General features: G+C 39.5%; 1 protein-coding gene across 2 annotated transcripts; it reads left to right on the top strand.

Moving 5' to 3' along the window:
* Positions 1–34,247: 34,247 nt before the first annotated feature.
* ARMC3 (armadillo repeat containing 3) lies at positions 34,248–128,078 on the top strand. 2 transcript variants are annotated; one of them, XM_081229197.1, is made up of 18 exons: positions 34,248–34,302; positions 43,010–43,127; positions 50,016–50,141; positions 61,526–61,594; positions 61,840–62,015; positions 64,397–64,591; positions 66,791–66,974; positions 73,106–73,258; positions 73,360–73,465; positions 98,125–98,374; positions 102,752–102,888; positions 103,714–103,882; positions 105,493–105,590; positions 106,289–106,390; positions 106,805–106,900; positions 121,019–121,219; positions 123,046–123,208; positions 127,186–128,078. In XM_081229197.1, exons 1-18 carry the CDS (start codon positions 34,255–34,257, stop codon positions 127,393–127,395), a joined length of 2,601 nt encoding a protein of 866 aa, XP_081085323.1. In that variant the 5' UTR covers positions 34,248–34,254; the 3' UTR covers positions 127,396–128,078. The 2 variants fall into 2 exon arrangements, with proteins under 2 accessions (XP_081085323.1, XP_081085322.1); XM_081229196.1 differs by having other exon boundaries at positions 106,793–106,900.
* The last annotated feature ends 16,101 nt before the right edge of the window (positions 128,079–144,179 follow it).

The following is a 144,179-nucleotide window of genomic DNA, read 5'->3' as shown; positions in this document are numbered from 1 at the left end:
TACTATAATAATCAAAAGAGCATATATTTTGATAATGTGATGATTACATGGCCCACAAAATATCTTAACTCTTCAGGAGAGGCTTGTCTCTGAGCATTTTAAAAATTCATACAGTAGAAAGTCAGATCATCTAGCTTCTCAGCTGCAAACCACTTAACAAATCCAGAGTGAATTTAAAAAATGCCAACCCTGCTATCTGAAGAGCCTGCTATTGTGCCAGATTCCGCTGATGGAAGAATGTTTTCACAGCTTGAATATCAATCCTGAAAAAATATCCAAGAGAAAGCAGAAATAGTAGACAAAGGAGAAGACTATAAACCCAAGAAAGGATTATTATTTCCCTTAGCTATAAGTGGTCTGGACTAATGATTCCCTGAATACTGACTTTGCACATTTGTCCATTTTAGACATGTTACTTTTACTATTTCTAACATTAAAACATTTCACACTATTCACTGTTAATAATTCACAATTTAGTTGAGTGTTAATTTTTTTCAAATGCTAAGTATAATGTGTATATATTTAACCAAGTTTACAAATCAAAGTAAATAATTATTCTTTTTTCCCTAGAACATAAAATATTCTGTGATATTTCAGTGGGAATTGGAAAAACTAAATGTGAGTGGGTGAAGGCAGGATCTACAATAACTGACCTCATACCCAGCCCAGCAGGAGAGTTAAGAGATTCTATAGCCACGTTGTCCAAGAGAATATAGTGAGAGCCACATAGGTAACGTCTAACTTCCTAGTAGCCATATAACAAGGCAAAAAGAGGTTAGTTTTAGTAATATATTCTATTTAGCCTAATATATGTAACATATAATCAATATAAAATTATTAATAATATATTTTGCTTTTCTCATACTATGTCTTTGAAATCCAGTGTGTATTATACTTAACAGCACACCTCAACTTGGACCAGCCACATTTTAAGTGCTCCAGAGCCACATGGGGCTGGTGGATACCATATTAGACAACCCAGCTCTAGGTAGGTTTGCCAAGGATTGATATCATTTGCTTCTCAGACTTTGGGAAGACAAATTAGATTGATGAATTTTTTAAATGTAAACTTCTTATTGAAGTAATAAAAAGTACAGAAAAATGCACAAATCCTAAATGCATTTGGATGAGTTTTCATGAAGAACATAGCTGTTTAACTATAATCCAGATCATGAGATGAACATTACGAGAACCACAGAAGGTCCCTCAAAATCCCTTTAGATTTTTAAAAGTTAATTAATTAATTAACTAATTAAATTTTTGGCTGTGTTGGGTCCTTGTTGCTGCCCGCGGGCTTTGTCTGGTTGCGGCGAGCGGAGGCTACTCTTCGTTGCGGGGCACGGGCTTCTCATTGCGGTGGCTTCTCTTGTTGTGGAGCATGGGCTCTAGGCTTGCGGGCTTCAGTAGTTGCAGCACGCAGGCTCAGTAGTTGTGGCACACGGGCTTAGTTGCTCTGAGGCATGTGGGATCTTCCCGGACCAGGGCTTGAACCCGTGTCCCCTGAATTGGCAGGCGGATTCTTAACCACTGCACCACCAGGGAAGTCCAGATTTTCTTTTAATATCCCAAATATGAAGACATTGCTTTCCTCGCCCTCCCTTCCTCAAGTGGATCTACTTATACAACCAGGAAGAGGATATTGCTGATGCACTGAAAGCCAATCCTTGGGTGCTCAGGGCCATGAGTTAGTGGCCATGAATCTGGATTATGGGCCCTCACAAATGTGAAGAAATCCTCATGGGATCATGCCAGGAGAGCAGGCTTGGGAAAGCAGGACATCCCTGACTACATAAAAAAAATTGGCTTTATCGGTATTTGTCTAGGCTCTCATTTAGTTTCAAATATAAGGTGATTTAGACTCAAATAGTTTTTGTTTTTTGTTTTTTTTTTTTGCGGTACGTGGGCCTCTCACTGTTGTGGCCTCTCCCGCTGCAGAGCACAGGCTCCGGACACGCAGGCTCAGCGGCCATGGCTCACGGGCCCAGCCACTCCGCGGCATGCGGGACCTTCCCGGGCCGGGGCACGAACCCGTGTCCCCTGCATCAGCAGGCAGACTCTCAACCACTGCGCCACCAGGGAAGCCCTCAAATAGCTTTTTAATCTGCTTTCTTGCTTCACATCGTCATTACATATGAGAGCAGGGTAATGATGAAAAAATTATTCTCAGTTATACCAACTTGCACAGAATTTTGTGACGACCATAAATGTTTTTGATCAGAGGCAAAATTCTCTCTTCGCATAAGAAGAGCTGGGTATACAACATATGCTCTGGAAATACTTGGTGTAACTAGGAGCATGAGAGGCCAGAGCAAGCATCCAAGCATTTTATGTATTCTTCTGAAAAAAGTTTTTTTGGAAGGCTATGTCTGAGATTTATAGATGTAAAATCTTTCTAGAGCCAGGTTGGGGGCTGGGGCACAAAGGGTCAGAGTGAGGATAAGTATGAATGCAGGGAAGCAAACGTAGCCAAGCTAGAGATTAAATCACACATCTCTGCCCTCTCCTTTAGGACCCTCTGCCTGGGACAGGAGAGCTGCACGCCTTAAAGGCCCTTCCCAAGCAGAGAGCAATCTCATCAACAGCACAGATCAAAATGGCTCTCCTAGGAAATAGAACACCTTGCTCCCACTGTGAGCATGATGTCTCTCTCTTCCTTTCTGGCACATCCTTCCCAGTAGGGTGACTTTCTTTGGGGGAAAAAAGTGTCTAGGCTATTTTCAAGCACCTGACAAATGAAGATCATAATGAGAGCCGGTCGACCACAGAGCTATTTAAGCGGTTAAAGATAGAAAATGGTATTGGCGAAAACCCAGTCTTTCCATAGCTTAGTGACTATTTTGTCATAACCTATTCTGGAGAGAGTGAAATCATTTTATAATATTGGTGTCGAGGAAAGGAGGCTGAAGATTCCATGTTATATAATTTGTTCTATCTCATAGAATATGACTTAACCCTTTATGTATCTGGACATGATGGAAATCCATATCATTATCAGGTCTTGGGGCTTGGCCAGGAAATGGGCTGGCAACACTAGATCTGCCAAGGAATGAAACATGTCTAATTTCCCACAAGACTTTTGGAAAGGTTGTTGTTTGATTGAGTACCTCCGAGAAACTTTTTGCCCAGATGAATAAGGGCATTAGAACATCCAAGAATAAAATAAGTTAGTATAATCTTAATAATTACATGCAAAATAGATCTCATTCCCAGAAAAGAAAACCACAAGACAAAATAACGGGAGTTCTAAATTTACTTTTTAAAAATATTTTCAGCTTTGTTGAGGTTTAACTGACATATAAAATTTTAAGATATTTAAAGTGTCCATCGGGGAGATTTGAAAGATGTCTACATTGTGAAAGGATCCCCTCCACCAGTTAATTAACACATCTCTCACCTCACCAAAACAGTCAGTGATAGCTACATAGTTATTGCTTGTATTTAGCAAAAAGAGTGGAGATCTAGCTCTGTGAAGGCAGTTTTTAAAGCAGCAAGAGTCTGATCGCCAGATAACCCCGGACAATGCCTAAAACCCACCCATTTCCATTACAACGCAGCTTGAGGAGGAAGGAGAAAAAGAAGAGAAAGACGGCAACCACGTGTAAGAGAAACCATGAAGTTTTAGTTTCTCTGGCTCTTCCACCTACCTCCTGTCCCAACCTACATTTTACTCCCTGATAAAGCTCTAAATGGTTCATCTGAGCAGAGTACACAGCTAAAGCTGTACTAGAACTTTTCTTTGTGCACATTCTTCCCTAGATAAGCTTATCATTCTCCTGAATTTGCATACCTTCTATATATTCATACCAACAACTCCTAGATCTATCAATATATATCCATGGCACAAACCTTTCCTCTGAGCTTCAGGCACATAAATAGAGCTTCATAGTAGACACCTCCAAATACATGGTTTATAGGTACGGCAAATTCAGCAAGTCCAGTTGAGCCTGGGATGTTTCCCTGACAAACCTGTTCTCTTGCAGTGTTCTCTGACTCAGTGAATGGCACTTAGTTGCCCAAGGCTGACACCTGGGAGTCATCCATGACACGTCCCAGGTCAGTCCTCCAACTTCCAGTCAGTCAATCACCAAATCCTTTTCATTCTAGCTCCTTCAAATCTTTTTTTTTTTTTAATTTAATTTATTTTTAGCTGCGTTGTGTCTTCGTTGCTGCACACGGGCTTTCTCCAGCTGCCACGAGCGGGTGCTACTCTTCGTTGTGTTGCATGGGCTCCTCATTATGGTGGCTTCTCTTGTTGCAGGCTCTAGGCACCCGGGCTTCAGTAGTTGTAGCACGTGGGCTCAGTAGCTGTGGCTCTCGGGCTCTAGAGCGCAGGCTCAGTAGTTGTAGTGCACGGGCTTAGTTGCTCTGTGGCATGTGGGATCTTTCCGGACCAGGGCTCGAACCCATGTCCCCTGCATTGGCAGGGGAATTCTTAACCACTGCACCACCAGGGAAGCCCTAGCTCCTTCAAATCTTAAGTCCATCCACTTCAGCTCAAGGTGAAGGGCACTGTCCTCCAGACTGCCAACTCTGCCCAAGACTTCTGACACCAACCGGAAGTTTGGGGGCTCCCAGAGCTACCCTCACTTCAGACTAGCTGCCTACAAATACAGGGGTCCCCACACAGACACTCTCAGGCTTGATAATTTGGTAGAATGACTCACAGAACTCAGGAAAGTACTATATGTACAATTATGATTTTATTACAGCAAAGAGTAAAAATCAGAACTAGCCAAAGGAAGAGATGCATGGGTCAGAATTTGGGACTGAGAGGGCTCCAAACTCAAGCTTCCATGTCCACATGTTGGTGTCCAGAGATTTTACAGAGGCATTAAGTAGGCATGTTGACTGAGTCATGGCCTACTCTGTTAAACTCAATCTCCAGCCCTCTCTCCTTCTTGGAGGTCAGACTGGCATCACATGGCTCAAAGTCCCAACCCTCTAATCACATGATTGATCTCTCTGGTGTGGCCAGTCCTCACTTTAAGACTTTTGGTGTAGGAAGAACCCGCCAATGAGTCATCTCTTAGCATAACCTATCAGAATGTCCACCATGAGTCATTTACCAGCATAAACTGTTAGGTGTGCTTTGAGGGGTCACCATGAATAACAACACATTCCTATCACTTGGGACATTCCAAGGGTATAAAGTTAACCCCCAGGAGCAGGGACAAGGCCAGCCCTCTCTCTGAGTAAAGTTAATTCATCACTGTCCGCATCTTAGAAGTGGCAGGTTGGTGCTCAGGACAGACGGGCTGCATTCTTTTCTTAACTGTATATAAGAGACCAAAGGCCAAGAATAAGCAAACTGGGGCTTAGGGAGATTGTAGTCTACAAATGCCATCAGCACACTTTATTTTGTCTTCAGCTGCTAAAAATTCATGGTATAGACATGGAAGAATTAATATTACCAGATATACCCCCAAACAATGACCGCTATACTAAGGTTTAGTTAAACCAAAGGTTACAATAATCTTGGCTTACCTCTTTCTGGTTATTTATAGTTTACAAAGTGCTTTATATACCTGATCCTTGGATTGTTAGTCATACTGTAAAAAGAATATAAAAATTAATTCAAAAATTGAGTGACAGGACTTCCCTGGTGGCACAGTGGTTAAGAATCTGCCTGCCAATGCAGGGGACACGGGTTCGAGCCCTGGTCCGGAAAGATTCCGCATGCCACGGAGCAACTAAGACCATGCACCACAACTACTGAGCCTGTGCTGTAGAGCCCACGAGCCACAACTACTGAGCCCACGTGCCACAACTACTGAAGCCCGGGTGCCTAGAGTCCGTGCTCTGCAACAAGAGAAGCCACTGCAATGAGAAGCCCACGCACTGCAACGAAGAGTAGCCCCAGTTCACCATAGCTCGAGAAAGCCCATGCACAGCAACGAAGACCCAACACAGCCAAAACTAACTAACTAACTAACTAAATAAATAAATAAAAATTTTAAAAAACTGAGTGACAATTAGCAGAGCAAAAAGATTATTCAACTTAATTCATTTAAGAATTAAGCTGTGCTAGAATTCATTTTTCTAACTCATTTTTCTAACAGTTGATATGCTAATTTAGATTCCTCTAGGAAGTCTGTTATGTGGCAATCCTTTGTTAATATAGTTCAAGATATTTTGTTAATTTGAAAGTTCAGAATTTCATATGCGATAGTTTTTTGAGTTTTTTTCCCTCTAAAACCAAACTTGTGTTAGTGTGACATGAAAAAATTAAGATAAAGTAGATGATTAGGGGCTTTCCTGGTGGCACAGTAGTGGTTAAGAATCCACCTGCCAAGGCAGGGGACACAGGTTCGATCCCTGGTCCGGGAAGATCCCACATACCGCAGAGCAACTAAGCCCCTGCGCCACAACTACTTAGCCTGCGTGCCACAACTACTGGAGTCCTCGCGCCTAGAGCACACGAGAGAAAGCCCACGCACAGCAATGAGGACCCAACGCAGCCAAAAATAAATAAATAAATAAATTTATTAAAAAAGAAGTAGGTGATGAAATTTTTTTGGAAGGAAGATGTTTGTCATTTAAGCAGAATATTTTCCCCCTTTCCCCTAAATAGGGTGAAATTCATGTCTCTTTTTGAGAATATGTGAAAGTTCTTTACTTCTGATATAATATCAACCTACCTACCAGTAATTTTCAGATGCAGAAAGTTATGCCCTCACCCTTTTCTTTCAAATTTTCTATATTTAAACTTTTCACAAATTCATACTGACCAAACTAAGGAGGCTTAGCTATAATGATGATATTTTTCTAAATCTTCTGAAAAGTGGTTCCAGACACTTCATTTAGAAAAAAACAACTAACTAAAGGATCTGGTCATGATAACAGACTGAGCTCACACCAAAGCCTTATTCTATGCCTCCCAAACCCTAGAAATAAGATAAAATAAATATAATAAATTAGCAAATCTATAACTATTCTAGAAGATAAGAATAGCAGTTGAAGACCAAAAACTATAACGTTCTTCTAAAGTATGGAAAGCAGATAGGTCCAAAATTTTAAAACCACAGCTGGAAATTCAAGAAGAACTACTATAAAAGACCATTTATGAATCGATAGATGTATTCCAGTGTACCCCTTAGGGAAGGAGAGAAACAGGACCAGTAGTGGAGATATCTACATCCCTATGTACAAAGAGATTTGTTACAGGGTTACCACTTGTTCAATTGTGGGAGCTAGTTAAGTGGTCTCTATGAAGCTATTGTCTCTGCATTTGATGCTGGAGCTTGAAGTCCACAGGGCAGGCAGTCACGTGGAAAGATTGTGAGCAGAATGGAACCCACAAACGCAAACTGGAACTCCATAAGGACAGACTGAAACCTGTGCTCATTCTTGCTACTCCTGACATTGGTGTCATTGGTGCCATTGTGTCATAGAGCTAAACATGCAAACCTGACTCAGGGGTCAGAGAAGTGGAAGGGTGATCCAGAGGAAGGGAGAACAATTGCAGGCCTAGCTGCAATTGCTTTGTGCCTGTAAGATATATCAGCAGATTGGTAACAACATGTGAGCATCCTAACCAGAAACATACAAGAAAGGGAATTCTAGGAAATGTAGTCCAGCCTACTAGCCAAGGTTAGCACATGACAAAGCTGGAATGCAAGAAAAAAAAAAAGAAAAGAAATCAGTGAAACAACTTATTAAAGCTAAATGTGCTAGAGACAGACAAATACCATATGATTTCACTTATATGTGGAATCTAAAGACCAAAACAAATGAACAAACATAAAACAGAAACAGAGTTATAGATACAGAGAACAAACAGGTGGTTGCCAGAGAGGAGTCGGCGGGGGGGTGGTGGTGGCAGAATGAGAGAAATAGGTGAGGGAGATTCAGAGATACAAACTTCCAGTTATTGGTATGAAATGTACAGTGTGGGCAATATGGTCAATAATTATGTAATACTTTTGTACAGTGAGGGGTGGTAACTAGACTTATTGTGGTGATCATTTTAAAACATATAGAAATATCCAATCACTGTGTTGTGTGACAGGAACTAACACAGTGTTGTAGGTCAATTACACCTCAAAAACAAACACATAAAGAAGGTCATAGAAAAATAGATCAGATTTGTGGTTACCAGAGGCCAAGAGTGGGGGGGAGAGGAAATTGTATGAAGGTGGTCAAAATGTACAAACTTCCAGTTAAAAGATAAATAAGTACTAGGGTTGTAATGTACAACATGATAAATATAATTAACACTGTTGTATGCTATATATAAAAATTGTTAAGAGAGTAAGTCCTGGGCTTCCCTAGTGGCGCAGTGGTTGAGAGTCGGCCTGCCGATGCAGGGGACGCGGATTTGTGCCCCTGTCCGGGATGATCCCACATGCCGCGGAGCGGCTGGGCCCGTGAGCCATGGCCGCTGAGCCTGTGCGTCCGGAGGCTTTGCTCGGCAATGGGAGACGCCACAACAATGAGAGGCCCGCATACCGCAAAAAAAAAAAAAAAAAAAAGAGAGTAAGTCCTATGAATTCTCATCACAAGGAAAATAATTTTTTTCTATTTCTTTAATTTTGTATCTAAATGAGATAAATGCTAAACTTATTATGCTAAACCAAATGCTAAAGTTATTATGGTAATCATTTCGTGATATATGTAAGTCAAATCATTATACCGCACACCTTAAACTTATATAGTGATGTATGTCCATTATATCTCAATAAAACTGGAAGAGAAAACAAACAAACAAAAACTAAAATTCAACACTATTTTAGTTTCCTAAAATGTATTAGGAAAAATTGGGTACTGAAGGGAGATACAGAAAAAAAAATACTAGGAAAAAAAAAGGAGAAAAATACACTTAAATGTGTTGATTTTTTTTTAAATGTAAAGCAAAATCAATAAAAATTACAAATAATATTTTATTTTATTTTATTTTTTTATTTTTTTGCGGTACGCGGGCCTCTCACTGTTGTGGCCTCTCCCGTTGCGGAGCACAGGTTCTGGACGCGCAGGCTCAGTGGCCATGGCTCACGGGCCCAGCCGCTCAGTGGCACGTGGGATCTTCCCAGACCGGGGCACGAACCCGTGTCCCCTGCATCGGCAGGCGGACTCTCAACCACTGCACCACCAGGGAAGCCCGCAAATAATATTTCAGAAGAACTCAATATATGAAACAGTAGGAGTGAAGCAGGAAGGAGTAGAGGGAAAGGAAAACACAAAATGTTTCTGAGATTCTGCTGATTAAGCAAAAGATAGAGCTATTGGCTAATTCTAACAACAATAAAAAAGTGACTTTAAGAATGCATTTTAAAATTATGGAAGCAAAGACAAAAAGGTGAAATAAAGACTTTCTCAGACAATCAAAAGCTTAGGAAATTTTTTTGCTTATAGAAACACACTTTAAGAAATGCTAAAAACTGTTTTACTGATGGAAAGTGATACTAGATGGAAACTTAAATCTATGCAACTGAATAAAGAGTGCTGGAAAAGGTAAATAAGTGGGTAAATATAAAATACTTATTTCTCATTTTAAATATCATAAAAAGACAATTGACTGCTTAAGGCAAAATTAATAATACTTTATGGGTTTATAACATATATAGAAGTAAAATGCATGATAATAGCACAAAGTAAGGGAGATGGGGAATTAGTGTATACTGTTGTAAGGTTATTATATTGTGCAGTGATACAATATTATTTGATGGTAGAATGTGATAAGTAAAGATGAATATTGCAAACTCTACAACAACCCCTGGTACCGTCAAAAAACAAACAAATAACAAGCAATTCAAAGAGATATAGCTCTAATGAAAAGCCAGTAGAGAAGATACAGTGGAATACTAAAAAAAAGTCAAAAGAATTAAGAAAAAAAGGGGGGGAAGAAAAGAATATATGGGACAAATAAACAGCAAAGAGCAAGATGGCAGACTTAAATCCAACTATATCAGAAAGTAAATTTAATGTAAGTGGCCTAAATACTCAAATTAAAAGACAAAGCCTTAGTGAAATAAGTCAAACAGAGAAAGGCAAATACTATATGAGATCACTTATATATAGAATCTGAAAAATAATACAAATGAATATATATACAAAACAGAAACAGATTCACAGACATGAAAAACAAACTTGTGGTTACCAAAGGGGAGAGGGAAGGGGGAGGGACAAATTAAGAGCATGGGATTAACAGGTACAAACTACTATACATAAAATAAACAACGAGGATTTACTGTATAGCACAGGGAATTATACCCATTATCTGTAATAACCTATAATGGAATATAACCTGCAAAAATACCAAGTCACTATGCTGTACACCTGAAACTAATACAATATTGTAAATCAACTATACTTCAATTAAAAAAAAAAAAGAAAAAGCCTGCCAGACAGGATAAAATGGCAAAAGCCAACTACATGCATGTTAAAAGAGATGCATATTAAGGCCGCAGCAGTGAGAGGCCTGCGTACAGTAAAAAAAAAAAAAAAAAGAGAGAGATGCATATTAAATAGAAAGACACTGAAATGTTGAATGTTAATGGACAGAAAAAGATAAATATAAACCATAACAAAAGAAAATTGACATGGCTACATTAATACTGTCTTCTGGCTTGCATAATTTCAGACAAAAAGTCTTTCTCTTTTTTATATTTGTTCCTCTGTATATAATGTGCCTTTTTTTTTCCTGTCTGCTTTTAGAATTTGCTCTTAATCATAGGCAATTTAATTATGCTAAGTCTTGAGGCATTTTTCTTTGTTTTTATCTTGATTAGGATGTTAAGATTCTTAGATCTGTGGATTTATACTTGACCTCAAATTCACAAAAACGGTTTGCCATTTTTCTGCTTTCCCCGTTCTTCTAGGACTCCAATTACACATATGTAAACGTGTCTCATAGATAATAAAGGATCTTTACTTATTTTTCCAGCTACTTTTCTCTTCATGTTTCATATTAGAGTTTCTATTTGCTATGCCTTCTTCAAGTTCACTGATCTTTTCTTTGGCAGAATCCAATCAGCTGTTAAGTCCACCTGGTAAATTTTTATTTCAGATTTTGTATTTTTCAGCACTAGAAGTTACATTTATATAGTTTCATTTCTCTCATTATGTTTATGTATTCCTTTCATTCCTTGGCATATTTTTTTTTTTTTTTTTTTTTTTTTTTTTTTGCGGTAGGCGGGCCTCTCACTGTTGTGGCCTCTCCCCTTGCAGAGCACAGGCTCCGGATGCGCAGGCTCAGCAGCCATGGCTCACGGGCCTAGCCGCTCTGCGGCATGTGGGATCTTCCCAGACCGGGGCACGAACCCGTGTCCCCTGCATCGGCAGGCGGACTCTCAACCACTGCGCCACCAGGGAAGCCCCTTGGCATATTTTTAATAGCAATTTTATAGTCCATTTCTACTGACATTATCATCATCATTCTGGTTCTGTTGTTATTGACTGATTTTTTCCTGCTGAATATGTCGCATATTCTGCCTTTTTGCACAGCTGGTAATTTTTTTATTGGATGCTGGATGTTGCGAATATTATGTTGTTGAGTGTCTGAATTTTTTAAAAAATTTTCTTTAAAGAGTGTTGAATTTTGCTATGGCTGGTTGGCAAATTATTTGTAGATCAGTTTGATCCTTTTGATGTTTATTTATAAGCTTTGTTAGGGTCGGCAGACAGTGGCCTTTACTCTAGGCTATTTTAGCACTATTACTAAGTTGCAACCTTTCTATGGTCTCTGCTGAATACTCCACCTTTTCAATATGGTTTCTCCATTGTAACTAATTAGAAAATAAAACATCTCTCAGCCCAATGTGAGCTCTGGGAACTTTCCAGTTTACAGCTCATTTGCAAAGCCTTATGGAGTTCTGCACTATACATGTGCAGCTTAGTATTCAGCCGAAACCTCAACAGACCCTTATGCAGACTTGTACATTTTTGGAGCTCTAACTCTGCACAGTTCCTTCTTCCCCAATATTTTGCCTTGTACATTCCATTCACCTTGGCATTCCCGAACTCCAATCCCTGTCTCTTTAGCTCAGTGAGACCACTGTCATCTGCCTGCTGCCCCCTTACTGTACCACAATATGGAAAGTACCTCTGGGCAGAAACCAATGGTGATCAGCAGTTTCACTTTGTTTCATTTTTTCAAGTGTTACAGTCCTGACTGGTTTCCAATTTCTAAACACTGTTGTTTCAGATATTTTGTCCAATTTTCTAGTTGTTTATGGCTAGTTCAGTACCAGGTATTCTGTCATGGCTGAAAGAAGAAAACCTCTACACTTTCTCTTGTTTGTATCATTGAACCAATGAATCACATGAAAAATTACCTACCTCTGTACTTTTTAGATACAGGAGCCAATAAATTTCCTTTTTATTTTAAGACAGTATGAGTTGGATTTTTCTGTTGCCTACAACCAAAATTTGTATCCTAAGTGATACCCTATATAAAGACTTGGATTCATAGCTAAAAAGTGAAATATTTATTTAATATTTTATTATTTCTCCTACATTTTTTTCCCGGATTGATCTTTAGCAATGCAAGCATTGTTCTAATTCAGTTCAGTTGCCTTCTGTCAACTACAAATTGGCACTTGACATCGGCATTTGCCATCTACCTCTACAAGGATTAAACCATGTCCTGCTGCAGCTGCTGACTTTCAACACCCACTGAAAGGAGTTCTGTGTGGAGAGCAGAGATGAGGCACTCTGTGCTCTGGGAAAAATGAGCAGAACAGGTCTTCAGATAGTTAGATAGTTTCAGGAGCCGATTTTATGAGCCCAATTCTTGTATCTCCTCATACCTAGAAAAGCACTAAAATCCTTCATGGTGACGTCTGCACCTCATGACTAACAGTAACCTTCACAAGACTAGCAGAAACCTGCAAAAAATATGTGCTTGATTGCATGTACTCTCCCTTCACCAAATTCACATATATACTGACCTTGCCCCCTACCTCTATGGAGCAGTTTCTCAGAGCTAACTGAAATGCTGTCTCCCGGTCTATAGTCCCCATCTTGCCCCAGATAAAACTTAACTCACAACTCTCATGTTGTGCTTTTTTTTTTTAAGTCCACACTTCTACACACATTTACTGAAATGTGTCTACATACACTGACCTAAATATAATTTGATGATATGCTAGATACCAAGAGTGTAAAGATAAAGTTACTGCTCTCAAGAAGCTGACAGTCTACTAAGGGGAGTTTACATATAAGCAAATAAGGACAATACAGTTTATTGTGGATTGAATTGTATCCCCTAAAATATGTAGAAGTCCTAACCTCTGATATCTGTGAATGTGAATTTAAGAATTTGGATAAAGGGTCTTTGCAGAGGTAATCAAATTAAGATGAGGTCATACTGAATTAGAGTAAGCCCTAATCCAAAGACTGCTTGTCCTTATAAAAAGGAGGACATTTGGACACAGACACAGAGAGGAAAGCACCATGTGAAGACAGAAATGCAGAGACACAAGGGAAGAAGGCCACATGAAGACAGAGGCGGAGACTGGAGTGATTCATCTACAAGCCAAGGAATGCTAAGGATTGCCAGCAACCACCAGAAGCTAGGAAGAGACAAAGAAAGGACCGTCCTACAGAGCATTCAGGAAGAGCACGTCCCTGCCTACATCTTGATTTTGGACTTCTAGCTTCCAGAACCGTGAAAGAATAAATTTGTCTTGTTTTAAGCCACCCGGTTTGTGGTACTTTGTTATGGAAGCTCAAGGAGACTAATACAGTTTTATACACACAATGGTGGAAGCACATGGCAAAAATGTAGCACAGAGGAAGGAATAAAGCTTCTCCAGGACTCATAAGTGCTATGATGCATCTACTAGGTAGTGAGTAGAAGGACCAATTACTAGGCACCAATCCAAGTACTTTGCATCAGTCAGGAGAAGCCAGAGGGAAGGGGAGGCAGAAAAATATTTCAAGAAATAACGGCCAAAATTTTTCCAAAATTGAGGAAAACCTTAAACCCACATATTCAAGATCATCAAATCTCAGGGGCTGAAAGCAAAAAGACTTCTCATGCACACAAAACTCACTGTGTTTCTGGGAGACCGTGCCAGGTACCTGTCATAAAGGTGATGGCTCTGCAGGATCTGCCTCAGCTTTCCAGCCAACATCCCACCATCCTCAGGATGGCCCCTAGTTGGTGACAAGCACGGCAATATAGCAAGGGCCTAGTCATTCCCGCACATGCAGAACTCCTCGGAAGGGCAACCTTTGCTCCCGAGTTCTGTCTTTCGGTGGCAGAGACTCTGTCCCGTCTGCCCTGTGGTCTGACAGCTCCCCCGCCCCATCCCGCTCCCTCCCCCTTTCCTTTGTAACTTCTACTTCACAATAAAACATTTACACTTCTGACTTCATGACCACGACCGCTTCCTGGAGAATCCAACCCGTGATCCTCCTCTTAACCCTCCACCCCACTTGATGGCATCAAGGGAGGAATATGGAAATCAAAGTAAGACAAATCGAGAAATCTGGTTTGACTCACAAAGGGATACTTCCTGCTAAACTGAGAGCACGTTTTAATGAAAACAGACCCAGGTAGAAGGAAAAAAAATTTTAGCACAGTAAGAGGTATTACTGTGTAAGATACATGGCCTCAGTCATAGGAGGAATAGGCTGCCTGTGGTCTCAGAAGAATACTAATTCCTGATAGAGTCAGCAGAAGCCAGCTGCAATCTCACTGGGAAGAGAGGCCAAACTGTTTCTCCCAGCATCCAGGAGCCAGAGCCCCTTTTCCATTCTTTCAGAGCCAGGCCACAGCTGGGCAGAGGAAAACCCATCCACACCCAAGCAAGGCCTAGGTTGGCGGATTTCTGTAAGCCCCCCAAAAGCGGCTGGAGATGACACTCCTTATCTAGCAGGATTACCAGCCTTCCCCCCAAACAGGTGATGTAAAGGGATCGTAGGCAGTAAAATCCTGCCCAGCAGTGTAGTGCTACTGTGCCGCTCAAGGATGCTTACAGGAACATTCAGTGATGACATTTTTATTTTAAATTTTTACACAGGCTGCTTTTACCTCCATCCCACTTTAGTGTGGTTTAATCTGGGAAGTGAGGCATGGCAATGTTAGGAAGGGGCGGTTTCTGTTCCTGATCACCTGGTAGGTCAGTGGCTGAGACAACCTTGGTTTCTCTTAATGATCCCTCCCGCCTGAGGGTCGCAAGGGACACCCCCGTGGAATGAGAAAGTATTCCCATCATACTGGTGATATGACGATCGGTCTGGGTGTAGAATTTCCTGGGTGCAAACAGATCTATTTTAATTCTATGAACCTCCGTAGTTGTCTTTTTTTATAAAGTGGTTTCCCAAAATGTACAGGATAAAACTCAAAATGCTTTGCATAAACCGCTTGGGCATAAGGTCCCTTCCTATATCCCAGCATCATCTCCTGCCCCTTCTCATGGGTTGTCAGCTCACGTCATGATAACTTTCTTGCAGTCGGCAAAAGATATTTTGTTCGTATTATTTCCTCTCTCTGAAATGATATCCACCCCATTGTCTATCTGGCTAAAATGTAACCAATTCTAGAAACTCAGCTCCTTGGAGCCTGCCTGCACCTTCTTCCTTCTCTCCTGGACCTGGCGGTGTCCTGTCCTATTGCTTTTCTCTGATCCTTTTTATATCTACTCACTGAGACTGAGAACTATGAGTTATTGATGGAGTTTATAGAAAAGACTAAGATTTTGTGGCCACTCATCAACTCTTCTTGTAAATACGGTACACCTACGTCTAAACCTGTTCATATCATTCAGATGAATTGAAGTAGGAAACATCTGTGAAACAACAATAGTTTTAAAATATAATAACTTACTAAAATAAATCACTAGTATAGATATCCCGATTGCTGTATTCTTTAGTACATATTCCTGAAAAAGAGGGCCTTATAGTTAGTTCATGAAATATATGATGGGCCAAAATCTCAACAGAGGAGTGAGGTAGAAATTTAAGTAATCAAGTAGTTTTTAAATAGATTCTTCTTAGCAATCTCAAAATTTTGCTTCTGAAACTATTAGTCTAATTAAGAACTAACATTCTAGGGAATTCCCTGGCAGTCCAGTGGTTAGGACTTGGCACTTTCACTGCCATGGCCCGGGTTCAATCCCTGGTCGGGGAACTAAGATCCCACAAGCCTCAAGGTGTGGCCAAAAAACAAACAAACAAAAGAACAAAAAAACCCTAACGTTCTAGTTCTAGTTCCACAGATGGAGTATGGGTGAAACACCAATAAGTTTCCCATCTCCTGAGACACAGCAGGGAAAAACAAGAATGGTCTTTGATAATGTAGGGTGTTCATTCAGCATTAGAGTTTCTTACCATTTCTGATGGTAAGAGGGTAAGTGTCCACTGTCACTTGAGAGGGGGGATAGATTTGTTTCTGAAATGCCTAAGTTTCTAAGCAGCTAGATTCTTCTCCACTGGTTAGAGCAGGAGAACACTGGCATTGGCAGTCTCAGCAGTAGTGGAATGGGCTGGCTGTGCATCCTGTCACCTCAGATTGTCCCTATAGGTAGGGACCATGAACTCTGGATACACCCATGGTTCTGTCAAGCCCAACAGGTCATCCTGGATGTGGGCTGCCCAGACACGTTACCTGTTATTCTTTTCTTTCTTTCTTCTTGCTTTAATTTTCCACTTAAAAATCATCATTAAATGGGTAATATAATCACGTTACACAAAAGGTATCAAATGTTATACCGTGAAGAATAAGTCTCCTTCCCACCCTTGTTTTCTAGCCAGCCAGTTCTCCCCCCAGATTTGAAAACTGTTATCCCCTGCTTGTGTGTCTTCTAGAGTTTTTTCTCCACAAATGATAGCATAATTTCACACTGGAATGCACCCTGCTTTTTTACTTAATATCTTTTTGAGATTATTTCAAATCAATACATATATTTCATTCTTTTTTTAACAACTGCATATTATTCCATCAGTAAATGAATTTCATTCCCTAGCAACTGCAAATGCTAGAATGAATATTCTCTCTTTCAGCTTTTATGAGGTATAATTGACAAATAAAATTGTAATATAACATTAAAAGTGTACAATGTGATGATTTAATATATGTATATATTACAAAAGGCTTCCCACTGAGTTAACTAACATATCCATCACTTCTCATATTTAACTTTTTTTTTCTTTTGGTGAGGATGCTCAAGTTCTACTCTCTTAGCAGATTTCAATTGTACAATACAGTGTTATCAACTATAGTTGCCATGTTATACATTAGATCCTCAGACTTATTCATCTTATAGCTGAAAGTCTGTACCTTTTTATCAACCTATCCCTATTTCCCCCACCTCCCAGCCCCTGGCAACCACTTTTCTACTGTCTCTGAGTTTGACTTTTTAAAAATTATTCCACATATAAGTGACCATACAGTGTTCGTCTTTCTCTGTGTAGCTTATTTCACTTAGCATAGTGCCCTCCAGATTCATTCATGATGTGGCAAATGGAAGGATTTCCCTTTTTTTTTGGGGGGGGGGCCATGCCACGGGGCTTGTGGGAATCTTAGTTCCCCGACTAGGGATTGAACCTGGGCCCCAGCAGTGAAAGTGCTGACTCCTAACCACTGGACCGCCAGGGAATTCCCTCCTTCTTTTTTTTAAGGTTGAATAATTTTCCATTGTATAGATACCATATCTTCTTTACCCATTTACCCATCGATGGATGCTTAGGTTGTTTCTATATATTGGCTATTGTGAATAATGCTGCAATGAACATGGGAGTGCAGATAGCTCTTTGAGATAATGATTTCATTTCCTTTGCATATATACCCAGGAGTGGTATTGCTAGATTATACGTTAGTTCTATTTTAAATTTCTTGAGGAACCTCCATACTGTTTTCCACAGTAGCTGTACCGGTTTACATTCCTATCAAGTGTCCAAAGGCTCCCATTTCTCCACATCCTCACCGGCATTTGTTAGCTCTTACTTTATTGATAATAGACATCCAAACAGGTGTGAGGTGATATCTCATTGTGGTTTAGATTTGCATTTCTCTGATTTTTAATGATTTTGAGCACCTTTTCATGTACGTACTAACCATTTGTATGTCTTCTTTGGAAAAATGTCTATTCGGGTATTTTGCTCATTTTTAAACTGAGGTTTCTTTTTGCTGTTGGGTTGTATGAACTCCTTAAATATTTTGAATATTAACCCCTTAATGGATATGTGGTTTAAAAATATTTTCTCCCATTCCATAGGTTGTCTTTTCATTTGTTGATGGTTTCCTTTGTTGTACAGAAGCTTTCTGGTTTGATATAGTCTCACTTGTTTATTTTTGCTTTCGTTGCCTTTGCTTTTGTTGTCAAATCCAAAGAATTATTGCCAAGACCAACGTCAAGTGGCTAATCACCTAGGTTTTCTTCTGGGAGTTTCAGGTCATACATTCAAGTCTTTAGTCCATTTTGACTCAATTTTTGTGTATGGTGCATGGTATATCCAGTTTTCCTAACACCATTTATTGAAGAGATTATTCTTTCCTCATTGTATATTTTGCCACCTTTGTCAAAATTAATTGACCATATATACATATGTTTATTTTTGGACTCTCCATTCTGTTTCATTGATCTATTTCTCTGTTTTTATGCCAATACCATACTGGTTTGATTACTCTAACTTTGTAATATAGCTTGAAGTCAGGAAATGTGATGCCTTTAGCTTTGTTTTTTTTTCTCAAGGTTGCTTTGGCTATTTGGGGCCTTTTGTGGTTCCATAAGAATTTTAGAATTAGTTTTTTCTATTTATGTAGAAAACACCATTGGAATTTTGATTGGGTTTGCACTGAATCTGTAGATTGCTTTCAGCAGTGTGGACACTTTAACAATACTAATTTTTCCAATTCGTGAAATGTCTTTCCATTTATTTGTGTCTTCTTCAATTTCTTTCATTTGTGGTTTATAGTTTTCAGTGTACACAGCTTTCACCTCCTTGGTTAAATTTATTCCTAAGTATTTACTTCTTTTTGATGCTATAGTAAATGGAATTTTTCTTAATTTCTCTTTCTAATTGTTTATTGTCAGTGTACAGAAACACAACTGATTTTTGTATATTGATTTTGTATCCTGCAACTTTACTGAATTTATTTGTTCTAACAGATTTTTTTTTTTTTTTTGCGGTACGCGGGCCTCTCACTGCTGTGACCTCTCCCGTTGCAGAGCACAGGCTCCGGACGCCCAGGCTCAGTGGCCATGGCTCATGGGCCCAGCCGCTCCGCGGCATGTGGGATCTTCCCTGACCGGGGCACGAACCCGTGTCCCCTACGTTGGCAGGCGAACTCTCAACCACTGTGCCACCAGGGAAGCCCTCTAACAGATTTTTAATGGAATCTTTAGAGTTTTCTACATATAATATCACATCATCTGCAAATAGAGACAGTTTTACTTTTTCCTTTCTGATTTGGATACCTTTTATTTCTTTTTCTTTTCTTTCTTTTTTTTAAAAATTCCTAATTGCTCTGTCTACTAATGTACAACAATGCTCTATAAAGTAGCTTTGGCCATCAAATAGTTTTCTCAATAGTCATAATACTAGCAAATCCACATTCATAATTAAATATATACCTAAATATTTGCATCAGTTACATACCTTCCCCAAACACTAGAAGCTTTACTTGAGTCATAGGGCAAGATTGTCATCTAGTGTTTTTAAGGCCGAAGAAATATATGGCAGCTGATTATTTTAGCAGATATGCATCATTTCCTTGACTTTGGCCCTTAATATGAGTTTTATCTTGATTGAAGCCAACTGGAGAACCATCTTAGAACTTTCAAATCATAAACTGCAGTACTCAGAACTAGTGGATAATAGAACTTCCCATCTGAGCTGCTACTGTCCACTCTGGTGAATCAACTGAAAATTTTTTTCTGTAGTTAGACAATAGAAATTGCAAATATTTCTAATCTCCAAAACTGTAATATTCTTTTAAAAAATTCTTTTGAATAAATATATAGCATACTAACTTTCTATTTGAATTAGTTTTCAGGTGCTGTAATTAGTATTGCCAAGCTTAGAATGATAGTTTTTGACTTGGATTATGTTCATTAAGATGCTCAAAAATGTGATGAACATAATCCAAAACTGCAAGGTTCGTGTGAAATATCATGTGTATGGTGAACATTAATAGGTTCAAAGAAAAAAGTCACTAGTGTTTAATTACTGTTAGAATTTAATGCTAAATAGTAAGACCAGTAGAGTAACATTGGTTTATGCTTACTTTCTCCAATAGTATCCTGTGACTGCAATGAAAACAAACTGCTTAGTAAGTGGAATATACATAGAACTACATTTTCTGCAGAGGTAGGAATGTGTTTATAAGAGATAGAGACTAAATTTGAAGTGAAGAACTCATCTTATTTTGAATAGAGGAAAACAAAATCTCTCTATTTTGGCATTTTCTTTTTGGACTTTATTTGAATATATTAAATCTAATTTAATATGAAAAATTAAATTAGATTAATGTGATAAAGTTTTTTGTATTTAAGAGTTTGTTTTGTTATTTAGTTTTTGTGTGAACTTGGTCTGTCCTCCATTAAATAAAGATTTCAGAATATTTTATCTCGCTTTAATTTTTTGATTCTTATAAAGGGGTCATATTTAAAATAAGCCCTACACCCTGAAATAACTGTTCAGAGAATTATTATTATTATTATTTTTTTTAACATCATTATTGGAATATAATTGCTTTACAATGCTGTGTTAGTTTCTGCTGTATCACAAAGTGAATCAGCTATATGAATACATATATCCCCATATCCTCTCCCTCTTGCATCTCCCTCCCACCCTCTCTATCCCACCCCTCTAGGTGGTCACAAAGCACCGAGCTGATCTCCCTATGCTACGCGGCTGCTTCCCACTAGCTATCTATTTTACATTTGGTAGTGTATATATGCCCATGCCAGTATCTCACTTCGTCCCAGCATACCCTTCCCCCTCCCCGTGTCCTCAAGTCCATTCTCTGTCTGCGTCTTTATTCCTGTCCTGCCCCTAGGTTCTCCAGAACCTCTTTTTTTTTTTAGATTCCATATATATGTGTTAGCATACAGTATTTGTTTTTCTCTTTCACTTACTTCACTCTGTATAACTGACTCTAGGTCCATCCACCTAAATACAAATAACTCAATTTCATTTCTTTTCATGGCTGAGTAATGTTCCATTGTATATATGTGCCACGTCTTCTTTAACCATTCATCTGTCGATGGACACTTAGGTTGTTTCCATGTTCCGGCTACTGTAAATACAGCTGCAATGAACACTGTAGTACATGACTCTTTTTTTTTGCGGTACACGGGCCTCCCACTGTTGTGGCCTCTCCCGTTGCAGAGCACATGCTCCGGACGCACAGGCTCGGCAGCCATGGCTCATGGACCCAGTCGTTCCGCGGCATGTGGGATCTTCCCGGACTGGGGCACGAACCTGTGTCCCCAGCATCAGCAGGCGGACTCTCAAGCACTGCACCACCAGGGAAGCCCCCCATGATTCTTTTTGAATTATGGTTTTCTCAGGGTATATGCCCTGTAGTGGGATTGCTGGGTCGTATGGTAGTTCTATTTTAGTTTTTTAAGGAACCTCCATACTGTTCTCCATAGTGGTGGTATCAATTTACATTCCCACCAACAGTGCAAGAGGGTTCCCTTTTCTCCACACCCTCTCCAGCATTTATCGTTTGTAGATTTTTTGCTCTATTTATTTTTTAAACTTGTTTTACTTGGCATTTCTTAAAATAAGTGATGGAAAATATAACAACTTTGAAATGAAAGTCTGATGATTCTGCCCAAAATTAATCACAAAACTCCAACAGTCTATGGAAATTAAACTTACTATATCTGAAATGATGCTGCTTTGGAACCAGAGACATTCAGGGTGGCCCACTCCTTCAAACAAGGAGGGCTTTCCAAATTCAGGCTAAAGAACCATCCTTGGGTCAAGGTTATAGTCACCAACTGTCATTGGAACAGCAAGAGCTCAGACCTCCTTTTCTAGCAGTAATCATGTATCAGTCATGATCCAGCTAAAATCTCTGGCCCAATTTGGTTAAGAAAGCCAAGGAGGGATCAGACCCAGCAGCCTGGCCTCAATAGTACCATGTGCTATTGTATTACCTTACATCTCACCATAACAGGCCAAGAAGAGAGCTCAGAGAACCCTCTCCTACTAATGCACTTGTTTTCTTGGGAAGTCCCCAAACCACATTATATTCAATATAGTTTATTCTGGTAAGTCTGATCTGGGTTGTATTTTAGATCAACCCACTTATTCTCAGTTCAAGGGATCCTTCCTTAAACAGACACAATTGTTCAACTTCTTTTTAAAAACAAGCTAAACGCCAGAAGCCAACTCAGGGAATGTCTTCATGTGCAAGGGTCACTCTCACAGCAGTTCCTACTGTGTATCCACCAGCATAGGTTACACATCCTGTGTAGAGGGCTGGTCAGTGGTGGGGAAGTCATTCTGGGGCATCCTTCACAAAATGAGATGTTATCTCAAATGGATAAGTTGTCTCAGACTTTCTGTAAGTGGGATGCATCCTATTTTTTCTCTTAAACCTCTAACCTGTTACAAACAGGAAGATTATCTCCATAGTGCAAATTATAGAAACTTGAGTTCAGAGTCCAAGAATGTAAAACCTAGACTAAGAACTAAATGACTACTACATATGGAACCAGTCCACTAAGTTAAGCTGATTTTAAAGGCCTGGAGTCAAGTACATGATGAGTAATGTTTACTTTGTAATTCTACCTTTCAGGCTTTTCAATGATCTTTTTTATGGTGTGGCTGCCTTTAGTGTGAGGGGATCTTATTTTTAGCAGTGGGAGCTTAGTCGTATTACCCTTTTGAATGGCCAGCAGGGCTCCCCACTGTTTCATGACCATTTGCAGAACAGTGTCAGTCTCTGGGGCCCTTCATTTTTTTCTCCCCTCCTACAACAAGACAAATGCACTGAAATTGCGCCAAGATTTCGCTTCAACCCTAGCATGAGATAAAGAGGATTTACAGGCAAAGAACTCCCTTGAACAGCAGCCAAAAAAGCAGATAACTTTTAAATAACACAATGTGGTGGAAGAAACTGCCTTGTGGCAGTCTACAGTGGAGGAAAATAGCCACTATTTACAGTACATGTTGGCAAACTATCTGTTTAAGCTCTAGAAACGGTGAAGGGTTACCATACTGTTTATGCGTTTCCTTACACCGCTAACACTGAATTGAATGTTACAAACAGAAGTCTTACATCTTTATTGTTTATCTTTAACCAAGTTCAATTGATTTACAACAATCAACCATCTGACTAAGTCAATTTGAATGGAAATGAATTCAAAGAATACATTAAAAGGAACATATTATGATAAATTACCTAATATTATACAGAGGTACCCCCTTCACTTTAAGCGAATTTAGATTTATAAAGTAGATAAATAATATAGAATTGCTTTCTTTTACTGAAGGGCTCTTTTCTTTTTTTACATAAAATGATTCATCCTCAGATTTCTCTAAATAGTGAACTCTCAATGTTCTTAAAGTATAATTAGATTGCAAAAATTCTTTTCAAAAACATATTTTCTGGAACATATCTCTTGAATCAAATAAAGTTTGTTATGCTAAGACTCTCAAGTCGTTAACATGGGAGGGTTGATGGTGTTGTGAGGTTTAATTAGTTTCCAAAACCACGGTATTTGTGGGTGCAGCATGACAGTGATAATACCTAAAGACACTGATTTTTGTTGTTTTTGTTTTTCTGTTTTGGCCATGCAGCTTAGTTCCCTAACCAGGGATCAAACCTACCCTGGAAGTGAAAGCCCAAGTCCTAATCCTCAGGCAGTATACATTATTATATTTCCTGTGATCTTTCCAATGTTGGATCATGTTCATTAACACACTCAAAATATTAGTTCATACATTTTTTTAATTAATTTTTTTTATTTTTGGCTGTGCTGGGTCTTCATTGTTGCACACGGGCTTTCTCTGGTTGCGGTGAGTGGGGGCTTCTCTTGTTGCAGAGCACAGGCTCTAAGTGCGCCAGCTTCAGTAGTTGTGGCACTCGGGCTCAGTAGTTGTGGCACTCAGGCTCAGTAGTTGTGGCTCGCGGGCTCTAGAGCGCAGCCTCAGTAGTTGTGGCACAAGGGCTTAGTTACTCCGTGGCACGTGGGATCTTCCCGGACCAGGGCTCGAACCTGTGTTCCTTGCATTGGCAGGCGGATTCTTAACCACTGTGCCCCCAAGGAAGTCCTAGTTCATACATCTTTTAAGCCAACAAACCAACCTTCCAATTTTCAAAGTAAGAATTATCTATACCCACACTTACAGCCAAAATTTCAATTCTTCTTTTAGATCAGAAACTCTTGAGAAAATTTTTCATTGGTCATCCTCTTTGGTATGAACTGGCAGAGTGTTTTTTTAATCTTAATTTTTGCATAAAGCTGTAAACACGTATGACTACAGTGGCTTGGATTCAACATTTTGAGACTATCATTTAATGTAGAATATGGATCCATGGAAAATCTTTACACCAACATTTCTCTGTAATTAAAACATTGAGTTCTTTCACTGATAGGATTTTGGGAAAAAACCATAGATGTAAACCCTTTAACCTACAATTAAACCATCAATACATTTAAGCAGTATTCCTAATACATCTTATTTGTTTCAAAATATTCATTAGCACTTTAAATATTTTACCTTAAGGTCTTTGTTTTGATGCCTCTTTGCAGAATAAATAACGTCTTTTTTGAAGCATTACTCTTCAGGTTATGTAACTAGATCTATTAACTCGTCACACTTCATAATGTCTGTGGATTCATCAATCATTTGATTTAATTATCTTCTAGATTAGTGTTATCTTTATGGCACCTCACATGCCATAAATGCATCTACTTATGGTGCTATTCAAAAATGACATCTTTTCCTTGCCTTTGCCTTGCTGGTCCCAAACACAGACAATTTTCACAGAGGCTGTTAAACTGAACGATTCTGCAATTGTGCGCGTGTGACTTGGCTTTAGCTATGAAACTGAGCTTAATTTCATAAAGGTATAACTATTTTCATAAAACAATTTCATTTTTTATTTTGAGCTTGCAGACGCTTTAAGAAGTTTAAATCTTTCTCTCTTCAAGGTCTAAGTTGTGTGGAATAGAGCTGGCCTGATTCATTAGGCACTATTGCTTCACTTGATAACTTTTCCATGACAGCAACAACCAAAAAACTGGCTGAGAAGGAAAAGAATTAATGAAGAAGGTAAATGCTAATTGGAGAAAATCCTCCTTATTCTGCATGCAAGTGACTTAAACTTCCTGATTCCTTGGCTTTCTTGTTTGGCCACTTCTGCAGTATTTTTCCCAAGCTTTATTGAGATATAATTGACATACGACATTGTATAAGTTTAAAGTGTACACTATGATGATTTGATACATGTAGGTATTATAAAATGATTACCACAATAAGGTTAGTTGATATATCCTTCACCTCATATAGTTAACATTTTGCTGTTGTTGTTATGATGAGACTATTAAAGCTCCATTCTTATAGCATCTTTCAAGTATACAATACAGTATTGTTAACTATAATCACCATGCTATACTTTACATCCCTGGAATTTATTCATCTTATAATTGAAAGCTTATACCTTTTGATCAACATCTTCCCATTTTCCCAGACCCCTCAGCCCCTGGCAACATCATTCTATTCTGTTTCTATGAGTTCGATGCTTTTTGGGTCCACATATAAAGTAAGATTATATTGTATTTGTCTTTCTCTGTCTGACATATTGCACTGAGCATAATGCCCTCAAAGTCCATCCATGTTGGCATAAATGGCAGGAGTCCCTCCTCTTTTATGGCTTAATAATCTTCCATTGTACATAGATACACATTTTCTTTATCCATTCAACTGTCAGTGGACACAAGTTGTTTTCACTTCATAGTTATTGTGAATTATGCTCTGCAGTATTGTTTTGAAAGTCATCTCTGAAATATCAGCCTAGAACCTGCTTCTCCAGCCTTTGCAACAATGCTATAAATCTCTAATTCCCTGCTAACTAGAATAGATTTTGTTGTCTGCAGTGGGACTTCAAATGACACAGTAATTGAAACGGGAAGTGATTATTGATCTTAGAAGTTCAAAGATGTAAATCTGGGACTGGCTATTTGACCTGATTGAATTTGAAAACTGAAGATTTGCTTACTTTGAGAGGATGGCTTATTGGGAGTCACTTGTGGTCTCCTAAAAAGAAGTACCTATTGAAGAATTCTGACAGAATAAGTGACTACTGCCATAGCACAGTGTGGTGGACAGAAGGGTTACAAGGGATGTGGGGAGGGTGAACTACTTCTTATTTAGTAGTTCTGAGACAGAAAATGACAGTTTTAAGATCCCAGTAGAAGCCATGGCTAGAGAACCAGAGAGCGCTGATGACTGCCCCACAATGATATCTTATCTGTTATAACCACAGTCTGGATCTGTAGATATCTGATTTATAATGTGTGCTGAATTCAGAGCTTCACCAGGCTTCTGAGAAGGCCTAGAAGGAATGACCAACCTAGTAGCAATGAGCAACGCGAGTGTTTAGATTATGGTCTCTAAATTTCATTTTCCACTGTAATGAACCAGATCCAAAAATATTTCCAAATTATATATATGATAAATGACCTGTATCCAGAATGTATAGCAAATTCTTGCAAGTAATAAGACAAACAGCCCAATTAAATGTAGGAAAAATATTTGAACAGATGCTTCACAAAAGAAGATGCAGAAATGGTTAACAGAGAATCAGCTCATCATGATTAGTCATGAAGGAAATGCAAATTAAAACCAGAAGGAGATAGCACTACATACCCAATAGGAAGACTAAAATTAAAAGGCCTGACAATATCAAGTGTTGTAGGGCATAAAAAGCAAATGGATGTCTGACTCATTGCTGATGGGAATGCAAATATAGTATAGTTCCTTTGGAAAACAGTTTGGCAAGTTCTCATAACATCAAACATACACATGGAATAAGATCCAGAAATTACACTCTTGGGTATTTTCCCAAGGAAGGAGAAACATATGTTCACACAAAAACCTGTGTATAACTGTTTAGAGCAGATTTATTTATAACAGTCCAAAACTGCAAAGAACCCAAATGTCCATCAACCAGCGAATGGATGTTGTACATCCATGGAGTGCAACACTACTCAGCAATAGAAAGAAAGAAACTATTGATACATGCAACACCACGGACAAATCTCAAAAGTATCTGCAAAGTTAAAGAAGTTAGACTGAAAAGGTAATGTATTGTGTGGTTCCATATATAAGATGTTCATAAAAATGCAAAATTAAAGGGAGAGAAAACCGATCAGTTGTTCCCACGGAAGTGGGATGGAGAGAAAGATTTGACTTCAAACGGGTATGAAGGAAATTGAGATGATGGAAATGTTCTATATCTTAATTGTGGTAGTGGTCACACAACTGTAAACATTTGCCAAAACTCATCCAACTGTATAAATAGGACCTCAAAAAAATAGACATGTGCAATAAAGATTAAGTCTGTGGGGAAAAACAGAATCAAAACAGCAATTTTAATTATTTCATGAAAACCCTTTACAAGTTGTTATAACATTGAATTTTCAGGATGGGCTGGTATGACGTGTTGGTTCAGAACATGACTGACGGTCAAGCAGACCTCAGCTCAACTCCTGGCTCTGCCATTTATTGATAGAGTGACCTATGTCAATTACTTCATTTGTACCTTACAGGGTTATGGTGGGGGTTTAATGCTGCATTTTAACCACTTCATAATTGTCTGGCTCATAATAAGTACTCAATAAATGAGTTATTTGAAGAATATTCAGAAACAGCCAAGGTGGGGAGACACACGCATTAACAAACGAATTACAATATCATGTGAAAATAGCAGAAGAGCAGGTGTAAGGTACAAAATGAGAAATGTTTATCATGTTTGGAGAATTAAGACTTTCTGGAGGAAATCATGACTAAAATAAATTTTGAAAGACAGATAGGTTTCAGGTTGATTAGGAGAGTTAAGGGCATAAAATGTCATGGTGTCCTTGAAGAATTATGAGCAGTTTGCTTTTTTTTTTTTTTTTTTGAGTGATTAGAGAAGCTATTGCAGTAGGGAGGAGTCAGCCAGAACAAGGTCTTGAATGCAAATTTAGGAATCTTATTGCATCTCATCATGTATGTGGTGGAGTGACTGGGGGACCAGCGAGGAGAGAGACAAATTACAAAGATTACCTGGGTCATCCTGGAGAAGATGGACTGAAGCCAGGAGAAAGTGAGAGGATGGGAGATGTGTCAGCAGGCTTGTTTGATGAAATCAAGCAAAGGATGGTGACACTCAGTACCCAGGCTATGGGAATGGAAAAGTGAGAATAAAGTCAAGAGACTTTTAAGGGAATCCAAATAACTGCATACGAGGGAGAGTAAGTCTAGAATGACTGTCAGACTTCATGCTTGGGTATCTAGGTGGGTGGTGGTACCCCTTGATAAATAGAAAAATGTTTATATTGGGAAAATAATGAGTTTAGGTGGTAAACACCTGTAGACATCCAGGTGGAGCTTTCCATAAAAAGAAGGATACATGATATAAAATATAGGTAACCAACAAGGACCTACTGTATAGCACAGGGAATTATACTCAATATTTTGTAATAACCTATAAGGGAAAAGAATCTGAAAAAGAATACATATATACATATATGTATGTGTATATATATATATATATATATATATATATATATATATATATATGGGAATCTCTTTGCTGTACACCTGGAACTAACACAACATTGTAAATCAACTAGACTTCAATTTAAAAAAAAAAAGAAGGCTATATGAGCCTATAACACAGTACTGGCGTCTGGTGGGGAGCTATATATATGGCATTTGAAGTTACAAAAATAAGTAAAATCACCCTGAAAAAGCTATAATATAACACGAGAACCAGGGACAGATCTTTGGGAAATATCAACATTTAAGGCTGTACAGAAAGGACCTTAAATAATGCTTATGAAACTAGGAGGATCAAGGAAACCCAGGAAGGTGTTTCAAGTATGAGGTATCATCAAGAGTGTTATTTGCAGCAGCGATGTCAAAAAAGATGAAGTCTAAGTAACAGACAATGGATTGGGGTAGTTTTAGTGGCAGGACCAAACCAGATCACTATGTTTGAGGAGTGAATGTAGGTTAAAATGTGGAAGTATCAAATGCAAGCTACTTTGGGGGAAATTCATGGTCAAGAAGAGAAAGAGAAAAACAGAATGATAGCTAGAAGGAGCTACAGGTTCAAAGGAGGCTTTTTGTTTTTTGGTTTTTGTATGAGGCAAATGAGAGACTTCACAGTATTCATATACTGAAGGGAAGAGAGAGAGAGGCTGAAAATAACAGGAGTGTCTTATTCAAGGTCCAATCAGGAGACGGAAATCACATGTTATTTGACCATACAAAATCTAATATAAAGAACTGTTAAATATGTATAAAGCTGTTTATCAGGTAATTGAAAAGGTAAGAAGGGGACATAAAGGGATAGGAAATAAGCAATTGTAAGAAGCATCTAACACTCTTAGGACTGGGAGGCCAACGGAGACAGGTAGCAGATGGAGTTCAAAAAGCCTGAGAGGAATTCAGGAGAGGGAGAGATTTTTTGCTAAGATCAATCAAAGAGTATTTTATGAAGATGGCATTGGAGCTGGGCTTCATTATGCAGAAATGAAAGAATATTCCAGGAGTTGTGCACGTTGCCCATGACCTGGCAAATGGTAGATGCTTAATAAATATTTGTTGAATAGATGAAATGATGAAGGAACAGAGTGGGCAAAAATCTAAAGGAGAAAAGCATGGAAAAGTTTGGGGGAACAGTAAGTTTGGCTAGGGCTTGTGTTTGGGACAGGGGCGGGCTGCACAGATAGAACGGGGCGGGGGCAGATGGCTTTGAAGAACAGGCTAACGAGCTTAGATTTTATTTTACGAAGCCGCTCAAGTCTGAGTAGGGGAGTGACATGACTAGAGCAATAATTTCCGGAAGGTTGATCTGTGGTACCAAGAAAGCACTGGAAAGAGAAACCGAAACCATCACTTAGAAGGCAAAAAATGATGACCTGGATTGTGGTGACAGTAAAGATTTAAGAGAGGGAATAGACAGGGGACAAAAAGTGGAGGGCGGATTGATTTAAGTGCTGATTGGAGTTGGGGGTGGAGGGGGAAGAAGGGAAACTGAAGTTCTAGGCTATTGGGAGAAATGGCAGAAACAGGAAACAGGTGTAAGAGGAGGAGGTTCTGAAGGGACGTGATACGTTCTGTGGGGACAGGGTGGACACCCTCGGGCATGGAAAGTTAGCAATGCAGGTCGGCAGCTCGGCGGAGTCCGGGCAGAAAGTGGAGATTTGGAAGTCACCTCACAGAGACTCCGGCCGAGGCCTGTCGCTGGGAGAACGCATCCGCACCTCAGAGTATGTGAATCTCTGGCCAGCTGCTGAGGCGGCCCTGCCCTGCCTTCCGATTTACACTTGTCTCTAGGGCTGGCCCTCAACAACTGGAAGGAGAGGATTCCCGGTGTTTATCCTGCCCCGAAGCCCGGGACTCAGGTACAGAGGGCGCACACGGTTCCTCGGGTACCTACCTCTACTCGCGAAAGGGAAAGGAGTGTCTCGGGAAGCCGAGCGCGCGCTTCCACTGCCGCGGCGCACGCGGGCGCGGATTGCGCAGGCGCGGCCCGCTGTCGCCTAGCAACCAGGCACAACAGTGGACTAGAGAGACGCGAGCTGGCTGCAGCCGTTGCAGTGGGCCAGGTCTGAGAAGCCGCTGCCCGGCGGGATCTCCCTGCAGGTAAAGGCGGGAGGGAGGCTGCACCGCTACCCCTGCGGTTTGAAGAGAGGCCCAGGGTAGAGGCCCCAGCAACCGTTGGGGAAGGAGACAGTGCCCCGCGTGTGGGGGGCATCTGGGGCAACTGAGGGAACACCTTGTAAGGACCTCTGGGTCCCTGCCTTACGCCCGCAGTGTTAGACTGTGGTCCCTATGGATTGTGGATTTCGTAAGCGTGCCGGCCGCCTCCTATTTAACAAAGAGGTGACAAAACTGAGGCCCAGAGTGAGGATCTGAGGGTCTAAGATTCCGTTACTTGACTCTGAGCAACTCAAAAAGTGGGTCCCCAATTGCTCTAGCCCTTCTCCTCAAAATAAATCTCGTTAGAAAATGTTTAAGATCGCATAGGCTGAAAGTTCACAAAGAAGATCAATAAATTCGTGAAAAATGTGACTCCTTTCCAATAACCAAGAAGATGCATATTCAAAGCAGATTTGTTTTCATGTCCAATGCCATGAAGTTCATACCTTTTCACCTAGTAGTTATTTTACTACTAGGAATTTCTCCTAAAGAAACAGTTGCAGATGTGGATGAAAATTTTATTGTCTAAGAATGTTCATTTGCAGCCTTGTCCATAATTCCAGAAAATTGGAAACAAATGCTCAACAACAGGGGACTGGCTAGATGGTGGATTTTAAAATATTATTTTAAATGACATGCTGATCCACTAATGATGATTGAAGCAATAAATGGAGAATGAGATTTCATGAACTTGTCCATTAGTTTAAGAATTTATTAAGAAAAAGGTCCCAGGAAGGGAAGTTGAGAATAGCAGATAGAAATCCAGGTAAGATGGTAAAATCACTATAGAAAATACACAAAAAATGAGCTATATCCAAATAGTGCTATCTCCCTGAACTTATTTATGAGTGATTTTTTTTTAAATTCCATATTCCCTTCCTTGCTTTCCAAATTCTCTGTAATGAAATGTTATACCTTTATAAGTGAACAGTAGACACAGAATTATACACTTAAAAATGGTTAAAATGGTAAATTTTATGTGATGTATATTTCAGCACAAAAAAAAATCAATGGGCAGGTGGTAAAATAGTCAAGGAAAACAGGTTTAGTTTGCTTCAAAAAGTCAAAGAGATTTTCTTAATTTGACGTCTCTGTAGCTTTAAAGGGAAATGAGTCTTTAAAGAATAAAATAAGGTAATTTAGTTGTATCACGTTGATTTTAAGTGAAATGTTTAACTTACAAATTAAAAAAAAACCTTAGGGTCACTCTGGGGTTCACTGCCCCTGGACTATGTCAGCTGTGTATTTTCTCCCCTATATCCAATATGGTAATAATAATAATAATAATAAAACAGGGGCTTCCCTGGTGGCGCAGTGGTTGAGAGTCCATCTGCCGATGCAGGGGACACGGGTTCGTGCCCCTGTCCGGGAGGATCCCACATGCTGCGGAGCAGCTAGGCCCATGAGCCATGGCCGCTGAGCCTGCGCGTCTGGAGCCTGTGCTCCGCAACGGGAGAGGCCACAACAGTGAAAGGCCCGTGTACCGCAAAAAAAAAAAAAAAAAAACCGAAATGCTTCCTACTTCACCATATTGCCGAGGATCAGTTCTCTGTAATCCTGTATGTTTAGGCTATTCCAGCCTCTGTATTTTTCAGTGTGCAATTACTCAAAACCACTATCCTGAAATGGGAAAAATAAGTTCCTGAGTGAAAATCAGATGACTTCAAGTAACTTTCTATGGGTGTAATTTACTTGTTTCTTGAATGTTATTCATAAGGAATTCTTTTGTAAAGCAAAGGCTGCTATATCTTGGAATTGGTTATAAAGAGCTGTGAAATCTCTTTTTCCTAGAGAAATCATAGGTCAGATTTTCATCTGTCCAGAATAGTCTGTGTGTCTGCCTGAAACATTATAGGCACAAAGTCTGGGATCTGTGTGCTTTTCAAATATCTGTGAAAGAAAGATATTTGGGATCTGAAAAAAAGCATTTGGTCTAAAATATGAAAATAAAATTCAAAAATTAATATTAAGTGTTTTATTAATATTAAAATTACATTTGAAAACAATTTTCTTATTTTGCAAGAATTTCCAGGTGTACAAACTGATGAGTCATTTCAAATGCAAAATTTCAAATCTTTTTTATGATGAAAATTATATTTAACAGGGGACGTGGGTGTATTTTAATGTTTTAACATATTAGGTATAGCATGAGGTAGTGAACAGCATAAGCTTGCCCAGGCCCTCAAGGATATTGAAATTTATGTGACTTCAAGTTAGGGACCTGGAATAGATGTCTTTCAGAAGTCACTATGAGTTTCTATGAACATGTGGCTTTTTAACTTATGTGATCAATTCTTGGAGTTGCTGTTGTCCCTTGGCAAGCCATCTAAACTAACCCTGACATTGTAGATTCTCTCCAAAGATTTCCTACTTCCCCAAATTTTCTTGAGACTATCGTAATTTCCTTGAGACTAGAATATACCATCTGAGATTGCCCTAATACCAAACATAACCCCACAAACTCTCATTGGAGAAAACATGAAAGATTTCTAGGATTTTTTTTTTTTTTTTTTTTTTTTTTTTTGCGGTACGCGGGCCTCTCACTGTTGTGGGCTCTCCCGTTGCAGAGCAGCGCAGGCTCAGCGGCCATGGCTCACAGGCCCAGCCGCTCCGTAGCATGTGGGATCTTCCCAGACCGGGGCACGAACCTGTGTCCCCTGCATCGGCAGGCAGACTCTCAACCACTGTGCCACCAGGGAAGCCCATCTAGGGTTATTTTAACAGTCACCAGCATCTTGGAAAGTTCTCTGTACCCAGGTGGAGTTAGTAACCCCAATTTCCCTAGAATACATCTTTTGAGATTCTCAATTACTTTTTTATTGAGCCATGGAATACATTAGAGAAAACATTTTTTTATCTGGGAAAATGACACAAATGTTCACTTGGTCTTGGTAGATCTTGGATATCATTCAGAAAATAATTACCCCCAGGAACAACAGAGTTAATGATTTTTATAAATGTCAAATGCCCAGTATGTACCAGACCCTGTTCTAGGTGCTTGGGATAGATCAGTGCAAGAAAGCAGACAAAAATCCCTCCCTTTGTGGCAGAACATTCCTGCAGATCTCAAAAGTAATTTAGATTTAGTCTCCCAAGCCCTACACAAGTGAGCTATAAGCATGGTAAACCATTACCTGTTATGTAAGTAAAATTTATGGCATTAATGTATTCTCCTTCTTTCCAAACTGGAAGCCAGGACAAATGCCCAACAATCTTATCAATAAGTTCCTTTAAAATTGTGAAGTTTGGGATGCAGGTAACATATTTGTATATGTGCAATAATTGCTACATGTATTGCCTAGTTTCTTTTTAGGTAAAATTTAGAGGACGAAGTACATCTCCTCCTAGGAATGCAGGTAACTGAGAGATTTGTACATATACAATGTACAAATGACATTTTAACCATTTGTGGCATCTTTTTCCAGAATGGATAAAAAGATAAAGAAGGAATCAGAGCCCCCTCCCAAGGATGTGGTAAGTTTCTGATTTGAATACTAGCAGCATGTTAACAACCAGTTTTAAAAATAAACTGTTGAAACAGTTTGGCATGTACCAGTATATACATCAGTGCATGGTGGCAGAAGTCCAAAGTCTGACTAATGATAAGATTAGTCAGAGAAATCTAACATTATGTAAACAAACATTTACAACATTGTCATTACTTGATTAGCACAATTAGAGAGTAATTATTAGCTTTTCCAGTATGTGGATGGCATGTTTATAAGCCTAGTTAATGAACAAATCGTTTTGGTTTGTTCTTTCAAATACTTTAAATTTACATTTGCCAGTCTCTCATTAATGTTAATTATCCAAATGAATTTTAAAAAATGACTGGAAGTTATGCTATAGCTATTAGGTATGTATGTGAGGTTGTCTTAAGATGACTATTTGGACATTAGAAGTCCTGTATTTTCCAATTCTATGGAGAGAAAAATCTGTGTTCATCACCTTTTTCTCTTTCCAGTGCTTGAATAATGCATTCCCCATAACACAAAACCTTGTCTCTCCCTTTTGAAAGCAAGGTTCAACAATGTCCAATAGGTTTGTCATTTGGGACAAGGTGATCTCAGAAGTTGTAAAATAATTTAAAGTGATCATGGTAAATAAGCATGGATCATACAAAAAATTATTTCCATAGCGGTCGTGATTATAGAAGTAACAAAAATGTTTTATAATAAAAACTTAGATAAATTATTCCATTTTGATAGAATGATGTCACTGAATATTTGATAGCATAGGAATATGATCACAATATTTGAATTAAAAAGCTATGATATAAAGAGGAAAGAAATTGAGTTATTTGTAGTGAGGTGGATGGACCTAGAGTCTGTCATACAGAGTGAGGTAAGTCAGAAAGAGAAAAACAATACTGTATGCTAACACAGATATATGGACTCTAAAAAAATAGCACTGATGAACCTGGTGGCAGGGCAGGAATAAAGACGCAGACGTAGAGAATGGACTTGAGGACACGGGGTGGGGGAAGGGGAAGCTGGGACGTAGTGAGAGGGTAGCACTGACATATACACACTACCAAATGTAATATAGATAACTAGTGGGAAGCTGCTGCATAGCACAGGGAGATCAGCTCAGTGCTTTGTGACCACCTAGAGGGGTGGGATAGGGAGGGTGGGAGGGAGACGCAAGACGGAGGGGGTATGGGGATATATGTATGCATACAGCTGATTCATTTTGTTATACAGCAGAAACTAACACACCACTGTAAAGCAATTATACTCCAATAAAGATGTAAAAAAAAGAAAAAGAACCCATCTGAAAAAAATGGAAACTCACCAATTTTTGGTTTCTGCTATGCTTACTGGGATACTGAGTTAATCAGTTTATAAGAAACTACTATTCTTGAACTGTAGTTGTTCTACAGAAAGTGGAGATACAGAACCTATTCTAATTACAAAAAAAAAAGCTATGATAAAAAATTAAAGCAGGGTTTTTTTGTCTCTAAAGTTTATGAACTTCTGATTAGGTTAAAAGTAGAAAACGTCCTCAATTTTCAATTTAAAAACTTATTTTGAAACAGACCTTTGGTGTGGTTGTCTTCAAATAAAATGTGAATGGGAAAAAGTTGTGTATAGTCAAAAGACTCGCAGGATTTTACTGTTTGAAAGAATCTGAGGTGAGTGCAGGAACCTTCCTGACAACACTGGAACATTGTGGTTACAAACGTGGCCTCTGTCCCGGCTCTGCCTCTCATAAACTGTTATTCTGGTGAAGTTGCCAAATTTGGCCAAGTTATTTCAGCTTTTTTTTTTAATCTCTTAAATGAGAATTGTCATGTCCAAGTCATTTTGGTTGTTCTATCGATTACAATGAGAGTATATGAAGTTCACAGTGCCTGGCACATAGAAAACACTCAGTAAATAAGATCTGTTGCCTTGCGAATTCTTTAGATTCTGCTACACACACACACACACACGCGCGCGCACACACACACACACACCCCTATATAACTTCTGTATGATCCTTCAATGCAGCTGGAAACAGAGGCTACAGAAGACCTGTCTGCCCAGGTCTAGGAAAGCTTTGCAGAGAAGGTCACTGTGGTCTCCTGATATAGTTCATCAGTCTGGCTGCTCTCCTTTGGACATACCCCTAAAATGTTCTAAATTCTCTTAATTTTTCACTGCACCTTATTTGCATTACCCTTCTTTTTGCTGCAAAATAGCATTATTGACATCCTATGACTACCAGAAAGTGGAGTCATGAACACAGTACTTGACGACAAACACTTTCTGATTAAAATCAGAATTAAGGAACTATTAAACAATAGATATATTTGTCTAATACACTCTCCATATTTTTATAATGTCTTGCTGGTGTTGTCCTCTGTACTCCAGTCCTTGAGGAGCACAATCAAGGACTGAGAAACAATTCCGATCCTCAAGTTAACAAAAATCTAGCTTTTGCTTCCTTGGGTCACAGCAGTCTTGAGGGCAGCCAAAGGCAGGTGTAACAGTGACCGTTGCTCTCCGACAATCCCGAGGATCCTTCCATCCTTCCCCTACTCTGATTTTATGTTCATAAAGCTGACAGAGTAGTATTAAAGTATCTAACTGCTGTTCTGTCTTATAAATTCTAATACTTCAAAACACTATAGCACAGTTTAAACTATCTGAACTTGGAATTTGTTCTGAGGTATACCTCTTCAAAGTCAGTGAAAGGTTTGTTGTACAAATTAGAAATAAAAACCAGATGTAAAAGAGGGATATATAAGTGCTTGAGAAAACAAACTTTTCTGTGTCAAGTCATGGCAATTTGCTTCTTATATATCTCCTAAAACATTGTTTCCAAAGATTTTTATTTTTATTAGTTTTTCATCTACTGGTTAAAATGGGTAACGGGGACAGAAAAAAAAGAGTGTTTGGTGATAAGGTTAGAACAAAATGCTTCCTTTGCTTGTGTTAGTATTCTCATTGTCAAAGCACATACCGATGTGTGCATTTATGGTTTATTGCTCTCCGTTTCTTCTCATAAAGGAGAACACTAGCTAAGAAGATGCCTAAATGGGGGGAAGATATGGCTTGAATAACCAACACAACTATATTATGCTTTCCCAAATCATTTCCAAGTCTGGCTGAAAGGTTGTTTGTGATGCTTTAACAAAAGGCAGACTTTTCCTGTGGACTGACTGCACGAAAGAATTACTAACAGAAACAGCGTTAGTAGGCAATGTTTGGTACAAGGCGTGATATTCGGTAACTGAGTATGGGCTCCAGGGTTATGCTGTCAGAGTCTGAATCCTCACCTCATCATCCACCATCTGTGATCTGGGGCAAATCTCCTAACCTCGGTATGCCCCAGTGAGGATGTAATCATGTCCCCCGCATACCCACTCACAGCAGTGGGGCAAGGTTAGAGAAGTAAAAGATGCTTAGAACAGTGCCAGGCATTAGATAAGAACTTAGTAAATGTAATTATTAATGATGTAGTTGAGGGTGCTGTCCATCATTGTACAAAACTGTTGAAGTTTGCGTGAACTGTCCAAGAACGCAGGGGTATCAGCTGTGAAAGCCCATCCGGTCACTGAAGTTCCCAGAGGCCTAGAGCACAGCCATCACGATTCACGGTCAGGTCTTCGAGTTTAAGAGCACGGCAATTTTATTCTCTTATGTTTCAGAGGCAGTTGAACTTTAGTGGGTAAATCCACAGTATTTAAACTCACAAGAGACTATGATTTGGCCTTGGAATCTTAGTGGTTAAGTATCAAGTCAACTGAACATTTATGTTAATGGGTCAACGCCTTCCTCTGAGGTGCATACAGGGAACCAGCATGGTGGGTGTTGAATCAGAGGAACAGGCAAGAGTGGAAACTGCTCCCTCACCTGGGCAACCAAACCCAGTTCCCTGAAGAGTGGGATGTCCCCAGGGTCTTGTTTTTCTGGACCCTTTTCATCAGCCTCAGAACTCAACCTTTAACTCTGTCATAGACTGCCAAAACTGCCATAGACTTTTTTCTAGGAATGAAGCCTCTTAGGGACTTTATTTTCCTATCTTTCTCCCTCATCACAGATGTATGTATAAATAACATACATATACAAAACTGTATGGGGCTTCCCTGGTGGCGCAGTGGTTGAGAGTCCGCCTGCCGATGCAGGGGATACGGGTTCGTGCCCCGGTCTGGGAAGATCCCACATGCCGCGGAGAGGCTGGGCCCGTGAGCCATGGCCGCTGGGCCTGTGCGTCCGCAATGGGGGAGGCCACAACAGTGAGAGGCCCGCGTACAGCAAAAAAAAAAAAAAAAAAAAAAAAAAAAACTGTATGAATAAATATCGGCTTGCTCACCTTGCTCTAAAGATTTGCTATTTTGATTCAGGTTGTAAAGCAAATGAAAGGCCATTTTAGCGGTTTTCATTTTAACCTTTACCCTTTTAAGTGATGTCTAGAGAGTCTGTACTAAAAGTCCATGCACGAGTGGTGCAGTCTACTTCCTTCTGTTTATCTGTCTCCCTTTTCCTGTGCAATTGGCTTCTCGTGATCGGAGACCACTGACTTGGTAAACACATTCCAACAGAAATCAAAAAAGCCTTTTATTTGCACTTACCGGCAGCATAAAAATCACTCAACTCTCATGATTCATCTCTTTTCACTGAGTTCAGCTTTATAATTGTATGTTCCCTTAGACTTGTGCTGTCTAATACAGTAGCCACTGGCCACGTGTGGTTATTTACATTTAAAATAACTAAAATTGTATTAATTAAAATCAACAATAAAAAATAAAATGAAAAATTCAGTTCCTCAGTCTCATCAGTTACACTTCAAGTGCTCAGGAGCCACATGGGGCTTGTGCCTGCCACATTGGACAATGCAGGATCAGAACATTTCATCGCTGCAGTTCTGTTGGGCAGCCTTATCCTAAATACTCTTTATTTCCTTAATAGAGGTAGAAAAGCATCTCTACAAGTCTATGGCTTCTCTAATTGACTGGGTTGAAAACTCAAAGCTTAGCCAAAACGCTTCCCCTTTCTTTCATTCTCTTTGTAAATAATTTTAGTTAATCATTTATTCAGTACAGAGCACGAAATTATAATTTCACAACCAGCTTGTTGGTGACTGACTATGAGTTCTTCATGGGAAAGCAGATGGAATCTGTAATTACAGCACAGGATTATATATTTAGTCATGTGGCATTCTGTTATAGCTATCATTTTATTCTTGGCGCCCTTTTTAATAAAAAATTACTATAATGCCGCAGGCTCTGTAGGAGAAACACACGTCATGCCAAGTTTCTCCACTGTCTGCCAAACACTGGTATTTCTCCTCCTTTGACAGCCCTTACAGTGGTAACTCTCACGGTCTCAAACTTCCTCTTAAGCTTCTTGTACCCCCATCACCTTTTTTCTTAAGGATGACCAGAAGATATGGCAAAATACTCAAGCGTTTTCTGAACCACTGAAGGAGCATTAAAAGATATTTAAATGTATTTCCACCTACCCTGCTCCTTTGAGAATTGTAGCCATTCTGTGGAGATCACGACAAATCTATGCTTCAACATAGTTTTTTCATTCACGTGCTAGTAAAATCAGCTTTAAAAATACTGAAATATCAGAAGTCTCTGAAGTGGAAGTTCTAAAATGGAAGGAAAGGTAACCAGCCAGGATGCTAGGGAAACTGACTTAAGTGGAAAAGGTGATCTAAGGGTTTGATTCTCAAGGGTTTGGTGGTGGGTTGGGGGCCTTACAAGGATAGGATGGTGACTGTGGACTCTCTCCCTGTAGAATGCACACCAAAAGTTCTGCACACAATTTCAGAGAGACAAGCTGTCCCTGGAGCCCACTGATGGCTCCGTGAACCTCAGATTTGGAATCTTCTTTCCTGGCATCAACAGACAGTACAACAGTTAAGGCACTTCAAGGCCACAAGTATAAAAAAAGAAGTTTCCAGAGGCACTTTAATATATTCCTTTATAGACATTTCTTGAGGATTTCCATATATTGGGTATTGTTCTAGGTAGTGGAGATAGAGAAATAACATAATCTTTTGTCTGAAGAAAGTCATTCATTTACTGGACAAATATTGAGTACATACCATATGCAAGTATTCCTTTACATCCTGGGCATACAGATCAGGCCTCAAGGCAACTTACATTCTAGTGGCAAAAACAGTCAATTAACAAATAATGTAATTCAGGTAATGATAAGATCAATGAAATTCTACCTGAGTTTTGTTGAAAAAATCTAGAATTTTAATTCCAAATCATTAACTTTTTTTCCTTATTATGTCGTCATTACTTCAGAAATCCATTCTTAAGAATTACACTGTGATTCAGACCATCATTATCATCCAGTTTAAATATCATTTTATCAGTTTATTGATCCACCACTACTGTGTTTAAATTTTGTCCTCCCCAATCTTGCCTTAAGTATTTGCCAAGTAATTTGTTTACGTGTACAGTTAGATATACCTGTTGAGTTTGTGAATGCCTGAACATGTCTTTTTCATGTATGAATGATAACTTAGCAAGGTATAAATTTCTAGAGTCACAATCCTTTCCTCTGAACTTTGTTGATTATCCTCAACAGAGGGCTGGTGAAGGGAAGGTCTAGGTCACTTGCTGAGGCCTCATCTTTCCTTATTTTTTGGTAATATTTCTGCTTCTTATTACATATCTTCTATTCAGTCAAACTCCTATTTTATCCACCATAAATGCAGCATTCATTCCCATTTTAAAACTTCCTGGTGTCATTTTCCCCATTTGAATATCTTTCCTCCTTATCTCAGCCTACCCCATTGTATCCATTCTTCAAATCACATCTAAAATTCTACCACCACCGCGGACCTTTCTCCATTTATCCCAGTTCAAATCAATTCCCCCTTCCGCATCACAACATTTATTGTCTCTGCCATATGTTTTTGCACTTCATAGTATCCTAGAATTTTACATCTAGAAGAGATCTGGAGATATAATTCAACTCCCTAATTTTTCAGATTAAAAAAGATGTGGTTAGTGAGCTAGTGATGACTCCAAGTGCTCTGGCATTCTGGGGCTACCCTTTAATGCCTATCTAAGATGTTTCTCAAGCCTCAATCACCGGGTACTTTTAAAAGTTCTTCCTTAAAATTTCTCTGTATTTCCAGGCCCTTATGCTCTCCTGGTCAGCGTTGCAGACAGCATCCTAGCCATTGCTCTAGGCTCTTCTAGAGGCCATTTTTTCTCACTGGTTCATATCACTGGAACCCGTAAGTGACACAAGCCTGGTGCATATGGCAGACTTTTACTGAAGATTTGTCTCCCAAAGAGTCTAAGAGGCTTGAGGCTTTGATAACTCTTTCAGCTTCTAGTACAGCTAGATATGCACAAACAACAGCTTCAATTTGGATGTTAGGTAATGCTGTCCTAAAATCCAACAGCCATTTTCCCTCCAAGAGGTATTTTTATCCCAGCCACGTCCTTTCGGGTCATTGCTTTCTGACATCTTCTCTTTCACTCTTTTAACCTCACACAGTTATATCTCCTTATTCAGAATAATCTATCTCTCCATCCTCTACCCAAAACTGAACATCAGTTTTTGCTATATCTCAAAACACATTAAGATGTCCATTTAGAAAGGGCCAACACAAAGAACCAGGTAAAGCTTTGAAATTCAATTTTCTTTCCTTTAACATAAGCAGAACCTCCTCCTCCATGGTCTCTGGAAATGGAAGAAAAATAGTGTAATAATTTGTTTTCTCCTTGACCAAACAAAACCCATGGGGGTCATGCATTTGTTATTGTTCATTTCAGCTCCACATGAATTCTAAAGATCTCACAGCAAGATACAGGACTTCTTAGAGTCCTATACTTTTTCTTTATACTATATTACCTTTTCCCCTGTTCCAGATTTTATCCAGTTTTACATTTTGTGATATGCTGTTATCTTTTGCTTTTTAGTTGTTTCACATATGTAATTCCTGCTTTTCAAGAGAGGGTGTAGTGGTTAGAAAGCAAGTACTGATCACTGGGACTGTCAGGGCATCTAATACATACAGGTTCTCAAGGATTCTTGTGTATTGGCTAAGAATTATACTCATATATGTTATTTAACGAGCATCTATTATGTGCCGGACAATGTGCTAAGTGCTTTACATACATGATCTCTAATCCACTCCTTAATCCTTTGCAATAGGTATTATTATACCCATTATTCAGAGAAGGAAACTGAAATTCTAACAGCTTAAGTAACTAGTTTGGTTCCCCATGGCTAAAATGAGAGACTACACCTGCCGGATTCCAAAATACTTTGCTCTTCCCTCCATACTCCAGGAATTCCAAAGCCGCCAATGTTGACAACTGTGATGTTTTTTTTGTTTTGTTTTGTTTTGTTTTGTTTTGTTTTGTTACGTGGGCCTCTCACTGTTGTGGCCTCTCCCCTTGCGGAGCACAGGCTCCGGACGCACAGGCTCAGCGGCCATGGCTCACGGGCCTAGCCGCTCCGCGGCATGTGGGATCTTCCCGGACAGGGGCACGAACCCGTGTCCCCTGCATCGGCAGGCGGACTCTCAACCACTGCGCCACCAGGGAAGCCCTGTGATGGTTTTTAAATAAAAATTTTACAGTGCACTTTGTGGGCAGTGACCACATCCTTTTTGTAAGATTATGTTCTCTTTAAGTTTCAAGACACCACTCATGTTTTATGTGCTTTTAAAGCTTGTATGTGGCTCTGATATTTTTCTCTTTGAATTTCAGTTTGATCCATTAACAATTGAAAGCAAAAAAGCAGCAACCGTGGTGTTAATGCTTAATTCTCCAGAAGAAGAAATTTTGGCTAAAGCATGTGAAGCCATTTATAGATTTGCTTTAAAAGGTTTGGATTTTTTTCAGTTTATCTTTCTATTTCATTAGTTTCTTAAAAATATTTGCTACATAATGGGCACTTTTCTCCCCAGTCTTTAACTTACTTCCTGTCTGATGAATTCTTTCAGACAATCAGAATATCATTTAATGCATCACCTGAAAGTAATATATCTCCCTATGTGCCTAACCCAGTCTTAAGGAGCAATTTAGTCAATGGGTAGAAGAGCCATTTTGAAGGCTTTATTGCAGTTTAAAAAATTGTAAATGTCACAGGAGCTGAAAGAGCTCCTAAGGATCAAAGCTGGAATAATTTGAGCAACAAAATAAACAAAGTATTAGATTTATAGCTCTATAATTTATACTAAAGAAGAAAATAAATATCCATAAGTCTATACAGACAAATAAATGATTGAATAAGTAAATAAATGGGAGAGAAAAGACAAATCTCCAATGCAGAAGTATCCCAATTTATGCAGGTACCCTGTCCTTGAGGAGGTGGGATGCAACTTCTATTCTTTAGGGGCTGTGCATAGTGACATCTTTCCAAAGAGTGCAAGATGGACACAGGGGGAAAAGAGTAAGTTTGCAGCAGAGAAACCTGACAAACACTACCTCTGCCAGGTGATCAAAATCAACATCAACAGAGATAAGTCATTTGAAAATAAATGCCCTTGACATGACATAATGAAAATGGCACTTCTATGTTATTTTCCCCCAAACCTACAGCCCCAGTCTAAATATGATTTTTTTTAAAAATAAAACAAATTCCAATTCAGGGACATCCTCCAATTACCTAACCAGTACTCTCAAGACTGTCATAGCTATCAAAAACAAGGAAAGTCTGAGAAACTCTCACAGCCAACAGGAGCTAAGGACACACAATGACTAAATGTCCTGGGGGATCCTGGATAGGATGCTGGAACAGAAAAAGAAAAACTAACAGTAAGGAAATCTGAATAAACTGTGGAATTTCATTAGTAATAACATATCATTATTGGTTCATTAATTGCATCAAATGTCCCTACTAATGTAAAATGTAAAATAACAGGGGAAACTGGGTGTGGGACACATGGGAAGTATCTGTATTATCTTTGAAATTTTTCTGTAAAACTAAAACTGTTGTAAAATATAAAGTTTACTAAAATGTTGTAAATGTTACAAATTAGATTCTGTTGAAAGACTTGTTCATAGAGGATTTACAAACATAAGAGACAGTCACATTTTAGTTCATTCCAAGTGGTGATAAAATCAGACTTTTATTATACTGTGTAACATTGAAATTGGAAATATTTGAAGAGTTTAGTGTAGCTTGGTTTTTTGTTTTTTGTTTTTTGTTTTGCGGTACGTGGGCCTCTCACTGTTGTGGCCTCTCCCGTTGTGGAGCACAGGCTCCGGACGCGCAGGCTCAGCGGTCATGGCTCACGGGCCCAGCCACTCCACAGCATGTGGGATCTTCCCAGACCGGGGCACAAACCCGCGTCCCCTGCATCAGCAGGCGGACTCTCAACCACTGTGCCACCAGGGAAGCCCTAGCTTGGTATTTTTAACAAAACCTTTTTAAACTAAAATGGGAGCAATTTGATTTTAAAGAAATGGTACATTAAAACATTGTTTGGGGGACTTATATGAGAGAACAACAAATCATTCAATTAGCAAATGGTAAAATACTCACCTGGCTAGTCATCACCATCACCTCATTCTAGTCATCATTGGGAATTCTGATAAAAACCAGAATGGTTCTGGAAGGTATGGTTCATGAGTAGATTGTGTAGAATACTGGGTCAATTTTCAGGGAGACATTGGATCATGCATCTATAGCACAGTGTCATCGCATGTCATCTCTTTTTATATTGTAGTCATCTCTTTTTATATTGTAAGTCTGATGTTCAGTACTAGCAGTATTTTCTGAAATATTTTCTTAAGTTAAATGATGGGACTTTGCCTTCTTGCCAAGATGAAGTAAGGGGCCAGATTTACCCTCCTTACCAGAACAAGTAAGAAAACAGAAAAATATATAAAATAGGAGTTGGCAACACACTGAATATCAGGCCATGAAGGACAGCGACCATTCAGAAACAGGAAACAAAGGAAATTAGCCCTCCGATTGCCCCAGCCTATTGATTTCAGAGAGTTTCCAGGCCATAGCCCAGGAAGGGGTAACCTGTGCAGAGCCTGGTGGACCCTCTGAGTTGAGACGATAGACCTGAAAATCCAGCAAGATGAAGGCAACAAATTTTCAGGACAGAGTAACAGACAGGAAAGAGTTGCACAGAGAGAGAACTCAGGAGGTCTGTAAAGGGTCCCACTCAAGTGTTCAGCTTGATCCACATGTATATGTGTGGGGACTACTTGAAGTCAGACAAAGCCCCCAACAGGATTAGAGGTAACAGTGCCTAGTGCTCACACAGGGTCAGAAGTAGTGCCTGTTCACAACAGCCAGACTGCAAAACCTCAAGATTCATGGAGAATTGTGCAAGTACACAGAAGGGTCTTGCCTCAATAGTTAGAAATAATTAGGCCTAGATTGAGCCCTGTTCTAGTACTATCAAATAAATATTTTAAAAGCAAACCTGAAAGGATCAAACTTTCTCCAGATAACTGTGTCCCAGAACAAATTTCAAGGTAACAACAATATCCATTGCCCAACTAGGTAAAATTCACTTTGTCTGGCACCCAGTAAAAAATTACCACGTGTGACAAAAAGCAGGAAAATACAATGCATAATGATATAATTCAATTTTTAAATCAAAACTGACCCAATGTATGTGTAACTTGAGTCTCTGAATAAAGGAGTGAGGAACAGAATAAGTATTTGAAAAAATAATGGTTAAAATTTCCCCCAATTTGATGAAAACTCTAAGCCCCCAGATCCAAGAAGCTTAACGAAACTGAAGCACAATGAATATGAAGAAAACTACACCAAGGCACATTATAATCAAATTTCTTGAAAAGACTGATAAAGAGGAAATCTTAAAAGCATCCAGAGGGAAAAATGTTACATTCAGGGGGACAAAAATAAGGATGACAACAGATTTATTATCACAAATGATGCAAGCAAGAAGTCAGTGGAGCACTATCTTTAAACTGAATCACTTTTCTGTGCACCTGAAACTAACACAACATTGTAAATCAACTATATTACAGTAAAAGTTAAAAAAAAAAAAAAAAGTACCGGAAAAAAACCCAAAACTTTCAACCTGGATTTCTACACCCTTCAAAAATATCTTTCGAAAACATAAGTGAAATAAAGTCTTTTTCAAACATTCAAAAACTGAAATAGTTCATTGCAAGCAGACCCACACTACTAATTATATTAAGTAGGTCCTTCAGGCAGAAAGAAAATGGCACCAGATGGAAATATGGATCTACACAAAAGAATAAATATAGAACACTAGAAATGGTAACATATAAGGGTTTTTTTGCTTATTATTTAAATCACTTAAAAAGCAAATTGGTTATTTTAAACAAAACTAATAATCATATATTGTGCAGTCTGAAACATGTAAAAGTAAGATATATGACAACAGAACCAAGGTAGAAAGGTGAAAAATGGAAGTATACTATTGTAAGTGTACTATATGTGAAGTAGTATACTACCACTTGAAAGAAGACTGTGCTAGGACATACACTACAGACCCTAATGCAACCACAAAAATAACAAAGCAATGATATCAAAAAAGCCAACAAAGGAACAAAATGGAATCATAAAAAATTCAATTCATACAAAGAGGGCAGAAATGAAGAAAAAAACAATGAAACACATAAGAAATAAGTAACAAGATGGTATATTTAAACCTAACCACATCAATAATCAAATTAAATGTAAATGGTCTGGATTCATCAATTTACAGGGAGAGAGTGTTTTATTAGAAAAAAAGCAAGACCAAACTGCATGATGCCTTCAAGAAATGCACTTAGAATACAATGACACAAATAACTTGAAAGTAAAAGGATGAAAAACGATATCCTATGCTAGCACTAATCAAAAGAAAGCTGAAGTAGCTATATTAATATCACAAAAATAGACCAAAAAAAGAGTGGTACCAGAGGAAAACATGGCCATTTTATAATAATAATAATAATAAAGGGGTCAATTAATCAAGATGCTATGAAAAATCCTAAACAATTAATGTACTTAATATCAGACTTTCAGATTACATGAAGCTAGAAATGCAAGGAGAAATAGACATCTACAATTATAGATGAGGATTTTGATACTCTTCTCTCAATAAATGAAAGAACCAGTAGACAGTAAATCTGTAAGGATATAGAAGATTTGAACAGCAATATAAATTAATTTAACCTGATTTATATTTATAGAACACTCCAAGAACAGCAGAGTATACATTCTTTTCAAGTGCATACAGGACATTTATCAAAATGGATTATATTCTGGGCCATAAAACAAGCCTAATAAATTTAAAAGAATTCCAGTCATACAAAATATATGCTATTCCACATTGGAATTAAATTAAAAATCAATAACACAAAGAACTCTGGACAATCACTAAATAGTCGGAAAGCAAATAACACACTTCTAAATAACCTGTGAGTAGGGGCTTCCATGGTGGCGCAGTGGTTGAGAATCCGCCTGCCAATGCAGGGGACACAGGTTCGATCCCTGGTCCGGGAAGACTGTGGAGCAACTAAGCCTGTGTGCCACAACTACTGAGCCTGTGCTCTAGAGCCCATGAGCCACAACTACTGAGCCCACATGCTGCAACTACTGAAGCCTGCACGCCTAGAGCCCGTGCTCTACAACAAGAGAAGCCACCGCAATGAGAAGCCCGTGCACTGCAATGAAGAGTAAACCCCGCTCACCACAACTAGAGAAAGCCCGCATGCAGCAACGAAGGCAAGACACAGCCAAAAATAAATAAATAAATAAAGTTTTAAAAATAATAATTAATAAATAACCTGAGTGAAAGTAGAGATCAAAAGGAAAATCCGAATTAAAAATGAAAACACAACATACAAAAATTTGTAGGATGCTACTAAAAGAGTATTTAGAGAGAAATTTATTGCACCAAGTGCCTGTTAGAAAACAAGAACGTCTCTCAAATCAATGACCTGAGCTTCCACTTTAAGAAAATAGAAAAATAAGAGCTAATTAAACCCGGGCATTAGTAATAAGGACATAATATATACCTGAGCAAAAATCAATGAAACAGAAAACAGAAAAACAGTGGACAAAAGCAGTGAAATGAAAATGTCTAGCCAGATTGATAAATAAAAAGAGAGAAGACAAATTATTGATATGAGGAATGAGAGCATCACTATAGCTCCTATAGATATTAAAAGGATAATCTAAATGTTATGAACAATTTAATGCCAATAAATTCTACAACTTAGATGAATTGGGCAAATTCATTTTAAGACACAAACTCTCAAAGCTCATTAAAGAAAAATAGATAGTCTGAATAACCCCTTATCTATTACAGAAATGGAAATTTGTAATTTAAAAATCTCACAAAGAAAACTTTAGGTCCAGATGTTTTCACTGCTGAACTCTGCCACACACTTATGGAAGAAATAACACCAATTATACACAAACTCTTTTAGAAAATTGAAAAAGATGGAATATTTCTCTATTGATTCTATGAAGCCACCATTTATTTAAGTATCCTAAAATTTATCCTTTAAATTAAAATTTATTTGGGACTTCCCTGGCGGTCCAGTGGTTAAGACTCTGTTCTTCCAATGTAGGGGGCGAGGGTTCCATCCCTGATCAGGGAACTAAGATCCCACATGATGCGTGGCACAGCAAAAAAAAAAAAAAAAAAAAATTTATTTGACAAAATATTTTCATCTAAGAAATTCACTTTTAGAACCCCAATAAAATACAAACATTATGGAAGGTTTGAGAAGGATGTTTGTAATAGTCAATAATGCATATTTCAGCATATTCTTATCAAGTGACAGATTTAACCATTTAGATACAGGGCAGTTCCACAAGCTATAGGAAGGTACAGTCTGTGTTCAGAGAACTGAGTTATCAGAATGAACCTATAACTTCAAGTATAAAGTATTTTAATTTTATATGAAAACTGAGGCAAAAAAGTGTAAAAGACTTTATTTTACTCAATTAATATTGAAAATGAAATATGCATTTTCATAGCTGGTGAAACTGAAAAGCTGAAATTAATCAGGACCTAAATATTATTCCAGACTTTGCAGAATGATATCCCACTTATTGGGGTAGGGATAAACTGCTTTTACAGTTAGGCCAGATGCTGGCCTTCACTGACCTTCTGGTTCTGGGGCTTCTTGCCACAGCTAAGGAATCCCAGTAACCCCGGTGGCTCCACTTTGTGTGTGTGCCTCCATGCTGGCTGCAGGCAAACCCACTGGGTGAAAAATGAGCACCCTAAACTCCACCACACTTGAATTTGAAGTGGGGACTCTGTGTGTTAATTTTTATAATTAATTATGCAAGTAAGTATTATTGAGTGCCCATTACATGCCTGGCACTGTGTTAGGCATGAGGTTATAAGAGAATCGAACAGAAAGGGTATCTGTCTTCATGGAAAGTTAAGTAACGGGTGTAAGCGAACAATGCACGGAGATCGCTGAGTGGTATGAAGGAAATAAAGCAGGATAAAGAGAGATCAGAAAGACTGGGATGTAGTGATGACATTAGGTAGGGTGATCAGAAGAGATCCCTCAGGAGGTTCAGTGTGAGCTAAGAACCAAATGAGGAAGCCAGCTTTGTAAACATCCAGGGAAGGGAGAGTAGCAAGTCCAGGATACCTGAGCTCTAAGGTTTATTCTGAGAGAAATAGGTGTGGAAGCAGAGGAATGTGAAAGACAAATGGCAAATAAGAAATTGGAATGACACAAAGAAGAACTTTGATGAGATTGCTATCCATGTCTGATTTTATTTTACCTGTGATGTCAGGTGAAGAAAATAAAGCAACGCTCCTTGAACTTGGAGCTGTGGAACCGTTAACTAAGTTGCTCAACCACAAAGACAAAATTGTGAGAAGAAACGCTACTATGATATTTGGAATTCTGGCTTCTAATAGTAAGTATCCGCTTTTAAAACTAATCAAATAATCTCACATAATGCATTATACTTTTAAATTTAACCTTAAGGGACTCATTTTAATTTTATTTAAGCTGACTTTAATGTTAACAAGAAAGTTAAATAAGTGTAATGTGCAACAAATGTATGATTTCATATTTTAAGTGATATTTTTAAATATAAAAATATGTGCACAGGGCCTCCCTGGTGGCGCAGTGGTTGGGAGTCCGCCTGCCGATGCAGAGGATACGGGTTCGTGCCCTGGTCCGGGAGGATCCCATATGCTGCGGAGCGGCTGGGCCCGTGGGCCATGGCCGCTGGGCCTGCGCGTCCGGAGCCTGTGTTCCACGGCGGGAGAGGCCACGGCAGTGAGAGGCCCGCGTACCGCAAAAAAAATATATATATATATATGTGCACATATATCCATGGAAAAACTCTCAGAGTTGGTGATGTAGTATGTTCCAGTCTTACAAGTTAGGAGAACAATCATTGTCTCTTAAAATTAAAATAGTTTTTTTCTTGAGTTAGGATAATGTAATTAGAATGTCTGCCTGTGTAAGTTACACTTCATGTGTATTTTATTTTAACTGAAGCCCAGAGTAAAAAGTTTTGATACACTTATTTTTTGGAGCTGCAAGCTATATTTTGCCAAAACTAAATTTAGATATGTATTTACTCCTTAAGTCAGACCTATTACTTGCTGTAATATTGTCACATATTTAATATGGTGGAATAACAGGATTACTTAACATATGCTGTTGCTTCTATTAGAATATCAGTTTGACTAAAACCATGCAATACAGGCAGTCCCTGACTAGTGAACAGGACGTGTTTTCCGTTTGTAAGTCATTTTCATGTTATGGTGGTAGATTTTCGAGTTGGACAACAAAAGCCTTGTTATTTATAATAAAAAATGACTTTCTTGGTGGAGACTGAATTCTGTCATGAAACGCGGGCTCATAGGAATAAACATGTCTCTATCATGGCACGTGGCTAAAATCATCCTACCTTCTCCTTTTTACCATGGTCTCAGCAAGCACACAAGCACAGATTCCTCCTCCAGCTTCCTGCACTGTCCCAGCTCACACACCCTGGACCCTCTGTGATGCAGTGGGGGCCCTTCATTCCATGGTGTCCAGCAGGGACTGTGGCCTTGGTGTCTTCAGAGACAGTTATGAGTGGAGGAAAGGGGAAGGGAGGGGAAGGAGAGCCTTCTCTGGCATCTGTGCCATCACAGCCTCAGCTGTGGAGACCACGTGAACAGTACCTGCAGTGTCATGGGGTTGGCAGGGGCACTTTGCAGTTAGTGGATGGGTTTCTGGTGGGAACTCCAGGAGCTCCAGCGGTGGCTGTGCTGCAAGGCGGGGGCTCTGTATTTCCGGGAATGACAGCAGGATGAGGACAGTCAGCGGGCAGTGGATATTCCACCAATGTAGATTACAATAACACTAGTCAACACTTACAAAGTACTTACAATGTGCCAGGCACTGTCGTACATAGTATTTATATATTAAATCGCTTAATGAGGTGGGTGCTATTATTTCCTTTACATATGAGGTGACTGAGGCACAGAGAAGTTAAAATAAAGTAGTAATCATTCGTATTGTGGGGCCTTCATAAATCTGTCTCTGGGGTTGTCTGTAGACTAATTCTGCCATATTGAATGTGCCATATAGAATTATTTATAACCAAAACAGGGAAAATATTTAAATTTTTTCTGTTTTACTCTGCATGCATACCACAGGGTTTGAAAACCAAAGGTGCTTTGTAACACCCCATGTGCAACTCCTTATTTTATTTATTGTAATTTATTTATTTATTTATTTATTTATTTTTGGCTGTGTTGGGTCTTGGTTGCTGCACGCAGGCTCTCTCTAGTTGTGGCGAGCGGGGGCTACTCTTTGTTGTGGTGCGCGTGCTTCTCATTGCGGTGGCTTCTCTTGTTGCAGAGCACGGGCTCTAGGCGCGCGGGCTTCAGTAGTTGTGGCGTGTGGGCTCAGTAGTTGTGGCTTGCAGGCTCTAGAGTGCAGGCTCAGTAGTCGTGGCGCATGGACTTGGTTGCTCCGCGGCATGTGGGATCTTCCCAGACCAGGGCTCGAACCCGTGTCCCCAGCATGGGCAGGCAGATTCTTAACCACTTCACCACCAGCGAAGTCCAACTCCTTATTTTAAACATATGAAAGATCCCTTGAAGGATTGGGTTCCTTGCCCAAAGTCATGCAGGTGGCTAGTAGCAGAACTGAGATGAGAGCTAAATTACAACTTTACTCTCTGACTCATAGTTCAGTAGACCTTCTATTCACTAAATCTTTTACAATGCTTAATATTAGTGTCCATGCTAAGTCAGATTCTCCATCTAAGTGATTTAGAAAGGAGAGTTATAATTTCCTGTTTACATTTATCTTTTCAATTTAATATCTAGGTCTCTGTGATTTTTTTCCTTTTTATGTTATTAATTTCTGTTATTCATTTTATTTTGTAGTTTCATCTTCTAATATATACGAGTTTATCATTTGTGAAATCCTACAATTTGTTTGCAAATTTTTCTGAGTAGGTTTTTAAGTTGAATTTCATGAGTTTCTAAAGGAGTCTGTGGCCCCCAAATGTTAACAATACTGTTACATTTGGGTGCTAAATGAGATGGCTCCCTTAGACCTGTCAAACCACAATCTGTAAGCTGGCTGGCTGGGCTGTAACCAGCGCTAGAATCATTGCAGTCTGCAACTGCAAAGCTTAACCATGGAAAGAGCTTTGCTGTCTTCAAGGTCTCCACTGAGTGCCTGGGTCTCAAGTATACTGCATGAACTTATAAGGACCTTCTTTTGAATCTGTGAAGTGGGTGAAAAAAAATCAAACCATTATTGGGATTAACTTACCTGATTTTCTATTTGAACTATCTGATGACATGGATAAAACACATGGCATCCTCAACTGCTTGTGGAGCTCCTTTTTTGGTAAGAGAGCCAATACAATAGCTAGTGCTTCACTTTTCATACATGTCCAAGGAAACTTGGAATAAAAAATAAGCAACAAGTCATTTGACCTAAATGCAAAGTCATGTTTTCAGACTAATATGTAAATAAATGCACCTCTGAAGCTGCATGGTTAAATCATCATCTTTGGACAGTCTTAAAATAACTGATGCTTCTTCAGAAATTTGTATTTTCATATGGTTTTCCACCACTATGCTCATAGTGGATGAACCAACAGAAAGTTCCAACATTCCAGGTGCAAAAGGATTGCTATGAGAACCATCTTTTCCCTTTTGCAGTTGCAAATAAATTCTTTTTTTTTTTTTTTTTTTTGCTAGAGTGATTGAGCTATGTGCTTGTGCCATGCCTGGGTCATTCAAGATAGGAATTTAAATTACTTTGTTAAACCTTTTTATCAAACGGGAGCTGCTATCTTCTTTCACCTTCCAGTTTGTATTTAGTTCAATGAGGCCATACAACAGAGACTCATTTAATGAAGAGAGAGAGTTCAGCTAAAGAGAGAGTTCATTAGGATCCTCGTGAGGAGAAGTAGCCTTGGAAGCCCAGGCATTACATTACTTAAGGCAGCGGTCCCCAACCTTTTTGGCACCAGGGACCGGTTTCATGGAAGACAATTTTTCCACAGACCAGGTTGGGGGTGCTGGCGGGGAGGGCAGGGGATGGTTTCGGGATGATTCAAGCGCATTACATTTATTGTGCACTTTATTTCTGTTATTATTACACTGTAATATATAATGAAATAATTATACAGCTCACCATAATGCTGACAGGAGGCAGAGCTCAGGCGGTAACGTGAGTGATGGGGAGCGGCTCTAAATACAGAAGAAGCTTCGCTCACCCCCCACTCACCTCCTGTTGTGCAGCCCGGTTCCTAACAGGCCACAGATTGGTACTGTTCTGTGGCCCGGGAGTTGGAGACGCCTGACTTAAGGCAATCTGAAGAGCTTGCCATCTTAGGAAAAGGTTGACGTAAAAGAGTATACAAGATCAAGGGTAAATTAGGTGGTCAATATTATGCAACAAAAAAAATGTGAATAAGAATTAATCCAAGAGCATGGGATATCTTTCCATTTCTTTTTTTAAATTTATTTATTTTATTTAATTTATTTTTGGGGGTCATCGCTGCTGCACGCAGGCTTTCTCTCTAGTTGCGGCAAGCAGGGGCTACTCTTCGTTGCGCGCAGGCTTTTCTCGTTGCAGTGGCTTCTCTTGTTGTGGAGCATGGGCTCTAGGAGCATGGGCTTCAGTAGTGGTGGCATGCAGGCTCAATAGTTGTGGCACACGGGCTTAGTTGCTCCACGGCATGTGGGATCTTCCCGGAGCAGGGATAGAACCCGTGTCCCCTGCACTGGCAGGAGGATTCTTAACCACTGAGCCACCAGGGAAGTCTCTCCATTTCTTTGAATCATCTTCCGTTTCTTATATTAATGTTTTATACTTCTCAGCATATAAGTCTTTCACATCCTTGGTCAAGTTTATTCCTAAGTACTTTATTTTTTGGATGCGATTTTAAAATGGATTGTTTTTTTTTTACCTTCCCTTTCTGACATTTCATTGCTCATGTAAAGAAATGCAACCAATTTCTGTATGTTAATCTTGTATCCTGCTACCTTGCTGAGTTCACTTATCGCTAACTTCTAGTAGTTTTTTGTGTGGAGTCTTAGAGATTATCATACTAAGGGAAGTAATTCAGGAAGAGAAAGACAAATATCACATGACTCCACTTACATGCAGAATCTAAAATGTGACACAAATGAACTTATCTACGAAACAGAAACAGACTCCCAGACATAGAGAACAGTCTTGTGGTTGCCAAGCAGGTAGAGGTGGGAGAGGGATGGATTGAGAATTTGGGATTAGCAGATGCAGACTATTATGTAAAGAATGGCTAAACAACAAGGTCCTACTGTACAGCACAGGGAACTGTATTCAATATCTTGTAATAAACCATAATGGAAAAACATACGTATATATTTGTGTAACTGAATCACTTTGCTGTGCAACAGAAACTAACATAACATTGTAAGTCAACTATACTTCAATAAAATAATTTTTTTAAAAAAGGAATGCAGTTAAAACAGATGGCATGGGAACTACAATCCTGAAGCTGTGGAACAAAAACCACATTCACAGAAAGACAGACAAGATGAAAAGGCAGAGGGCTATGTACCAGATGAAGGAACAAGATAAAACCCCAGAAAAACAATTAAATGAAGTGGAGATAAGCAACCTTCCAGAAAAAGAATTCAGAATAATGATAGTGAAGATGATCCAGGACCTCGGAAAAAGAATGGAGGCAAAGATCGAGAAGATGCAAGAAATGTTTAACACAGACCTATAAGAATTAAAGAACAAACAAACAGAGATGAACAATACAATAACTGAAATGAAAACTACACTAGAAGGAATCAATAGCAGAATAACTGAGGCAGAAGAACGGATAAGTGACCTGGAAGACAGAATGGTGGAATTCACTACTGTGGAACAGAATAAAGAAAAAAGAATGAAAAGAAATGAAGACAGCCTAAGACACCTCCGGGACAACATTAAAGGAAACAACATTCACATTATAGGGGTCCCAGAAGGAGAAGAGAGAGAGAAAGGACCAGAGAAAATATTGGAAGAGATTATAGTCGAAAACTTCCCTAACATGGGAAAGGAAAGAGCCACCCAAGTCCAGGAAGCGCAGAGAGTCCCATACAGGATAAACCGAAGGAGAAACGTGCCGCGACATGAATCAAATTGGCAAAAATTAAAGACAAGGAAAAATTATTGAAAGTAGCAAGGGAAAAATGACCAATAACATACAAGGGAACTCCCATAAGGTTAACAGCTGATTTCTCAGCAGAAACTCTACAAGCCAGAAGGGAGTGGCATGATATACTTAAAGTGATGAAAGGGAAGAACCTACAACCAAGATTACTCTACCTGGCAAGGATCTCATTCAGATTCGATGGAGAAATCAAAAGCTTTACAGACAAGCAAAAGCTAAGAGAATTCAGCACCACCAAACCAGCTCTACAACAAATGCTAACGGAACTTCTCTAAGTGGGAAACACAAGAGAAGAAAAGGACCTACAAAAACAAACCCAAAACGATTAAGAAAATGGTCATAGGAACATACATATAGATAATTACCTTAAATGTGAATGGATTAAATGCTCCAACCAAAAGACACAGGCTTGTTGAAAGGATACAAAGACAAGTCCCATATATATGCTGTCTACAAGAGACCCACTTCAGACCTAGAGACACATACAGACTGAAAGTGAGGGGATGGAAAAAGATATTCCATGCAAATGGAAATCAAAAGAAAGCTGGAGTAGCAATACTCATATCAGATAAAATAGACTTTAAAATAAAGAATGTTACAAGAGACAAGGAAAGACACTACATAATGATTAAGGGATCAATCCATGAAGAAGATATAACAATTATAAATATATATGCACCCAACATAGGAGCACCTCAATACGTAAGGCAACTGCTAACAGCTATAAAAAAGGAAATCAACATAACACAATAACAGTGGGGGACTTTAACACCTCACTTACACCAATGGACAGGTCATCCAGACAGAAAATTAATAAGGAAACACAAGCTTTAAATGAAACAATAGACCAGATAGATTTAATTGGTATTTATAGGTCATTCCATCCAAAAACAGCAGATGACACTTTCTTCTCAAGTGCGCATGGAACATTCTCCAGGACAGATCACATCTCGGGTCACATATCAAGCCTCAGTAAATTTAAGAAAATTGAAATCATATCAAGCATCTTTTCTGACCACAACGCTATGAGATTAGAAATGAATTACAGGGAAAAAAACATTAAAAACACAAACACATGGAGGCTAAACAGTACATTACTAAATAACCAAGAGATCACTGAAGAAATCAAAGAGGAAATCAAAAAATACCTAGAGACAAATGACAATGGAAACACGACGATCCAAAACCTATGGGATGCAACAAAAGCAGTTCTAAGAGTGAAGTTTATAGGAATAAAAGCCAACCTCAAGAAACAAGAAAAATCTCAAATAAACAATCTAATCTTACACGTAAAGGAACTAGAGAAAGAAGAACAAAGTTAGCAGAAAGAAAGGAATCATAAAAATCAGAGCAGAAATAAATGAAATAGAAACAAAGAAAACAATAACAAAGATCAATAAAAGGAAAAGCTGGTTCTTTGAGAAGATAAATAAAATTGATAAACCATTAGCCAGACTCATCAAGAAAAAGAGGGAGAGGACTCAAGTCAATAAAATTAGAAATGAAAAAGGAGAAATTACAACAGACACTGCAGAAATACAAAGCATCCTAAGAGACTACTACAAGGAACTCTATGCCAATAAAATGGACAACCTGGAAGAAATGGACAAATTCTTAGAAAGGTATAACCTTCCAAGACTGAACCAGGAAGAAATAGAAAATATGAACAGACCAATCACAAGTAATGAAATTGAAACTGTGATCAAAAATATTCCAACAAACAAAAGTGCAGGACCAGCTGGCTTCACAGGTGAATTCTATCAAACATTTAGCAAAGAGCTAGCACCCATACTTCTCAAACTCTTCCAAAAAATTGCAGAGGAAGGAACACTCCCAAACTCATTCTATGAGGCCATCATCACCCTGATACCAAAACCAAAGATACTACAAAAAAAGAAAATTACAGACAAAAAATCTTAAAATTTGCATGGAGACACAAAAGATCCCAAATAGCCAAAGAAGTCTTGAGGGAAAAAAACAGAGCTGGAGGAATCAGACTCCCTAACTTCAGACTATACGACAAAGCTACAGTAATCAAGACAGTATGGTACTGGCACAAAAACAGAAACATAGATCAATGGAACAGGATAGAAAGCCCAGAGATAAACCCACACACCTACGGTCAACTAATCTATGACAAAGGAGGCAAGGATATACAATGGAGAAAAGACAGCCTCTTCCATAAGTGGTGCTGGCAAAACTGGACAGCTATGTGTAAAAGAATGAAATTAGAACATTCCCTAACACCATACACAAAAATAAACTCAAAATGGATTAGAGACCTAAAAGTAAGACTGGACACTATAAAACTCTTAGAGGAAAACATAGGAAGAACACTCTTTGACATAAATCACAGCAAGATCTTTGTTGATCCATCTCCTACAGTAATGGAAATAAAAACAAAAATAAACAAATGGGACCTAATGAAACTTCAAAGCTTTTGCACAGCAAAGGGAACCATAAACAAGACGAAAAGACAACTCTCAGAATGGGAGAAAATATTTGCAAACAAATCAACAGACAAAGGATTAATCTCCAAAATATATTAACAGCTCATGCAGCTCAATATTAAAAAAAACAAACAACCCAATCCAAAAATGGGCAGAAGACCTAAATAGACATTTCTCCAAAGAAGACATACAGATGGCCAAGAAGCACATGAAAAGCTGCTCAACAACACTAATTATTAGAGAAATGCAAATCAAAACTACAATGAGGTATCACCTCACACCAGTTAGAATGGGCATCATCAGAAAATCTACAAACAACAAATGCTGGAGAGGGTGTGGAGAAAAGGGAACCCTCTTGCACTGTTGGCAGGAATGTAAATTGATACAGCCACTATGGAGAACAGTACGGAGGTTCCTTAAAAAGCTAAAAACAGAATTACCATATGACCCAGCAATCCCACTACTGGGCATATACCCAGAGAAAACCATAATCCAAAAAGACACATGCACCCCTATGTTCATTGCAGCACTATTTACAATAGCCAGGTCATGGAAGCAACCTAAATGCCCATTGACAGACGAATGGATAAAGAAGTGGTACATATATACAATGGACTATTACTCAGCCATAAAAAGGAATGAAACTGGGTCATTTGTTGAGACGTGGATGGATCTAGACACTCATACAGACTGAAGTTAAGTCAGAAAGAGAAAAACAAATATCATATATTAATGCATATACGTGGAACCTAGGAAAATGGTACAGATGAACCAGTTTGCAGGGCAGAAGTTGAGACACAGATGTAGAGAACAAACGTATGGTCACCAAGCGGGGAAAGCGGCGGGTCAGTGGGGATGGTGGTGTGATGAATTGGGCGATTTGGATTGGATTGACATGTATACACTCATGTGTATAAAATTGATGACTAAAAAAAACCCCAAAAAACATCAGATGGCATGAAGATACTCCAGGAAGGAAGGTAATGGTAGTTCTGAAACAAGCTAAAATTGTAGGTGTCCCACTGCTTGCCTAGAACGTGTTCATGTGGCCCAACCACAAGTCCAAGTTGTCATATCTGAGAGTGTTCTCTGCTGAGAAAGAAGGGGACAGAGATCAATATTATATTTAAAGTGACAGAAGTAGCAGCTTATCCATTATTTCTGCTGATTTAACCTCAAGAACAGAAGGACTATTTGAACAATCTGGTGTCAGAAAGTTGAATAACAAGTTAATCAGCTATGCCAACAATTTACAAGAGCTGCCATTGAATCTGAATGATCCATTGAACCTTAAGAAAGTGGTGTAGTAGATAAACCTACTATATCTGTTGTTGAACAGACCTGGGCTAAATTCATATGTAGAAAGGAATTTCGTGGCCCAGAGAATCCTCTGATGAAAACTTTTAACTTGTTTAGGCACACCAAGGGGTGGTGGCACATACAGATGCAGCAAGGCGGCCTCTCCCTGTGGGAGCAGATGCTTCCTGCAGGGAAACACAAGGAGCAGAGAGTACACAGGGCCTGAATCTTCCTGACCTCATGGTCAGTGTTGTAGCAGAAACTTTGAAGTAGATGGAAGATTATTTTGTATACTAAGTGGAGAATGTACTTGGAGATCTAAAAGCCCAGAAATGCTTTTCTTCTAGCATGTAAAAATAGGGAACTTTGGGGCTTCCCTGGTGGCACAGTGGTTGAGAATCTGCCTGCCAATGCAGGGGACACGGGTTCGAGCCCTGGTCTGGGAAGATCCTACATGCCGCGGAGCAACTAGGCCCATGAGCCACAATTACTGAGCCTGCGTGTCTGGAGCCTGAGCTCCGCAACAAGAGAGGCCACGACAGTGAGAGGCCCGCGCACCACGATGAGAAGTGGCCCCCGCTCGCCACAACTAGAGAAAGCCCTCGCACAGAAATGAAGACCCAACACAGCCATAAATAAATAAATAAATAAATAAATTTAAATCATGTGGGCTTCTAAGAACTCTGCTTAAAAAAAAAAAAAAAGTAGGGAACTTTGGTACAACCTTCCAAAAAATCATTGCAAACAACACAGACTGGACTCATAAGAGTGAGAAGAGAATGACAGCATGCTTTTCCAGAGGGGGCACCTCTGCCTAGTTTACCAGGACACTTGGAAGGATCTGACTATTATGCCATGGCTATTATGTCTTGACCTGTGGAGGTAATGTGTTTTTCAGAGGAGCTTAGACTGTAAAATATGAAGTCCTACACTTCCCCAAAACTCAATTATTCTTTTGTGCTGAAAGCCTATCCATGTGCATATATAGCTAGCTGTAAGTCCGCTAGCCCTCTCTGAGCCATTCTGAACAGAACAGAGAGAAAGAAGTTTTGACAGGTTGAGGAATAGCCACATCCCTATATCCCACAGGAAAAGGTGTCCAAGAAAAGGCAAACGTATCCAGCAGTTAATTCCTGAGACCATCTGCTTCAGCTGCTGCAAAGTGAATTTTTCCAAACTTCTGGTAACACTTATTTTGGCTTACAGAAGAGATAATCGACCAAGAAGAAAAATTGCAAAACTAAAGTAGCAGCTATGCCTTATTTCTCAGAAAAAGGGGGTTAAGGATGGCAAGAAAGAAGTAGGGGCATAATTAATTGTCTAGCTTTAATTAGGCTCCTGTAAATAATACAAAAGTGAACTTTAAAAAATTAATATACTTATCTTTAAGCATTTTTGGCATTTCTGATAAGCAAATGGAACATATACAAGATATATTTATGGGAAAAGGCTGAGGATAATTCTTATTTGCATTTTATACTAGTTTTATTAAAATCTAAATTTAAAAATATCCTCCCAACAAAACAAAACAAAAAGAATTACTGTTATAAGCAAGTGTAGGGCACAGTAACTCAACTTTACTGATGGTGTTCTAGGCACTTTCATACATTTATGGTTATCTTTTCTAGTGTTTTGGAAGGTCGTACAGCTGAGCAATCAAGGAACATGGGCTAGAGTCTGTCTGGGGTCAGACAGACCTGGGTGTGAAACCCGTCCCCACCTCTTACTTGCTGTGTTGATTGTGAACCTCAATTTACTTATCTGTAAAATTAGGTAATAATAGAACCTATCTCATAAGGAACTATTCCTTAGACATTGCCATTATTATTACAATTAATAAACATTAATATTCTGTTTCTTCTTTTGTAGATGATGTCAAAAAATTGTTAAGGGAGTTAGATGTCGTGAATCCTGTGATTGCTCAGCTGGCCGCAGAAGGTAACTCTGCATCCTCCATCTATCAATATTTCAAAAATGGGGAATGGTTTATTTTTCGCATCTGATTAAAGTACCGATTGAAAATAGTTTATGAAACACCAATTCTGTGTTGTCATTAAACTCTCTCAAACTAAGATGGGCTCCAACCAAGTTAAGATCTGTGGAGCTTTGGTTTTCACAGCGTGCTTTAATGTAATGGTTGAATAAGCCTTTACATACTTGTGTTATTTGTTTTTGATACACAGAGGAAGTAGTTATCCACGAGTTTGCTAGTCTTTGCCTAGCAAACATGTCTGCAGAGTATACCAGCAAAGTGCAAATATTTGAACAAGGTGGATTAGAGCCTCTCATCAGACTGCTAAGCAGCCCAGACCCGGACGTGAAGAAGAATTCTATCGAGTGCATTTACAACCTGGTCCAGGTGAGATTAATTTCTAACAATGAGTTTTGACAAAAACTGGTTATAGAATTTATTTTCCCATTAAAAAAAGGACAAAGCTTTAAAAAAAAAGGTCCAGTTTTAATTAAAATCACTTCTTCTCAGTACTATTTAGTAGTTATCATTCAGAGGAAAAAAAATGGAAGTTTAGAGTCGATACCTTTCAGTTTTCACATTTTGTAAGTAATTGTCCCCCATAAAAGGGCATTTTAAAAGAATAGAATGGCTTGCAAATTAAGGCAGGATTATACTAGGTAAGTACTATTTCTTCCAAAACAGGAAATCTAATATTAGTGTTGAACTAATTTTGACCTAGGCAGTTACCTGTTGATCTAATCTTGGTGATCCAATTGGTTGTATCATCTGCCTTATGCAATGTACCAAGATTTTGGATTCGGCTTATTTGTTGGTGAAAAGTTGAGTTTTGCTGAACAGAACTCATCATTCACAGTTGCAAGATGCTACCTCACTGTGCTGCTTTCCTTCATAATGGAAGAAACACCCTACCCACCCTCCGCCCACAACCTGTCCTGTCCTCTGGCCCCTCCCCTCCAATCCCCAACCCAGCACACACACCCTCACACCCCCAGCAGGTCAGCTTGCTGCCACTTTGGACAGCCTTCTTTGTTTCTTTTCCTGCTCAGGTTCCTGAACAATTCCCACACACGTTTGATAAGCTTTAGAGCAACTGGAAGTACAAGACACCATTTTAAATGGCCGTCAAGAGAATGTGAAAGAAGAGATATGGGAGCAAAGGTGAAGGAGGGTTCACTGATAAGCAAAGTATCTAGACAAAATATATAGAAAAAGAGGACAAAGGCACTCGTGCCAAAAGGCACCCAAAGCATGCAACCCTGGCCCTGGCATGTCCTTGCCACGTAGCTGGGCACCCACTGGTACTACCTTTACTCTTTCTGAAGAGCAGGTGCAGCCATATCCCTTCTCTGGTGACTTGACTTCATCCTATAGGCCTAAATAATCCTGCAAACGTGTTTGTGTGTTTCATGCCAAGACTCCTCATTAAGTCTACTTCTCTATATTTTTTATCAAGTAGAAATGAAAAGACCTACCTCCACTATTCTTTATAACAGAAGGACTAGTTAATAAGAGTGTATTCATTTCCTAAGGCTGCTGTAAGAAAGTACCACAAACTGGCTAAAACAACAGGAACCTATTCACTCAATGTTCTGGAGGCTGGACTTCTGACACCAAGGTGTCATCAGGGCCATGCTCCGTCTGGGACTCTGGGTAGAATCCTCCCTTACCTCTTCCCAGCTTCTGGTGGTGGCTGTGAATCCTTGGCGGTCCTTGGTTTGCAGCCTCATCACTGCCATCTCTCCCTCTGTCGGCTCTCTCGCCTCCTGTTGTAAAGACACCAATCTTATGCAGACACCACTACCCACCCTACTCCCCCATGACCTTAGCTTAACTAATTACATCTGCAATGATCCCATTTCCAAATAAGGTCACATTTTGAGGTACTGAGGACTAGGACTTCAACATATATTTGCGGGGGGGGGGGTGTTACAATTCAACCCATAGCAAGCAGCAACCTACAGTTTTTATGTCTGAAGGAAGCTGACTATGAGAGGCCAGTTGAAGGATAGACAGAGGGAAGATAAGCTGGAAGTGGGGCTTTTTCTGTCTTTAATTCTATTTTAAGTTTACCCTGTTTTGATTTAAAATGTCATGATTTAGTAGTCAGAGTTTGGGGGCTTTTTATGACTTTTTTGCTTTGTTTTCTCTGTCGCTCACCCCAACAACCCTCCCTCCACCACTCACCCAGGATTACAGGCACACCATGCAGAGCGACTTGTCTGGACTCTAATGACCCCTTGATCTTGTAAATGTCTTAAATTAAGGTCATGTGTCAGAACTAAACCTAATGTAAATTTGCATGCACAGGTCCTGCCAACAGCACTGCATGCAGATTAGCATTTTATAAACCAGCCATTTGAATGACGATAATAAGGAATTGATACCATCATTTCATTTTATCGACTACTATTTGAAAGAGGGTATAGCGTGTGAAAAGAATTTCATTATGCATAGATTTTATTGTGATGCTGTTTGTAGTAAGAGGAATTTGCTGTATAATAAAAAGACAGTAGCTGCTGAGAAGTCACAGATCATGCCTATTTCCTATTATTGACAAGGTCTGTATAGTTAAAATGAATATTTTGGTGTTGTCAATCCAGGGTTTGCTTATATTTGTTTGTGAGTTATTTTGGAAGCAAATCCAGAATAAAAGATGGGAACATTATAACTTATAATGTTCTTTGTTAGAAAATATAATCTGTCCATTCTTGAGGCTGTATTTTGCTTTAAAAATCACTTCTTTGAACATTTATATTTCCTGGCAGGATTTTCAGTGCCGAGCAACACTTCAAGAACTAAATGCAATCCCTCCTATATTAGATCTCTTGAAGTCAGAATATCCAATTATTCAGCTGTTGGCTCTCAAAACCTTAGGTGTTATTACAAATGATAAGGAGTGCCGGGCAATGCTAAGAGACAGTCAAGGAGTGGACCACCTTATTAAGATCCTAGAAACTAAGGTATCTGTAACATTCATTCAACTCTCTATGAGAAGATGTATCTTTCCTAAGTGTTGTTATAAAATACAAATTATAGAATATTTTTTAAGTGACATTTTATTATATTTAAGCATGATGCTAAGTAGAATGGAGTAATTTGCTTATTGCTACATAGTTTACCAGCACAATTAAATCAGACTAATGGTAGAGGGCATTCTAAAATAATTTAATTTTTCTAAATCTTCTGATTTAGAAGATTTAAGATTTTTAAATTTTTGTTTGTGATCTTATGTTTTCTTGAAATACCTAGAATTAGTCTTTTAACCTTTGTCTGCCTCAGTTTTCTCTAGGGTAAAGCAAGAAGAGTCATTTACCACACATGATGGAGGGTAACCTGCTTTACTCAGTCTACTGATTTAAATATTAATTTCACCTAAAAAATGCCTTCACAGGAACATCTAGAATGATGTTTGACTAAATATCTGGATACTGTGGCCTAGCCAAGTTAAAACATAAATATTAGCCATCACAAGTCCATCGCTAGTCAATCTGGCATCCGTACACAGCTCCTAAATCATTAATCTCCAAATAAAGACAAAAACAAGATCATACTTCCACTTAACATGGTCCAGCAGTCCTGTGTACAACCAAAAACACACTGTCCCCTTCCCCATAGGAGGATGCAAAGTCCTTGGATGATGTTTATTCTTCTCCTTGACATCCCACAATAAGATGTAAAATTAACCATACTTAAATACCATATTGTAAACGGTACATCTCATGTTGCCTGAGGGGATAAGAGAGAGAAGAAAAGGATATTTCATACACACACACACATTCATAACAAAATAAGGGAGCAATACTCATGACAATTATAGTCCTCTTTTCTGTAACTGATCACATGGTTGTAGTTGGTATTTATAAGTACCTTCTTCCGATACCCATTCCATATTCCCCTTGCCCTCAGCAAGCACCTCAGCTCATCTTGATTCTTTACTTGATGTGGTGACCCAAACCTTCATTCCTGAAGAGCCTGGACCATTAGTAGTGGTACCCAGATTGGGTCATTATAGTTTTCCATCAACCTTAATCACAGGGTATGGTATTACTAAGAGATGCCATAAGGGACCCCCCTGTATTCCAGGCATAGTCTTCCTCACCTCTGTTGTGGAGTAGCAGTCCAATTTCCCTTGCATAGGTGGGCTCAATCACCCCAATCAGCACAGTTAACTCTCTTCTTTGCCTGTTGATTCAGAGCCATGGGGCTCCCAAAGAGGCCAGGTGGCAGTCTTAGCTTTTAGTTCTGTGGATTCATTGTTGTGTCTCCTGGTGGAAGTATCCCTCCCTTTGGATCTAAGATTTCTAGATCAGCAGAGCATAAGGTTACAGGTACAGGAAACAAAACTTTTGCTACTGAATTGCCATGGGTCATAGTGAGTGGTGCCACTCCCATATCCACTCCTTGGTTCCTGGGAGTAATAGCAATGTATATTGGATGCTGTTCCAGAGAATATATAGCCCTGCAAGTTATTGCCACTTAGCTAGCGCTGTCACTGTGTCTTGCATAGGCCATTCTATCAAGCCAGCTGCTTCAGGATGGTAGGGAACGTGGGAAGGCCAGTGATTTCTGTGACCATCTGCCCACTGCTGCATTTCTTTTGCTGTGAAGTGAGTTTCTTGATCAGAACCACTGCTGTGTAGACTACCATGGCAGTGGAGCATCCTTACTGTGATTTCTACCTTAAATTTCTAACTGTTCAGAAAAGGCTTCAGTTTTCCACTGCTATGGGGATTCTGGAGATTCCTCAGGCAAGAAAGCCACACACTCACAATACCTCCCTCTACCAACTGGAGATTTTAAGGAATATACTTTCCTTCAGCTTCTGTCTGCTTTTTCAAAAAATATTTTCTTTAGATTTTAAACTTGTTGTCGGTGGAAGGCTGTTTGAGCAACATCACTTGGATACCATTACTGGAAGTTTCCTGCAACTATTTTTTATCTGTAAAACATTTTGGAATAGGGGAAATGAGAAGAGATGGGACTAATGGTCAGGGAGAGAGATGTCACGTTAATAAACAGAACTGTTTCCTTGGGCCTCTGTCACACAAAATTAATTACATTATGTTCTGACTGATCTGAGTCCCTCTTGTAATAAAATTTGGAAAGTATGGATTGCTTTTATTACAATTTTCTAAAGTTGTGTTTGCTTTTATTATTAGGAATTGAGTGACCTTCATATAGAAGCGCTTTCCGTGTTGGCCAATTGCCTTGAAGATATGGATACCATGGTGATGATTCAGCAGACAGGGGGTCTTAAGAAGCTCCTATCATTTGCAGAAAACTCTACAATTCCTGATATTCAAAAGAATGCAGCAAGAGCAATTACTAAAGCCGCTTATGATCGTATGTCTCATTTTGTATAAACTAAGCATACCTATTTCCTCCTGTAGTCTTGATTTCAATTAGTACTAACAAACGCTACAGCATTTGTCTGCTTTTAGATGGTCATTTGAGGATAGTGCTATACTTACTATTTAAGATCAAAATTCATCTCAATGCTAATAAGTAAAAGTAGAGATTGCTTTGTCAAGGATTTAATAAGCTCAATATGATTTAATTATAACCTTATTTTTAAACAGTTCATTCCTAAATTAAGTTTTAAGCTTTTATTTCTCCTGATTTTGAAATTTTACAGAATGTATGCACTCTCCGTGATCCCAAAAACGTCATTTCAATAAATCCACATTTGGAATGATATCTATACAGTAATTTCGAGTTGCAGCTGGAGTCTAGCTGTTCCATGTTATATAGCTGTGAAAAATAATATGCTCATACTATACACAAAATACAATTTTCATTTCACTGGCAAGCTATGTTGACATAAATCTGTAAAATATGAGAGATTAATTACATCATGAGCACTGAAGATAAAATTATAGTTTCAATTTATGTGTATTTGGAGTATTTTATTTAATAAAAGATGTGATTTTATTTTCCCCCTTCCACATCACCCCTCTTATAAATGATGACAGCTTTGACTAGTTTAAGTGATTTATATTCTAAACATATATACTCACATCTGTATATATGTCTATGTGTATATTATGGGAAACATTTCCTTTTCAACCCATACTGGATTTCTTCAAAGTTTTAATGCAGTATGCCAAATTTCACCTCCCAGTACAAAGTCAATAGAGAGGGGCCTCGTGAGTTACATCATACAGGCCAAATCTAAAGACAGCCTGTAAAATTAATTTTGGCAAAACTGCTTAATTCAGAATTCTCCCAAAAGGAACTTAGGCCTTGTCATTACCTGGTCAGTTCTGTTCTCCATATATCCCAGGCCTTCTTAGTTATTTGAGACCAGATGAGAGGGCAATGGAAAGACATGAGCAATGTCTAACCTAAAATTTTTACATATCTCAACTTCTCTTTGGGTTTCGGCCCCTCTTGTGATACAAGTTTCGTGAGTTTATTACCCATCATGCGATACAGTAGTGAAAAGAGCACGGGGTGGAGAGCTCTTGCACTCTGATTCTACTACTAATTACGCTACTGGCACTGCAGTGACCTAGGGATGTGTCTGTGAGTGAGCTACAGCCTATCTGGATCTGTTTATGAATTCATTTATTAATGTTTATTAAGCCCCCAGTTTGTATCAACAAACCCAGGGCAGGCAAGTAAGCAGGCAGTTGCGATGCCGTGTTAAACGTGCCTGATGATGGGGGAACAGGATCCCCCAGGAGGGTCCACCTAACGCAGACTCAGGTCAGACAAGCCTTCCTGGAACAGGTGATTTACAGGCTCGGACCTAGAGGAGATGAGGGAAACTGGCTGGGCAAAGAAGGTCCTGGTGGGTCGGGGAGGCTCAGCAGTGCTCTGAGGAGAAGGGACAGTGTGTAGTGGCCAGAGAGGGACAGAGCGTGGTGAGTTCCAGAGCTGCAAGTTTTCAGAATGGCCAGTGAATAGGGTGCAGCAGAAAACTGAGAGTCCAGGCCGGAGAAGTAATGAGGCGCCACATGCTGACGGGCATCACACGCCAAGTTTAAGGGCTTCGGACTTTAGTTTCATGGCAACAAAGCACCCCTCAAGTGACTTAGAGACGGGAGGGAACCCTACAGATTTTCACTTTTTAGAGAAAGAGCATTCTTGCTGCAAAGTGGAGAAGAGATTAGACATGCGCAGGACCAGATGCAGGAAGACCGGGAAGGGGACTGCTGTGGTGATCGAGGTGACAGGTGACGGCTCTGTCCTGAAACCGAGCCGAGGTGGTCGCGATGGACTCGGAGGCGTCTGCAAGGAGACCCAGCAGCACAGTGCTTGAGGGTCCATATGGGTTTGTTGAATGACTCTGTGGGTTGGGGGAAGAAGAAGGTGATGCCAAGGACAAGGCCTTCTGGCTTGGACAGCTGGACGTAGAATGGTGCCACTCACAGAAATGGGGAACTCAAGAAGAAGAGCAGGTTTTGATTGAAGGAAAGGAGATGAGTTCTGTTCTTTTTTGAAAAATTGTAAAATACACATAGTAAAATTCACCAACTTCACCATTTCTAAGCGTACAGTTCAGTGGTATTAAATACATTCATCTTGTTGTGCTACCATCACCATCATCCAGCTGCAGGCCTCTTCGTCTCACAAGCCTAACCCTCTGTACCATGAATAAATAACTCCCCCCTTCTCCCTCCCTGCAGTCCTTGGAAACCACCATTCTTTCTGTCTCTGTGAGTTTGACTACAAGTACTTATGTAAGTGGAATCATACAATATTTGTCCTTTGTGATTGGCTTATTTCACTCAGCATAATGTCCTCAAGGTTCATTCATGTTGTAGCATGTGTCAGGATGTCCTTCCTTTTTAACTCTGAAAAATATGCCATTGTATGATTACATCGCATTTGTTGATCCTTTCATCCACTAATAGACACTTGGATTGCTTCCACCTTTTGGGTACAGTGAATAATGCTGCTATGAACACAGATGTACAAGTATGTCTTTGAGCCCCCGCTTCCAATTCTTTAGGGTATATACCCAGAACGGGAATTGCTGAGTCATACGGTAATTCTACGTTTACTATTTTGAGGAACTGCCATACTGTTTTCCATAGTAGCTACACCATTTTACATTCCCATCAACAGGGCACAAGGGTTCCGATTTCTCCACATTCTTGCCAACACTTGGTATATTCTTTTTTTCTTTTTTTTAATAGTAGCCATCCTAATGGGTGTGAAGTGGTATCTCTGTGTTTTGATTTGCATTTCCTTCATGGTTAGTGATGTTGAGCATCTTTTTCATGTGCTAAATGGCCATTTAAAAAATCTTCTTTGGAGAAATGCCTATTCAAATCCTTTGCCCATTTTTAAACTGGGTTTAAAATTTTTTTGTTATTGAATTGTAGGAGTTTTTATATTTTCTAGATATGAACTCCTTATCCGATATATGACTTGCAAATACTTTCTCCCATTCTGTGGGTTGCCTTTTAACTCTATTGATTGTGTCTTTTGATGCACAGACATTTTAAACTTTGATGTAGTCCAGTTTATATTTTCTTAACTCCATTCATAAGTAGGTTTTTACAAATGTCACTCCTTATACTGTTCCATATTCATTTATAACATTCTCTTTTTACTTTCCATCATCATAAAAAAGGTTTTTGTAGGCTAGGGTTAGGGTTAGCATTGTCACTGCATGTCAAAAACACAGTTGAAACAAAACCACATAATATACACTCTTTAAGTTTTGCTTGCTGAGTAAAGTTTTAACATGCACCCCTAAGTTAGTATGCCTTTGACCTGGCACCAGGAGGAGGAAGGTGTTAACTGCCATGTTCCCATGAGGTTTATGAACTGCATCAACATCTCAGCAGGAGCATAGGTGGCCCACTAGCAACTTCTGAGAATGGGTAAAGAAAAGCATCATTACATACAGATTTATTTTCAGATGCAAAACCTCCTGCTTTTAAATTTACTGAACAAATGTTATTTTTAAAGGACATTATTCTATTAGTAGCATAATTACCTTGCCATCTTTATTTTCTGTGTAATTAACACGTAAATACTTCTCAGTGTAGCAATTCAATGAAGGTACTTGGTTAATATGTTAATTTATCTTTTAAATCCATTATAGCCACACTGCAGTCAGCACTTTTGAGGTTTGGTGAACACAGCTGGATTTTGAGAACACTCCCAGCAGGGTTGAGAAACTAATTACCCACAGTATTTAAATTATTTTTTTAAAATTGTTCCAATAATTGTGTATACACTGTTTTTTTATTGTAACCATCACATACTCCAAAGTTATAGTCTTTTCAAATTAATTCTTTTGGTCGATTTTCTTGATAGAATCCACTCAGAGTGTTCTGTTTAGTAAAGTTGATTTAGCATCATCTCAGAAATCTTTTTTTTTTTTTTTTTTTTTTTTTTGCGGTACGCGGGCCTCTCACTGTTGTGGCCTCTCCCGTTGCGGAGCACAGGCTCCGGATGCGCAGGCTCAGCGGCCATGGTTCACGGGCCTAGCCACTCTGCGGCACGTGGGATCTTCCCGGACCGGGGCACGAACCCGTGTCCCCTGCACCGGCAGGCGGACTCTCAACCACTGTGCCACCAAGGAAGCCCATCTCGGAAGTCTTAATTATAAATCTGAGCATTTTAAGTCAGAGATTCTGGAAAAGTTTGAGATCTTGTTTATTCAGGGAAAACTAATAAGGACTACATATATTTTAAAACATTTTAGGGGCCATATACTTGAGATTTAAGTATTAATCACAGCTTTTTAATGAAACAGTTATGGCCTGACTGAATTCCAGTTTTAAATGAAAGGAGCAGGGATTAAAATGATAGGATTACAGGACATGGTTCATGATTGCTTTAAGACGAATGAACAGAAGTGTTAGTGACTTAGCTTGTGCCAGTGATGGCCAGATTGCTCAGGCATACATCTGTGTATCAGAGGAACAAAGGCCAAAACAGTATATGCAAAGGTGGTGACATCTGACCACGATACCGCTTCTGTGAAAAAGGTCATTTTTAAAAATCATTGTTGAAAGAAGACAAAAATCAATAAAAGTGGAAACCTAGTTGCTATAATTTCTGAAGATATCTCTGGGAAAAAAGTTAATTAAAATATGTACAAGTAGGGCTTCCCTGGTGGCGCAGTGGTTGAGAGTCCGCCTGCCGATGCAGGGGACATGGGTTCGTGCCCCGGTCCGGGAAGATCCCACATGCCGCGGAGCAGCTGGGCCCGTGAGCCATGGCCGCTGGGCCTGCGCGTCTGGAGCCTGTGCTCTGCAACGGGAGAGGCCACAACAGTGAGAAACCCACGTACCGCAAAAAAAAAAAAAAAAAAAAAAAGTACAAGTAGTGAATTATTTCCACATGTTGATGTAATCTAAGGTAGTATCAGCATTTTTTGCAGAGATCTTTATTCTAACAAAATATTCTTCTCTTGTATATCAACATCCTAAGAGCACATATCACACATTCTTCCATTTTAATCATTTACATTGACTTTATAAAGGTTAATTAATGAGAACCAAACCTATGACAAAATTTTCTTAGGAACTGTAAATAAATTAGCAAGGAATTATCTGTAAGCTGTTTCTTTTCCCACTTGTCTCTGGTTCTATTATAGCATTAAAACTGAGTTCGGTTTAATATATATTTTTTCTAGTACATGCTTTTAATAAATAGTAATTTATTTAGAATTAACTGTAGAACACAAAACAAAAATTGTTTAATGTACTAATTTAATTCAATGCAGTATTTGCTTTTGTATAGTGACGAGATCATTATTTATTAAAAAATCAAACTAAATAGAGGGACATTGGGAACAAAAAGAACATTAAAAATACTTTGGTTTTGGTTTTAATTTAGTGTTTTATAGTGGGGTTAATATCATGGTATGTACTTAGAGTCATAACTTTGTTTTCAAATGAAACTGTGCTATGTTTATGTTATTTTATGTTTATGGCAACTTAGCAATTAAGTAATTCTTATAATTTTTGCTATGTCAGCATGTATTGTAACAAGATAAAAGATGATCATAAATTCCTTAAGACTTGGGATTGTATCAATACTTTATTCTCATTTTGACTTTCTCCTCCTCTCTGCTCTGCTCTTGAGCATCCAGCTCACAGGTTTGTGCGTCTTAGGCATTCTTCAAATATAGGGCTTTGTATTTAAAATAAACAGGTTTTTGTATTCAGTGAGAAGACAGCGCGTGTGAACACAGCAACATTACAGGCACATGACTGATGTTAAATAAGTTCTTGCTAAGTCTGAAGCTTGCCTCTTTCTTATTATAGAATTTTCTCTGCCATAGTATTGATATCATATGAGGGAATATGAAAAAAATGCAATGCCCATAATTCATTTTGCATAATCACTGTGTTCTAAAGGATAAATAGGTATATATTTTAGACTGTGACTAAAGCTAACAAATAGTTTGAATTCCTATCATATTTTGGATGGGGAAGTCTTTACACTTGCACAGTTTTTGCAGCAAAATTCTGATTTTTTTTCTCCCTTTTGGTTTATGAAAGCTGAAAATAGAAAACTTTTTCACGAACAAGAAGTTGAAAAATGCCTTGTAACCCTTTTGGGTTCTGAAAACGATGGAACTAAAATCGCCGCTTCCCAAGCTATCTCGGCAATGTGTGAGAATTCGGGCAGCAAAGAATTTTTCAATAATCAGGGTAAGCAAACTGGAAAAGGCCACTTTGAACATTTTTAGGCTGCCATATTCTAGTTCACACGGATGTCTGTAAAGTCACATTTTACCTTTCTTTTCCTGTAGGGATCCCACAGTTAATTCAGTTACTAAAAAGTGACAATGAAGAGGTAAGGGAAGCTTCGGCCCTTGCCCTGGCGAATCTGACCACTTGTAATCCCGCTAATGCAAAGTAAGTACAAAAAGACTCATTCAACAGGGACTTGTTTATGGGATATTTAACAGTCCAAGATGTGCTCATCGTAATCTCCTGGCTTTCAAGGCAGTTTACATATTCTTTCAGATGCTTCTATGTTGAGTTATTTATTCCTCAGGAACCCTTATGAAAATAAGAGTCAGCAGATAAGCCTGTTTTCCAAAGACATTACAAAATCTTGACGGTTTCTGGGCTTGCTGGGAAAATGTGCAGGCCATTTGATGCAGGTAACAGGCTAAATCTTGTAGAAGGTTCCAGAACAGAGAAAACTGGCTAATGCTGGAAATATTAAAAGACAGTCTACAAATATTGGTAAATCAAGAAAAAAATTTTAAAGAACCAATTTTAAAAGGACATAAACATTAGATAAATTGAGAAACATTTAAAAAGTCCATTGAAAACAACATATATGGGTAAATACTTATGGAGAAGGGTTGAAAAGGAATGTCCTCCGTATTCCAAACACTGTGAAATGTGATTTATATTCATTTAAAATTTTAATTGTCTAGATACTCCATCTACTAATGAGGAAACTGAAGCTCTGCAAGTTTCCCTAATTTTCCTGGGTACACATATTCATTCAACTAGATGAGCGGGAAATTAAAGCCAGATCTGTTAGACTCCAAAGCCTTGCTATTTCCTCTATAGAAGATACAGTTGCCTTATAAAACAGTAAGAATTTTTAGAAGGCAACTTTCATAAATAAAATGATTATTGCCATTTGCGATAACATGGATGGGCCCTGAAGATATAATGAGTGAAGTAAGTCAGATGGAGAAAGACAAATATTCTATGATTTCACTCTTATGTGGAATATAAAAAACAAACCAACAGAATAAATGAACAAGCCCAACCAAACAAAAACAAATGCATAGATACAAAGAACAGAGTAGTGATTACCAGAGGGGAAGGGGCGGAGTGGTGGGCGTGGGAGTGGGAAATGGGTAAAGGGGATCAACTGTATGGTAACGGATGGAAACTAAATTTTTGGTGGTGAGCACACCATAGTGTATACAGAAGTAGAAATATAATGTACATATGAACTTACATAATGTTATAGGCCAATGTAACCTCAATAAAAAGTAAATCTAAATAAATAAAGAAGAGTAAAAAAATTTTTATTTACCTTCTCTAAATATGGTATGAGTATTAGTCAGGGTTCTCTAGAGAAAAAAAACCAATAGGAGATATATATATGAGATTTATTATAGGGATTGGCTCATGAGCTTATGAAGGCTGAGAAGTCCCACGATCTGCTGTCTGTGACGTGGAGAATGAGGTTGTAAAGGTCAGTCCCAGTGTGAGAACCAGGAGCACTGATGTCCCAGGAAAGGAGAAGATGGCTGTCCCGTCTCAAGCAGAGAGCAAATTCACCCTTCCTCCTCTGTTCTGTATAGTTCCTCAATGGATTGGATGATGCCCACCCACGTTGATAAGAGAGATCTTTATTCAGTCTGCGGATTCAAATGCTGACCTCTTCCAGAAACACCCTCACAGACACACTCGGAAATAATGTTTCACCATTATTGACTGGGCATCCCTTAGCCCAGTCAAGGTGACACATAAAATTAACCATCTCAGTACGTTAGTTTTTAACACTCATTTATTACTGTTTTGTGGCATTGTGGCTAAAATTACCCCTTTCTTACTTGAAATAAATCCTCCTCCATCCCCATCATATAGTTCATCTGTCTCTTACCCTTTCTTTCTTTTTCTATATTCCCATACAAATATTTTATAAGACCTTAATGGAATGACTAAAAATCTAACAATGTCCAATAAAAATGTAGCTGAAATGCATAAGCATCAAAACAAAATTATGTTCCTTTAATAGCTACAATCTTTGACATGACAATTTCCTAAATTCAGGGCCATCATCATCTGTGTGAAAGCACACACATTTCTAGAATATTGGGTCATAGTAAGTAGCAATTTGAAAACAACATATTCAGTGATTTTTACAGTGTAGTCATGCCGGTGCAAAAATCTTATGACACGGGCTTCCCTGGTGGCGCAGTGGTTGAGAGTCCGCCTGCCGATGCAGGGGACACGGGTTCGTGCCCCAGTCCGGGAAGATCCCACATGCCGCGGAGCGACTGGGCCCGTGAGCCATGGCCGCTGAGCCTGCACGTCCGGAGCCTGTGCTCCGCAATGGGAGAGGCCACAACAGTGAGAGGCCCACGTACCGCAAAAAAAAAAAAAAAAAAAAAAAATCTTATGACACAAAAAGACTTCTATCTCCAGTGCATTTACATTTATATATTACCTAACATACTCTAAAAGGCCTCCAGTGTATATAGCCCTCTTGATTTGATGTGAGTTTGCCTGGCTTACATCGTTTTATATAAAATCATAGAAAATTAGGACGGTAAGTAGTTCTGAAAGAAGCTGCCTTCAGATCTTCTCTCTCAATTACCTAGTTATGAGATTTTTGTCTTCTGCCAGTATAGTTCCATTTTGTCAACACAGGGAGGCCAATTAGGACTAAATGCTGCCTGACTTTTCCTCTATGACAATCAACCTTATTTTTGTAATTTTATTTTATTTTTTATAAATTTTAATTGCTGTTATTTCTTTAACCTTTTATGTACCGTACATTGTGATTTCTTTTTTTTTTTTTTTTTTCTTTTTGCGGTATGTGGGCCTCTCACTGCTGTGGCCTCTCCCGTTGCGGAGCACAGGCTCCGGACGCGCAGGCCCAGCGGCCATGGCTCACGGGCCCAGCCGCTCCGCGGCATATGGGATCCTCCCAGACCGGGGCACGAACCCGCATCCCCTGCATCGGCAGGCGGACTCCCAACCACTGCGCCACCAGGGAGGCCCTGTGATTTCTTTTTTCCAACTTATGTTTGGTGAAGGAAATGGGACATGAATGAAAGTGTTTTATGGATTTTTTTTGAGGTCTATATAGCTTTTACTTTGGACTTTTTGAGCTAAAAGATACTGAAAATTAATGGTTTTGAGGAGGAAATAGAGTCAGATTTGACCTGTTTGTGCCAAATGCTGAAAACTGGGGTTGAAAAAGATTTTATAGTCAATCAAAAGGAATGAACACAAACAAGCCCCATTGTCGATCCTTCTAGGGTGGTACTTCCTGAAGCTAACCACAGCAGAAGAGACAACAAAGATGATTGGTTATTTGTAGTAAAAAAAAGTTTCCTACTCAAATCATTTTTTAAAACTTATCTTAAACTCGGCATTGGTGAGTGTTTCCAGTATCGATTTTTAGAAGCAGTCCATTTCACCAGCTTTCCTAGCAAAGTGCTAGCTATAGGAGCAAGGCTGAGTCCCTGCCTCTGCTGCTGGGGGGCTGGAGCTCGGGGTTAGAAATAGTTAGAAGTTGCTTTTCCACCACACCTAAGTAGTAAGAGAAGAAGGCAAAAACCCAGAGCTATTGTCTTCCAGGTGCATTTGGTAGCTGTTTGGATACCTGATAATTGCTAGCCTTTTTTTTTTTTTTTTAAATGCAGTTAAGCCCTGAGAATTCTAATTTTGTTTGTTAAAATGTAACCCCTTCCCCTATACTTCTATCTCAAGTGCCTAAAATGGATTTCTAATTCTTACACTCAGGGTACCTTCTGGAGCTGGAGACTCATTTCATGAACTGAGTAATAACTGGCATGTTATGACAACATATAATGCTGGTATAATTTCCTTTATGTAACTGAGTTTTGCTTGGAAAGTTGTGGGTAAATCAGAATTTTCTGAAGTAAAGAAAATAATCAACCAGAGGAAAGAGGAACATACTTTGCTGTGACTCTCTTTGCAAAACTGGCAAATGCTTTTTTAAGTCAAAGTATTTTTATAATCTAAAAACATAATTTTATAATATACATAATTTATAATCTAAAATACCTGGATTCAGATTTGCGCTCTTGCAAGAGAAAACACACCCAAATGAAATAAAATAGTACAATGATGAGAAATTTGGTAGCAATGATAAATAAATAAATAACCAGGCCATCCATACCCCTTTGTGGAAGATTTTCAACTTGAATTATAAGTACCTCTTTAATAGGTACCAAAAGATCTTGCCTAATTGTTATTTTCTGTGAATGAAGCTTCCTAGATAAAGTCTTCTAGATACTTGAAAATTTACTTCTATAATCAACAAAGCTTTTAAAAATTTGTAATGAGTTTGAATCAAAACTTTGCAGGAGTGGGGTATGGTTATCATTTTGAGTAAGTGGCTATTGTACGCTCCAGGGTGGTGTCATCAGGGCCCCTTAGGGAAGGTGGGTGCTTGCCTCCTCTCTGAGTATAGCCTCCAGGTGGGGTGCCTTTGGGGTTGGTGCATTTTATTGACTCCTACTGACAGGCTGGCAGTGTTAATATTCACTGCTGTCTGTAGATCTGATTGGCAGGCACAACCCTGCCAAGGTTCTCTTCAGATCCCTTCCCTTCAGTCAGTGAAAAGCTTGGATACCAGGTAACCAAGCTTTATCAAAGTTTACATAAAAGCAGTAAGGGAGGACCTGAGGCCACTGCTCTAAGGGGTGTTTTGGTCTTTACAGGCCATTTCTTTCTACCTTTCTTTTTTTTCTGATAGTTCTCATGTGTCTTCTGGATATGTGAAGTCTCCAGGTACTGAGTTATGGATAAGTGAAACTGTAGTTAGAAAAAATAATTTAACAAACACAAATCCCTTTACTTACAAACAAGCCAATGTCAGAGAGTAAAATGATGACGCGCAACATAGATAAGCAAGTATATTCTGAAAGTACATTCACCTCCCAGAAGTGTTCTGCTTTAGGCCTTTTGTATGACCATCCTCTCTGCGTGGAATGTCCTTCTACTCCAGGATGCCCACCGCGCAGTCCCTCACCCCCTCAGGTCTGCCCAAATGTCCCCTCAAGGAGGCCTATGGTGACCACAGTGGTTACAACTGTACCTCGCACACACATACTCCATCCTCCTTTCCTACTGCCCTTTTCTCATAACCCTTATCATTTTTTTACATACCATACAGCTCACTCATTATGTCCTCTGACCAGCACCCAACACCTTTGTCTGTTTAATTCACGGACACACACCAAGCATCTAGAATAGTGCCCATCCCATAGCAGGCTTTCGGGGGGAAATACAACCAAAAGGAAAAGGACAGTGAAAAACAGGTCTATTTGACAATGCCCATAACTTGAAACAGAAGGTGATCATCTGTATTGTGTTGTTTGTTTGTTTTCACATAATTTGGATCACAAAGTGGAGAGCAACTTAGCTCTAAGAGTCTTCTAGCCATACTTTTCGTTCTTTATTATCTGCAGAAAAAGGTCACTCAAAGTGGACAAAAGGCAAAGAATAAGAATAAAAATAACTATTTGAGGGTACAGGAAAAGAAGACAAGAATAGCCAGATTCACTTATTTAAAGTGACAGGGGAAAAACAAGTAATATCATTTTTAAGTGAATAAGTAAAAAGTGAGGTTAAAACAACCCCCATAGGAAGAAATAGATAAAAAAGGAAACCAAGAAGCAATAATGAATTTTAAATAAAAATGTAATCCAATTAGTTAATTTGGACACCATTATCTTTTTCGGTTCACTGTTAATCTTTCTGACAATTCTCAATTTATAATACTTTTTGGAAAGGAGAAAGTTGTTCGCTTTTGAAAGAAGTACTATTTCAGCTAAATTTCATGTTATATTTACCTTGTACTCTTTTATCCAAGTAGTCATATCAAAGTTTTATATTATTTATGCAAGTACTGAGAGAATTTATTCTTGGTTCACATTTTCTGAGGGGCAGAGTCTACATATTATAAGAATATTTTAAACTATTAATTTATAACATCACTGCCATCTGTTGGATCTGATCAGAATTAGAGTTTTTAAGTTATTCCAAGGATGAAAAGAATTCAATGCTTTTCATTTCCCAATGCCAACACTAACTAAATTTTGGCTATTGGTAAACAATGAAAAGATTAGAAAATAATATGACTGTTGACTAGATATTTTTCAAAACATACAATTATTTTAAGAAATAAAGCACAGTGAATAAAATTAAATTATATAAAGTAATAACTACAATTGACATGTATATACACTACTATATATAAAATAGATAACTAATGAGAACCTACTGTATAGCACAGGGAACTCTACTCAACGCTTTGTGGTGACCTAAATGGGAGGGAAATCCAAAAAAGAGTGGATATATGTATACGTATAACTGATTCACTTTGCTGAACAGCAGAAACTAACACAACATTGTAAAGCAACTATACGCCCATAAAAATTAATAAAGAAAAAAAAGAAGTGGTGTGTGTATATATATATATATAATGGAATACTACTCAGCCATAAAAAAGAATGAAATTTTGCCGTTTGCAGCAACATGGATGGACATGGAGGGCATTATGCTAAGTGAAATAAGTCAGACAGAGAAAGACAAATACTGTATGATATCACTCCTATGTGGAATCTAAAAAATACAACAAAATATTATTTATTTTTGAATAAAACAAAAAAGAAGCAGAGTTAAGCAGATTGACGGAGGAACCAAGATGGTGGAGTAGAAGGACGTGCTCTCACTCCCTCTTGCGAGAACACCAGAATCACAACTAGCTGCTGGACAACCATCGACAGGAAGACACTGGAACTCACCACAAAAGATACCCCACAACCAAAGACAAAGGAAAAGAGAGATGGTAGGAGGGGCGCAATCACAGTAAAATCAACTCCCATAATTGCTTGATGTGTAACTCACAAACTGGAGAACACTTATACCACAAAAGTCCACCCACTGGAGTGAAGGTTCTGAGCCCCACGTCAGGCTTCCCAACCTGGGGGTCCGGCAACGGGAGGAGGAATTCCTAGAGAATCAGACTTTGAAGCCTAGTAGGATTTCACTGCAGGACTTCAACAGGACTTGGGGAAACAGAGACTCCACTCTTGGAGGGCACACACAAAGTAGTGTGTGTATCGGGACCCAAGGGAATGAGCAGTGACCCCAGGGAAGACTGAACCAGACCTACCTGCTAGTGTTGGAGGGTCTCCTGCAGAGGCAGGGGGTGGCTGTGGCTCACTGTGGGGACAAGGACACTGGCAGCAGAAGTTCTGGGAAGCACTCCTTGCCATGAGCCCTCCCAGAGTCTGTCATTAGCCCCACCAAAGTGCCCAGGTAGGCTCCAGTGTTGGGTTGCCTCAGGCCAAGCAACCAACAGGGAGGGAACCCAGACCCAACCATCAGGAGACAAGCAGATTATAGTTTTACTGAGCTCTTCCCACCAGAGTAACAGTCAGCTCTACCCACCACCAGTCCCTCCCATCAGTAAATTTACACAAGCCTCTTAGGTAGCCTCATTCACCAGAGGGCAGACAGCAGAAGCAAGAAGAACTACAATCCTGCAGCCTGTGGAACAAAAACCACATTCACAGAAAGATAGACAAGATGAAAAGGCACAGAGCTATGTATCAGATGAAGGAACAAGATAAAACCCCAGATAAACAACTAAATGAAGTGCACATAGGCAACCTTCCAGAAAAAGAATTCAGAATAATGATAGTGAAGATGATCCAGGACCTCAGAAAAAGAATGGAGGCAAAGATCGAGAAGATGCAAGAAATGTTTAACAAAGACCTAGAAGAATTAAAGAATAAACAAACAGAGATGAACAATACAATAACTGAAATGAAAACTACACTAGAAGGAATCAATAGCAGAATAACTGAGGCAGAAGAACGGATAAGTGACCTGGAAGACAGAATGGTGGAATTCACTGCTGTGGAACAGAATAAAGAAAAAAGAATGAAAAGAAATGAAGACAGCCTAAGAGACCTCTGGGACAACATTAAATGCAACAACATTTGCATTGTAGGGGTCCCAGAAGGAGAAGAGAGAGAGAAAGGACCCGAGAAAATATTGGAAGAGATTACACTCGAAAATTTCTCTAACATGGGAAAGGAAATAGCCACCCAAGTCCAGGAAGCACAGTGAGTCCCATACAGGATAAAACCAAGGAGAAACACACCGAGACACATAGTAAACAAATTGGCAAAAATAAAGACAAAGAAAAATTATTGAAAGCAGCAAGGGAAAAATGACCAATAACATACAAGGGAACTCCCATAAGGTTAACAGCTGATTTCTCAGCAGAAACTCTACAAGCCAGAAGGGAGTAGCATGATATACTTAAAGTGATGAAAGGGAAGAACCTACACCAAGATTACTCTACCCAGCAAGGATCTCATTCAGATTCGATGGAGAAATCAAAAGCTTTACAGACAAGCAAAAGCTAAGAGAATTCAGCACCACCAAACCAGCTCTACAACAAATGCTAAAGGAACTTCTCTAAGTGGGAAACACAAGAGAAGAAAAGGACCTACAAAAACAAACCCAAAACGATTAAGAAAATGGTCACAGAAACATACATATCTATAATTACCTTAAACGTGAATGGATTAAATGCTCCAACCAAAAGACACAGGCTTGCTAAATGGATACAAAAACAAGTCCCATATATATGCTGTCTACAAGAGACCCACTTAAGACCTAGAGACACACACAGACTGAAAATGAGGGGATGGAAAAAGATATTCCATGCAAATGGAAATCAAAAGAAAGCTGGAGTAGCAATACTCATATCAGATAAAATAGACTTTAAAATAAAGAATGTTACAAGAGACAAGGAAGGACACTACATAATGATTAAGGGATCAATCCATGAAGAAGATATAACAATTATAAATATATATGCACCCAACATAGGAGCACCTCAATACATAAGGCAACTGCTAACAGCTATAAAAAAGGAAATCAACAGTAACACTATAACAGTGGGGGACTTCAACACCTCACTTACACCAATGGACAGATCATCCAGACAGAAAATTAATAAGGAAACACAAGCTTTAAACGACACAACAGACCAGATAAGTTTAATTGATATTTATAGGACATTCCATCCAAAAACAGCAGATTACACTTTCTTCTCAAGTGTGCACAGAACATTCTCCAGGATAGATCACATCTTGGTCACATATTAAGCCTCAGTAAATTTAAGAAAATTGAAATCATATCAAGCATCTTTTCTGACCACAACGCTATGAGATTAGAAATGAATTACAAGGCAAAAAACATAAAAAACACAAACACATGGAGGCTAAAGAATACATTACTAAATAACCAAGAGATCACTGAAGAAATCAAAGAGGAAATCAAAAAATACCTAGAGACAAATGACAATGAAAACACGACAATCCAAAACCTATGGGATGCAGCAAAAGCAGTTCTAAGAGGGAAGTTTATAGCTATACAAGCCTACCTCAAGAAACAAGAAAAATCTCAAGTAAACAATCTAACCTTACACCTGAAGGAACTAGAGAAAGAAGAACAAACAAAACCCAAAGTTAGCAGAAGGAAAGAAATCATAAAGATCAGAGCAGAAATAAATGAAATAGAAACAAAGAAAAAAATAGCAAAGATCAATAAAACGAAAAGCTGGTTCTTTGAGAAGATAAACAAAATTGATAAACCATTAGCCAGACTCATCAAGAAAAAGAGGCAGAGGACTCAAGTCAATAAAATTAGAAATGAAAAAGGAGAAGTTACAACAGACACCGCAGATATACAAAGCATCCTAAGAGACTACTACAAGGAACTCTATGCCAATACAATGGACAACCTGGAAGAAATGGACAAATTCTTAGAAAGGTATAACCTTCCAAGACTGAACCAGGAAGAAATAGAAGATATGAACAGACCAATCACAAGTAATGAAATTGAAACTGTGATTAAAAATCTTCCAACAGGGACTTCCCTGGTGGCGCAGTGGTTGAGAGTCCACCTGCCGATGCAGGAGACACGGGTTCGTGCCCCAGTCCGGGAAGATCCCACATGCCGCAGAGCGGCTGGGCCCGTGAGCCATGGTCGCTGAGCCTGTGCATCCGGAGCCTGTGCTCTGCAACGGGAGAGGCCACAACAGTGAGAGGCCCACGTACCGCAAAAAAAAAAAAAAAAAAAAATCTTCCAACAGGGCTTCCCTGGTGGCGCAGTGGTTGAGAGTCCGCCTGCCGATGCAGGAGACACGGGTTCGTGCCCCGGTCCGGGAAGATCCCACATGCCGCGGAGTGGCTGGGCCCGTGAGCCATGGCCGGTGAGCCTGTGCATCCAGAGCCTGTGCTCCGCAACAGGAGAGGCCACAACAGTGAGAGGTCCGTGTACCGCAAGAAAAAAAAAAATCTTCCAAAAGGGCTTCCCTGGTGGCACAGTGGTTGAGAGTCCACCTGACAATGCAGGGGACATGGGTTCGGGCCCCGGTCCGGGAAGATCCCACATGCTGTGGAGCAGCTGGGGGCCCGTTAGCCATGGCTGCTGAGCCTGCGCATCCGGAACCTGTGCTCCACAACGGGAGAGGCCACAACAGTGAGAGGCCCGCATACCGGAAAAAAAAAAAATCTTCCAACAAACAAAAGTCCAGGACCAGATGGCTTCACAGGTGAATTCTATCAAACTTTCAGAGAAGAACGAACACCCTTCCTTCTCAAACTCTTCAAAAAATTCCAGAGGAAGGAACACTCCAAACTCATTCTATGAGGCCACCATCACCCTGATACCAAAACCAGACAAAGATACTACAAAAAAAGAAATTTACAGACCAATATCACTGATGAATATAGATGCAAAAATCCTCAACAAAATACTAGCAAACAGAATCCAACAACACATTCAAAGGATCATACACCATGATCAAGTGGGATTTATCCCAGGGATGCAAGGATTCTTCAATATACGCAAATCAATCAGTGTGATACACCATATTAACAAACTGAAGAATAAAAACCATATGATCATCTCAATAGATGCAGAAAAAGCTTTTGACAAAATTCAACACCCATTTATGATAAAAACTCTCAAGAAAGTGGGCATAGGGGAAACCTACCGTAACATAATAAAGGCCATATATGACAAACCCATCGCAAACATCATTCTCAATGGTGAAAAAATGAAAGCATTTCCTCTAAGATCAGGAGCAAGACAAGGATGTCCACTCTCACCACTATTATTCAACATAGTTTTGGAAGTCCTAGCCACGGCAATCAGAGAAGAAAAAGAAATAAAAGGAATACAAATTGGAAAAGAAGAAGTAAAACTGTCACTGTTTGCAGGTGACATGATACTATACATAGAGAATCCTAAAGATGCCACCAGAAAACTACTAGAGCTAATCAATGAATTTGGTAAAGTTGCAGGATACAAAATTAATGCACATAAATCTCTTGCATTCCTATACACTAATGATGAAAAATCTGAAAGAGAAATTAAGGAAACACGCCCATTTACCACTGCAACAAAAAGAATAAAATACCTAGGAATAAACCTACCTAGGGAGACAAAAGACCTGTATGCAGAAGACGATAAGACACTGATGAAAGAAATTAAAGATGATACCAACAGATGGAGAGATATACCATGTTCTTGGATTGGAAGAATCAATATTGTGAAAATGACTATACTACCCAAAGCAATCTACAGATTCAATGCAATCCTATCAAATTACTAATGGCATTTTTTAGGGAACTAGAACAAATAATCTTAAAATTTGTATGGAGAAACTAAAGACCCCGAATAGCCAAAGCGGTCTTGAGGGAAAAAAACGGAGCTGGAGGAATCAGACTCCCTGACTTCAGACTACACTACAGAGCTACAGTGATCAAGACAATATGGTACTGGCATAAAAACAGAAACATAGATCAATGGAATAAGATAGAAAGCCCAGAGATAAACCCACGCACCTATGGTCAACTAATCTATGACAAAGGATGCGAGGATATACAATGGAGAAAAGACAGTCTCTTCAATAAGTGGTGCGGGCAAAACTGGACAGCTACATGTAAAAGAATGAAATTAGAACATTCCCTAACACCATACACAAAAATAAACTCAAAATGGATTCAAAACCTAAATGTAAGACTGGACACTATAAAACCCTTAGAGGAAAACATAGCAAGAACACCCTGTGACATAAATCACAGCAAGATCTTTTTTGATCCACCTCCTAGAGTAATGGAAATAAAAACAAACAAACAAAAAGGGACCTAATGAAACTTAAAAGCTTTTGCACAGCAAAGGAAACTACAAACAAGATGAAATGGGAGAATATATTTGCAAACGAATCAACAGAGAAAGGATTAATCTCAAAAATATATAAACAGCTCATGCAGCTCAATATTAAAGAAACAAAAAACCCAATCCAAAAATGGGCAGAAGACCTAAATAGACATTTCTCCAAAGAAGACATACAGATGGCCAAGAGGCACATGAAAAGCTGCTCAACATCACTAATTATTAGAGAAATGCAAATCAAAACTACAATGAGGTATCACCTCACACAGTTAGAATGGGCACCATCAGAAAATCTACAAACAACAAATGCTGGAGAGGGTGTGGAGAAAAGGGAACCCTCTTGCACTGTTGGTGGGAATGTAAATGGATACAGCCACTACGGAGGACAGTACGGAGGTTCCTTAAAAAACTAAAAATAGAATTACCATATGATCCAGCAATCCCACTGCTGCACATATACCCAGAGAAAACCATAATTCAAAACGACACATGCACCCCTATGTTCATTGCAGCACTATTTACAATAGCCAGGTCATGGAAGCAACCTAAATGCCCATCGACAGGTGAATGGATAAAGAAGATGTGGTACATATATACATACAATGGAATATTACTCAGCCATAAAAAGGAATGAAATTGAGTCATTCATTGAGACGTGGATAGATCTAGAGACTGTCATACAGAGTGAAGTAAATCAGAAAGAGAAAAACAAATATCGTATATTAACGCATGTACGTGGAACCTAGAAAAATGGTACAGATGGGGCTTCCCTGGTAGCGCAGTGGTTGAGAGTCCGCCTGCCGATGCAGGGGACGCAGGTTCGTGCCCTGGTCCGGGAGGATCCCATATGCCGCAGAGCGGCTGGGCCCGTGAGCCATGGCCACTGAGCCTGCATGTCCGGAGCCTGTGCTCCACGACGGGAGAGGCCACAACAGTACAGCAAAAAAAAAAAAAAAAAAAAAAAAAAAAAATGGTACAGATGAACCAGTTTGCAGGGCAAATGTTGAGACACAGATGTAGAGAACAAACGTATGGACACCAAGGGGGGAAAGCCGCAGGGGGGTGGGGATGGTGGTGTGCTGAATTGGGCAACTGGGACTGACATGTATACACTGATGTGTATAAAATTGATGACTAATAAGAACCTGCTGTATAAAAAAATAAATAAATAAAATTTTTAATACAAAAAATATTAAGAAAAAAAAGCAGATTCACAGATAACAAGAACAAACTAGTGGTTACCACCTGTGGGCGTGGGCAATATAGGGGTGGGGAAAAAAGGGTTATCATGGGTTTATATGAAGTCACGTGTGTGAAACTTTTGGAAATTGTAAAGCACTATATAAAAATGTTTAAATCTTTCATTCAATAAATAATTATTTACAATACAATTATTTTAATACCTATAGAGAAGTAAGTCAAAACTGTGATTTTGATATAGAAAGTAATCAGGTCTCTGCTGTCTACACATAGATCATACTAACTAACTCTCATTCTTCATACTTACTTCATGTTCTCTCCATAAAGAACTGGGCGATTTCCTTAAATCTGAGAGACCTTGTTATCTTCTCTTTCTTATTTTTTTTATTTGTTGTTTTTAATACCCCTTCTTGACTTCCCACAACAGCAGTGACTCAAGGAAGTTTTAAATGGCAGCACATATAGTGGTTACTTAAAAAAAAATTTTTTTTTGATTGATTGCTGGGCCACCGCTTGCTTCCACCATACCAGAGACAAAGAACTCTTCCCTAGGGATCATCCTGCCATCATGTAACCTACAGTCAGGACCACAATAAAGGAAATGAGGGAGATGAGTAAGGATTACGCTCCAAGGGGACTCCAGAAAGAGACAGAATGCCCCCAAATTATATGGATGTGCATTCTGAGTGCTTTGGGAACTTTTCAGCGTCCTCATTCTACGTGGATGACGTGTCATTTTGTATTATCAGTATTAATATTTCTCTTCACTAACATAGAAATAAAGCATTGACCAAATAATTTTAATACCTAGTAGAATTATTCATGGGGTACTATGCCTAAGAAAGCCATGTAATGTGTAGAGAACATTTTTGAAAGATATTCCACATACAGAACTTTAAGAAAAGACAGCACTTCATTCATTCAGTGACCCAACTCCCTATCCATTCAGTACTGTTAGGGAAGGGCCTGACCTTGAGTGATTTCGTGGAATGTTAAAACTCTCTAGTGTGCATACAAAGCACTTTTCAAAGCTTTTTTAAATTCCCACCCCATTAAACAGAGTTAGTGGAAGTTAGTATACATGTATATTTATTTTTACAAATATTTTAATTTCTTGTATTCTGTAGACTTAAGTATAGACTAGTGCCATTCCTTAAAATTGCCGATATTTTCTTGTGTACTTGAGGCTGTAGTGCAGTGAATGATGATGGTCATTTTGAAGGAGGGAAAAAACCACCTCTCAAAGCTGGCAAAACATCACAAGATTCACTTCCGCATCTCCGTTCCTCTACAGGAAGAGATGGGATACATACCTCCCAGATGGCTACGGAGGTGTACCATCACCATTTGAGAATAAACTTTAACATCCGTTCTAGATCATATTTGGCCAATATGCACAGATTCACTTAGAATAAGTGATCTTGTTGCTTACAGTACTTTATTTTTATCAAAGAAACATTGACCATAGAAATAATCCACTGTGATTTACAACATTAAAATGCAGTCTCAGGAAAAATGCAAACTCATGTTACAGATGTGATGTGTGGGTTGGACTTGATAACGCTAAAGTTCTGTGGTTATTGTCTTTGTTAGGGTTTTTCACAGGGAAAATGTTTTCAGAGTTCCATATTCTTTCTAACAGTGGAGGAACTGTGTCTTCATACTGACCCCTAGTGGCAGTTTAGGAAGCAGTTGGGGGAGGGGCAAAAAAAGGTAATAGAAGGTTTGCTCTGTATTTTAGTGAAAACGCACACTAATTTAATTTGAAATACTCTTCAATGTGTCTAAAATAATATTTTAAAACATTACTGAAAGATTGTGATCTGGAAAGCATTCCATTGTGGTGCTTTTAAAGAGATAGTATTCTACTGCTAACTGTGTGTTAACAGATGCTTGTCTTCGTCTCTTTTTAAGGTGAAGTCATTTCAGAATATTTTGACACATTAATTGTCCTGGTGAATATCGGCTGTGCTATATAACCATATAGGATAAATATAATACACTTAACCGACATAAATTAATCTTGTTAGGTATTTACTCTAGAGTTGAATTTTTGCTCTTGACTTTACATAATAGAAAAGATTATTTTGTTTTAAAATTCTGACATATCACTTTGTTTTCAGATGCTACCTCCTTTGAATTAGAATGCTCACAATATGAGAATCCTGAAAGAAAACTTGAGTTAGTTTCCTTTTAGAAAGTTCAGTTTTGTAGTAAGGATGTTTCAAACTTTTGTATTCGGGATGATACCTCAAATAACTTTATTTAAAGTGTTCTTCACTATTTTAAAAGCCTTCTGAGTTAATAGATAAAATAGATGGGAAGCATCTTCGTGGTGAATTTAAGGATTATTCTTGCCTTACTTCCATCCAGGTTTACTGAGTGGATACTTTCCGTTTCTACCCCCCTTACTGCCTAGATTCCTTCTCTGCTATGTGTTGATAGATGCCTCTGATTTGAAGGAATATATAGAATGAAAAGCTGGATTCTGCAATAAAAACAAGTTGACTCCATACCCCCATCTTGTGTCAGCTGATGCCCAGTCGACCTTCACAAACAGCTGGAATTTTGTTGGCTACAAGTTTTGTGAGGCTAGGTGAACCCCATGAGATGTTCATTTAGAAACTTATCTATGCTGCTTTTATTACCTAGAGAGCAGAGACTAACATTTGCATAACCTTATTTTAAATTTGCTGCTACATCCTTCAGGTTTAATTTCCACGGTTACTGATTTTAAGAGGAAATTATCAAACAGTTTGGATACCTTTATATTGTGTGATTTTTCTCTTAAAATTTGAAGCAGTGCTTAAAGCCTACATAAATTCCATTTTTACTCGTCTTTGACTTTTCAATATTAATCCTTTTCCTTGGTTTTTCTTCCCTCTGAAAATGGCCTTTATTACTCATTTGTTGCCTAAACAAAGAGACTTGGGTGGGATGCTTGAGGAAACTGCTTCTGCTCTAGCCCTGCAGGGGTTGGAGATTTGACTGTCTAGCTGAAAAGTTGTCTGAAAATGAAAATTTCATATACACATGCAAATTTGGATATAGGATCCTATTTTCCCATGATCCAAGAAATGGAGACAGGATATAGGAAAATCTCTGCCCCTGTGGCTCACTGAGTATGCGTGGATGATGGTGATGATGATGTTGATAGGGATGGTGAAGATGATGATGATGATAGTGATGATGATGATGATGATACCTGGCCTGTGTGGCCAGGCATTGGGCTGAGTACTCCAAATGGAACGTATCACTAAATCCTTGAAGCAGTCCTGTGAGGTAGGGAATATTATCATCACATCCATTCTGCAGATGAGGAAATATAGGCGCCGTCTTTGCTCAAGTTCACAGAGGTGGGATGGACACTTCACACCGAGGCAGTCAGCTGTGTACATCCAGAGGGAGCTCGTGACTTTTCTCTCTCTCTGCCTCTTGCTCACTATCTCTGCGACTTCAAACTTCTCCAAATCTTCCAACGAAATGTTTCCCTTTGCCTTCCTGGTCTTTTTGGATTCTTTCAGACTGCAAGCACCTTTGGAGAACTGAATTTCCATCCCCTCCTTTCCTTCCTTCCTCCTTCCTCCTTTCTTCCAGGTTCCTTTCCATGTTTTCCCTTCTCTTCCTCCTCTTCCTTATATTCTCTTTATAAGAGAATGAGAAAGAGGAAAAAATGTATTCAATGGTTAGTAAGAATTTCTCACTATGCTATACAACAAAATGGTCTCCCTGGGCTTCCCTGGTGGCGCAGTGGTTGGGAGTCTGCCTGCCGATGCAGGGGACACGGGTTCGTGCCCCGGTCTGGGAAGATCCCACATGCTGCGGAGCGGCTGGGCCCGTGAGCCATGGCCGGTGAGCCTGTGCGTCCGGAGCCTGTCCTCCGCAACGGGAGAGGCCACAGCAGTGGAAGGCCCAAGTAACACCAAAAAAAAAAAAAAGAAAAAAAAAAATGGTCTCCCTTATTTCTCATTCCCTGAGGAATGATGGAGTGAACCAAATAGATTCTGGTTCTTTTTTTTCTAGAAAATACAGTACTTTTTAAAGCTTAAGAGACTGGTAATTGTAAAAAAGATAGTGAACTAATAGTCAGATCATCATGGTTTTAATTCTGTGTCTGTTGACTGACTTGCTTCCTGAGCAAGTCTTATTCTCACTATATATTATCTTTCTTAACTCTAAAAAAAGTGAATCTGGATTACCTATTATATTTTGTGTGTCTAAGCGATTACCCTTGACCCAGGATCACAGGGAGCCTGGAACATACCTTTCACTAGGAACTAGATGGGGTCTCTCTTTACCATTTTTGTCATTTTATCCCAGAGGCTAAGGAAGTTATTATCTGTGAATTTTGGTTTCTTTTGTAACTATTTCACAGTTACTTGGGTGTTCTTTATGTGCCAGGTACTGCTCTAGGCTGTAGGGATCGTGACAGTGGTTCCACGAAACTGCTTTCATGAAGTCTACAGTTTGGACAGGGAGACAGACAACACACGAGTAATTTTAAGGTAATTTCAGAAGTGATAACAGTATAGATGAAATAAAACAGCACGAAGTCATAGAGAGGGGCATGCATGACACCAGTGTTGTGAAAGGGGTCACAGGAGTGACACAGCTCATCAATGACCGTCTCTCTGACGCTCTCTCTGACATTAGAGCTGATGAGATGAGCGTAGTCCTGGCAAGGGCCAGGGGGTTTTATGTGCCATCACACGAGAGATTTCAGCGTCCTTATTTTTTTTAGTTAAGAAAATCAGCAACGTGGTATCTCTAATTACTTTGGGATTGTGGCCCTTGTCATATCCAGTTATGTAAATAGACGGCTTTCCAGGCTAAACAGAAACATTTGGTAACTGCAGAAGCCATTTATTATGAATGTTCTAACACCTTGACCATTATTCCTATTTTATCAGGAGACAAGTCAGCCATGTAAAATGAAGACAGTTGTTCTTTCCTGATGGCAGCTAGTTAATTATTGGCAGGCATTCCAGCTTTTTGAAACAGAAGGTGGCATGTATGGAAGTGAAGTACCGTGGCTGAACAGATAGGTCAGTAAGGATTCCATGTCACTTGTAAGAAAATTACATTTGATTTCCCTGCACCTTGATTGACTGCCTCGTAATTGGTAACAAAACCCCGCATGCTCTCTGTGGAGGTGCTGGGTTGGCGTGTGCTCATCTCTTTGCAATTAGCAGTTTTCTCTTGAAAAATCATGATGTCACAGCAACTGTAGCATAAAAGCATGTTCTGGAAGTTCCCAAATCATACCTGCTAGGACACATCAATATGATGGAAACAATTTGGTTTTACATACTTTTAAATATTTTTTTTGCATTTTTTTTCTTATTTTGCTATAGGATGCAAAACTTCCCACATCTGTTTCTATGTCTGGGTTTCACTTTAATAATAGTGTTACTTTACACTCTTCATTTTAAGCTTTTTGCCTGGAGCTAATTGTGATTCTCTCCCTTACTATGGATAAGCATCTTTAAATAATACTTTTTTTCAAAGGAGACAATACTCTTGGATACTTTTGTCAATCCTGGGGTTCAGCCAGAGTTGGGGGGCACATATATTAGTCTTCTGCAACTGTGGGGCTGCTGTGGGGTGATGGTTCTTTGGGACTCAGAAACTGATCAATTTAACAAACACCCTCGACTTCTCTTCTCGGGTCATTACCTTTGAAAAACTGGCTTGGATGAGAGTCAGGAATCCTGTTCACAGCATTCCAGATCTGGCTGTGATAACCAGGAGATCTGCTTATCATAACGGCCAGCACCCCACCCCCCTCGCACCTGTATAGACTCGCTGGGAGCCTGCAATTAAACTCGCTAACACTGAGTCACTGCTGCATATGCACCTCTCTTCACCACTTGCAGCGTGTCTGCCACCAATATGTCTTCCTTGGTGTGACAAACCTCACGGAGACATATGAAAAGCCGTGCTGGTGGGAATGGTTGTAATCACTGTTAACAAACAAGGTTCTGATTGCCAATATTACCATCTGTTCAGCGGGTTCCACATATCCCCCTGTATATGGGCTCTGTTAAACAGATTTTCTGTGCAGCCCAAGGTCACCCTTGATTCATGTAACCAGCCTTTGCAGAGGAGTTAAATGTGAGTCTCCAAATAGCAGCAAGGATCAAAATCTGAGAGGTACCAAATCGTGTCCTCTGATGACACAACCCAAACAAACTGTGTTTGCAGAGAAAGAATATCCACATCCCTTGATACATGAGAGGGACAGATCCCAAAGACATTGTCTAAAGTGCGAGATTTCATCTATTAAACTTCATATAAAAATGACTTCATGGGGGGACTTCCTTGGTGGCGCAGTGGTTAAGAATCCGCCTGCCAATGCAGGAGACACGGGTTCCATGGTCCGGGAAGATCCCACATGCCACGGAGCAACTAAGCCCGTGCGCCACAACTACTGAAGCCCGCGCGCCTGGAGTCCGTGCTCCACAACAAGAGAAGCCACCACAATGGGAAGCCCAGGCACCGCAATGAAGAGTAACCCCTGTTCGCTGCAACTAGAGAAAGCCCGCGTGCAGCAACGAAGACCCAACACAGCCAAATAAATACATAAATAAACAGTTAAAAAGAAAATGACTTCACTATATAATCCAAGAAGCCTAGGCATGAGGAGGAAATAAACTACTTTTAAGAACAGGTATAAGTGATACAAGCGGAGATCCCCATATTGTTGGATCCCACCCCTTCTTGCAAACTTCACACTGAGCTAAGTACTTTTCCCTCTCCGCTTCTGGACGCCAGCAGAGGTTTTCATCACTCCCCTTGAGTTGATTCAAGTCAATTAAAATATATCGATCTTCTCGGCACTGGGGATATAAAAAGACTCACATGCTGCCTAAGAAGTAGGCACCAGGCGTAGACACAGCAGAAGAGGGGGTGATTAATAATGAGGGGCAGTGATGGACGTGGGTACTCACCCAGGAAGCGGTGAGTGAGCTGGCCTTGCGGGGTCCTCAGGCAGAGGTTCGGGAGGGATGTGGGGGCAAAGGGAGCATGAGTGCAAAGGCACACAGACATGAAATAGCACTGTACTTTCCAGGAAGCATAAATAGACGCTATTTGTGCAATTGAGTTTTTCCTTAGTGCTCTTAGTGCCCATGCTGCAACTGTGGGGCTTGGGGGCTTAATATGAAAAACTATGTGCAGAATTCCTTTCTGTAACAGGTGCCGTAAAATAATATTTCGAGATTGTGACTCTTCTCTGTGAACACTTGTGCCAAAACCTCTGTTTTTAAAATAAAAGGAAATGTATACGTTTAGCAAACGAATGCTCTAAGGACATGTGAAGAAGAGACCTAACCTAGTTTTGGGGGTCAAGAAATGCTTCCTTGAGAAACAGACATTTGTGCCAAACTTGGCAAGATGAATGGGAATTATCCAGGGGAAGGGACGTCCAGGAGTGAGACCAGAGTGTGGGCACACACCGAGGTGAGACGGAGCCTGGCGTATGGCAGGTTGCCAGAAAGGCCTAGGACACGACAACAGGAAGAGGTGGCGGGGTGCACGGGCTGGTGAGGGAGGTGGGGTCAGCTCATGCTTAGCCTCAGAGGCCACGTGAGAAATTTGGGGCTTTATCCTGAGCAATGGCAAACCGTGGAAGTTTTAAGTAGGGGAGAAATAAGATTATTTTTTAAAAATCACTTAAGCTGTAAGATGGAGAAAGGATTGGAGGGGATGAGGGGAAACCTGTTAGGAGAGTACTTATGTCAATCCACAAGATACAGGATGTTGAATTGGATTCAGTGGGAGAGATGGAGATGGAGAAAAGGAAGCAATCTGAGAAATACGGAGGAGAGAAATAGTCAGGACTTGGTAATAGATTGGATACACATGACATGTCGAACTTCACTTCTATTTACATATGTCAAATGACATAAACAGATGTTTTTATACATTCCCATATTTGGTTTGTAGTTTGGTTAATTTCTGTTTCAATTTACATTTTAAACTCTTAATTGATTAAACTCCAGCCGGATGGAGACTAATGATAGTAAATATCAGAAAATAGTTTCAGACTGTTGTGATGATATATGGCCCTGTAATTCTGGATATTGTAACAAAGCAGTCTGACTTCTGTCCTATTCATTTGGATAATGCTCTACCATCTAGGAGACTAAAATGTGTCTTAAAAATAGGACAGGCTTCAGCTTGTGTATATGTTAGACTTGGGGAAAAATAAGACAGAATGTCTTGGGTTTGAAAGCACAAAATTAATGCAATTCTTTTTTTGTAAAGAAAGTACAAATTCTGCACTCTATTTCTATGACTGAAATTAGTTTTTCTTTTAAGTAAGACTAATAGCTTGATTTTTCATATCATAAGTTAATCTCAATTATGCTTTTTGCACTTAGAGCTGCACATAGCAAATTATGGGCAGATATGCACATATAATATACGTTGCTCTCCCAGCTGTGCCTGTATGATTTGTCTTTCGGTGCTGGCAGTTATGTTCAATTTAGTAAAAGCTATATTCCACTGTGTACTAGAATTTTTGGTTTTTTTAAACAGCTAGGTTTTTATGTACTTCCCTTTACTGCCTCCATAAAGAGCAAAGAAAAAGCAGAAGGTAGAGTATAAATGAACCAGGGCCAGACATGCCTTCGTACAGGAGAAAGGGAGAAGCAAAATCCAAGCAGAAAGGCTGAGAGCAGAGACACACCTGATGAAAATCCCTGTGTCTCCATGACCCAGGTTTGTTTGTTTTTACATAAACTAGAGAAACTAAAACCATGGAGTATGATCCTACACACTTACTTAAATTTTCCCTAAACTCCCTGATACACACAAAAGATAAAGCCTTTCAGAATTTACTAGTATGCATTTACCTAAAGCATTTCTGGCTTCTATCATGGATGCCATTGAAATACTCCCACTGTGTGCTCTTTCTTTACTCTCCAAGATGTGTTAAAAAATGAACATTGTCAAAGATAAAAACCACTAAGTGACAAAGGAATCGTGCATTTTAGCCAAGGTGTGTTTATAATGATTAAAAAAACACAGAGTGGGCTTCCCTGGTGGCGCAGTGGTTGAGAGTCCGCCTGCCGATGCAGGGGACACGGGTTCGTGCCCCGGTCCGGGAAGATCCCACATGCCGTGGAGCGGCTGGGCCCGTGAGCCATGGCCGCTGAGCCTACGCGTCCGGAGCCTGTGCTCCGCAATGAGAGAGGCCACAACAGTGAGAGGCCCGCGTACCGCAAAAAAAAAAAAAAAAAAAAAAAAAAAAACCACAGAGTATTTGGTTTAAGGAACTGATTGCATCAAGCGCATGAAAAATAATTCAAAGGAAACAATTTTTTTGAGAAGGTTTAAGCTTATGTTAATTAATTAGAATATATGCATAATTTAAAATTCTTCCTGGTATTTTTTTTAATTCAGTGTTGAGTATGAGAAGTTCCTGGTGAACTAATATACTAGAGCCTTCAAATTTTCCCTTATTCATAAAATCAAATGACCACCGTGTCAGTTAATAATAGGAGAGAGACGTAAATGTGAGATTATCTTAAGAGTGTTTATTTTATCCTCTAGGAAAGGAAATTAAATGCTGTTCCTCAGGCTGCCATAGTGAGATGCAGGGCTTCCTCTCAATATTTTTCTTGGGCTTCCTCCCAATTTTCGTCACATGTCATCTAACCAAATTTTAGTTTTAAGGGACACCATCCCAGAGAAAGACCAGGAGATGCCACAGAGGGTTAAACAGATGCCAGGAACTGGAGGAGGGGAAACACGGAACTGAGTGCTGACTTTAACTTGGTATCAATCAGTAGGATGTGTTTTCTGGATGGATTTATATACACGGGGGGGGGGGGGTAGGAGGTGCGTTCAAGGTCAACACCAAGAAGCCCTTTGTTCTCCAGAGATGTTGCCTCTAGTCATTCCGTTCCTGCCCAGTGGCTGCTGTTCAGTCTCCTTCAGAGCTGGTTTGTGCCTGATTCACAGCTTCCTTTCACCTAAAGCTAGCAGTCTCCTTATTGAGGTTGTGTTTGTATTCTGCTCTCTGATGAATAATTGTGATACCTTCTGTTCTTGACACCGTCAGTTCTCCTTCACAACCAGCAAATTCAAGTGACAGAACCAAACTGAACTCATCAGAATACAGAGTGATGGGCTAAACTACATAGCCTCACTTCATTTTTTCAGTGTTGGTTATTACTGTGATCCTAAATTTTTTAAAAGTGGCAAATATAAACTGGAAAAAGATGTTCGTATTATTGAAGTCTCAAGTTTATTTTTATTGTCTTGATTAACTCTTTCTATGATGATTTAGATGGATTTTTTTTTTTTTTTTTTTGCGGTACGCGGGCCTCTCACTGCTGGGGCCTCTCCCGCCGCGGAGCACAGGCTCCGGACGCGCAGGCCCAGCGGCCATGGCTCACGGGCCCAGCCGCTCCACGGCATGCGGGATCCTCCCGGACCGGGGCACGAACCCGTGTCCCCTGCACCGGCAGGCGGACTCTCAACCACTGCGCCACCAGGGAAGCCCTAGATGGATTTTTAACATAATTTGGGGTTTTCTTTTAAAACCAGGATGCTCTATATATCTTACTGCTTGAAACATCTCTTACTTGAAGCAATTCCAAACATTAAAGAACATAATTAAATCAACTTCCACTCTTTAAAATGATCTCTTTTTAAAATTTTTACTATTTTATGAGCTTTTTGAGTGATAACAAAGCAAGGACTATAGAAAGTATAGTGTTTTTAAAAGGAGGTTTAGGATTTCTAATTGTGGGAAAACATTTTTATACTAGAAATAGGAAATTTAACAACTGAATATGCCTACGTTACTAAAATTATTCTTGTCAATATCGTGACTTTGATCTTGATATTTAATTTGTAAAAGCAACATCCACCCCCAAAATGATTTGCTGCCTTCAAACGTGCTAACATCTGCCTACAGTTAACAGCCTCACTTAAAAAGAGGGAAGATGAGCTGAAGAATTTTAAATTCCCATGTTCACTCATTCCTCCCATTTAAACCTTTGTTTTCTTACTGGTTAGGAATATTTTAATAGACTTTCTTTGAATAGAATTTCCTGGTCTTGTAAGTATCGCTGAGTTAAAAAATGAATAGCTGTAGTAGGGTTTCTAAGAAGCAGTCATGCATTTTCCTATAACCCAAAGCTGCAGACGTAGGAAAAGGATTATTTAAATTCATTCATAACCCCCCAGACTCCATTTAAATCCCCAGAGCCTCAATTCCAGGTTCATCACCGAGGTAAATTAATTTCTTTCTGAAATTGTCTTTAGGCACTCGTTTGTTTTATAAGCTTAGTTGTATGCTCCAAAGATCATTTCCTGAACAGGGGTGAACAGCATTCATTTCTCCTTCATTGACCCAGCGCTGCTGCCGAAGGTGATGGTATCAATGCGTTAATCAATGCCCTCTCCAGCAAACGAGATGGAGCCATAGCCAACGCCGCCACGGTGCTGACGAACATGGCCATGCAGGAGCCCCTGCGTGTGAGCATCCAGAGCCACGACGTCATGCACGCCCTGCTCAGCCCGCTGCAGTCTGCCAACACTGTTGTGCAGAGCAAAGCCGCTCTCACCGTTGCTGCAACCGCGTGTGATGTCGAGGTCCGGACAGAGGTGAGCATTTGCATCACTTTCCTTTTCTCTTTCTTCTGGTCCATACCTACTGGTGCATTAATTTGAAATATTTTCAAGTATTTGAACCTACCCATCATTTAAGTCCCTCAGAATTGGTGCAACACGTTGGAAAACAAATTAGCATCACCCAGCAAAGAAGGTGAGTGTACCCTATAATGTGGCAATTCTAGGTATATACCTGGAGATATACCTAAGACACTCTCTTGTCTCTGTGCACCAGGAAGCATTGTTTATAACATCTCAACAGCTGGAAACAAACCAACTGTCCAGTTGTTAAGAGAATGGATACATAAATTTGTGGTATATTCATAAAATAGAATCTTGCATCAGTGAAAATGGATGAACTGTAGCTACAGACATCAACAGAGAAGAATCTTAACCAGCATAATGCTGAGCAAAGTCAAGTTCAGAAGAAAACAGATGTGTGAATTCTATTTATATAATGTTCAAAAATATGCAAAGCAAAGCAATATGTTTAAGCACATACATAGAAAACTATAAAGAAAAGTGAGAGAATGATTGACCCCAAATTTAAGAAATTGGTTGCCTCTTGGGGGATCAAGGGGGTGGATGTGTTTGAGGAGGAGCACACGGGGGGGGGGGTTCAAGGTCATTGAAATGCACCATTTCTTAAGCTGAGTGGGGGACACTCAGGTGTGCCTTTTACTATGATGCTTGAAATTATAAATATGGGTTACTCACACACTTCTGTTTTCTTGTATTTCAAAAATTTAAAACATGGAATTGTATTTTTTACAAGTCCATCATATAAAAGTGTGTTTGGCCCATTTCATAAAGACTTGATATAAACGTACAAACGTACCTTTTTCTCTTGCTTTTTTCCTGTTTGCTTGTCGCATGGCACTCATTCAAACAGCCTAGGACTCTGTTCCTCTCTCCCCAGTAAAAATAACAATATGGAGCACTTATTATGCACAGCGAGTATGCTAAGCACTTAACATGCATTTAAGCCTCACTTGAAATAGGTATGTTTGTCACTACTTCGAAAAGATACGTGCACCTCAATGTACACAGCAGCGTTAGTCACAGTAGCCAAGATTTGGAAGCAACCGAAATGCCCATTGATGGATGAATGGATAAAGAAGATGTGGTATTTATACACAATGGAATATTACTCAGCCAGAAACAGAATGAAATTCTGCCATCTGCAACAATGTGGTTGAACCTAGAGGTTATTATGCTTAGTGAAATAAGGCAGACACAGAAAGACAAATATTCTGTTATCATTTACATGTGGAATTTTAAAAATAAAACAAACGAATGAATATAGCAAAGCAAACAGACTCAGATATAGAGAACAAACCAGTGGTCACCAGGGAGAGGGAAGAAGGGAGGGGCAAGACAGGGGCAGGGGAGTAAGAGGTACAAACTCCTAGGCATAAAATAAATAAGCAACAAGGACATACTGCACAGCACAGGGAAATACAGCCATTATTTTGTAATAACTTTAAAGGGAGTATAATCTATAAAAATATTGAATCACTATGTTGTACACCTGAAACTAATAAAACAACTATATGTAATCTATGCAGCATGAAAACCAACTACACTTCAATTTTTTAAAAAGAAAAGAAATAGGTACATTTGCAATCCCCATTTTATAGAGGAGGAAAATGAGGCTTAAAGAAATAATGTGCTGAAAGCAGAGTTGATGGGTCGGGAAATCAGGGACTGCGAACACATCTTTCTGAGTCCAGAGCCCCTGTCCTCACACTGTGTTGTCTGCTCAGACAACTAACAAATCTCTTCTGTCTCCCAGATATTTTTTCTACCCCCTTCTTTGTTCCCGTTGACTCAGTTCATTTGTATTCATCCATTAAGGTAGTAAGATAGTCACCAAATATTTTTTTTCACCAGCTACCATGTGCCAGGCACTGCAATAGGCAGTGGCAACACAGTGGTAATAAACAACACTGTGTTAGTTGGTCATTCCTCCGTGCGGCTCAGTGAGCAGTCCATCTGTTTCCTGGAATACTGCAACTGACTCTACGGCCCTCCCTACCCCTGCCACCTCCTATTCCCCAAACTGCCTCCAGACTGATCTTTCAAATTTATGACCCTCATCCCATCATTGCAAGTCCCCAGGGGTGTGCCGCTGCCCCATGGGGACAGCTAAGCTGCTTAGTGTGCTATGCAAGGGCTCGCAATGATCCACCCCTACCTGCCTAAGCCTGAACTCGCTTCCCAGGTGTAACTCTACACCCCAGAAATACCATACGATTTGAATTCTAAAATTCTCTTATTTACACCTCCTTGATTTCTCTGCTTGGAAAGCTAGTCTCACCTTTGTTCACCTGATAAATGCCTGTTTCTCCTTCAACACCCAGCTCAGCCATCCTGTCCTCCATGACGGCTTTCTTTAGTCTTCAAACGTCCTGCTCTGTGCTCACACCAACCCCTATGCATGCTTCCCTTGAACTCTGTTTTGCATTATTATTGTTATTTTTTTAAACATCCTTGCTTTCTTTTTTAAGTTTTATTTATTTATTTATTTATTTGGCTGTGTTGGGTCTTCATTTCTGTGTGTGGGCTTTCTCTAGTTGCGGCGAGCGGGGGCCACTCCTCATCGCGGTGCACGGGCCTCTCACTGTCGCGGCCTCTCTTGTTGCGGAGCACAAGCTCCAGATGCGCAGGCTCAGTAGTTGTGGCTCATGGGCCTAGTTGCTCCGCAGCATGTGGGATCTTCCCAGACCAGGGCTCGAACCCGTGTCCCTTGCATTGGCAGGCAGATTCTCAACCACTGCGCCACCAGGGAAGCCCTTGCATTAGTTTTTGCATGAAAGACCATAAGCTTCCTGAGGCTTTAGAGAAGGGAACTGAGGTTTTCCTTCCCTGCGTCCATGTCATTGATCTATACCTGGCACACAGTATATGCTTAATAAACAGTTGTTGAATGAATGAGTGAATGCATGAATGGAGGAATGAGTGGTGAAATAAATGAATTAGATATTTGCCGAAAGAACACGTGGAGTCAGATTGCTATCTTATACTCAGATATAAAGATGTTCAGGAATTTGGCTTGCTAAGCATCAGATGCTTCAAGTAAACTTTTCAAAGCTTGCCCAGGTTACGTGTGCTAATGTGTAATCCCCGTTAGAGTCCCTGTGTTTGAGAAGAACATGACTGGAAGTGGATCGTATCTCACAAGGGCTCCTGTCTTCAGATACTACACAGAGAGACCTGTAGAATATTCTTTTTTGTCCTCCGGGCTCAGATAATACAGTATTACATTTCAAACAGTGAGACAAGAGCTCTGTCAAATCTTCTTTTTTTTTTTTCCCTGATTGGAACAATTTTATACATGTGTGATTTCTTTTAATAGTGTAATTAATGTAGTTCTCCCCGATTCTCTTCTTGTTCTTTTTCTTCTCTTTGTCACTCCTTGAAGCAATATGAGTGATAACAAAATGGATCTCCTCTGGTGAACTGCTTCAGCATTGCTTCGTCCACACTGCTGACGTCATGGCACTGTCCAGTGACACGGGTGGCACTAGCCTGCATTGGTTACTCCTGCCTAGCTTTGGAGACTGTGTTCGTTTCCTATTGCTGCTGAAACAAATGACCACAACTTAGTGGCTTAAAGCAATACAAATCTATTATCTCACGGTTTGGGAGGTCACAAGTCTGAAAATGGGTCTTAACGGGTTAAAGTCAGGATATCAACAGAGCTGTGATCCTTCTGGAGACTTGAGGGAGAAATCTGTTTCCGGGCCCTTTCTAGCTTTCACCATCCACCTGCATTCCTTGGCTGTGGCCCCTTCCTCTGTCTTCAAAGCAGATTACTGCAATCTCTGTTTCTACAAGTCTCCTTTCTCTGCTTCTCACACTCTTATCTCCCTCTTGTAAGGACCCTGTAATTAAAGTGGGCCAACCTGATAATCCAGGACCATCTCCCTATCCCCAGATCCTTAACCACATCTACCAAATCCCTCCCAGGGACAAGGGCATCTCTGGGGGCCCGTGATTCTGTCCTCCACAGGCCAGACGGACACGCAGTGGTGAGCAGCAGAGTGAACGACCGTGGGACGTCCCGCTTGTACAGGGTAGAGGACAGGCTCTTTGCCCTGCACCCGCCCCATGTAAACTCACAACGACCTCCCTCAGTTACTTTAGTGCGGCCTCTTCTTGACTTTGAACAGAACACTGCGCTCCTGTCTGTAAGGTTTTTGCAATGGATTCTTTCCCCCTGAATTTAATAAATCTAAACATGGACACATCCTAAAATGTTTTTACATAGTCAAAACCCTTTCAACAATCAAAAAATGAGATTTTTTTTAAGCATGAATGTTTATGTTCTGAACTCTTAATGTGTAAAATTTTGGCTTCCATTTCTAGTTGAGAAATTCAGGTGGGCTGGAGCCGCTGGTAGAGCTCCTGCGTTCCAAGAACGACGAGGTCCGACGGCACGCCAGCTGGGCCGTAATGGTCTGTGCCAGTGATGAGCCCACGGCCGCTGAGTTGTGCAGGCTTGGGTGAGTGGAGCGGTCTGGAGGGTCTGGCTCAGATGAAGGACACACAGTCTTCAGGCCCGAGGAAGGTCGAGCAGAGCCTCCACACCCACTCTCAGGCCGCAGGGCGTTCAGAAGCTCTGCGGGTCACAGTCCCTCTGAAGGGACCGCCTGCAGAAGCGGGATCCTCCCCGTTCCTCCCCCGAGAGATCTCCCCCGCCACCTCCACAAAATCATCTTCAGTGTTTCCTTTTCTACTTTTTCATCCTGATAAACGCTTCTCTTTCACCTTCCTCTGCTTTGCTAAACACAATCCTATTTGTGGCTCAGCTTTCAAGGCTAAATTAAAACGGGCAAGCCATGAGCGCCACCTGTTTTCTCCCCCACAAACCGCTCCACCACAATGACGCCTTTAACCAACCTCACCACGTTGGTTCCCTTACCAACAGCCTGTGAGTCAGTTGCCTTTAGCAACTCAGCCAAGATGGTTTCAAGGTTCCAGAGACAGATTTACCCTGTTTCTACACATTTTTGTTCTTCGTATATGTCACCTGGTTAGCTGAAAAAATTGGAGTCCGATACTAATTTTGCTTTAAATGAAGAACTTTTTCTTCCTAAAGTGTCCTTTTCAACTGTTTGATTATGAGTTTCTACATGGCATGTATGTTCTCAAAAAGGGCTGATTTGTCTTCATAACTCTGTCAGGATTAGTTTACCTAAAAGGGTGGAATGGTTTTAACTTTTCCATCTCAATCCTTCATTCAGGATCTTAGTGAGGTGTATGAATGGGAACTTACTGTTGGATTGCTTATATAAGGCAAATAATGTCTTTTTTGCTTTTATTAACAGGGCTTTAGATATCCTTGAAGAAATTAATCTATCAGTAAGTCGAAAAAATAAATTCAGTGAGGCAGCTTGTAACAAATTGCTCAACCACAACCTGTCTCTGAAATACAGCCAGACTGGCTATTTGTCATCAAGTAACATAATTACTGATGGAGTCTATGATTATGGTCGGGTAAGTGGCAGCACTAATTTGTATTTTAGTATGTGTGATCAGTTCTTCTTGCATCGTGATGCCATTACGTTGCAATTTTATAACCGCCTAACATAATTTATTTTTTATAGGCAGGAACTTGGGAATCAGAACTTCATCCTTAAACTTTGTCTGGCTATAAGATTTTGCATTTGTGTACAGTTTTAACTAGAATCTGATGACCTGAACTTAAATTAGTTTGCTGCTGCTAGTCTCAGGTTTCAGAGAGATATAAAGCAATTGGCTTTTATATTACTTCTAGGGCTCAGTGTTAATGATAATGTCAATAATAGAAGTATAAGTTTTTATTCTATTAATTGTAATCTAATTGAAATTAACCAAATTGTAATACTGAATTTTAAAATGTAATGTAGAAGAATATTATTTTACTTAGCTGCGTTTGTGATTACGATTTTAAAACAACTTACAGTGTAATTCAGTGTTAATGTTAAGAGAAATGGGAAGCTAAACATTAGAGTCTTGAGGGCTTTTTGACATTACTGTCTAAGTCAGCATGTTCTGCTTCTTCTGGAAACCAAAAGCAATAAGGAGAATGGGGAAATTTTTTTTAAAAACCTACAAATCCCAATTTAGGCAGAAGTAGGAAATTGGTATGATCTGCAGACTTCAAAAATATTTAAAAGTAAACAATAAATCTCACCAATACATTCTATCACGTGATAGAAATGATAAGCGCTGCAGTGGGTGGGGAGGAGGATAAAGGGGCCGAGGACACTGGAGTGGATGTGGTCAGGTAGCCCCACTGAAAGGGTAATATCTGAGCAAAAAATCTGAAGGAGGTGAAGGACTTCTTAGCCTTGGGGATAGTGGGGAAGGAGCTTTCTAGATGGAGGAAAGAACTAGTGCAGAAACCGTGAGTAAATGTGGTTGGCACACTCAAGGAACAGCAAAGTCAGTGTAGCTAGAACTGAGTCAACCAGGGGTGGAATAACAGACCAAATCAGAGCAGGTAAGAGCAAGCAGCTCATGGAAGTCTTGTAGACCATTGGAAGGATTTGGGCCTTTACTCTGAATGAAGTGGGAAAACACGTCAGGGTTCTGGGCAGAAGAATGACACGCTCTGTCTTACTTTAAAAGAACCATGAAAAGTATCTTGGATGAGAGAAGGATCTATTACTTGATTGGAAAAAGAGCTCACAGGGTGATCTGGTCTCACCCTCTTCACCAGGCTGATAAAATTGCTAGTATAGGGCTTTGTCTAGCTTGTTGTTAGTTATCCTCACAACATTTTTAGTGATCAGTTTGGTAATTAGTTACTCTTACAGACGATAAGCTCTTCCTTATGTATATGGATAGATTTTCAAACTCAAATACTTCCAGGGCCAAGCTGATAATTATGGTATGAAACAGTTGAGTATCAAGTTACAGAGACTGGGGGAGGCGGGGAAGGGGGAATTGGAGGGTGTATCCTGCCCAAAGGCAAGATATCCACAAGCTTCAGTTTCCTATTTTTAAGTGTGTGTGTGTGAAATTAGATACCTCAAACAGTTAAGAACCTATTCTATCAGTGTTCATTAAAAAAATATATAATGCATGCAGATATTACTTTTCAATTCTTAAATTATCTACAGATAAATCCTGGCACCAAACTTTTGCCTTTGAAGGATCTCTGCTTACAAGAACCAAGTGACCAACGTGCTATACTCTTAGTTAACAGTAAATCTGATGTGTGAGTCTTTGCGGGGAGGAGGAATGAGGGGAAGCACATAATTTTTTTTGTTTGTCCATCATCATGTGAATACATAAATGTTCCCAGTATGGTGTCTTTTCTTACTTCCTGTATCTAGCACCACCATGAAAGTAAACACTGGTCCATAACCTCATAGCCTGACATAATAAAGAACACAGAATAGTCACCACTGTGGTTTTTCCTTCAACTCCATGTTACCAGTCAATTCCATGGGTATTTCTGCAATCAGGGCTTCTTACCCTTCCGGTAACATGAAGTAACTGAAGAAAGTATAAACAGATAGGAGCAAACCAAGATGAATTATGTTTATAAATCTCCAGAACTAAATCCAGGAATACCACTGCTGCCCAATATTTTTAATAAAATAAGGAGAAAATAGTAGAGCTAAAAATGAAAGCTTCAACAGCCATTAAAATGGTCTTGTATTCCTATATATCTATATAATACATTTTATGTGACACATTTTATAAAACTATTTCCAGTTCTAGCTCATGAAAAGCTTTATAATATTCATCTTATCTTATTTTAATCTCTCCTTTTTGCTTTTAAAATAATGTGTCACTGTTAAAAGTCAGCTCTAAATATGATTTTTCAGAAAAAAGTCTATTTTGTAGGACAAAGTCAATATTGACAAATTATTTTAATTTGTACATAATTTCAAATATGTAAAATTTTAGTTCTCCAACTCCATCTACAGAAGATAACTCATCAGACGTTGGTTATGGACGAAGTATTTCTTCTTCATCTTCTTTAAGGAGAGCAAGTAAAGAAAAGACCAAGTAAGAAAATGATGTTTTCTCTACACTCAAATAATTCTCTCCCTTAATTTGGGAGTAAAAAAGAAATTCAGATTTTAGGTTTTGGCAACTTAAATTTTATTCTTCTCACAGTCACACAATTTCAGGATGAAAGCCAGGAAACCTGGTTTGACATTCTGTCTTCTGTGAACCCAGAGTGAGCCCCTGAGCCCCTGACGCAGTGTCCATGACCAGGCTCTGTGTCCGTATCTGTAGATGGAATAATGCCTGGTGCCCTGCTTCTTCTCGGTGACTGGAATCAAAACATACGATGGAAGTGAAAATGCCTTATAAATTATAACATGCCTTGCAAATGTAGTGCATTGTTATTTTCTGTATGATTGAAATTGGTTGTGGTTTTTTTCAAATGACAAGAGAAAACAGTTATCATTTTAGTGCTGGATTTGGATCTCCCACCGAAGAGGAATCAGAACCTACTTCGGGAAGCAATACTGCTCTTAGCAAAAGCGCCACTGAAGAGAAAGGATCCAGGTAGAAACCTCCTTACTGTCTTTTTCTCCTAACTGTAATCCTGTCAAGTTTTAATTACCCACAGAGTTGGTGAAAGGGAGGGGTGGCTTTTAACTAGGAAGCTCTTCTTATGGAATCAGATGTAGGACTAAACAGGACTCATGAAGTATAATTAAAATTACCTTTATTTGTGTCTCTTGTTGTCTCTTTAAAACTTACCCAGAGGGAATTTCTTCTCCTGCCTCTGGGTGAGATGCTCACTGTAAAGTCCTACAGTCACTTTAAGTCAGAGACAACAACGGAAACAGCAGTCTCCAGTCAGCCCTTTAAAAGTCCAACCATGTGTAGGAATCAACTTAAAGTGAACTTTTCTGCCCTCCCCTGATGGCTCCTTCGCAGCTGATGAGCAGCGCTGGCTGCAATGTAAGCCTTCTCTCTTCCCTGCCTGTTGCTTCCACGTCCCCTCCCCATCTTGCCCACGGAAACCCCTGACCCTTCAGGAAGCAACGAGAAGAGGAAAGGGAAACAGGACCACATTCTGAATTTGGATGGAACCATTATAATGTGGTTCCACGCTTTTTAGGCCTGGCATATTTTAAAACACTGTCTACATGTTTACATATTTTTAAACATAGTCTTTCTCTTGTCAGCACTTTCCTGGATTCTTCAAAAAACCACTCAGACCTCCTGCCCCGCTCCATGACCCGTCAATTATTGTTGACTTAAGCCCTTGAAAAACACTGGGGTGCTGGAGGCTATTTGGCACACATGTATACAGTTGAGCATCTAAACCGAGACTGTCTCCTGAGGTCTCCTAAGGAGTGGTCTGCCCTCCTCCGCAGACCTCAGAGCTGTGTACTTTCGATTTCTGACTTTATTTTCTCCTGTCAGTCTCTGTTGCTCACTGTTCTGATCTCTGCTTCTGATCATCCCTCATCCTTTCTGGCCTCCTGCCCCTCCTCACCGCTTCCCTTCCCTTTCTCTCCTCACTTGGCTTCTCTCGTTTCTCCTCCCCTGGACTGAGAGTGCCCTAAGGACAAGAACATGTTCTGACTCGAATAATTTCTCTTTTCATCCCCAGCATTTAGCATGGTGCTTGGCTGGGATACATAAGGCATTTGTGTTTATTCAAGAGAATAGAAATCTCAACTTTTTGCAGAAAAAGGTTATTTTCAACAAGATCCACACTTATAAACTGTGTCTCTTGAGCAAATAGGTTAGCTTCTCTTTGGCTGAGTTCACTTATCAGTAAAATGCAAAACAAAACAAAACTGTAGTCTGGGGCTTCCCTAGTGGCGCAGTGGTTGAGAGTCCGCCTGCCGATGCGGGGGACACAGGTTTGTGCCTCGGTCCGGGAGGATCCCACATGCCGCGGAGCGGCTGATCCCGTGAGCCCTGGCCGCTGAGCCTGCGCGTCCGGAGCCTGTGCTCCGCAACGGGAGAGGCCACAGCAGTGAGAGGCCCGCGTACCGCAAAAAAAAAAAACAAAAAAAAAAACTGTAGTCTGTTCCTCACAGCGTCTTGAGAAGATTAAATAAGTTAATGAATGAAAAGGGCTTAGAGCAGGGCCTGGCCCAGAGTAAACAACATTCAACAAATGTTAGTACTATTGGATGAAACAGTTGCAGGGAGCCCACACCCACTCCAGCCTTGCAGGGATGCAGAAGAATCCCCAGAATCCAGCGCACGACATGAGCTGGGAGTAAAGTAGATAAACCGTTAGTCTGCTTGTCTCTCTCCCTCTCTCTTTTTCTCTCTCCACCTGCACAGTGTCTGTTTACAATTGCTTTGTTAACTTCCTTGACTTTCTTTTGGTTGCCGCTTCACCCATAACTGTAGCTTATATGTGACTTTGACTTGCCATGGGACCAAATCTGGGCCCAATTCCAAGGCAGTCTTTCAGTTCTAAAGCCCAACAATAATCAAGTACAATCTGCGTCTCTTGTGCATATTTGTGGGGGAGACCATCTTATCTTCACATGCTTGACAGGACAAGGCTGGCTCTGAGGCAGGTGTCTCCCTGTGGTCTCCTGAACTCCTCAGCTTCCTGGGGAAGAATCCACCTGGCTTATTTAAGTGATCAATGTGTCCAGGCTCTTTCCCCTTCTTAGCCCTTGGTCCACTGGGGGATAGATTGGTCATAATCTCGTTGTCATTTATCTTTTGGTCAACCTTTCTTGTCTTGTGACTGTTAAAGACCCCTGGACATAGAGTAAAATATTTTTAACTCTACTCATCTGAAAATGTCACGGAGAATGTTTAATGTTGACAAAAAAGATACTGAGCAATACTGACAAAGAATGAGACATCTAGAACCACAAAGTGGCTGAATTTTTGAAAGGGAGAGGAGAGATGGGAGACAAGTCAGTCAACTGTGTGTGAGGTACCAGACAAGGAAAGTGAAAGTGCGGACTTCTGTCTTTTTCCTGATGAATATTATTACCATACACCATGTAAATTAAAATTATTGAGCAAGAGGCTCTCATTAGGTGACGAGCCACCATCTTATTTCTGTTTTTGAAGGTTTTAATTGCACTTTCTTTTATGGCACAGCACTCAAAGGAGAGGTGATTAATTTATATTTTGTTTATCCAGACACCTTCTTGATACTTCCCTAGGCTTCACAGAAACCAACATGTGTAATGCTCTCTAAAGCTTTTCCTTGTAAAGACCATTCTCCTTACAATAAACATTTACTATACCCATTCGTGAAAGGAATTACAAGTTCTATCTAAACCATATTTTTTATTCAGTCTAGTTTTCATAAATATTTAAGTTGATTGCACATGAGTTTATTACACACACTTAGAAGTGTGTTTTTCTGTCCCCAAATAGGAGGATATGAAATACATATCCTTCCAGTCTGTTCATCTTTGGAGACTTTTAGATCTTTACAACATATACTTTAACATTTCTGCTACTTAGGTCATCTTGATCCCATCACAATGACTTCCTAAAACATTTTTGTTTTTAAAATGATTTTCCTCAGAAAACTGGACAGCCACATGCATAAGAATGAAACTAGGCCACTATCTTATACCATAAACAAAAATTAACTCAAAATGTGAGACCTGAAGCCATAAAACTCCTAGAAGAAAACTTAGATGATAAGCTGTTTACTTCAGTCTTGGCAATCAATTTTTGGATCTGACTCCAAAAGCAAAGACAACAAAAGCAAAAAATAAATAACTGGGACTACATCAAACTAAAAAGCTTCTGCACAGCAAAGGAAACCACCAACAAAATGAAAAGACAACCTACTGAATGGGAGAAAATATTTGCAAATCATATATCCAATAAAAGGTTAATATCCAAAATATAAGAATTCATAAAACTCAGTAGCAAAGCAAAGCAATCTGATTTTTAAAGGGCAGAGGATCTGAATAGACATTTTTTCAAAAAAAGACATGCAGATGGCTAACAGGCACATAAAAAGATGCTCAACATCACTAATCATCAGGGAAATGTAAATCACTACCACAATGAGATATCACCTCACACCTGGTAGATTGGCTATCAGGAAGACAAGAGATAGCAAGTGTTGGCCAGCATGTGGAGAAAAGAGAACCCTCGTGCACTGTCTATGGGAATGTAAATTGGTGCAGGCTTTATGGAAAACAGTATGGAGGTTCCTCAAAAAATTAAAAATTAAAATGATCCAGCAATTCCCCCTCTGGGTATTTATCTGATGAAAATGAAGGCACTAATTTGAAAATTTTCTACACCCCCACGTTCACTGCAGCATTATTTAACACAGCTAAGATATGGAAACAACCTAAGTGTCCATCAATGGATGACTGGATAAAGAAGAAGTGGTATATGTATATGATAGAATACCACCAGCCATAAAAAAGAATGAAATCTTGCCATCTGAGACAACATGGATGGACCTTGAAGGAATTATGCTAAGCAAAGTATCAGACAGAGAAAGACAAATATTGTACAATTTCACTTATACGTGGAATCTAAAAAACAAAACAAATGAACAAACAAAACAAAAATCATAGATAAAGAGAACAGAATGGTGGTTGCCAGAGGGGAGGGGGTTGAGTGGGCGAAATGGGTAAAGGGGGTCAAGAGGTCAAACTTCCAGTTATAAAATAAAGTCATGGGAATGTGATGTACAGCATGGTGACTATATAGTCAATAATATAGAGCATATTTAAATGTTGCCAAGAGAGTGAATCCTAAAAGTTCACTTTGTATGGTGATGGATGGTAACTAGACTTACTCTGGTGATCCTTTCACAATGTATAGAAATATCGAATCATTGTGGTGTACACCTGAAACCAATATAATGTTACATATTATACACAATTTAAAAATTTAATTAAAATTTAAAAAATAAAAGAATTTCTCTCAAACCCTCTTTTTACCCATACCTTACCTTTTTTTATTCCCCTTCCCTTAAAACTTGACTTCAAAAGTCTTCCAAAAACACATATTGTCTCTTGGTAACATTTAAATACCTTTTACTGAGCACTTAGATGCCAGGAATTATTCTAGTATTGGAAGTATAGCAGTGAACAAATACCTCTGCCCTAATAGAATTTACATCCTAGTGGAACAAACAAAATAAACTACAGACACACACACACACACACACACACACACACACACACGATGTGCCTTCCTAAGACCAGAATAAATCATACCTCCACTTTGTGCAATACTCCCTTCTCATCGTTTTGGAGTAGATTGGGTAGAACAGGACACCTAACTGGAATAGATTTTGTTCAGTGTTGAACTGCTTGAGTTTCTAATTTTTATTCCTTGTGGAATTTATTGAATGCTACATGGTACTGTGATTATTTTTCACATACCAAAATCTTCTCACCTAAATTGAAACCACAGGTGGGCTAGATTCATGACTTACATCTCTCCCACCAGCTCTGCTCTATAATTTATATATTCAAATAGTTGGCACTTCCCTGGTGGTGCAGTGGTTAAGAATCCGCCTGCCAATGCAGGGGACATGGGTTTGAGCCCTGGTCTGGGAAGATCCCACATGCCGTGAAGCAACTAAGCCCGTGCGCCACAACTACTGAGCCTGCACTTCAGAGCCTGCGAGCCACAACTACTGAAGCCCATGGGCCTAGAGCCCATGCTCCACAACAAAGAGAAGCCACCACAATGAGAAGCCTGTGCACCACAACGAAGAGTAGCCCCCGCTCACCATAACTAGAGAAAGCCCATGCACAGGAACAAAGAACCAATGCAGCCATAAATAAATAAATAGATAGATAGATAGATAAATAAATAAATAAATTTATTTTAAAAAATAGTTGATGGGATCAAGAAGGAGCAAGTGATTAAACTTTGATAATGTCAATAGACAATTCTGAGCCAATTATCTCTCTCTACTTGCCTATCTACCTACTCATCCACCTGTGAACATAGAAAATATCCTTATTGTTTTGGGTTCTCACAGTAAATCTCTGTTCTCTGAGGTAGTTTTGCTAAAGTTTCTGCAAGAAAGCTAGAATTTCTTATATCTTTAATCATAAATTGATGTTCTTTCTGGAGATTAATTTTACAGGAGTTAATTTTGTAATTTCCAAGCTCTTGTTTCCATGTTTATCTAGAAATGAAATTCATTTAAGTACTGAAGCCCTTATTTACACCACTTGGCAGCCTTCATGGGAAAGAAGTCCAAGTGAAATACTTCTATTTATAGCAGCAGGAAATTACAATTCAGGGGTTCCCATAAATTATCTCTTTTTAATCACTCAGTCAGATCTCCCTCTCTGATGCGCTTAGCCCAGGGTACTGGACGTCATCTTCTCACACCAAATGATTCTTCTCACTTCAGGCAGCATGCTCAGGGAGAACTACACCTGCTTTGTTTCATAGGTGGCTCTGAGTCATCACAGGGTCGAGATCGCCAATCTTACAAAGCTACCCTGTAATTTTAGAAAACAGGTAAACCTATTTATGCTTTCTTGCCATTCTAATTGACCTTCCCAGCATTAGTTCCTAATTTACTAACATCTGACTATGCATGTTAAGATGTTCAGTTTATTTATCTTACAAAAAAGGAAAAGGGTTAAGATGATATAGCTGGAAAGTAGTAATTTTTGCTTGGAGATTTTATCACAATATACGGTTAGTGCATTTAATGCATGATTAGATTCTTTCCTTGGCTGTAGTAAATAGAATATTGGATTAGAAAATATAAAACTTTTTTTATTATTTGTTACGATTATAGAGTTTTGTGTAATTCTCCAATAGCAGCTGATTGGATTATTTTTGTATTTTTTTCTTTAAATTAAAGGGAAAACTCAAATGGACTTTGAGTTGATCCTCCTCCCACACCATGCTTCAAATAATACTTAAAGATAATTCCCACCCCTAATTTACTGCTAGTGGAACAGAATGCTCCATACTTGTAAATACATAATTTAGGAGATTTACCTGCCTACACTAGCCTAGTCCCATTTTGGGGCTTTCAAATATATAATCATGGCTAAGATTTATTATAGCAAAAGATACAATGCAAGATCAGCAGGCAAAAGATACACATAAGCGGGCTTCCCTGGTGGCGCAGTGGTTGAGAGTCCGCCTGCCGATGCAGGGGACACGGGTTCGCGCCCCGATCCCGGAAGGTCCCACGTGCCGTGGAGCGGCTGGGCCCGCGAGCCATGGCCGCGGAGCCTGTGTGTCCGGAGCCTGTGCTCCGCAACGGGAGAGGCCACAGCAGTGAGAGGCCCGCGTACAGAAAAAAAAAAAAAAAAAAAAAAAAAAAAAAAGACACACATAAGCAAAGGCTGAAAGAAGTCACACACAGACTTCCTAGTCCTCCCTGCCTCTCTGCTAGCACAGCATAGGATGCTTCTCATAAGAGGTCGCTCCACCCAAGAAAGCCCACCTGAGTCATGGGATCCAGACTTCATAAAGGTGTAAATTCCAATTACCTATAGGGAAACACCAATTTGAATGACAGTAGATGTCTCTCAGACCAGAAGGAAATGGCACACCATTTTTCAAGTGCTAAAACAATCAAACCATGTGTTCTCTATCTGATGAATCTATCCTTCAGCACTAAAGAGGGAGAAATAAAGACATTCCCAGATGAGGGAAAACAATTTATTGCTAGCTGGCCTACCCTTACAGGTTGGCTAGCTTAAGGAAGTTCTTCCAATGAAAAGAAAATAATGAAAGAATCTAGAAGGATCAGGAAGAAAGAAGGAAGAGCTAAAATATGGGTATATACAATAGACTATTTCCTCATGAGCTTTATACATCATATTGGATGATTGAAACAAAAATTATAAAAACATCTGATACTCAAGACGATGGTATTTAAAAGTGGAGGCAGTAAACAGACCTCCATGGGTGTGAGGTTTCCATATTTCCCTCAAAGTGGTGAAACGTGGATACCAGCAGACTGTGATAAGCAATATATGTATATTATAATACCTAGAGTAACCACTACAAACTAATACAAAGAGCTACACTCAAAAGCAATGTAAATAAATCCAGATGGATAAATAAAAAATGTTCAAGTAACTCACAGGAAGGCAAGAAAAGAAAAAGGAAAAGAGCCAATCAAAAGGCAGAGATTGGCAGAGTGGATTAAAAACTTATGATTCAACTACATGCTGTTTAAAGAAACTCAAATGTATCAATATAGGTGGGTTGAAAATGAAAGGATGGAAGAAGATACCATGGAAACATTAATTTTTAAAAAAACAGGAATGGCTTTTTAAATATGTATTAAGGTAGACTTCAGAGCAAAGAAAAATTCTAGAGACAAAGAGGGACATTACATATGATAAAATGAATCTATCTATGAAGAAGACATAATGATCCAATGTATATGCACCAAACAACAGAGCCTCAAAATACATGAGGCAAAAACTGATAGAGCAGAACGGAGAAATAGAAAAATCCAAAATTATAGTTGAGGACTTCAACATGCCCCTCTGAGCAACTGATAGAACTACATGACCTAAAATCAGCAAGGATATAAACGAGTTGAACAACACCAGAAATAAATAGGATTTAATTGACATATTATGGAACATTCCATCACCAGCAACAGAATACACATTTTTTCAGCTGCATTTGGAACATTTACAATACCCTGGGTCATAAAACAAGCTTCAGCAAATTTAAAATAATTGAAATCATACAGATTATGTTCTCTGACCATAATAGAATCAAACTAGAAATTAATGACAGAAAGACAAGAAGAAAATCTTTAAGCAAATGGAAATTGAATGATACACTTCTAAATAATCTCTGAGACAAAAGGAAGCCTCAAAGGACTTAAAATATACAAAGAACTGAATGAAAATGAAAATACAACTTTCAAAATTTGTGGGATGCAGCCAAAGCAATGCTGAGAGGGAGATTTATTTTACTAAAATGTATTAGATAGAGAGGTCATAAATCAATAATCTAACCTCAAGAATCTAGAAAAATAAACCTAATACAATTAAAAGGAAGAAAATAATAAAAACAGAAATCAATGAAATTTAAAACAAAAACAGCAGAGAAAGTCAATGAAATCAAAAGCTGGTTCTTTAAAAATGTCAATAACTATGTCAACAGTACTATGAGAACTTTAATTCAGCACCTTAGATGAAATGGACCAATTCATCAAAAACTGCAAACTATCCAAACTCACCAAAGATGGAACAGATGCCAAAATCATCATTTAACTATTAAAGAAGTTGATTTCATAAAACCCTTCCAAAAGAGAAATCTCCTGACCCAGATGATTTCATTAGTGAGTTCTGCCAAATATTTCAAGAATTAACACCAACTCTAAACAATCTTTTCCAGAAAATAGAAAAGAGAATGTTTCCCAACTCATGTTATGATACCAGTATTATCCTAATGTCAATACCAGACAAGGACATTATAAGAAAAGAAAATTACAGCTCAAAATCCATCATGAACACAGATGAAAATAAAACCTTTCTGAAATATTAGCACATCAAAGCAATATATAAAGAGAATAAATAATTCATCTCAGAAGAGTTTATCCCAGGAATGCAAGGCTGGTTCAATATTTGAAAATCAACCAATGTAATCCATATTAACAGTATAAAGAAGAAAAAGCACATAATCATATTAATTGATGCAGAAAATCAGTTGACAAAATTCAGCATCTATTCATGATAAAAAATAAAATTGTCAGCAAAATAGGAATATAAGGGAACTTCCTCAACCTGATAAAAGGCATCCACAAAAATTACACCATACTTGGGCTTCCCTGGTGGCGCAGTGGTTGAGAGTCCGCCTGCCGGTGCAGGGGACACAGGTTCGTGCCCCGGTCTGGGAAGATCCCACATGCCGTGGAGCGGCTGGGCCCGTGAGCCATGGCCACTGAGCCTGCGCATCCGGAGCCTGTGCTCTGCAATGGGAGAGGCCACAACAGTGAGAGGCCCGTGTACCGCAAAAAAAAAAAAAAAAAATTACACCATACTTAATGGTGAAAGACTGGTTGCTTTCCTGCAAAGATCATGAACAGGACAAGTGAGGAGAGAAAAACTGTTCCTATTTGCAGACAACATGATTGTCTAAATAGAAAATCCTTAAGGAATCCACTTAAAAACAAAAAAACTCCTAGAACTAATAGGTGAGTTTAGCAACATGTCAGGATATAAGTTCAATACAGAAAAATCAATTATATTTTTATATACCAGCAATGAAAAATTGAAAACCAAAAACTTTTAATACAATTTTCATAGGGCTGAAAAATGAAATATGAAATTAAAGTGAAAGAGAAAATGCAACAAAACATGTATAGAACTTATATATTGAGAACTGTAAAACACAAAGGAAATCAAAGAATCACTAAATATGTGAAGAGATATACCGTGTTCATGCGTTGGAAAACTCAACATAGTGAAAATGTCAGTTTTCCCTGAGTTGATCTAGATTTGATACAATTCTATCAAAATTCCAGCAGCATTTTTGGTAGATAGAGATATGCTCATTCTAAAACTTTTATGGAAAGGTAAATAAATTATAATAGTGAAAAATCATTTTGAAAAAGAATAAAATTGAATCATTCTACCTGATTTTATGACTTACTGTAAAGCAACAGTAACCAAAATAGTTTGGTATTGATGAAGGGATAGACCGGGACATGAATGAACAGAATAGAGTCCAATAATAGATGACAGAAGCATGGTCAATGGATTTTTTAATTGAAAAGATTATGATATAATTGTAAATTCACACGCTATTGTAAGAAATAACATAGAGTGAGCCCATATACCCCTAACCCAGTTTCCCCCAGTGATAACATTTTCAAAACTATAGTACAATATCACAACCAGGATAATGATGAATACAATCCAATGATTTTATTCAGGTTCCCCCAGTTTTACTCCTACATGTGTGTGTTTTTGTGTGTATTAACTTCTATACAATTTTCTCACATGGGTAGGTTCATGTTAAGATAATCAATAGTTCTATCACCACAAGGATCATTCATGTCTAACTGCTCAGCACCATTTGTTGAAAAGTCTATACTTCTTCCACTGAATTGCTTTTGCACCTTTGTTAAAAATAGTTGAGCATATTTGTGTGGGTCTGGGTCTTCTGTTCTGTTACATTAATCTGTGTGTCTGTCCCTCCACCAGTATCATTCCATCTGGATTACTGTAGCTACACGGTAAGATTTGATATCAAGCAAAGTGATTCTTCCCACTTTATTCTTCTTTGTCAAGTTTGATTTAGCTATTCTAGCACCTGTGCCTTTCCATATAAATCTTAGAATAAGATATTGTATTCTACAAAAAAACTTTGCTTGGATTTTGATAGGAATTACATTAAACCTAGAGATCATTTGGGAAGAATTACATCTTTAATATGTTGCATCTTTAAATCTATGGACACAGGATGTCTCATCATGTATTTAGGCCTTCTTTGATTGCTTTTGACAGCACTTTTTAATATTCAGCACACAAATCCTGCACATGTTTTTTAGAAGTTTATACCTAAGGATTTAATTTTCTTGGCATAATTGTAAGTGCTCCAAATTTTTTTTTGGTTTTTAACTTTGGTTTCCACCTGTTCATTGTAACTATATAGAAACATAATTGATTTTGTATGTTGTTCTTATATCTTCAGATCTTGATGAACTCAATTCTTAGTTCTGGGAGTTTTTTCAGTAGATTCCTTGGGATTTTCTACATAGGCAATCACGTCATCTGCTTTGTCTTTAGTTTTCAATAGTTTGATTTCAACGTGTCTGGAGTGGATTTCTTTGGGTGTACCTTATTGACATTCACTGAAATTCTTTTTCTTTTCTAAAATTTATTTACTTATTTATTTATTTATTTTTGGCTGTGAGGGGTCTTGGTTACTGCACGTTGGCTTTCTCTAGTTGCAGTGAGCAGGGGCTAGTCTTTGTTGCAGTGCGTGGGCTTCTCCTTGCGGTGGCTTCTGTTGTTGCAGAGCATGGGCTCTAGGCATGCGGGCTTCAGTAGTTGTGGCACACGGGCTCAGTAGTTGTGGCTCAAGGGCTCTAGAGCGCAGGCTCAGTAGTTGTGGTGCACGGGCTTAGTTGCTCCGTGGCATGTGGGATCTTCCCGGACCAGGGCTCGAATCTGTGTCCCCTGCATCAGGCAGATTCTTAACCACTGTGCCACCAGGGAAGTCTGTGAAATTCTAGACTATGTAGATTTATGTCTTTAACCAAATTGAGGAAACCATTTCAGCCCTAATTTATTCAATTTTTTTTTCTGTGCTTCATTCTTTCTCCTCTTCTTCTGAGTCTATGATGACACCAATATTAGCTCTTTTTTATTGCACCACAAGTCCCTGAGACTCTGTCAGTTGCTTTTTCAATCTTTTGTTGTCCAGATTGGATCATTTTTATTGATTTATCTTCAAGTTCATAGATTGTTTCTTCTGTTATCTCCATTCTGCTATTAAACCTATTCAGGAAATTGTTTTTTTTAAGTTTTGGTTATTGTATTTTTCAGCTGCAAATTCTAGTTTTTTATCTTCTATTTCTTTCTAAGACTTTCTAACTCCCTAGTCATTTCAAGAGTGTTTGACCTACTTGTTTGAACAGTTTACAGCTGAGTCATCTCAGCACTGATATGTTTTGATTCTTTTCCCATACGAGGTGAGATTTTTCTGGTTCTTCATATGTTGAGTAATTATATAGATTGTGATATTATGTTATGAGTCCTTCAGTTCTTATTTATGGGTCTTACACTTATTCTAAGAAGAATGTTTCTTTTGTGTGTGTGTTTTAGCAGTCAATTGGCCCAGATGCTTTCAGTCTTCAAATTTCAACCAGTGTTTTGTGGGTTGTCATTCCACCATTAGTCCCATTTTCAAAGGCTTTGCGGTGCTATTTGGATCAGCCCTGCATGTGTGCAAAATAGTGTCCAGTATGGGACTTGGGCGGTAATTTATACCATAGTTCCATCTTCAAAATCTATGTATGTGCCGTTTAGGATCAGAACTATGCACACACAGCTTGGAAGTAAGCCTAGGAATATATAAACCATTTTATAGGGTTGCTTTCCTGAGCTCCTCCCTCTCCATGATCTCCCTTGTCTTTTTTGGTTCCTTGGAGCTTCTCTTTTGGTCCTCAAGCCAAAAAAACCTTTATTTACCCTGTGCTGCTACACTCTTGCCATGACTGCATCCATGTCCACAGCCAAACAGCAGGAGGACTGAGCAAGTATAAGGCAGTTTTAGACTCTTAGGGACCTTAATGTCACCGCTGCCACCACCGTCACAAGCTTCCTTAGAAGATGGGGCACAAGATAATGGATAAAAATAAGAAAAAAAAATTTAAAAAAGGGTTTTCCTCCATTGTCTCTCTTTCCTGTTTCTCAATCAGGCTTCTCCTTGGACTCTCTTTGTGCTGATGCCCACTTCCAGACTTGGGGCTATGTTTAGTTCAGCTTGGAGAATAGTGGAGGAAAATTAAAATATAAGCTCACTGTCAGTTCTGAAGTCATTCAAATGTCAGTCTTCTCTGATCTTCCTGTTGTGAATTATTTTTCAGAGTTTTCAAATAGCTATTGCATGCACCCTGTCCAGGTTTTATGACTGTATTCAGTAGGAGACACAGGGTGAAGTCTGCTTACTCCCTGTTACCTGGAATGAGAACCCCTGTCACTGTTTTGTTCCACTCATGAGAGAATTAGTAAGATATTAATACTGGTTCAAAGATCATTTGAGAATATATGCATTTATATCCAATTTAATTAAGGAATGTTAGAAAAAGATTTTAACCTTTGGGAGTATCTTTTCCACGGAACAGAAATAATTTGCATCTCTACTAAACAAAAATCTATATGTTAACTAGTAACTTCTCTAAGTCTGGAACTTTTCATTAAGAGTATCTTTTAGGGGCTTCCCTGGTGGCGCAGTGGTTGAGAGTCCGCCTGCCGATGCAGGGGACACGGGTTCGTGCCCCGGTCTGGGAGGATCCCACATGCCGCGGAGCGGCTGGGCCCGTGAGCCATGGCCGTTGAGCCTGCGCATCCGGAGCCTATGCTCCGTAACGGGAGAGGCCACAACAGTGAGAGGCCCACATACTGCAAAAAAAAAAAAAAAAAAAAAGTATCTTTTAATTAAACAGTATCTTTACTGTTTACTAAGTACATTCTATTTTCCCTAAGTACAGAACTAAATAGGTTTCCCTAGATAAACTTTGCATGAGTCTTTGCCCCTGCATGACATGGAAATTCCATGCCATCCTTATTTTGTTTTTGTCTTTTTCCATGTTTTGGATAATTGTTCTTAAAAGTGGGATCCAAGTTCTTCTTGCAGAAGGTCTCAACTGAAGCAAGAGATGATATAAGACTGTCATAGACTCTCTGAGGAGGCAACCTATTTTTTCCCAATTCCATACATATTTATTACATACCTACAATGTACCAAATATCTTGATAAGCAATGGTACAGAAAAGCAATGATTTTTATAATATATATCAGTCATGTAGTAATCTCTTGAAAAATAATTTCTGCGGCAAAATATAGAGACTATAAAACTCTATCATTGTCATGGAAAATTTGAAAACTCTGTATGGTATTGTTGTTGAGGTATATATAAAATACTGTATTTCTGCGATGCCCTTCAGATCAACTCAGAGCACAGTTAGTGCTTATTCGCTCTGTGATTTTGATTGCTATTGTTTACTCTCTAAGGAAAGGCAGAGGAAAAACAGAAGAGGAAAACGTGGAGGAGGAGGAAGAGGTTGCAGTAGCACCAGAACCGACTGGAGAAGGAAGCCGTGATAAAGAATGGCTCCCTCCCTCCGATCCTGACTTCCGTGTTTATGTGTATGAAGTGACCAGATCCATACTTCCCATCCCCAGGATAAAGGAACAGATTGAGGTTCTGGCAAAGTAAGTGTCTATATATACATACACATTTTCAATTTCTGAAAAATGTTTTTGATGTTACTGATTTGCACTTTTTAGCCAATTTTCAAACAACTACACCATAATAAAACCGAACTTGTATAGCACCCTGCCTCTGACTCTGAAGCAGAAACACAATGAATTGGAAATAAATCCTCCATTTCTATTTTAGATCATATTTCTGCCAAGAATCAGAGCTAGGAGCTGGAAATTACTTCAAGAAAAATGCCTAGGTCATATTCTCCAGCTAAACCAGGAAAAGCATCTTTCAGGGTGATCCTAAAGAAGTTATGAATGAAGGAATCCTATTTTGAATTATTTGTAAACTCACAAGTTGTTTTCTAATACAAATAGCCATCCCTTATTTTTATGTTATATGTCTGATATTTTGTGTTTCACGTTGCTCCAAAGTGGGACTGTGGGTATTCTAAGAGATGGTTCGGCATGCTGTATAAGCCAGTGAGGTCGCCTCCTAAATGAGAGCATTTAATCTGATTCCGCTAAGAGAAGGCTGAGAACCTGACTTTATGACTGACAGGAAATCTCTAGAAATGGAGGCTCGCCTTCGTGACTGACACCAGACAGTCGTGAGCTCCTGGCTTGTGCAACAGCTGCAATCTCCGTGGGGGCTTGTACCTTCTCCAAATAGAAGTGAATTGCAGGCACCAAACCTGGATGTGACAACTGCAAGAAACACAGCCGCCAGATCACTGACTTCTTGTCAGGCGACTCTGGAAGGGAGCGTTTTTGGCTACCGAAGTTTTCCTTGGTGTCCTTCAGAAATGATGACTCAAGCAGAACTCTGACTTAGCTCACTTCAACACTTGTCAAATTTCCTCATGCTTTGTTCCTATCAGAAATAGTTTTCATCATTCCCAAATAATTGTTTTTTTAACCTGAACCCACACCAAGAGAGCGATACAGAGATGTGTCCCCATGCCTTTGGCTCCTAGAGGCTGTTACAGGACACCTGGCTGGCACCGAGGGTCAGTTTTCTGCCTAATCCTTTCTCTTGGTTTTCACCATTGTTCTTCTTCACTTGGTTCCATGTACAGCAAGAGGAAATTCTTTCTTTACAATGGGCAATCCTGCCTTTACTCCATGATGTAGCAGCCTCAGTTGACAGAGGATTTTTGCAGGTGTGCTTACTGACATCTTCAGTGAGAGCCTAATCTTAGGAGAAACTCACAGGCAAAGTACACCCCCGCACCTCACCTCCTCGCCTAACTGTTAGTAATTTTTCCCTTTTTGCCTCTTCCTCTCTCCTCTAACCTCAGTGTTACGTAAATGCCATGTCTTTCTCTAAATTTAAAAAAAAATGATAAAATTTAAAAGAAAAAGATGATAAAACTTGAAAAGATTTGTGAACCTCAGGGTTCACAATGGTCCTGTATGTTTGCCTTTGTCTCTGAGTTTAAATTCCTTAAAAGAAGGACCACATGTCAGGACAATGCCTTGGATTTCAGATTCAAACATTTGAAAATACTTTCCAAGAGTAAGATAACATTTAAAAACTGTGTTGATACAAATGTAGTGTGATATTGATTTGTATCTTGCTATAAATATTGGGGAAATTAGCATTCATTTCTTTCTTCCTGCTGAATGAAATGTTAGAATTTCAGTTTATGTAAGATAGTTTAAATATAGTAAACATAATGTTAACTTATAGTAAATACATTTTTTAAAGTAAAGCAAACAAAAATCAGAGGGAAAGTATCTTTTACAAGTATAATTACAGAGATATTTATACTCAAAGCATCCAAAGTGAGATATTAAACTTGACTGATTCAATCTCACTGTAATTGACACAGGTACGTGGCAGAAAAAATGGGCGGTAAAATTCCAAAAGAAAAACTACATGATTTCAGCTGGGAACTTCATATAAGTGAACTAAAGTTTCAACTTAAATCCAACGTTGTACCAATTGGACTGATCAAAAAAGGAATCTTCTACCATCGAGCTTTGCTTTTCAAGGTATTTAAGATGTTTTGCTCATTTCCCACTACGTAAAAATGTTTTGTCTTTATCATTGTGGAGTGAGCCAGTTGCTAACAATTAACTGGATGATATTAATCCTATCATTTAGATGTACTTATATTTGGCATATATATGTATGTGTATATACATACACACACGTATATTCACCAGACTATTGGAAACATATTCATTCAACATTTATCACACACCTACTCTAGGCCAGGGCCTCTTCCAAGGTCTGGGAATATATGGATACTAAAGTGACAGTCTCGGGACTTCCCTGGTGGCGCAGTGGTTTAGAATCTGCCTGCCAATGCAGAGGACACGGGTTCGAGCCCTGGTCCGGGAAGATCCCACATGCCCCAGAGCAACTAAGCCTGTGTGCCACAACTACCGAGTCTGCGCTCTAGAGCCCGCGAGCCACAACTACTGAGCCCAAGTGCCACAACTATTGAAGCCCACACACCACAACTACTGAAGCCCATGCACCCAGAGCCCGTGCTCCGCAACAAGAGAAGCCACCGCAGTGAGAAGCCCGCGCACCACTATGAAGACCCAAGGCAGCCAAAAATAAATAAATTAATTAATATAAAAACATTTTTTAAAAAATAAATAAATAAAGTGACAGTCTCTGCATTCAAGGGGGACTTAAGCCAGACTTGCAGGTTCTCAGGTGACGTCAGGGAAAGTTTCAAGGGAGGAAGTGATATGTGGCCTCAGAATTAGAGGCTACATAGGATTTCAGCAGGTAAAGAAGGAAGACAAGGGTGTTCTAAACAATACAAATATTTTATTTAAAATAACAGGTATGAGAGTCAGTGGTCCATCTGAGGGATGTAGAGTAGTTGGTCTGGATCCAGAAAAGTGGGGAGGGGTTGGATAAGGCTAAAGCACCAGACAGTAAAGCACCATGTGAGTTTGTACTTGATCTTAAAATCTGTGAGTAACCACTAAAAGTTAAGGGGAAAGTGATTTTGAAAGACCACTCAGGCAACAGAATGGGGAATGAACTAGAACGGGGGAAAGACTGGAGACGGGAAGACCGACTGGAAGGTCACTGGAGCCCGATACTAAAGCCATGGTGGAGGCTGTGAACGAGAGGTGAGTTTGGCAGGAGATGTAAGAGATAAAACTGAAAGGAGTTGTTGACTGCCTAGCGGTGGTGTGAGAAACGGCATGAGAAGAAGAAAATGATTTCCAGGATTTGGGCAGGGTAACTGGAAATGATGGCATCATTCACAGAGATGTGGACACTGGGGCAGGATCAGGTTTAAGGGAGGGGGTGATCTTTTTTTTTTCCTCCATTGTATCCAGTGTCTGGAGTATAACAGGAGCTGAGGAAATTGTTTCAGAGCCATAGACTTAAATGTATAAACTTCCTAACCTCTCCTGAACACCTATAAACCTCATTGCATCTTACCTCCAGTTCCAAGCCAATTCTGTTTATAATCCAAATGCCAGTCTTTCCTATTTCCTTGGATTTCTTGCTCTATCAATTCTTCTCTCCCATCTTAAATCTCTTTCTCTCTACTAGCTGTTTTACCTTTAAAATCTAAACTTAAGTCCAAAACACTTAAAGAGAAAACGTAAATCTTTTCTCATTATATCTACAACTACTCCTATAAGCGCCTATCACCATGACCACCATCATTTTGAGCTTATGTGCCAGGCACTTAATAAACATAATTGTGAAGAGTCTCAAATATGCCAAACGTTGAAATTACTACCTTTGTTTTAAAGATAAGAAAATTGATACTTAGAGAAGGAATTTACCCAAGGACAACCAGAGATACAGCTGGAATTTGAACCCATGCCTATCTGAGCCAAAACCTACCATACTGCTTCTATCTGAAGATAATTCTCATTCCTGGTCAAAATTCTGAGTCATCTCAACTCCTAGTCACTCCTTGACCTCAGTTTCATCCCCAACTCCCTGCAGTCTGGCCCCTGTTCCCTCCCAAGAAGGATCACAGTGATCTGTTTTCTGTCTTGCTTGATACGTGAAAGAATTTGTCACTGATCCTTCTCTTTCTTTAACACCACTTCCTTTAGTAACTTCTGTCCTCTCTTGCCACTTCATCTCTGTCTCCTTTGGAGACCTCTTTTCCTCCACCCTTGTCTTAAATGTTGGGGTCCTGACCCAGAACTCAAGGTTCTGTCCCAGGCTCTTCTCTTTTCTCCCTTTACGTACTTTGTTTGGTGAGGGCATCCTCCTACATCACCTTAAATATGACTTACATGCCTCAGGTTTCTAGATCATTTCCTCTGTCCCACAAGCCGCTCCTGATTCCAGATCTGTCTGTTTACCCTGTAGCTAGCTGCCCTTGTATGTCTTGTAGGCACTGCGTTAGTCTTCTCAGGCCACTATAACCAAGTACCACACATGGGGTGGCTTAAACAATAACAGTTATTGCTCACAGTTCTGGAGGCTGAGAAGTCCAAGATCAAGGTGCCAGGAGATGCAGTGTCTGGTGAGGGCCCACTTCTTGGTCGGGAGTTGCCGCTTTCGTACCGTATCCTTGTATTTCAGAGTAGGGGGAGGGCCCTTCCTCCTCTAATAAGGGCACAATTCCCATCATGGGGGCTTCACCCTCATGACTGCCTCTTAAGGGACCCACCTTCAGAAAGAAAACAGGAATCTCAAGGGGAAACATTTCAGTTCATAACGTTACAGCAGACTGAATTCATTACCCTCACACCTCATCTGAGTCATGCAGTTAATCATCCAGGTCTTGCCTACCACTGAATCCTGAACACCAACACTCACCGGTAGAACGTGTTATCCTTCCATTCCTCCCAAAGCATTCACTCCCCCTACATATACTCTTCATCTTCCCGTTTTCTTCCAGCTCCTTTTCTCCGTGGAAGCCTAGATAAACTGTCCACAGACCGTGTAACCTGCTCACTGACTTCCCTCGTCTGCGGGCCCCAGTCCCTCCGCCCCTCCGCCCTGCCTGCCCACACTGGGCCAATCCGACTGCATGCCCGTCCCACAGTGACTCTCGGGCTGCAGAACGCGACGGTGGGACGTGCCACAGCCAATTCAGGGTCCAAGGTGGTGGATGCACGTGCTGCCTGGCCATCTTTTCCAGCTCCTGGCCACGGGCTTTTCCTGTTTTCCTCAGCAGCTGTGCCCCACATCTGCCTTCTTCCCTAAGCCTTGTTTCCTACTTCACAAAGAAAATAGACACTTCCAGATTCAACTCAGCTGAGGTTAAGAACTCAGACTCTGGGCACTCCCTGGCGGTCCAGTGGCTAGGACTTGGCATGTTCACTGCTGGAGCCCTGCGTTCAATCCCTGGTCTGGGAACTGAGGTCCCACAAGCCAGCTCTCTTATCCACTAATGACATGGCTAGGAAGTTTCCAGATTATTTAAAAAGTGCTTTTAAAATCAGGACAAATTGAAGAGACAGCTTCCGAGGAACATATGCAACCCCTGAGGACAGGGCATCAGGCGGCCCAAGAAGGCCCAACCGCTCACAGTTCTGCCCCTCCGGCTCCAAAACACCTGTCTACACCACACAGAACCAATGGGCTAGAAACAGGTCCCCGCCACTCCAGTCCTGCCATTCCATCCCACTGCGTATCACACCCAAGGAGCAGCCCAGGAGCGTGGAAAGATTGATAGATGCACTAGAGCTGAAAGCCCGTGGAACAGCTTTTCTCCAATTACGTTATCAATCTTGTGCTGATACGATGCAGCGCAACTGCCTGAAAAATGTCCCTTCCCAGCAGGACCTACACAGAGATTTTGAGTCCACAGAATCTTGAGCAACAGGGGAACTTATCACATTTTACCAACTCCTATCACAACACCCCACCTTTTTTCCAGCCTCCTTTCTAAGCACTTCGTTGTTGTTGTTCTGCAGGAGTGTATATTTCACCTTGGACCAAGGTGGGTCTTTCAACCAAGGCTTTTTCTCCGCCCCTCCCCCTCCTCACTCTTGGTTGATCTCGTGTTTTCTCCCCACAGGCTCTGGCTGACAGAATTGGCATCGGCTGCTCTCTGGTTCGCGGGGAGTATGGCAGAGCCTGGAATGAAGTCAAGCTGATGAATGAATCCCAAAAGGGGGTGACTGGGGCTCTCCCTCCCCTGGAAACATACATAGTTGACCTCATGTTCCATCCAGGGGCACTGATAAAGTTAAGAAGCCGAGAGGCAGATCTTTACAGATTTCTCTAAACTTCCAAATGAACACAAAAGGTGTTCAAACAAGAAATTTATTATATACGCTTTCCGTGAAGTTCACCGGTAGATTTTATCAATATTTCTTTAAATAAAAATATTAGAAATGCTCTCCCTGTGTAGAAATGAGGTCACTAGGATTGGACTTGGTCGTGCTTCTGAGTTCAGGCTTTTGGCAAGCATTCAGTCTGATGAGATCAGATTACACTTGTGTAAAGCTTATTATTCTTGAAATTAATCCAGCCCGCTGTTTCCTAAGGAGCATCTCTGCCCTTTGGGGATCATGTGTAGAAGCACCCAGCTACTGTTCCCAGGACAGTGCCCTATGACTGTCATTCTTCATGTTCCGGATGCTCCAGGAAGACTTGGTTAAATCAAGTCCATGTTTTTTTGTGCCTTCAGTCGCCTTGTCTCACTCCCATAAAGTAAGATTATTGATATTTTGAATATTTGTAGATCTATTTTAGTATCACAAATTCCTTTCTAAAATTTTTTGTTCATATTTTCCCAAATTTATCATTAAGAACACTGTTTAGTATACTTCACTGAACTAGAAATATTTCTAAAAACTATTTCCATACACTGCACTTGTCTATATTGACTTGGAAACATACCTTCAGTTAAAAACAATTCTGATATGCTTTTTGCACATTTGAATGCTGGGTCACAAAAATGTGACTTCAAATTTACATGACTTAAAAGTTCTTTTCTGGAAAATTTTGAAATGTAAGTATAAAGTAAATCTTTGCTGAGGAATTGTGTTTTCAATATTGAGCACAAAATGGGGAGCAAGCACCCATTTCAAATGGCAAGAGAAAATGAATCTCATGAAGTATACATTTTCTTAGCCAGGGTTTAAGTCTAAAGTTGACCCGTCTAATCATTTTGCTAGAAGGTTTTCAAAAGTGAGTTTGATTTTAGAAATTAAAGTGAAGAGTATTCTGTATGAACCAATGTGTAATTTCAAAGAATGTGTAATTCTTTATTTCAAAATAAGGTTCCTTACATCAAATGGTGTGGTAATTATATTTATCACCCAGTTTCATGAAGAGAGCACAGATTATAGGTTACATATCTGTCTAAGCATTTCCAAGTCTCTCTTGATCCAGAAAGCATTCAAAGTGGATTAAAAAGATATATAAGATGTAACAAGATAAAAATAAATGAAAAACAGGCATAAGTGTAGGAAAGAAAGTTTGACAAGGCCAGGAATAAGCTTAGAATTCAAAACGCAGTCCATGAAAATCCTGCGTATTTGTTAGAGGTAAGTGAAAATTTGACTCAAAACTTTCTAGCAGCCAGTGCAGAGGGGAATGCTATCAGTTACATGATTGGTAATAGGGTCCACTAGATAAAAGCACAAAACAGCTTCCCAAGAGGAACAAAGACCAGGGAAATTCTTCTCTGGGAGCTTCATACAGATGACAAATGCAATATAGAAAATAACATCTTTGAAAAACAACCTCCTGGCAAGTTCTGGAAATAGTTTTCATAGGCCAATGGCCAAAACATCAAAATGGAATGAGGGAAAAGTTCCATGCAGAGCCACTAAGATGTTGTTCAGGTAGACACCACATTTTTCAGTCTGGTGCAGACCAAAGAGACATTTTTTTTTTCATCTTAGAGATGATTTTTTGTATAGTGTCTCTCTCGCTTAGGTTCTAGGTAATAATTGCCCTCCACTTTTAGTAAATACACATCAGATTGCACATGTATTATTTCCTTGTCAAAGAAGCAGCATTGTCAGTCATGGAAGATATTTTCTAGAAGCTCAAAATAATATGTCAAATCAAATGGATACTGACTTTTCCTTTTTATTGACATGAAGTTCTTTAAATAGTCACGTTTCTCAGCAAGATTTCTCCATACTATCCCTCTGCCAAAGGCAGTAATCTGGAGATACGAGATAGGGGGTTTCAGGAGACAGTACATTTTCCCTTAGAACCATTCCTAGAAAGGCTATAAACCAATTACTGGTGGTTTTTTTTTTTTTTTTAGCTCAGTTGAATAATAAGGGTAAGATAAACTGACAATATGAAAACTATATGGAACATATCACCAGTTTGGGTATATTTTTAGAGCAATACAATAGTATCAAATCACTTATCTAGAGTTTAGAATTTAAAAGTACTATTCTTAATTTAAAATTACCTTATTATTATATAGATCACTAGCAAAACCTTTGCTTAGGCGTATGCTTTTAAAGCCAGAAACATCATTATTTTAATAAAAGTAGACTTGACTTTAAAGGACAACTATCGAGTGTTAGGCATGAATATATTAATACAGTGAATTCAAGTAAGACCCTCGTGGAACTCACACAGTGCAAAAGACCTGTAGGATATGCCAATAAGCCACAAATCACAATTTGAAAAATAGAAAGCATTGTTGGAAAAGGTAAAGAAATTTGATTGTGGTGATTTTACTTATAAATTTAATAAGCCTTTATTATTGACAAGCAATAGAATAATAGTGGCAAAAAGCCCAGATTTGTGAGTCAGAGCTGAGATTAAGTTCTGCATCTACCTTTTTCTAGTTATGTGATGTTGAGAAAATTACTCAACCTCTCTGGCCCTCAATTTACTCATGTGGAAAATGGAGATAAATGATAACAAATAGTTACATGTTGTTTACTATGTGTCAGAGGCTATATTCTACACCTTCGTTTAATCCTTCCAGTAACCCTATGATGTATAGGTGATATTACCCATGTTTAGCAAGTGAGGCACAGAGAAGTTAAGTAACTTACCCCTAAGTCACTAAGCTAGTAATTGGCAAATCTTTAAATTTAAACCTAGTTTTTCTGTAGAGGTGATGCTCCTAATCTATATGCCTAATAAAGTTGCTGCAAGGATGAAGTAAGACCATGCATGTAAGTGACAGGTGTGGGTGTACACGGAGGGGTGGGGTTGTACATGCCTATATGTGAGTACGTGTGCGCGTTTATAGCTTTCTTTTCTTTTCTCACATAATGTTCTGTTCATACCTTGGCCTCTAGCATGTTTTGAGGGAATTATTTATTCTTCATGTCTCTGTCTCTTCTTTTAGATCAGAGGTTAGCAAATATTTTCCTTAAAGAGTCAGATAGTAGGGACTTCCTTGGTGGTCCAGACTCCACGCTCCTAATGCAGGGGGCCTGGGTTCAATCCCTGGTCAGGGAACTAGATCCTGCATGCCACAACTAAGAGCCCACATGCCACAACTAAGACCTGGCGCAGCCAAATAAATAAATATATTTTTTAAAATATTCTAAAGAAAAGAGTCAGATAGTAAATATCTTAGGCTTTGCAAGCCATACAGTCTCTACTGCGACCACTCAACTCTGCTATTGCAGTACAGAAGCAGCAGTAGATGCTTCTAGACAATAAACTTTAATAAAACAGGTGTGGGCCAGATTTGGCTCACGGGCCAGCTTGCCAACCCTTGCTTTAGATGATGAGCACTTTGAGGGTATGGACATGGAGAGGGCTGTACTTAGCCTAGTCCCTGGGCACCTTGACTAAGCGTCGAAGGGAGACTCTCACAAGGGCATTTTGTCTTCGTTGGTTTCTCTGGGTTCTAAGATCGATCTACTTGATATTAATCCGATGGATGCCAAAGCAGATGCATTATTTTTCAGTAAGGATGAGGACAAATTTGACCTCTCTAAAAAAGAAAATTTTCCTATCTTCTGAAGCGTGAAGGGTCTGAGATTTCACCCCAGTCGCAAGCTAACTGCCACTGTTTCATGGTTGCTGGCATAAGACACAAGATACCTGGGTCAGAGACAAAGGACTTTACTCCTCCCTGCACAGCAAGCAGCATGAGACAGCATATTGTGTCAGGTCCCCTTGCTCCCAAGTCTCATGGGGGCAATGTGGACAGACCCAGATGGATGCCTGCAAGCATGGCGGGCTGTGCTCCAGGAGAGGAACACTGAGCTCAGAGAACCTAGCTTTTATAATACATAGGCAGGAAGCATCTGCCCTTTTCACTATATCTTCCTGGGCTATTCACTAACATTCTTGAAGAGATAGTCTAGAGCAAAGGGCAGTCAGGAAGCCTTTGTTTATAAGACATGCAGAAAAGAAGGAGATCCATGGAGAATTATCTCCCAATAGCTTCATCAATTCTTACAGTATATGAGGCTTTATGGTATTTCTCATCTATAAAATAGAGATGATTGATATATTTTGATACAAAATTTATAAAATGTTAAAAATATATATATATAATTAATTATAATTATATAAGAAAGGTGACAGAAGATCAACTCAGTGATTCATGAGGCCAATTTTCGTTCGCTGGCAGCACCGAAGGAGCATTAGTGAGAAAGTATGGTAGTTATCCTCAACAGCATCCTACTAATATTTGGTCTGCAAGTTCAAATCCAAATTCAGATTAAGCCTCACCTTCTTCCCTGAGCTTCCTCAATATGCTTTTTGCTCTTCTGGTGACCTTCCGTGACACTGACGTTGGCACTCATCTCAACATTTTCCCACATGCTTACTGCCTGGCACTGCCCCTTTCCTCATGTAGTAATGCAGACCATGCATGGTCCTTGGGGTCAGAGAGACTTGGGTGTGAGAATCCTGCTTCTGCTATTCTTAATGGTGAGATGTTGAGCAAATAGCTTGGTGTCCTTGTCTCTAAAATGGGCATGTAGCTATAATAATGACCTCATAAAGCTGCTCTGAGGAACAAATAAGATAGTGGTTGTACACGCTCAGTACAGTGCTAAAATAGTAAGCATCTGACAACTTTAGCAATTATGCTTTGATCTCTCCCAGTGAGACGGAAAGCTATTTCAGGCCTGGCATCCACCTTACAGGCAGAGTGACCAGCACAGGGAAAGCCTGAACAATATCTGTTGACTGTCTTTGTGCCATAAAGGAACTGACCTTAAAGACTACAATGGGATTCTCATTTTCATGTGGATCCTTTTGACAGTAGTTGTGTGGCAAAGAAAATCATTCCCATCTCTGACTTCCTTTTGCCTTTCAGTGTACAGGGTACAATGATGGCACAGCGACTTTTGAACTTGCTCTACAGGAAGCGAAAACACAGAGATGCTCAGTGTCTTTGAAGCTCATAGTCGAAGTCATTCCCCATTTTGCTTCTCTTTTCTTTTGATTCCATAGTCTTTACTTTGAGAAGAACTTTGAAAAACCCAGATGCATCCATTGATATCTGTACTATCAAGTCATTTATCTGCTAAATCATGATCCTGCAAACACAATTTTCTAATTGTGAAGTCATGCCCCCATCACCAACACCCTGCCTACGCCCAGGGTGTGACCTGTGTGTGGCCGCTTCATTGGGAAAGGACACAGTATTACTTCCATGGTTTGATGATTTCTTATTGCTGCTCGGTCAAGCTTGTCTGTGATTTTGAAAGACTCATCTTGTATATTTACCTTTGAAGGTACCATCAGTTCGTGTGGTTAAGACTACTTAGGTTCTTTTTAACTTGCTAACCACGCATAAGGCTCTCCATTGGCTCAGACCTTTCCACCAAGCAGAACCTGCACGTGGGGCAGGCCCTTGATTTACAAGCCCCCAGTAACAAGCATCTGCTTTAGGAACATATTTCAGTCACAGGAGTCTGGGTCTGATCTCATCAGAATCAGCTAAGAGCCATCCATTCCCTTTTCTAACTCGCAGGTATCAGCTCTCAAACCCTCCAGACAGTCCCACTCTGATTATCTTGAGAAAGTCCCAGTTTGTTTTACACAAGAACAGCTGGCACACAAATGGAATCAAGCACTTTAAAGTAGTCATTAATCATACTGATGAGAACAGCTGAAACAAACATTGTTCTCTCAGTACTTACATATCTGACATACAAATCGAGTGATAGCCCAATTAGTTTATTTATAGGTTCCTTTCTTTGGAAAGTCTGAGTTAGTGCCTTTCTTTTCTTGCCATAGTCTTTACTTTTAGAAAAACTTTGAAAACACAGATGAATGTATTTGTATCTCTATTATCAAGTCATGTATCTGCCAAATCATTGATAGTCATTATCCTGCACACAGAATTCTCTAGCTGTGTGATTTCATTTATTTGGCTTTCTAGAAAAAAATTTTTAATATCTTTTTATTAAGACAAATCAAAGAGGTACAGAGAGAAAGAAAGATACATAAGCTGGTCCCTTAGACTCAGAGAATAGAAAGCTTGGCTTCTATCCTTTGTATGCAATTATTTACTTCTTTGAGAATTAGGATGAAAAGGAAAAAATGAACTGCTGCCTGGGATGGGGAGATTTTCCTTGTGCAGTTTTTATTTTCCCTAGCTAATAGGAGAATAAAAAAATAAATAAAAGGGAAGATAAGAATTGCTAGAAATGGACTTTAGTCCCCCACTCAGAAGTAATAATATTATTACTTTAAGGAATGGCACAAAATTTCACAACAGGAAAACCATCTCCAGGCCCAGGATCCATGATTGCTGCATAAACATTATTGGTGAGTTAAAAACATTTACAGGATAACTCAAATGCTCCCTTCTGATGCATGTTCTTTATGAAATGAGTGCCCTGAGACTCAGGATTGCTGAGTCTAACACTGCTACACCGTCACATTCAGAGGATATGTTCCCAAATATGAAATCTCACAGAAAGGAAATGAAGAAATGAGGAAGGTCATGGAAAATCTCTTAATACAGACCATCTGCTTCCTTTTAGGCTTAGTTTCAGGCTCACCATTGAGTTACTGGCACAGTCCCGAAGGCCTGGGCTGGGCAGGGGGATGGCGTCTGTCTGGGAACCTAGTCCAGAGCCTTAATGTAAGTCACTCCAGGAGAGAAGCCAAATCTCGCTTCAGCCTGTCACTGGCTGAACTTCAGAGCCCTTGGAGTCAGAGGTCTTGAAAAGTGGCTCGTCCAAGGACATGTCCTGTTATCATTTTTCATGTACAGTTGGCATCGCTGTCAAAGACACCATGTAGGAAGGATGCAAAAGCACACAGAGTTCAACTATGAACCAGAAACTTCCACAGATAAGGTCAGAGTCAATCTTTGGTGAGTACTCCAAAGTGTTCCTTCAGCTCACATTTTCACATTCATGGTTAAGTGTGATTATTAAGACCTTAATCCAAGCAGAGATTTGCAAATAACTGTTCTTCAAAATTAAAAAAAGAATTGGAACCAAACTTTTGTTTTAATGTGTGTTCATGTCTATAAAAAGCCAATTAAAAACTACATGAAATAAACTGTCTAGGATTTGAGACCCATGTTGTATTGAACGTCTTGGTTGCGAATGCCTTCAGCTTTAGAAAGTTTTCTTATTTCACCTTCATTGTTTGCTGATGGCAGGGCTGAGAACACACTACTCCAAAATATGGCAACTTGGAAAACTGAATATTTTTTGCTGAAGGAATTTGAGAAATGGCAGGTGCAGGCGGGTCTCCCTGAACTGGGTCGAGAGACCCCCATGTGAGAGGCAACCTCCTTATACCAGGAGGAAAGGAACGTCCTTATCTCCGAAGACCAAGGGGCTCTGAGGGGCATCTGAACAAACAGGCCTTGCTAACTTTTCCTCAATTTACTACAATTAACACATACCCTTTTGCCCCATCACATTTTTTCCCACAACTTTCCACTCTTCATCAAACCTAGTATAAAAACCCTCAGGTTTTACCTGCCTTGGGATATTCGTTTCCTTATGAAGGCTCCTGTGTCACGTAAATCTCATTACAATAAATGTGTAGGAAAGATTAAAAACTAACTATGCCACAAGTTCCATACTTTAGGCCAGGGGTTGACAACATTTATCGCAAATTTGAGAAAACAGGTACCCAAATATTAATTGGGGAGCGTCTCTTAGACTTCCCAAGGCATTAAAAGCTGAAAAAAATTCCTTGCAATTTTTCAAATTTGTATTAACTGATCTTTCATGTTGTTAGAAAGGTCTTGTAGACTATGGACGATTGTTTGCTGGCTTAATTGAAAATCTCCCACTTTTTGTAAAATATCACTTACAGTAGTTTCCTCATAAGTTTCTTTAAAACATTCATAAGTAAAATTATAATTCATTTTATTATCTATCAAAAAATGGTTCTGTATATGTGTGTGTAAGAATCTAAGTCATTTCATAGCTGGCCAAAATTACAAGCACAGATTCTGTTAAAAATCTTTAAAATTTTTATTGATCGATGTTTAATTCCGATATCAGGTGACTAATTCAGTCGATAATTTTTTTTGAATTTTTGAATTTTATTTTATTTATATTTTTATACAGCAGGTTCTTATTAGTTACCCATTTTATACATATTCGTGTATACACGTCAATCCCAATCTCCCAATTCATCCTACCGCCACCTCCCCCACCACTTTCCCCCCTTGGTGTCCATACATTTGTTCTCTGTATCTGTGTCTCTATTTCTGCCCTTTAAACTGGTTCATCTGTACCATTTTTCTAGGTTCCACATACATGCGTTAATATACGATATTTGTTTTTCTCTTTCTGACTTACTTCATTCTGTATGACAGTCTCTAGATCCACCCACGTCTCTACAAATGACCCAGGTTCGTTCCTCTTTATGGCTGAGTAATATTCCATTGTATATATGTACCACTTCTTCTTTATCCATTTGTCTGTCGATGGGCATTTAGGTTGCTTCCATGACCTGGCTACGGTAAATAGTGCTGCAATGAACATTGGGGTGCATGTGTCTTCTTGAATTATGGTTTTCTATGGGTATATGCCCAGTAGTGGGATTGCTCGGTCATATGATAATTCTATTTTTAGCTTTTAAAGGAACCTCCATACTGTTCTCCATAGTGGCTGTATCGGTTTACATTCCCACCAACAGTGCAAGAGGGTTCCCTTTTCTACACACCCTCTCCAGCATTTGTTGTTTGTAGATTTTCTGATGATGCCCATCCTAACTGGTGTGAGGTGATACCTCATTGTAGTTTTGATTTGCATTTCTCTAATAATTAGCGATGTTGAGCAGCTTTTCATGTGCTTCTTGGCCATCTGTATGTCTTCTTTGGAGAAATGTCTATTTAGGTCTTCTGCCCATTTTTGAATTGGGTTGTTTGTTTTTTTAATATTGAGCTGCATGAGCTGTTTATATATTTTGGAGATTAATCCTTTGTCCGTTGATTCAATTGCAAATATTTTCTCCCATTCTGAGGGTTGTCTTTTCGTCTTGTTTGTAGTTTCCTTTGCTGTGCAAAAGATTTTGAGTTTCATTAGGTCCCTTTTTGTTTGTTTGTTTTTATTTCCATTACTCTAGGAGGTGGATCAAAAAAGATCTTGCTCTGATTTATGTCAAAGAGTGTTCTGCCTACGTTTTCCTCTAAGAGTTTTATAGTGTCCGGTCTTACATTTAGGTCGCTAATCCTTTTTGAATTTATTTTTGTGTATGGTGTTAGGGAGTGTTCTAATTTCATTCTTTTACATGTAGCTGTCCAGTTTTCCCAGCACCACTTATTGAAGAGACTGTCTTTTCTCCATAGTATATCCTTGCCTCCTTTGTCATAGATTAGTCAACCACAGGTGCGTGGGTTTACCTCTGGGCTTTCTATCCTGTTCCATTGATCTATATTTCTCTTTTTGTGCCAGTACCATATTGTCTTGATTACTGTAGCTTTGTAGTATAGTCTGAAGTCAGGGAGTCTGATTCCTCCAGCTCCGTTTTTTTCCCTCAAGACCGCTTTGGCTATTCAGAGTCTTTGGTGTCTCCATACAAATTTTAAGATTATTTGTTCTAGTTCTGTAAAAAATGTCAGTGGTAATTTCATAGGGATTGCATTGAATCTGTAGATTGCTGTGGGTAGTACAGTCATTTTCACAATATTGATTCTTCCAATCCAAGAACATGGTATATCTCTCCATCTGTTGGTATCATCTTTAACTTCTTTCATCAGTGTCTTATAGTTTTCTGCATACAGGTCTTTTGTCTCCCTAGGTAGGTTTATTCCTAGGCATTTTATTCTTTTTGTTGCAATGGTAAATGGGAGTGTTTCCTTAATTTCTCTTTCAGATTTTTCATCATTAGTGTATAGGAATGCAAGAGATTTCTGTGCATTAATTTTGTATCCTGCAACTTTACCAAATTCATTGATTAGCTCTAGTAGTTTTCTGGTGGCATCTTTAGGATTCTCTATGTATAGTATCATGTCACCTGCAAACAGTGACAGTTTTACTTCTTCTTTTCCAATTTGTATTCCTTTTATTTCTTTTTCTTCTCTGATTGCCGTGGCTAGGACTTCCAAAACTATGTTGAATAATAGTGGTGAGAGTGGACATCCTTGTCTTGCTCCTGATCTTAGAGGAAATGCTTTCATTTTTTCACCATTGAGAATGATGTTTGTGATGGGTTTGTCATATATGGCCTTTATTATGTTACGGTAGGTTTCCCCTATGCCCACTTTCTTGAGAGTTTTTATCATAAATGGGTGTTGAATTTTGTCAAAAGCTTTTTCTGCATCTATTGAGATGATCATATGGTTTTTATTCTTCAGTTTGTTAATATGGTGTATCACACTGATTGATTTGCGTATATTGAAGAATCCTTGCATCCCTGGGATAAATCCCACTTGATCATGGTGCACGATGCTTTTAATGTGTTGCTGGATTCTGTTTGCTAGGTTTAGTTGAGAATTTTTGCATCTATGTTCATCAGTGAAAGTGGTCTGTAATTTCTTTTTTGTAGTATCTTTGTCTGGTTTTGGTATCAGGGTGATGGTGGCCTCATACAATGAGTTTGCGAGTGTTCCTTCCTCTGCAATTTTTTGGAAGAGTTTGAGAAGGATGGGTGTAGCTCTTCTCTAAATGTTTGATAGAATTCACCTGTGAAGCCAGCTGGTCCTGCACTTTTGTTTGTAGGAAGATTTTTTATCACAGTTTCAATTTCAGTGCTTGTGATTGGTCTGTTCATATTTTCTATTTCTTCCTGGTTCAGTCTGGAAGGTTATACCTTTCTAAGAATTTGTCCATTTCTTCCAGGTTGTCCATTTTATTGGCATAGAGTTGCTTGTAGTAGTCTCTTAGGATGCTTTGTATTTCTGCAGTGTCAGTTGTTACTTCTCCTTTTTCATTTTTAATTTTATTGATTTGAGTCCTCTCCTTCTTTTTCTTGATGAGTCTGGCTAACGGTTTATCAATTTCATTTGTCTTCTCAAAGAACCAGCTGTTTTATTGATCTTTGCTATTGTTTTCTCTGTTTCTATTTTATTTATTTCTGCTCTGATCTTTATGATTTCTTTCCTTCTGCTAACTTTGGGTTTTGTTTGTTCTTCCTTTCAAGTTCCTTTAGGTGTAATGTTAGATTGTTTATTTGAGATTTTTCTGTTTCTTGAGGTAGGCTTGTATAGCTATAAGCTTCCCTCTTAGAACTGCTTTTGCTGCATCCCATAGGTTTTGGATTGTCGTGTTTTCATTGTCATTTATCTCTAGGTATTTTTTGATTTCCTCTTTGATTTCTTCAGTGATCTCTTAGTTATATAGTAACGTATTGTTTAGCCTCCATGTGTTTGTGTTTTTTACGTTATTTTCCCTGTAATTGATTTCTAATCTCATAGCGTTGTGGTCAGAAAAGATGCTTGATGTGATTTCAATTTTCTTAGGTTTACCAAGGCTTGATTTGTGACCCAAGATGTGATCTATCCTGGAGAATGTCCCGTTCGCACTTGAGAAGAAAGTGTAATCTGCTGTTTTTGGATGGAATGTCCTATAAATATCAATTAAATGTATCTGGTCTATTGTGTCATTTAAAGCTTCTGTTTCCTTATTTATTTTCATTTTGGATGATCTGTCCATTGGTGTAAGTGAGGTGTTAAAGTTCCCCACTATTATTGTGTTACTGTTGACTTCCTCTTTTAGAGCTGTTAGCAGCTGCCTTATGTACTGAGGTGCTCCTATGTTGGGTGCATATATATTTATAATTCTTATATCTTCTTCTTAAATTGATCCCTTGATCATTATGTAGTCCTTCCTTGTCTCTTGTAACATTCTTTACTTTAAAGTCTATTTTATCTGATATGAGTATTGCTACTCCAGCTTTCTTTTGATTTCCATTTGCATGGAATATGTTTTTCCATCCCCTCACTTTCAGTCTGTATGTGTCCCTAGGTCTGAAGTGGGTCTCTTGTAGACAGCATATATACGGGTCTTGTTTGTGTATCCATTCAGCGAGCCTGTGTCTTTTGGTTGGCTCATTTAATCCATTCACGTTTAAGGTAATTATAGATATGTATGTTCCTATGACCATTTTCTTAATTGTTATGGGTTTGCTTTTGTAGGTCCTTTTCTTCTCTTGTGTTTACCACTTTGAGAAGTTCCTTTAGTACTGTTGTAGAGCTGGTTTGGTGGTGCTGAATTCTCTTAGCTTTTGCTTGTCTGTAAAGCTTTTGATTTCTCCGTCGAATCTGAATGCGATCCTTGATGGGCAGAGTAATCTTGGTGTAGGTGCTTCCCTTTCATCACTTTAAATATACCATGCCAATCCCTTCTGGCTTTTAGAGGTTCTGCTGAGAAATCAGCTGTTAACCTTATGGGAGTTCCCTTGTATGTTATTGGTCATTTTTCCCTTGCTGCTTTCAATAATTTTTCTTTGTCTTTAATTTTTGCCATTTTGATTACTATGTGTCTCGGCATGTTTCTCCTTGGCTTCATCCTGTGTGGGACTCTCTGCCCTCCCTGGACTTGGGTGGCTATTTCCTTTCCCATGTTAGAGAAATTTTCGACTATAATCTCTTCAAATATTTTCTCGGCTCCTTTCTCTCTCTCTCTTCTCCTTCTGGGTCCCCTATAATGTGAATGTTGTTGTGTTTAATGTTGTCCCAGAGGTCTCTTAGGCTGTCTTCATTTCTTTTCATTCTTCTTCTTTATTCTGTTCTGCAGCAGTGAATTCCACCATTCTGTCTTCCAGGTCACTTATCCACTCTTCTGCCTCAGTTATTCTGCTATTGATTCCTTCTAGTGTATTCTTCATTTCAGTTACTGTATTGTTCATCTCTGTTTGTTCTTTAATTCTTCTAGGTCTTTGTTAAACATTCCTTGCATCTTCTCGATCTTTGCCTCCATTCTTTTTCCGAGGTCCTGGATCATCTTCACTCTCATTATTCTGAATTCTTTTTCTGGAAGGTTGCCTATCTCCACTTCATTTAGTTTTTTTTCTAGGGTTTTATCTTGTTCCTTCTTCTGGTACATAGCCCTCTGCCTTTTCATCTTGTCTATCTTTCTGTGAATGTGGTTTTTTGTTCCACAGGCTGCAGGATTGTAGTTCTTCTTGCTTCTGCTGTCTGCCCTCTGGTGAATGAGGCTATCTAAGAGGCTTGTGTAAGTTTCCTGATGGGAGGGACTGGTGGTGGGTAGAGCTGGATGTTGCTCTGGTGGGCAGAGCTCAGTAAAACTTTAATCTGCTTGTCTGCTGATGGGTGGGGCTGGGTTCCCTCCCTGTTGGTTGTTTGGCCTAAGACCCAACACTGGAGCCTACCCACGCTCTTTGGTGGGGCTAATGGTGGACTCTGGGAAGACTCATGCCAAGGAGTACTTCCCAGAACTTCTGCTGCCAGTGTCCTTGGCCTCATGGTGAGACACAGCCACCCACCGCCTCTGCAGGAGACCTTCCAACACTAGCAGGTATGTCTGTTTCAGTCTCCTATGGGTCACTGCTCCTTCCCCTGGGTCCCGATGCACACACTACTTTGTGTGTGCCCTCCAAGAGTGGAGTCTCTGTTTCCCCCAGTCCTGTTGAAGTCCTACAATCAAATACTGCTTGACTTCAAAGTCTGATTCTCTAGGAATTTCTCCTCCTGTTGCCAGACCCCCAGGTTGGGAAGCCTGATGTGGGGCTCAGACGTTCCTTCACTCCAGTGGGTGGACTTCTGTGGTATAAGTGTTCTCCAGTTTGTGAGTCACCCACCCAGCAGTTATGGTATTTGATTTATTGTGATTGCGCCCCTCCTACCATCTCATTGTGGCTTCTCCTTTGTCTCTGGATGTGGGGTACCATTTTTGGTGTGTTCCAGTGTCTTCCTGTTGATGATTGTTCAGCAGTTAGTTGTGATTCTGGTGCTCTCACAAGACGGAGTGAGAGCACGTCCTTCTACTCTGCCATCTGGAACCAATCTCCTAGTCGATTATTTTTTGACTGTTGAGAAGGAACTTCTTATCAAATTCATCATATTTGCTATAAATGTCTCTAATGTTTCTGTTTTTTTTTAACAAAACAGAAATTGTCTCTGTTTTATTCTGTGGTAATTGCAATTGCAATTGTCATTCACAGTAAAGTGTAAAATATTTTTCTTCCAGTCTCTTCTTTTCTATTCTGATCATAGTATGAGTTTTGCCATCTCCACTCAATTCTGCATCAGTAGTCTGATTTTGTTTTAAATTTTAAAAATTTGTCCATACTTATTTTTGTACTAAAATATAATTTCATTGTATTAGAATTAAAATATAGCAAGTATTTCAATGTAATTATCAATTAAGATTTACATAGTTGTCACAGTAACTGGAGGTGTCAGAATAAAGTATTCCAAGAAACACACACACACAAAAATAAATAAAAAATAAAATAAATAAGTAAATAAATAAATGTGCATGTCTTTCCTTTGTTAATCTGAATTTTGTCAGTCCAATTTATAGGGTCCCAGCCAGAAAACCTAGGAAGGTAGTGAAAAACACTTTTTCCTCCCTTGCACTGAATTGGGCTGACTTAAGTGGGTTTGCCCACCTTCTTGTCTTTATAGATTCATGCCATTGGGATATTTAATCACTAAAATCCTTAGACGTAGAAAATATTTAGATGACGGGCTTCCATTGGGCACCAGTATTCATTGGTATGCTATTTTTATTCTTGCGATTTGGGAATATAGTTTCCACAGGGAGTCATATTTGTACCTTACCTTCTCAAGCTACAGAATCCCTCACTCCCCAGTCTCCTAATTACAGATGTAAATTGTTAGCACATTATAATTAGCATAATGCCTGGAAAGGTATTCCATTATAATTATTTTTTAAGACTTCTACACACAGATGTAAGCAAAATTTGAAATGACCACCTGCAGACACCATGGTGGGAGACACTGTATGTCGTGGTCATAACTGAAGGCCATCAGCGAACACCCAGGTTTGTATCCTGGCCCTGCTACCCACTGACTTGAGTGGTCTCAGGCAAGTGACTTCCTGGCCCCCAGTTTATTTGCCTGGAAAATGGCAATGACAATGGCTCCCTTCTCACTGGGTTGCAGAGAGAATTAAATGGATGAATAAATGTAAAGCAGTTAAAAGAGTGCCTGGCATAGAGGAAGCACCCGATAAATGTTAACCCTCCTCGGCTCATTCGTGCCATGCCCTGGGACCCAGATTTTCAGACATAAACAACATAAAGGGGAATGTGTGGATAGAAACAATTCACAGCCTCCTTTCATTCAGTGAGGGCTGCCCTGGATATAACGAGAACAGTCCATCAAACCACCTCCCAGACCAACCGGAAATCCTCCTTCCTCTCCTCAAGGAGGCTCGTAAGGGTGAGTTGGGGTGAGGACAGGTATGTCCTCTTGCTTTTGCATCTAAAAACAAGCCTAGCAAAACCTGCTCAGATGGTTTCTGACAGCCTCAGGAGTATGACAAAAGGTGTCTTTTTTCTTAAAAGAAAAATCACTTTTAATCACTCAGGGTCAGGAGCTGGGACTCTCTGTTGTCAAACACCTGGAGACTCTGGCTTCCTTTTTTCCCCCCTGCAGAGTAAGGACAGGAGAGGGTGAGAACCTCGACAGAACCCTTGAAGCTCGAGGGCAAGGGAGGTTGGCCAGAAAGTCCAGTGTTTCCTGATCTCTAGGGCTGGAGACAACAGCCGGGCTTCCCAGGAATTCAGCCCTGCAAAAGGGGGCGTGTCTCACATTTGTACTTAAGATTCCCAGGTGCACCCCTGGCAAACCCTGCGGTGGGCAAAGCTGGTTTCCTTCCACTCTTTTCTCCTAGCCCCCCACCCCTCACCCCTCATCAGAGCCTGCCCATCAATTCCAAAGCCTTCTTTCTAGAAGAATGAACTCCTCAGCCAGGCTGTAAAAGACGTCTTCTAGAGAATCTGCATTTTAAAAGCATAAAAAACTTGAAGCTAAATGAATGACTCTTTAATTGTCGAATTTCAAGTATCGGTGAATACATACAAAATGTATCATTTTGTTCTTAAGAGATATGAGCTCGGGACTTCCCTGGTGGCGCAGTAGTTAAGAATCTGCCTGTCAATGCAGGGGACACGGGTTTGAACCCTGGTCCAGGAAGATCCCACATGCCACGGGGCAACTAAGCCCGTGCACCACAACCACTGAGCCTGCACCCTAGAGCTGACTAGCCACAACTACTGAGCCTGTGCACCACAACTACTGAAGCCCACTCACCTAGAGCCCATGCTCCACAACAAGAGAAGCCACCGCAATGAGAAGCCCGGACACCACAACGAAGGGTAGACCCTTCTCACCGCAACTAGAGAAAGCTCATGCGCAGCAAGGAAGACCCAACACAGCCAAAAATCAATAAATAAATTAATTTTTTTAAAGTGATATGCGCTCATTCTAGACAGTATGGAAACTATTGCAAAGAAGAAAGCATTTTTTTATCAACCAGAGTATTTGTGCTTTGATATATTTCTTTCCAGTCTATGCAGATTTTGCTCCTACTCCCCCAACACAGAACACACTTATTTAGGAAGGGTATTGGGGAGCAGGGCGGGGACAAGAGAGATCCTCCCAGCAGCAGGTAGTGTGGCATCCAGAAGTCCCGCTAGGATCTGCAGCTCCCTGCCCTGGATGCAGCCGCTGTCCCTCCCCCTGTTCAAGGGAGCACT

This window comes from Mesoplodon bidens (assembly GCF_964165515.1).
Source record: "Mesoplodon bidens genome assembly, chromosome: 3".
Classification (NCBI taxonomy): Eukaryota; Metazoa; Chordata; class Mammalia; order Artiodactyla; family Ziphiidae; genus Mesoplodon; species Mesoplodon bidens.
Note: the sequence above shows the minus strand (reverse complement) of the source record. Positions and strands in the feature narration are given on the sequence as shown.

Coding starts and splice junctions, on each gene's coding strand:
- ARMC3 (XM_081229196.1), top strand. CDS start 34,255: ATGGATAAAAAGATAAAGAAGGAATCAGAGCCCCCTCCCAAGGATGTG. Junction 50,142..61,525: donor TGGAATTCTGGCTTCTAATA/GTAAGTATCCGC, acceptor CTTCTTTTGTAG/ATGATGTCAAAAAATTGTTA. Junction 106,391..106,792: donor GCAAGTAAAGAAAAGACCAA/GTAAGAAAATGA, acceptor AAGAGAAAACAG/TTATCATTTTAGTGCTGGAT.